Raw genomic sequence first — 134,780 nt, forward strand, 5'->3', positions numbered from 1 at the left:
CTCACCTGCCCCCATGCTGCAGACACACCCTGGGAGTCAGGACTGGGATGATTACACTGAAAAGCCCCATGCCATGACAGGTATGTAATTATGCACTGAGCAGCTTAGCCAGCAGAATCCTTTCCTCTTCCCTTGGTGAGCGACACGTCAAATCTAAGTATGAGAGGAAGAGAGAGAGGGTGTTGGATTCTGTGTCTCCTGCTAAAAACTCTGGCGAGAACCAGAAAGGTCAACTGGTCCTCCCAAGCCCCACCCCAGGCCTGAAGACAGTGAATGGATAACATTGCAGCCTGGCTGGGGTGGAGCACAGAGGTGTTCTCGTACCCAGCACCTACTTCAGGATGCTCGGGGGAAAGAGGTGACATCTGGGTGCAGGATCCAAGGGTTCTATAGAAGCACGTCAGGGTGGGAAGGGAATTCCACAAAGAGGGAACCACCTCAGCCGTGGCCTGGAGTCACACTAATGCACGTGGAGCGAGTGTCCCGCTCTTGGGCAGGCTGGAGGTGGCTGCCAGGAAAAGAGTTGGGCTTTTCCTGATTCTCAGGCTGGGTGCTCTTTGTTGCCACCTGAGTGAAGTGTGGAGGAAGGAGTTTACCTTAAGAAATGGGTACTGAGGCAAAAAATGACCTACCCAGGATTCCACAGCCAGCAAATGGAAGAGCCAGGATTTGAACCCAGAGTCTAGGGCCCCCACTCTTGACCCCTAAGCCTCATACTGGCTAGTGACAGGAGTGGTTCCAGACCCTGAGCTGCCATGACAATAAGCCTACCATGGGCTGAGCCAGAGGTCATGGAAATACAAAGGCAAGGCCCCTGTATTTGTCAGATTTCTGCTGTATTCATGCTGCCTAACAAACAGCCCCAGTTGCTCAGTGCACACAGGTAGCTCACAGGTCTGTGGTCAGCAGGGCTAGTTTTGCTTCTGACCTCAGGATGCCTCCAGGTCTGCTCCACGTGGCTCACATTCTGGGACCAGTGACTAACTGAATTAGCTTCTTTTCACCATGAATGGAAGATGCACAGATGCACAGCTGAGCAGGATAATACAATTACCACAATCCTGAACCCCAACTCTACCTCTAACTGGTCCACTCTGCTCCTTCCTCTCGGCCACCCAATTCCTCCTATAATATATGCCCAGTGCCCCAGGAAATATGTCCTCTGCCCTTGACACAGATCATCCTTCATTGCCCCTTGCCTTGGACCTTGGCCTTCTTCCTAAACTAAAATCCTGCCTCACAGGGATACCTCAGGAGAAAGCAAAGCCCAATAGGCAGGCTCTGCTAAATGAAACACGTGGGTCCAGGTGACAGAAATGAGAAAACACAGTTTTACTTACTCCCCTAAAACTCAATGGCGTCTCAAGCATGCCTGAGCTCTGAAGGGGAGGGTGGCCCCCACCCACAGATCCTGACCCTGGTCCCCAAGCCCCGTGAACCAGTCCTTCTCAGAATTAGGGCTCCAGGACAGGGCAAGGGGTGCACAAAGCTGAGAAGCCACACTCAGGAAATTATCAAGCCAGAAATCTTCTTCTTGATCTGGGTACAATGCGTGGAGGGGAGGAGGAGGGAGGGCCCTGCTGGCTTCCCGGGTCCTTAATTTGAGGCTCCAAAAGAAAGAAATAATAACAACAATAACCATTCCTGCTGCAGCCACAGCATTTCCCGCCCATGAAGGCGTCCGAGAAAGTGCTGACGGGGACGGCTGACAAGCCGTGTGCATTGTAATTCACAGCATAACAGCATCTCCAGGGCTCATGGATTTCTCATTGAAAAATTATGTGATGTCTTTTTGGAAACCCAATACTGAGTTATTGATATCGTGAAGGCAGCCGGCTCACCACTTCCAGCTTATTAGCTATATACTTTCTGAAGGGCTTTTTTCTCCTCTAATTTTCAACTTGTTTTCCCCTTTTCAGTTTAAATTGGATTATTGTGCTTGAGTGAGTGTCTTGAGTGTGTACCTGGGGAGCGGGTGTTCTGTACCCCTGGGAGTACGTGTCCTTATAAGCATGTCAAGATGTGTGTGTCTAAGTGTGGTTTTCCGCTAGGGTGTAAGTGAGAGTGTGTAGCTGGGTGTGCACACATCTCTATATGCTTGGCTGTGTAAGGGGTGAGGGAACTTCCAACTCTGCGCATCTGTGGGCATACGCATGTGCAAACGTGTGCATGTGTGTGTACCTTCATGACTGGTAGCCATGTGTCTGTTGTGTATCTACATGTAGAGTTGTAGGTGTACCATATAGACGTGTGTGTAGGTGTGTGTGTAAGTACGGATGTGGTGTATGTGTAGGTATATGTGGGTGTGTGTCGATATATCTTTGTATCTGAGTAGCCACGTTTATATCGGTGTATGTGTCTGTATAGCTGCAGGTGTATGTGTAGGTATGTGTCTAAGGACATATATAGGGGTAGGCGTAGGTGTTTGTGGGTGTACGTGTAGGTGTATCTATCTGCATAGCCATGTGAATGGGGGTGTGTCTGTATTCTGTCCACATGTCCAGGTGGATCTCTGTGTTTTGATACTCATGTTCATATATGTATACCTATGTGACTTCACAAGTCTGTGTGTCTTTGGGTCTGTACACGCATGTCTGTGAGAGGCAGAATTGCCGTGTGTTCTAGGGTCACACAGCCTGGGGACGAATACTAGTTTTGCCTCTTGCTTTGTATGATCTTGGGCAGTTTTCTTAACCTCTCAGGAACTCAGTTCCTCATCAAAGGGAGGATGATTGTAGCCTTGCCAAATAGAATTGTTGTGAGGACTAAGCGAGTTATTGTATATAAAGCATGCAGCACAGAGCCCAGCAGCGCTCAAATAACAATTCATCGCATCAGCATGTGTGTCAGAGAGGGCAGCCCTACACTGAGAAATGGAAACTTCTCTTACCAGCTCGTACCTGCTCGAGCTCCAGGATGTGATTGAAATCAGTTTTGTGCCTAGCGGCCCCATGCAGAGCCTTTGCAAAGATGCGTCTGTGGAACCGACAGCCTCTGTTGACTTTGAATCACACTGCTGGGTGTTGGACACACACCTGGCCCAGCAGAGGGCTACAGAGGTGAGTCAGGTAGCGTGTGGCCGCCCAGGAGCTTAAGCCAAGAAGGGTATAGTAGGCGAGAGGTCTAGAAAAAACTATACAGGGTACAGAAAGAGCTCTGAGATCCCACGGAAGAAGACTTCCACCCCAATTTTAGGAGGGGAGTAACTTCATACAAGTGCTAGCTCTCCAGCTGGGCCTCGGGAGATGAGAAGGATTTCTGCAAAAATCCTGGGAGCCTAGGAAGAGGGAGGTGCTTGTATGTTTCCCCTGAAAGCTCCTCTCTTGAGTTCCCAGAGGTGGGCAGGATCTGGGTACTCAAGGGCAGGCGGTCAGAATCCCAACTTTGGGAGTTTGGTGGGGCTGTATCTGAGTTTAAAGATGTATGTGACCCAGAGAGGGGAAAGGAAGATCCTACCTGACTGAGGATGGATTTCTCACCAGCCTGGTGCGGAGCCGCTCCAATTAAATCCGGAAAAATGAAGAGGTGTGGCATTCAGCTGCTTGCACTCAAGGGCACCACGTCTCCAAAATCTGGTGTATATTTTAGACCAGCAGCACATCTCAATTCGCATTTCATGTGCTCAACAGCCACGTGTGGCTACTGGCCACCATATTGGACACCACAGTTCTAGACTTCCAGAAGCACAGAGGCCTGGCAACGTCTCTCCACAGCCCCCAAATGCCAAGTTCCAGTGCTGGGGGTTGGTACAGCAGAGGGGCGGGCACCCAAAGGGCTGAGCTGCTTTCCTGGGAGATAACTTTCCTTTCCTCTTGCTGAGGCTGCAGCAGCCGGGCACGACCCAAGTTCAGGTCTCAGGAATGGGGCCCATGGGTGGAACAGCAGAACAAAAAGGGCTGCTGAGCAGTGGCTGCGGCCAGATGCAGGCCTGGTGGGGAGGGGGAGGGGGAGGGGAGGGGAAGGGGAGGGGAGGGGGAGGGGAGGGGGAGGGGAGGGGGAGGGGGAGGGAGGGCAGGAGGAGAGAGCTGACGGCCTGGACCGGACAGCAGCAGGGTCAAGGACTTGAGATGGTGTTCAGAGCAGATTTGCGGGGCTGGAGGAAGGAGAAGGGAGATGGCAAAGTAAGCTGTGAAATACCTACCGTGTGCCAGGCTGTTGAAAGTTCCTTCGTATGGGTCACCTCATTTTGTCCTCCCAGCATCCCTGTGAATCTCTTATTTTCAGTTGAAGGCGGCTGTTTGGGGATCACCATGGGCATGGAGGGTAGGGAAGCATCCCTGCTGGACAAAAGAATAAAACAGATTGTCCCACTTAGGACACCAAAAATGCACCCTGTTGAGAAACACTTTGAGGGACTAACCTCATTTTGTAGGTGAGGAAACTGAGACTCAAACAGGTCAGGTGAGTTCTAGGCACACGGCAGATGTTCCTTAAGCAAGTGTAAGATGAAAAAATAAAAATGACTCGAACACTTACTTGATCCCTGGGACAGCTCTGTATTCCACCCCTGGTCATCTCCACAGGAACCCCCAGGATCCAGAGGACACATGAGCCTGTGTGTGCCTTGGCCCCCTCTACACTAATCATCTCCACCCCACCCCATGATCACAACTGAACCCCAAACTCCCTTCTCTGTCTACAGCCATCTTGCTCCTGCTGAGGGTTGCTTGAGTGGAGGAAAGAGGTTCTCAATTTGGAATCAGAAAACCTGGGTTCAAAGCCCAGCTCTTTAGTCAACTGGCCTTGGGAAAAGCCATCCATCTTTCATTCATGCTTTCATTCATTCATTCACTGCAAACTTGGGTGTGGTTAAGAGCCAGTGCTCTGGACTGAGAGAGTACTGCTCTGCCACTTACTAGCTGGGGGGTGAACTTGACAAAGTTTCCCGACTTTTCTGAGCCAAATGTGTCGTCTTTCAGAAAACAGGGTAATAACATGACCTACTGCTCACTGCACTGGACCAAGGGTCAGCCGGCAGGTCAGACGTTATCCAGTGAGGGCTGCAATGTACTGTGGGCTGGGATGCAGCATGAACCCACTCTCAAGGAGCCATCACTCTAGCATGTGGCGGGGCAATGAAACAGCCACCACAGTGCCCGACTCATGGTAGAAATGTCACTGCCCACCTGCCCCCTCCCTCCTTCCTCTCGTCCTTTCCTGTTTATCTCCCAGGGATCCTGTGCATTACAGAGGGACCTCCATTGCCTTAACCCCTAATGAGACCAATGGCAAGTGGAAATCAGGCTCTTTGACACGAACGTGGGAGAGATGTGTTGGAGCCAGGAAGCCAACAGGACCCAGAATTCCCAAGTGTGGTCAATCCTTTAGGATGGACGCCCAGACCACACTCTGCCCACAACCTGCTCAGAACCCAGGAGGGAAGGACCCCGACACAGCTCTGGGCCGTTTTCTTCTTCCCACTCGCCAGGGTCTTAGCATCAGGGCTTACTTAGCAAGCTGGGGCAGCCAGCAGCCCACACGTTCCACAATCAGCAACTGATCTTATACTCAGATAACACAGCACAAATACCAAGTTGAAAAAAAAAGTCCTGACTTTGGATTCCCACTGATACCCCAGATGGGAGCACACACACACACACACACACACACACACATGCACCATTTTTCTTTTTGCATCTTACAGAGAAAGGGAAAGGCCCCAAGCATTCCAGTCCAACTCCTTTCCATGGGAAAGGTGTTCCATGCTGTGCCCCAGTGGGTCTGTGTGACTGAGTTAAAATGTGCTGTATTTTTTTTATTATTAGATGAATTGCATCATTAAATTACATTATAAAAGCTAAAAATGCACCATTAATTTTCAAAAACAATAGTAAATACATCTCATTTCTAATACATGATTCTGCATTTAATTTTTGCCCCGGGGCCTTGCCTTTTTTTTTTCCCAGCCTCACTGTCTCCCTTTATGTAGACGATATAAATGGAGCTAAATTGCCAAAGAAATTTTTGCCAAATGTCTATAATGTGAAAATAAATGAATTTCTAATTGGCTGTTGCAAAAAGAAAAATTACTTTTTGATCTCAGCTCAGCCAAGCAAAAATCTACCTAGCTGGAGTAATAAGATGCGGGCACATTGCAGGCAGTGAACAGAGAGACAAAAGGCCAGCAAAGTGACTCTCAGAATGAAATTTCTTCTCTCTCCTCCCTGTCTCCCTCCAGCGTGCCAGGAAGTTTGCTCTGGAGCAAGCCCACAGGAGGGGCCAGGCAGGGGATCCAGCCCCCCAGGAGGCCAGCTCTCTTCCTCATCAGGGACCTAGGACCCGGCTGTAGCATCACTCAGTACCCTCTTGTTCCTCCGCTGGCTCTGCAACCCTAAGCAAGTTACTTGACCTCTCTCAATCCCCAATTCCCCATCTGTAAATAATAGTCCTTTCTACCTTTTGTGGGCTTGTCAGGAGGTGTGATGGGTTGAATTGTGTTCCCCGCAAAATTCATATGTTGAAGTCCTAGCCCCAGTATCTCAGAATGTGACCTTGTTTGGAGTTAGGGTCTTTACAGAGGTCATCCAGTTACAATGAGGTCATTAGGGTGGGGCCCTAATCCAATATGACTGGTGTCTTTATAAGAAGAGGAAATTTAGACACAGAGACACACACAGAGGGAAGATGGTATGAAGAGACACAGGGAGAACACAGCCATCTACACACTGAGGAGAGAGTCTCGGAACAGATCCTTCCCTCATGGCCTTTAGAAGGAACCAACCCTGCCACCACCTTGATTTTGAATTCCAGAATTGCAAGAAAATACATTTCTGTTACTTAAGCCACTAGTCTTTGGTACTTTGCTACAGCAGCCCTAGCAGATTAATCCTGTTTTCTCCACATCTGAATTTCTGCTGCAAGCTTCAAAACAACCTGCCCCTCTAGGGCCACCCCTTAATTTCTTGTCCACTGAACACACAGTTAGTTCTTTCCCTCCTACTTTGTACAGACTGTTCTCTCTGCCTGGAATAATATCCTTCTCCTTGGCTCCATTTGAAGGACTCTTATTCTGCCATGAAGCCCCATCTCCAACGTCCTCTTTTCTGTGAATGCTTCTCTAGCTGCCCCAGGCTGAGTCAGCCACTCTCCAGACTTCCCAAGGAGCTTCTAGAAGGAAGGGCTGAGTTCAAGTGACCCAGTTATCCTGCCTTTCCACTAAGGCTTTGAGGATCAGCAAGGCTCCCCACTTCTACTCCCTCACCCTTCCCTTCATCTTCCTGGGCACAGTCAGAAACTTTATCTCATTTACATTTGGAGAGGAAAGAAAAAGACAGGCAATCTGGACACTGCTGTCAGACTTATTTTACAGAGGAAAAAAATCAAGGCTCAGAGCAGTGAAAGGATTTGGCCAGGATTGCACAGCCAGGAAGTGATGAGTTAGGGTTCAAACCCATGCAGTGTGGCTCCCGAGCCCAAGTTCACAGCTGATACGCTTTCACTGCCTCTCAGGAACATACCATGATCCAATCTGTGTTTGGACAGACGGCTCCACTGCTTTCCCACAAAGACCCAGCGAGGATCCCCCTGGACCCTTATCTTGCCCAGACCAGGGAGGGGAGGGGAGGGAGGGGAGCTGGAGACCAGACAAGATCTAAATGGGCAGAGGTAACCAGAACAGAACTTGTTCCCAACCAAAATCCCAGGGTCCAAACTCCCCTCCCGAGAAGCTCCCACCTGGGACTATGGCTCAGATCACAAGATTTGGGGGGAATCTTGTTGGGAGCGATAATACAGGCAGTGGCTTGAGTTGTAGGCTCAGAGTTCCTAGGATCTGACCGAGGCTGGGCAGGGGTCCCAGACAGTGGCTCTCCAGCTGAAAAACGTCTGTAAGCAGAAAGCAGGTCATCTAGGCATGGGGGCAAAATGGTTAGCAGTGGTGTCAGACAGGAGGCAAGGTCCGTGCAAGATGGAAAACATTCCTGGACGTCTGCAGACCTCTTCTGGCCAGGATGGGCTTAAGGTGGGGTTTAGAAAGACAAGCCCCCCAAGAAACCTCAGGAATAACTATCACCCCCTCCACTGCTGCACGGGAGCTATTGAGGGGAAAGCAAGTGGAGTTCGCACATTGCTCTTCCATTTATGAGGACTTTGGCTTCTTCCGGAGAGGGATCTTAGCAGGGCCAGCTCTAAAGGAGCAGACAGGGGCGGGGCTGAGAGGCAAACAGAGAGAGAAAGAAGTGATGATCCTGAGTCTCCATCCCAGTCCCTAGAGCTGCGTTCCTGCAGCATCTCCTTCAGTCCTGCCAGCTCTGTTGTCTTGAGTTTCTGTCACTTGCAACCGATGAGTTCTGTCCATTTCTCCTACACATGAGTTTCATATGAGTCCTGCTCACCCTCTTGCCCTTATAACTGCCCCCACACTACTCAGGCTGCCTGGAGGGGCTCTGTTGCCTGCAATAAAGAGCATCAGGTCAGACCCCAGACTGCCCACTGCCTCCAGCCCCTTCCCAACAGCTCCCAGCCCGCAGACTTGAAACAGGCTGGCCGCTGACCTGAGGACGCCACAGTGGCCGAATTTTGAGCCACAAGCCAGGCAGTCTGTAAAAACAACCTCTTTTCCCTTTTGTGTGCATATTAATTACCCTGAAACAGGTGCAAAACCAACCTCATTTATTATGATTGTTTTGAGTCCGTAATGGCAGTCGCTGCGAATAAATCCCGTTAACCCAGGAAAAGGATTTATGGCCCCAAATTTACACCAGCCGTTTAATCATAGCACCTTTGCCGCAGACAGACTTTCTCGAGAACAATTTGCCCCACGATTTGTCAGTGGGAAAATGGCCTCATATAAACGTTTGGAGGAAATAAATGCTAATCCACAGCTCACTCTTTCATTCTCCTAATTGCCCAGGGAATTTTAAGGAGACAAACTTATTTACTCACAGCAGGAAGTGAGCTGTAATAAACCATCACCACTGTGGGCTGCAATCGGCCCCAACAGGGAAGGGGGAGGAGGCCTGGGGATTTACACAGAGCGGGGTGGCTGGGCGAGGCCACTGCACCAGGAGATGGCCCGGTGGCTCAAACTCTCCTGCATTTTAAAGAGTAAGTCCTTACGAAGTGAGAGAGTGGCATGGACATATGTACAGTACCAAATGTAAAATCGATAGCTAGTGGGAAGCAGTTGCATAGCACAGGGAGATCAGCTTGGTGCTTTGTGACCACCTAGAGGGGTGGGGTAGGGAGGGTGGGAGGGAGACGCGAGAGGGAGGGGATGTGGGGATATATGTATACGTATAGCTGATTCACTTTGTTATACAGCAGAAGCTAACACAACATTGTAAAGCAGTTATACTCCAATAAAGATGTTAAAAAAAAAAAAAAGAGTAAGTCCTTAGAGCTGAGTCAGATAAATGGCTGGGCCGATACATCTGTCCCTCCCTCAACCCACCCCGGGCCTCCCTAAACCCCAAGTTGGCTACAGGAAGCATTCCTGGGAAAGGGGGTCTCCCCCCAAGCTATGCTGAGGAAAGGAGGAAGGAAACCCAAAGCCAGCCAGGAGAGCTTGCAGGGAGAGGTACCCACTGGGTTGGAGGCAAGGCAAGGAGGCCAAGCTCCCACTCCCACGGTTCTAGGACTGGGCATCTGGGGACCTCTGCCTCGTGCACTGGGCAGTGGAGGGTGAGACCACCAGGCGATTCCAAGCTGGCACCATGGTGGAGGAGAGACCCAGGACAGCTTGCTGGGGGAGACGGGGCTCACACCTCCACAACACTCTTCCTAGGAGACTCAGTGGCCTGCTGTGGGCTGTCCCTCTCTGATTCTTCTCCTCTGCAGGGGTCCAGGGGCCCTATTCCAGGATGAGAAAGGCTCTCGCTGCCCCCATGGCATCAGAGCCAGAACTGCTGAGAAGTCTTCCTATAATATAGGATGTGACCCACATATCCCTACGTGGTGCCATTCTCAGGAACCCCAGTGTGAATGATGCCACCTAGAGTTGTACAGCGTGCAACCTGTGCAACTGCTCTTGGTGGACTTGTCAGATACTGTCTAGGGACCAAAATATTTAAAATATTCAAAATATTCTCGTCTTCATCCCCTCCTGTCTTCCCCTGGGCATGAATGTAACTTGCCAAAGAACAGGGAAGCCAGGGTCCCACCTCCAGACTTATACCCTTCCTACCCCGCCTCTCGACTTCTCTCCCTTGCCCTCACCTCATCCCCACTCTCCCCAACTCTGATTCGATCATATTCCTGCAGATAATCCTCAGAAGGGCAGAGAGTGCCTGGGTTTGAATTCAAACACAGCCAGCAACCGGCTGTGTGGCCATGGGTGCTCTAATCAAACTTTCTGTGCCTCCTTTTCCTCCTCTGTAAAAAGGGGATTATGATATCACCCAGGGTGGCTGTGAGATTAAAGGAGATAATACACAAAGTGCCCTGGCATGGTATGATGGTCCATGGATGGTTATTCTGTAGGCAAGGATGAGGGGTCCCTGGCAACCTCTCTGCACTCTTTGCACTGATACAACTCTCTTAAAAATTTTCTGGGTTTCCTATGCATCTGGTTGAAGTTCACTCCTGTTGAAACAGCTTTCTTTCTTCTCTTCTCTCTTGCCTTCTCTCTCTTTCCCCCCCCCCCTTCCTCCCCCCATCCCTTTACTCCCTTCCTCCTCCCCTATCCTTTGGACACTTAAGAGTCTTCAAAGCAGTTTTGTCTTGCTGAGAGGGTCTATTAGTGCCCCTTAAATCTTTAAGAAGTCTTAACAAGGGGTCTTACAGTCACATCACTGATTTGATCTTTAGCCTCAGGTCTCATCTCATTTTAAGAATTTTTAACTTGCTGGGGAGATGAGAAATAGTTTTGTTTCCTGACCCCTGCAAGTCTTGGACCTTCTATACTTGTCTAAAATCTGTTTACAAACCAAACTTCTCCTTATTTAGCTCATATTTCGCTTCTCACATTTTATCATATGCAGCTAGGAGAAGGCAATTAACCTTCCGTGGTTTTGACATTCTGTCTAAATATCTTCTTTATAGATCCACGTTTATAAGTAACATTTTCTATCTTCCAAGCTACCACAGGCAACAGATTTGCCAATTGTTCCACCCCTACATAACACAAGTCGCTGTTTCTCTAGCCTCTAACAATCTCTCACCATTTCCCCAGCTTTTGCCTACCACCCAGCCCTTAAGCCAATGCCAAATGTTTAAGGTTGTTTTTTTTTTTTTTTTTAATTCTTTATTTTATTTATTTATTTTTGGCTGTGTTGGGTCTTCGTTTCTGTGCGAGGGCTTTCTCCAGTTGCGGCAAGCGGGGGCCACTCTTCATCACGGTGCGCTGGCCTCTCACTGTCGCGGCCTCTCTTGTTGCGGAGCACAGGCTCCAGATGCGCAGGCTCAGTAATTGTGGCTCACGGGCCCAGTTGCTCTGCGGCATGTGGGATCTTCCCAGACCAGGGCTCGAACCCGTGTCCCCTGCATTGGCAGGCAGACTCTCAACCACTGCGCCACCAGGGAAGCCCCTGTTTAAGGTTTTTGTTACAACAGCATCCTATTCCCTGTACCAAGTTCTGTATGAATTATCCAACGTTGTGTAAGAAATCATCTCAAAATTGAGTGGTCTAAAGTAATAATGACATTATTTCTCACAGTTGTACAGTTTTACAGGTTCTTTTGCCAGTGCTCTTGTCTGGGATGATAGAATCTGACTTCGTAACATCCCTAACAGTTTGGAGCTCTAAGCTTCATCATCAGTCTACAAACATGGGCTGAGCACATGAGAAGCTCTGCCTTTGGGACCAAATATAACAGAGCAAGAAAAGAAGATCAGTGCTGTAAGCTTCCTCTTTAATGCAGTAGGAACCACTGAAGGTAATGGGATCTGACGTTGGGAGATTCATTAACAGAGGCATTCATCAACAGAGGTGTAAAGCAAGGAGGTGACACTCTAGCTCTACCTTGCCCTTGACCCACCTTGAACATAGATTCCACACTTGAAGAGGGGCTTGGCCAGACCCAGAGATGCTGAAGATTCAGCCATTATGGTGAGAGAAAAGAAAACATCATCAGAAAAGATCAAATGGCAGAGATTGGTTAGAAACAGTTCAACCAGCAGAGAGAAAGACTGAGGGGAAAAGATCTCATTGCTCTGGACCTTAGCTGCCTTTGTTTTGGGAATCTGTGAGTTAGTTATTTTGCTTTAAGCTTTGTACACAAGCCAGGCTCTATGCTTTGTGCCCACATCTTTTCATAACAAGCTGCATTAGTCAGGGTTCTCCAGAGAAGCTACCAATGGGATATGTATATATACAGAGGTTTATTATGAGGAATTGGCTCACACAATTATGGAGGCTGAGAAGTCCCACAATCTAGATGTCACAATCTAGGTGTCCACAAGCTAGAGGCAGTGGTGTAATTCAATCTGAGCCGGAAGGTCTGAGAAATAAGAGAATGAATGGTATAAATCCCAATTCAAGGTCAAGAGAAAATGAGGTAAGATGTCCCAGGTGAGACAGTGAGGCAGGAAAAAAGAGGAAATTCCTCTTCCCTCCACTTTTTGTTTCATTCAGGCTCTCAACGGATTGAATGATGCCCACTTACATTAGAGAGGGTCAGTTACAAGTCCACCAATTCAAGTGCTAATCTCATCCAGAAACAACCTCACAGACACAGCCAGAAATCATGTTTAATCTGGGTACTCCAAGGCCAGTCAAGTTGACACATAAAATTAACCATCACACAGACCTAGGAAGTTGGAACTTTATTACCTTCATTTTAAGGGTGAGGGAGCTGCAGTATTTATCCACCAACTGTCTGCCATCAGTTGAGGGCTGCTTCCAGGAACATTAAGTCTCCAGTACTTTTGGCTCCCCCTATACCCTGAAAATGTCCCCAAGGCCAGAAAAGTGCCCAGGCAATGTCAGGTGTTTGCAGAAAGTAGCCTTTGGCCTCTTGAGGTGGATCTTATTAAGAGGTTATGGGCAAGGAACCAATAACGTCCACCGCACTCAGGGAAGTGACTTGTACATATCACTCGGCTAGGATGCAACTGAGAAGTATCGGAATACAGTTCTGCCAGACTCCAAAGTGCTCCATCTCAACCGAACTGTCAGGATGTGGAGGTTTCCAGACTGGGGGTGAGGCAATGAGAGCCACCAGGACCAAGGCCAACCCTCAGTGGAGGCTGTGATTTGAGGCGTGAGGTCAGAGCATCTCCTTTGGAGCTGGTTCAGGGAGCAAAGGAGGCCAGCTTTCTGGGGGGATCTGAGGTGAGGGCAGAGACTTGGGATGGACAGACAGAGGGGATGACCTCATGATCAGAGTTCATGGAAGATGCTGGTAAAAACAGCTCCAGATTATGGGTGCTGGCCATTACCAGGCCCTATGTGGATGCAACCGCCTTGTGGAATCTTCACAGGGGCTCTGGAATAAGGACGGTCACATCCTCTTGCAGCTGAGAACCCTGAGGCTCGAGAGATGGTCCCAACTCACAAAGCCAGCAAGTGTCAGAGCTGGAGTTTGAACCCTTCCGTTCATACTGGCAAGAAATATTTGTGGAGCCCATTCTGAGTGCTATTCTAAGCATCAGGAACACAGCAGCAAACAGGAGTCCAGAGTCTGGTGGAGAAGACAGACCTGAGAAGTAAACAAATAGTGTGTCAGATGATGACTGGTATTACTAATAATGATAAGCCTGGGTAAGGGTGATAGTGTGTGCCAGGCAGAGGCAAGGGCCTGGGGAGCAGAACCACTGCTGCTTTATGAGGAGTGCCCAGGGAAGGCCTCTCTGACATCTGACCACAGGAAGTGAGAGCGCCAGGCAGATGTCTGGGGAAAGGGCATTTGGGATGCGTGTACAGCTGGGGCAAAGGCCCAGAGGCCTTTGAGGAAGAACAAGCCTCAGTGAATTGACTACAGTGGGTCATGAGCAGGGGACAGCAGTAGGAGGTGAGGAAGATCGTGTGGGCCCTTAAAGGAAAATCCATCGTGCAGGGATTTGACTTACCCTGAATGAGAGCGAGACAAGGGCAAGACCATTTTCACAGGATTCCTCTGGATCTTCCACACTGCCTGGCAGGGTCCCCTTAGCCAAGGCTGGGCACTCTGGTTGAAGGCAGGAAACCTTCCTCTCTGCCCCACCCCCACCTTGGGCACCCTTGCCCCCAGCTCCCCAGCCCGCTGGGCTCCCAGCTCTCTCCCCACGCTCTTAGCCCATTGGCCACCCTCCCTTCCCCTCCTCCCCGGAGTCACTCACTTCCCCAAGACAAATGGCAGTTTCTTCCTGCCCATCTATCACTGCTCCCGGGCCCATCCATTAGCGGCCGCTCCCCCATCCTGCCCCCAGCCCCGCCGTCCTTGCTCGGGGACGGGGTCCATTGATCAGAGGCCCATCTGCCGCTTGTCACATCCAGGCAGCCCTGACAGCGGGAGACAGAGCTGTTGTTGGCCAGGCCAGCCTGAGGCTAAGGGAGAGATGAAACTGCCCCGTCCAGAACTGGGACCACGGCCAGGACCCCGACTGGGAGTGGGGGGCTGGAGGGGTCAGGGTAAGCCCTCCCCAGTCAGAGGCTGCAACCTGGGGTCCTGCAGGGCAAAGTGGAAAGCAAGCTTCACAGGACAGGCTTGCAAAGGCTCCCACACCCCCTCCACGTCCAGGTCTGCTCCAATCTGGATGTGCAAGGCTGGGCGGGGCGCCGATCAAAATGTTGAATGCCCTCCCCTCCTGAATCCAGCTCTCCCCAGACTTCTCCATCGGCCTCAAATCCCAGGCCAGACTGAACCTGGCACATTCCCTCACCCTGACCCTCCTCTGGGTTTCTCACCAGTAACCCCCTGGCCTGGATGTATCCACTGACCTCCCCCGCCAAGGTCCTCTCGCCAGCCTCCTCCCCCGCCAGTGACCCAGGAGGATGCCCTCTGGCTTCTGGCTGGATTCAGACGATGGGAGGCCTTGCAGGAGATCTGGAGGACGGAGGAGAGAGGTTGGGGTATTTATCCCCTGGCTCCTGCCCTGCAGGGTCCCCGCAGGTAACAGTGGGCTGGACATGTCCTTCAACCCAAGGCCCCAGATCTGCCGAGGAGCCCTCTCCACACGGCTCCACCTTTGGGTAATCACCCTCCTTGGCCATTTGCCTACAGGTTGTAAAGGCTCCCCACGGCGGCCATCCTGGGACTCTGAACCATCCTGCTTACATGAGAGTAAACAGTCCCTCCATTAAACTGCTCTCAATGAACTGGTTTGGAAGTGCATCGGTTTTTTGCTCAGACTGGGATTTGTACACCTGCCCTCCACTCCATTCCTAAACCAAAATCCCAGGCTGTGTCCTGGACACTCCCCACCCCTCACCCCGACTCCACAGACCTGCCTAGACGCCTCCCTAATGCCCCCATCATCCATCGCTTCCTCCCCATCATCCATTGCTTCCTTCCCAAGTTTAGGCATCTCTCTGCGCGTTATGCCCACAGCCTCCTCACCCGGACATCACCCCCATGATGATCCATCACTCCCCATCGCCCACCCTGCAGAGGAAGACCTTCTCCCTGGGGCCAGCAGTCCTCCACCGTTCTCTCCATCACCTCCTCTTTTTGCCCACATATTCTCCTTTTCTCATGCTGTTCCCTCTACTTGGAATGCGTTGCCCCCATTTTAATATGGTTAAAGGTATATATACCTGGTCCCATTAGAAGATGAGATGCCAAGGAAGAAAAGGAGATTCTGCTGGAGGAGAACAAGGAAAGCCCCTCAGGAAAGGAAAATGGGAGGCTGCAGTGCCCCCCATCCTCCAGGCTTCATAGCCCCCACCCCAGACCCATTCCTTGAGCACATTAGACTGGCCACTGCCCTTTCTCCACACCGCATGTCCTTGGCATCAGTTCCACTCCTGGATGGGACCCCTGCCTGGGTCTTGTCCAGTCTCACCTTCCACATGGGGAGTCCATGGGGCCAAGGGTCATGCCCTCTGGGAGCCCATACTCTTCCCCCCAGACCATGGTCCAGGTACCTGCACCCCAGAATTCCCTGCTGGGATGGCCCCAAGCTCACTTCCAGGGTCCGCAGGTCCATCCCCTTCCCCAGGTCCATCCTATTCCTCAGGTCCATCACCCCAAGATGGACCGCACTTGGCCTGGGGGGTGGCCCAAGAACAGAAGTTTGGTGGGTGTAGACGGAGGTCAGATACAGGGCTGGGGAATCCACACGCATGCACACACCACCCTTCGCTGAGCGGGACAGAGCCCAGAGGAGAGGGACAAGCCAAGAGCCTGCAGTTCTCTTTGGACTCTTGCCCCAGGCCCTACGGATACTCAGGGTGAATCTGTCCGGGGTCATAGATTGGGGTCAGCATCCTCCTTGCCCCACAGAGCTGCTCCCAACTCTATCCCTCTTCAGCCCTCGTATAAAAATCCCCACACACTTGCAGCTCTCTGTACCCAACTGGCTGGCTATGTAACTTGCAGGGCCCAGCAAAATGAAAGTGTGGAACCCCGTGTTCAAAAAGCAAGAAAAATGTGCCATTAAAATATAAAACGTTTTCCTTTCTTCCAGGGTCTCTCTCCTCTCTCTCTCTCTCTCTCTCTCTCTCTCTCTCTCTCTCTCTCTCTCTCTTTCTCAACCTGCATGGTGTTTTGTCTGCGAGGTAACATCACACTCCTTCAGGAATGGGGACCCTAGCTAGGCAAGTACAGACCCTCATACAGACCTGGGACCCCACACCTTGATGTGACTCCTGCACACATGCACGACCCACTGGCTACCAGGGTCCCCGTCCCGCCAGCTGCTGGATCAATGCAATGAGCCCCAGCTGGAAGTGGGGGGGGGGGTCAATCACCCCTCCCCAAAGGCCTGCTCCTTAAACCCACAGTGGATGGGTGACCCCAAGGTACAGCAACATCTGCTCCAGGACATACTCAACCCCTAGACGGGGAGTAAGAGAGGCGCCAAATCATCTGCCACTGCCAGCCTGGGGTGTTCATGGCGGCCGCTAAGCCCCACCCTGATGCTCCCCAGGACCGGGACCCCGGGACCAGTGGGAGGTGAAGAAGAAGCGGGAGACAGGTCTGGGTGTGAGCAGAGGCCCCAAGCCCCCAGTACACATTCAATTGTCCCATCACACTTCACTTACAAAACACAAATCCAAAAACAAAATTATGAAGAATTTCAAGACAGCAACCACAGAGCATGGGGCCACTCTTAGCACAGAGCCCTGTGTGAGATCATGCACAACCAGCCCTGCCCATCACCCTTCTCTTCTGTGGGCCAATCTCTGCCCTCCTGGCCACATCCCCTTACGTCCTGAAGACTTTGGCCCTGGTTCAGGCTCCTGTTCCCTCAAGCTCTGCCATCGTCCCCAGAGAGTCACCTCCCACCTGGACAACCCATCCATCACCCTGGCCCCCAGTGACCGACACCATCGCCCCACTCCCTCCCATGGTAAGATCCCTGCACAGCTCAGCCCAGAGCTGGACAGAGAGGCTTTGCAGAAATCTCTGCTTGATGACTCGCTAATATCTGCCTCCTGTAAGTTCCTCGGATTCTCCCAGCAAAGCTCTCCAGGCTCCAGGGAACAGGTTGGCTCCCTCAGACACCTGGCCCTACACAGGATGTGTCTACCCTGAGAAAACCATAATTCAAAGAGTCATGTACCAAAATGTTCATTGCAGCTCTATTTACAATAGCCAGGACATGGAAGCAACCTAAGTGTCCATCATCGGATGAATGGATAAAGATGTGGCACATATGTACAATGGAATATTACTCAGCCATAAAAAGAAATGAAATTGAGTTATTTGTAGTGAGGTGGATGGAGTTAGAGTCTGTCATACAGAGTGAAGTAAGTCAGAAAGAGAAAAACAAATACAGTATGCTAACACATATATATGGAATCCAAGGGGAAAAAAAAAAAGGTCATGAAGAACCTAGTGTCAAGACGGGAATAAACACACAGACCTACTAGAGAATGGACTGGAGGATATGGGGAGGGGGAAGGGTAAGCTGGGACAAAGTGAGAGAGTGGCATGGACATATATACACTACCAAACATAAAATAGATAGCTAGTGGGAAGCAGCCGCATAGCACAGGGAGATCAGCTCTGTGCTTTGTGACCACCTAGAGGGGTGAGATAGGGAGGGTGGGAGGGAGGGAGATGCAAGAGGGAAGAGATATGGGAACATACGTATATGTATAACTGATTCACTTTGTTATAAAGCAGAAACTAATACACCATTGTAAAGCAATTATACTCCAATAAAGATGTTAAAAAAAAAAAAGTCATGTACCAAAATGTTCATTGCAAAAAAAAAAAAGAAGCAGAGGTTGGAGTGATGCTCTTTGAAGTTGGAGGAAGGAGCCACGGGTCAAGGAATGTTCTAGATGCCAAACAAGATAAGGAAACATTCTCCCCTAGAGCCTCCTGAAGAAACAAAGTCCTATGGACACCTTGATTTTAGCCCATAAGACCCATCTCAGACTTCTGACCTCCAGAACTGTAAAAAGATACAGTTGTGTTGTTTTAAACCACTAATTTTATGGTGATTTGTTAGAGCAGCAAGAGGAAACTAATATAGATGGCAGTCTTCAGACACCCTCTTCTCCAGACTAAACTCACTCAACTGCTATAAACCAGGGAGTGTGATCCCAGCAAAGGTGCTGGAAATACTAAGCTCTCAAAAACTGTTAGCAGATATTATTATTACTGTTGTTGTTTGCTGTTTCCAGCCTGGGTTGATGCTGCCCCTAGAGAGACATTTGGCAAAGTCTGGAAACATTTTTGGTTGTCACACCTGCAGGGACACTACCTAGTGGGTAGAGGCTATGAATGCTGCTAAACATCCTACTTTGAAAAATACAACTGCCCCCCCACAAAGAATGATGCTGCCCAAAGAGTCAGTAAGGCAGAGATTGAAAAGCTACTGGAGCCGATACTATTTAAGCCCATCTATTCATCGGTCCAAAAAAGCTTTCAGCTCTTACTCCTGCAACTCGCATTTCTACCACAAGGTGGCGCTTGGGCTAGCGCGTCTCTTTCCTATACCCGCGGATAATTCAGAGCCTAGATTAACAAATTATTCTTCCATTACGCTTTTCTATCAAAAGCCGTGCACTGTAAAATAGCAAACCGTGTTCAAAGAGCTATATGGAGCTTCCTCTTTATACAGAATATCATAGAGCGCATCTTCCCACAATCTCCTCCTTTGTTCCTCAAAACATTTCTAAGGCACCAGGATTGTTCTTCCCATTTTATAGAAGAGGAAACTGAGGCCCACAGAAGCAGTTCTCCTCTCACACGAAAGGCCTCTCTCATGGTGTTGTCACCTGGTTGTTGTCTGGGGCCCTCCTGGGCTTGGGGTTCTGGCTCACTTGATTTAAAGCCCTGATTTCACAAACTCCGAGAATCCAGAACCCTCACTGCGTTCGGGGAATCCCCCAGAACTGACCCACCCTGGCTTCTGTGTGCCCTGTATTCATCCCCCTGAGCTGCTAGAGGCTCAATACCTGAACCCAGTGGTTCCCAAACATGTCTGTGTGTTAAAATCCCGTGGTGAGCTTCAGAACGTTCTGGTGCCTGTGTCCCACCCCGATGGTGAATTAACCTGGAATGTTTTAAAGATTCCCCAAGTGATCCCACTGTGCAGATAAGCCTGGGAACCACTGCCTTCACTGGCGTACTCTAAAATAAATGCCATTCTTTTCGAGCATCCCACTACTTAGTAACTGTTCTGGAGAGTTGAGGGGAAGGAGCAGGAGGTCTTCCTCCAGCTCTGGGACCCACGCACTCACACCCCCTCCTTGGGCAGGCAATGGCCTCATCTCTGCCTTTAAAAGTTTGTCATAGTCACACTTGTCAAGGAAGTTTCTGCTTCCCTAAAAATGCAGTGCTTTTCCCGAAAAGAATTACGATGAATCAAATTTCTTTACTTTGTTGCAATTATTTATAAGGTAAAACACCATCCAGAACAGAGGTCCTCAAACCAGGCTGTATGTGAACATCACCTGGTTTTAAGAAAACCCCAATGCCCAGGCCACGCCCCAGACCAATTACATCAGCACCTCTAGGTATTGATAAAGCCGCTCCAGGTGGTTCAACATGCGGCCAGGCTTGGGAACCAGTGGTCAAGACCCTGATACTTCGAGTGTGATCCTGGGGCCCCCAGCATCAGCATTGCCTGGGAGCTGGTTAGAAAAGCTGAATCTCAGGCCCTACCCCAGACCTACTGCATTTTTACAAGATGATTCCTGTGCAAATTACAGTTCCAAAAGCATCACTGTACAACCAAAAGGAAGTCGATGGACACACCTGGGTACGACCTTCAGCCACTGGCCATCCCTGCCAGTTCGAGTTCACCTCCAGTTGTCCTTGCATGCCAGCCCCCTCCTGGAAACAGTGCTGTTTGAGGACTGCTTGTTCATGAGAGCCCAAGGGGGTGGGGGGGTGCTTTTCATAAACCACTGTGTTTTCCACCCATTTTATCTCATTCATTTAATCTCGGTCAGTGTGTCGACAAATTTGTGTTCAGTGTTTTCTGTGTACCAAGCACCGTGGACGTGCCATGGGGAACAGGAGAGGTGCTCCGGTCCTTGTGGACTTTACCTTCTGATGGACACGAGTAAACCACCAAATGGACCCTAAAAATTTCAAGTTGTGCTGAGTCTGAAGAGGAAACCAACAAAGACCGGGCTAGAGAGTAAATAGGGGCGCTCACAGCCCCTTAGGCAGTGGCTGGGCAGCCGCTCTGACAAGGTGAAGGCAATCTGGAGCCCAGGCATGGGAGGGAACCAGCCGTCCGAAGCACAGGGAACTGGGCAGTAGAAGCAGAAGTCGTGACATGGTAAGTGATGGCTGTTCTGGAAACATAAATGAGGCCGATGTGGCTGAACCAGAGTGATCCAGGTGACAAGGTGGCACAGAAAGATTGGAGAGATGGGCAAGGAGCACAGAAGACCTGGCAAGGAGTTAGAATTTCATCACATATGCACATGGAAGCCTTTGAAGTCCTCTAAGTAGGGGGTGTGATGGGATTAGTAATGGCTTAGAAAGCTCCTTTTGGCTGAGGGTAGAGAACGGGCTGGAGGCCACCAGTGTCCAAGGGAGAAATGACAAACTTTGAAGCCAGGAGACCAGGATTCAAGTGGCAGGGCATGACCTTCCTGCGCACCCGATGCTGTGATGTGCACATCAGCCGAGGTGAGCCGCAGGGTAGGGGAGGGCTAGGAATATGTGTTCACACCTTCAAAGGGTTACCTGAATGTCTGCTATGTTTTTTAAATGCAAAGTTAAACAAATCAAAATGAAAAGGCTGATTCCCTGGAGCCTCTGTTTCCAACCTGAGACAGCCAGCCAGAAATTGCCTTTTGGAAGACACAGACCCATGTACCTGCAAACAGTGGGACAAAAATGCCAGTTAAAAGCTAGTTGAAGGGTCTTTGTCTCAGGCCCTCTTCTCTCCTCTCTATAGAACCTCACCCCTCCCCTGCCTCTAGACAAAGGCGCCTGAAAGCTCTAATAAGGAGAGGACTGCAAGTTCCCACGGGTTTCTAGCAGGGCGGCTGCATTAAACAGCAGGGAATCATTCACATCGAAGTCCATGAGGATGGCGCACCCCGGAGTTGTGTTACTCTACACAGAGATACGGGCTAGGACGTGGGGTCCTAGTGGAAGAAGGGAGGCAGGGGAGCTTAAAGTGTTTGCTGATTGGATGGCAAAGAAGAGATGATGCACATCCCGAGGGCAGACTAAAGAAGCTGGACTGTCAGAGGGACAAGAGAGGCTAGTGGTCTGAGAGAGGGCTGTGAGACTAGGAAGAGACTTTCGTTAAGTTGGGAGAGTCTTGATGGGAAGGACCCAAGAGAATCCTCAAGAAATCAGGAAGCATGAGAGAAACTAGCATCTCATCAGGATTTTATAATTTGTTGATGACTAGATTATGAGTCTAGAGAAACAGAGCCAATAGGTTCTATCCAAGAAGATATAGATATATATAAAACAAGATTTATTATAAGGAATTGGCTCACATGATTATGGAGGCTGACAAATCCCAAGACCTGCTAGTTGGAGACCCAAGAGAGCCAATGGTATAGTTCCAGCCTGAAAACCAGGCTCAAGCCTCAAGAAGAGCCAATATTTCAGTTCAAATCCAAAAGCAGAGGGAAAAATTATGTCCCAGTTCAAAGGCAGTCAAACAGAAGGAGTTTTCCCCTACTTGCTGGAAGGGCAAACTTTTTATTCTATTCAGACCTTCAACTGATTGGATGAGGCCCACCCACACTGAGGAGGGCAATCTGCTTCACTCAGTGTACCAATTCATGTATTAATCTCATCCAGAAGCACCCTCACAGACACGCCCAGAATAATGTTTGACCATGTCTGGACACCCCATGGCCCAGTCAAGTTAACACATAAAATTAACCATCACAGTTATTATGGTTGGAAATGTTTTCCTGTGCTTCAGAGATATTTATGTTCATTCTTTGATGAATTATAGGGTTTTAGCCTCTGGCCATTCTATTAAGCACCAGTGATTTTCTTTATCAACTTATAGACATTAACCTTTTGCCAGGATGGATGCCAAAAAGGTTTTTTCAGTTTGACCTTCGACCTTTGCTTGGTTGATACGTCTTAAAATTCAGGCATGTAAACATTTTGCAAACTGAATCTGTCCATTGTTTTCCTTGGCAGTTCTATCCAAGGTCATGGATAAAACTCTCCTGTTCCAGAGATCAAATAACTCTCTTTTTATTCTTTCTCCTAGCCTTTTATTGTTTTATTTTTTTTAACTTTCAACTGTTTCACCCATCTCTTTTTTATTTGTTGGACTCTAGAATGAGATGAAGATCTAAATTGACTGTTTTCCAAATAACCAGATTTACAGACAGCTTTACTGAATAATCCATCCCTCTTCTACTGATATGTGACCCTTCATTTCCCATGAGTTCTTATTCAGGACTATCTATTTCACTCCATCGATTTGTTCCCCCAGTCTTATGCCAGTAACATACTGGTTTTATTATTGTAGCTTTATAATGCATTTTAATACTTGGTAAGGCAAGCCTTTCTCCAAATCGATTTAGGTGTTCTCATCTTGGGTTTTTTTCTCACATGCACTTTAGAATCCGTTTTTACCCTTTTTTCACTTGTCATCACAGGGATATGACTTTGACATCTATGGGGGGTGGTGTTTGTGAGGACACCCCAACAAGCTCAGCTTCCTGAGGTCCCTAACTTAGGGGCTGTCCTTCCCAATGAGAGCAGGTGGCCTGTGGCTCACAGACTCATAGGGAAATACAGGCTATTGTAGCCAAGAAAGCAGGGGTAGACCTGTGTGTTCTTTCCCCCAACTACTTTAGTGTTTCTCCTAAATAAAAGTCCATTTTTACTCTTATAGGAGCTGAGCTGGGAGATGTTTTACACCCCAGTTCTCACCCGCCATGATCTATGTCCCTTTTACAAACTTATCTCTGGGTTTTTGCTCAGTTTATAAGCAAGGGGCAATCTTTCTTCCCTAAAGCCTCCTTCCACCACAGTCTGGAGGAACCTTGAGATTTCCTGCTGATGATTTAAAGGGCTATAACACTCGCAGGCTAGATTTGTTTTAGTGTCCATAAAACTCAAAAATTTCATAAAACAATTGGTGAAAATAAAATTACCAAAAAATGATATAGTGCCAGCAGACTGTATAATAGTTATGGGAGAAATGGAGATTGTGATTCACTGGGGGATAAAAATGACAATGTATTTATTGCAGTGCACTGACAAGAAACTAATTTGTCCCTTTTACTTTTGAGACAGGGCAAGAATTCCAATTTTTCTCTTCTTGCTGTGACTCTGACAGGGGAGCAGAAGATGGTAGCAAATGGTTCTCGGCTTCGGGGGCTGTGTGTGTGTTTGTGCGTGTCTGTGTGTTTGTGTGTGGACTAACATGAAGGGTTTCAATAAAAACAAAACTGTGTTTCTTGCCTTACCTTGGCCTATGTCTTTCTGAGCCTCAAAAATACTTCCTTGGGACTTCCCTGGTGGTGCAGTGGTTAAGAATCCTCCTACCAATGCAGGGGACACGGGTTCAATCCCTGGTCCGGGAAGATCCCACATGTCACGGAGCAACTAAGCCCGTGCGCCACAACTACTGAGCCTGCGCTCTAGAGCCTGCTAGCCACAACTACTGAGCCCACGTGCCACAACTACTGAAGCCCATGCACCTAGAGCCCGTGCTCCGCAACAAGAGAAGCCACTGCAATGAGAAGTCCGTGCACCACAACGAAGAGTAGCCCCCACTCGCCACAACTAGAGAAAGCCCACGCACAGCAACGAAGACCCAACACAGCCAAATAAATCAAATAAATAAATAAATTTATTATAAAATAAGTCCTATAAGGAAAAAGTTTTCTTAACCTAAAATATATGTGTGTGTAAGTTTGTGTATTGCATGTATGTGTGTGAGTGTATTGTGTATGTGTGAATACGTGGGTGTGGGTGTGTGCGTGTGTTTGTGTGCACATGTTGTATCGGGCCATTATCTGCAACGGTTGAAGAAGGTAGGCGGTAGAAAAATGAATATTGTTTTACCAAGGAGATGTGTGCTCTAAAGAAAAAAGGAAAAAAGAAATGTGCCAGCAAAAATAAAATAAATGAAAACTTAGGCTGAGGGAAAAGGATAGAAATCAGACCAATGGCTGTTTAATGGCGAGGGGGTGTGTGGGAGGTTAATCACAAGGGAACTCAAGGGAACCTTCCAGAGTCAATGGAAATGTTCTGTGTCTTAACTGGGGTGGGGTTCCATAGGTGTATACATTTGTCAAAAGTCATTGACCCATAAACCTAAAATGTGTGGATTTTATTTTACGTAAATTATACCTCAATAAAGTTGAATTTTTTTTAAAAGTCCTTAGACTAGAAGACGGGAGTAAAGGGAAGGAAGTTGCTTCTAACCTGATGGATAATGATTGTGGAGCCCAGAAGTCAGTCCCTGAGTGAATGAGTGAATGAGTGAATGAATGAATGAATGAAGGGCTAAACTTAATTCTCCCCAAAGACAGAGTCCCCTGTTCAGGATGAAGTAATCTATGGACCGTGGCCTCGGGGAAGGTCTTATTACACCCATTTTACAGATGAGGCAATTGAGGCTTAGAAAGGTCACCTGACTTGGCAGGTCACGCAACTAATGAGAGGCAGCAGAGAAAGTGACCCAGCTCAGCTCGGCCCAAATTCCTCATCCCAGTGAAGAGAGGTGGGGTTAGCTTAGGGTGACCCCTGCCAGGCCGATTGGAGCCTTCTCAGATCACAAGGTGTTGCTCACACCTGCTGGTGCCTGGGGGGTGGGGGACAGCCCACCTAGACTCTCAGGACTCGGCTACCTTCTTGCCTACCACCCCCCAGCTGGCTCCCTGCAGGAAGCCCTCTCAGCGCACTCCCCTGGGATTCTGAGGAGACATAATGAGGGGACTGTAGGCAGAGGTGCGGACAAGACAGAGGTGAGGGCACTGGGTGGGAGGGGGCGTTGCTGCAACTATACACCTGAGCTAACCCCAATCTCTGCACCTGAGGGGCGAGAGAAGGTTAGGAACAGGGCACTGGAATGCATCCCCCCAGGAGGGCTGCCTCCATGGAAGAGGAGCACAGCTGCAGGGATGAGCAGGGGGCAGGAGGATGGACCCCGGCTCTCTCTCCTCCTCCCCTCCAATCCTGCTGGGGCTCCTTTAACACCCCCGCCCCATTTTGGAAGCGAGAGCACAAGTAGCCTAAGAGACACAGTTCTAGGGGGCAGCCTCCCAGGGCCCAGAAGAGGATGGAGTTGGATGGGTGGGGGCAGAGCCCTGACAGAGCTGGGGCCTGTGCAGGGAATCTGGGAACAGGCCTTCCTTGGATCCCCCAGGTCCTCACTTAAGCCCTGATGAAAAAATAAAAGACAATATTTTGGGGTGAGATACAGGCAGGCAAGCCACATAACCTACTCAGAGGTAGGCATAAAGGTCATTCAGGGCACAGAGAGGATGTCCAGTCAGGGTTCCGACTCAGCCCAGCATGCTCACCTGAGAGAGGGTCAGAGCTGACCTGCTTGGTACCTGCAGAACTTAATTTTATGTGTCAACTTGACTGAGACCCAGAGTGCCCAGATATTTGGCCAAACATTTTTCTGGGCATTTCTGGGAAGGCTGTTTCTGGATGAGATGAACATTTAAATCAGTAGACTGAGTAGGGCAGATTGCCCTCCCTAATGTGGTGGGCCTTGTCCAATCAGGTGAAGACTTGAATAGAACAAAAAGGCTGACCTTCCGCCAAGTAAGAGAGAATTCCTTCTGCCCGATGACCTTTGGATTGAACATGAGCTTGTTTCCTGCCTCAGACTCAAACTGAAATACTGGCTCTTCCTGGATCTTCAGACTGGAAAAACACCACTGTCTCTCCTGGGTCTCCAGTTTACAGACTCACTCTGTGGATATTGGGACTTGTCACCTCCATAATAGTGTGAGCTGGTTCTTTTTAATAAATCTCCTCATATATTATATGCTTACAACATATGTAAATTTTACACGAACACGCACACACATCCTATTTCTGTTTTTCTGGAGAACCCCAATACAGTGCTCCTTGGTAATGAAGATGGGAAAAGGGCTGGATAAGGTTAGGGCAAAATTTTCTACTCCAGGCAACCAAAAAAAAGGTGTCAGGGCCAAACCTGAGGCTGGATTAGTGAGCAAGCTCCCGATATTAGAAGTCAAATAGTCAGTGAGGAGGCAGAGATGAGATGGGATCTGTGGTCCACATCTACGGGTCCTGCCTGCCCCACTTCCATTGCTCTTTACTCTGGTTCCAGCACCCGATTTTATTCTGAGCACCAGCCCTCTCTCACTCTCAGGTCATGTGGTTTGTGTGACTCAAAGCTCAGCATGACCGCAACGAGAAGCCCACGCACCACAACGAAGAGTAGCCCCCATCACCGCAACTAGAGAAAGCCCGCGCGCAGCAACAAAACCCAACGCAGGCATAAATAAATAAATAAATAAATAAGTGTAAAAAAAGATACAAACACATTTGCTAGCTATATAGTCAATGTGCACACATGCAGACAGGCAGACACACGCGGGTATTCCTCGCTTTGTTTGCAATGTGTACACCCAAGGTTATCACACGAATGCACGCAAGCAGACACAGCTAGGTTAGATTGCTCGGTAGAAAAGGTGCCCACACATGCAGACATACACAGACGTGGGCACACAGCTTTGGGATCTGTATACAGTGAGCACACAGTAACCACTCACACACACACAGGTGTGCTGGCTGGGAGAGGTCTGCTTGCTGGACACGCATTGTACGCTCATTCCCACACCGTGAGTCCACACGCACGCACGTTCCAGGTAGGTGACTGCCTACCAGTGTGTGAACACCCAAACAGATCCACACGGGAACGGTGGAATCGTCTCCACTGGGCGGTTTTCTGCTTCCAGAAAGATAAATGTCATCCTCTCATAGATGAGTTGCCGACCCCACAAATCACTGCTCCTCGGCTCTGGTGCCCTCCCACCCCCCGATCCTCCCCCATTACTCATCCAAAGAGGAAATGCAAAGAGTAATAATAATGAGACAAGGACAAATCACCGGGCTGGGTTGGGGATGGCTCCACTCAATAAAGGGCCGTTTCCTTGGCAACCAGGGCAGGTCCTGGGAGGCAGAGGGCTCTGGGGGCCCCGCAATGGGTGAGTGAGGGGAGCTGCAGGCCAGGACTCCATCCCTGCACCGTGTCCAGCAGAAGTTTAGGGAACCCTGGATCTAGGGGAGCAGGCAAGTCCAACCTCAATCCCAGGCACACTCATAAATTCAGCTTTCAAAGCACACATGCAGTGAAACGGAGATTGATGACCGTCTGTCACATCCTGTATTCTACATTAAATGGTGCAAATCTTATCTTTTTTTTTTTTTTGCAAAAGCATATGTTTTGCTTCTAAAGAGTTAACATTTCTAAGGAAAATATTTTAAGATATTATTACATGTGCTAGATGCTTGTTTTTCAAATTCTAAATGATGTGAAAGTATACAAAATAAAAAGTGAAAGTCCCTCTCTTGTAAGCCCAGCTCTACTCTCCAGGTAGCACTATTACTCTAGAACTTTCTATGGGCACATACAAATATAGATACGCCCAGCAGGGTAATAATAGATCTACCCCTTCCATAGCACTGACTATGTGCCAGGCACTGTTTAAGCACTTTATATCCATTAGCTCTTTGAAGACTCCTAATAACCCCATAAAGTAGATACTATTATATCCCATTTCCAGATAAGAAAGCTGCAGCCCAGAGTCCAGTGAGTAGCAGAACCAGGATTCAAACCCAGGCACTCTGGCCTGGAACCCAAACTCTTATCTACTGCGCTCTACTGCCTCTTGTAACCCCTAAGATGCTAATTTCCATCTGGGCTTTTTGCCTTTCCGTATAGACGCCTGGAGATGATAAAGCTGGAGGGTCTGGAGGGGGTAGAGTTCCAAGGCTAGTAGCAGAGAAGGGAGGCAGGGGAAGAGGGACGGGGAGCTACAACCCGGGAGGGAGGGCTGGAGGGTGCCCAGGGATGCTGGCATTGACTGCCACAACCTCACGAAGAGACCCGTGCCCCGGCTTGGCACAGAGGAAGTGGAGCTGCCCATCTTCAGATAAGCGTGTGGTTCAGGAACACCAGCAGAGGCCATCTGGATGGAAAAGCAACCTTCCTTCCCATTTTGCTGGGCCACGTCAGCCTTGGGGGTTCTCATCCATTTCCAGCGGAGGAAGGACGCCCCCCTGCAGTACCAGCAGGGACTTTGAGCCAAGAGTGCCTGTGAGCTGGTGGTTGTCCGTGTGTAGCTACCCCCATCCATTCTCTGCCCGGCTCTGCCCCAGGAGCCGACGTCAATGGACAGCACCCGCGCCCATTGGTTTCTGGAGGAGAGATGTGAAAGTCATCCATCCCCAGCTCCTTCTCTGCCGACCCTCAGTCTGTCTGTCCCCTCTAGTCTGTACAGTCTCAACGGGAGTGATTTTTCCCCCAAGGGGGTGACCACTGGTTCTCAGGGAGTGAAAGCCTCACATATTATGATGGCTTGTGACCTTCCAAAGAGCCTCAGCACAAAACCAGATATTCAGGACACCCGTGATATTGACATTTTAGGGGGCAAGGAGGGAAAAAGTCTCCAAAGGCTCCTCCCTGGGAGGGGTGTATTTGTTTCTCAGGGTTGCCGTAACAAAGTAGCACAAACTGATGGCTTGGAACAACTAAATTTGTTCTCTTGCAGTTCTGGAGGCAAGAAGTCTGGAATGAAGGTGTCAGTGGGACCGTGCTTCCTCTGAAGCCTCTAGGGAAGAACCCGTTCTCGCCTCTTCCAGCTTCACGTGGTTGCTGAGATCCTTGGTGTACCTTGGCTTGTGGCAGCAACACTCCAATCTCTGCTCCCTTCTTCACGTGGCCCCCTTCCCTGTGTCTCTGTGTCCAAATTCCCCTCTTCTTATAATGACCAGTCACTGGGTGAGGGCCCACCCTAATCCAGCATGATCTTGTTGTGGACTGAATGTTTGTGTCCCCTCCACCCACCGCCAAAATTCATATGTTGAAGCCTAACCTTCAACGTGATGGTTTTAAGAGGTGGGGGCTTTGGGAGGTAATTAGGTCTAGATTAGGTCATGCAGGTAGGACCCTCATGATGGGAGTAGTGTCCTTATTAGGAGAAAACAGAGCAATCTCTCTCACTCTTCATGAGGAAAGGTCATATGAATGCACATCGAGAAGGCAGCCGTCTGCAAGCCAGGAAGAGAGCCCTCACCAGACACCAAATCTGCCAGCACCTTGATCTTGGTCTTCCCAGCCCCCAGAACTGTGAGAAATAAATGTCTGCTGTTTAAGCCCCCTAGTCTATGGTATTTTGTTAGAGCAGCCTGAGCTACCTAAGATAGAACTCATCTTAACTTGATTACCTCTGCAAAGACCCTATTTCTAAATAAAGTCACATTCCTAGGCATTGGGGGTTAGGACTTAGGCATATCCTGGGTGGGAAACAAATCAACCTACAATGGGACAATGATGAATAGTGGTTGAGAAGCATGGTTCTGTGCCTACAGCTCCTTCGAGGAGCCCACTTCCTGTCCTCTCTGCTCTCCTCTCCCTGCTGTTGCTAGTGTCTGGATGCCTTCACAGCCCTTCCGGGCTCCTTTAATCCTGCCCACCCTCTCTAAATAGTCTCTCCATTAGATTCTCTTAAATTAAATCCTAGCACTGTTCTAAGCCCTTTATATACATCACTTTCTTGCCAGGACCTTGACTGATTCAATTCAATTTCCAAAAATGGTGATGTGGCACTTTGGAAACTCTCAGACACGGCAAGTGGGGCTGTTCATTGGTGCAACCACTTTGGAAAATAGTCTGGCAGTATCTGGTCCAGTTGAAGATATACATGCACTGTGACCCAGATCTCCTTTCCTGGAAATTTGCCCTAGAGAAAAGGGGCCCATGGACTTCAGGAGACATGGAATAAAAATGCACCTGGCAGCATTGTTTGCAATAGCCCAAAACTGGAAATAATCCAAAAGTCTGTCAAATGGAAAATGGTTCAATTATAGCCATTGTCCTGTTATTATTATAATATAGTCGAGCCATACAATGGAATAATACTCAGCCAGGAAATGAACTGCAACAACACACAAAAACACAGATGAATCCCAAAAAAACATAACATTACATTTGGAAAAGTAATATGCAAAAGAATATATATGATATTATTCCACTTATATAAAATTCAAAACAGGCAAAACTAAAGTATATTATTCAGGGATACATACTTAGGAGAGGAAAATTATAAAGAAAAGCAAGGATAATGCAAAATTTCTCATCAGGACTCTTCAAAAGTTTCAAGGTGATGAAAAACAAGGAAAGATTTCCTTGTCACAGACCCAAGGAAACCAAGGTGACGTGACAACTAAATGCAATGTGGGATTCTAGACTGGCTCCTGGAACAACAACAACAAAAAAGAACTTGAGTAGAAAAAATAGTAAAATCCAAATAAAGTCTGTAGTTTGGTTCACAGTATTGTACCAATATGACTTTCTTTGTTTGATAAACATACCACAGTTATGGAAGATGTTTTTATTAGAGGAAGCTGGGTGAGACATACACAGTAACTCTCGGTATTTTTTTTGTAGTTATTTTATCCACCTAAAATTGTTTAAAAATGAAAAGATTTTTTAAAGCAATAATGATTCTTGTAAAAGTAAGGATAATAGTTACCTCTTGGCAGGGTTGACTCTGGAGGAGAATACGGAGGGCAGGCGCTCTTCAATTCCTTGACCTGGATGGTAGGTGCACACGTGTTTGAGTTAAACTGGACATTTATGTTTTGTGCACTTTTCTGTATATTAGTTATTTCTCACAACATTTTAATGTTAAAAAAAGACAAAAGAATGATATCACTTCTATGTGGAATCTAAAATATGACACAAATGAACTTATCTACGAAACAGAAACAGACTCACAGACATAGAGAACAGACTTGTGGTTGCCAAGGGGGAGGGGGTGGGAGAGGGAAGGATTGGGGGTTTGGGATTAGCAGATGCAAATTATTATATAGAGAATGAATAAACAACAAGGTGCTACTGTATAGCACAGGGAACTATAGTCAATAGCCTGTGATAAACCATAATGGAAAAGAATATGAAAAAGAATGCATATATACGTATAAATCACTTTGAATCACTTTGCTGTACAGCAGAAACTAACACAACCTTGTGAATCAACTATACTTCAATAAGATAAATTTTTTAAAAAAGAAAAGAAAGTTTTTAAAAACTACTATTAAACAAAAAAAAAGACAAAAGAGATTATCGCTCACAGCAGAGATGTGGATTAGAAACCCACAGCTAGTGAAAGAGGAAAGAATGGTGATGAAGGCAAATAAAAACCTCTGTCTGGTAAAGAGAGAGAGAAGGGGACTTCCCTGGTGGCACAGTGGATTAGACTCCACACTCCCAATGCAGGGGGCCCGGGTTCAATCCCTCGTCAGGGAACTAGATCCCATATGCATGCTGCAGCTAAGAGTTCGCATGCCCCAACTAAGGAGCCCACCTGCTGCAACTAAGGAGCCCACCTGCCACAACTAAGACCCGGTGCAACCAAATAAATAAATTTTTTTAAAAAAAAAAAAAAAAAGAGAGAGATCGAGGGAAGGAGGGAGAGTGGGAGGGAGGCAACATTGCCTTTACCGCAAATGTCCAGCAAATTCACACCCACTCTATACATACAGGTGTTTTTACACAAACAGTGCAACCGTGCATTATTCTGCTCCCACGACAATAACTCATCAATATCTTCCAAGTCAGCACATGCTCGGAACAGGGCTCATTGTTAATCCCACCCCACCCCCATCCCCAGATGGATACTCAGGTTGTCCCCCGTGTCTCTCTGAGGCACACCAGGCTGCCACCTGCCTCCTCTCACACAACCCTGTACACCTTGGTGAGGCTTTCCAGAGACTCGGTTTCCCCACGTGGAGGGTCTGTTCAGGGTCGGAATGCTGTTGTCAAGAATTCATCAATATGGGACTTTTCTGCCCTGTTGCTTTTTTTTAAACTATTTTTTATTGGGGTGAAATATATATATAACATTTGCCATCTTGACTGTTTTTAAGTGTACAATTCAGTGGCATTGATAACATTCATAATGTTGTGCAACCATCCCCACTTTCCATCTCCAAAGCTTTATCCCCACAAAACTAAACTTCCATCAGCAGTAGCTCCTCATTCCCCCCTCTCCCCAGCCCTGCTCACCTCTAGCCCACCTTCTGTCTCTAGGAATTTGCCTGTTGTAGATATTTCCTAAGAGTGAAACACAAAGGGCAAATATTATGTGAACCCTGTTGCTTTTTATCTCCCCCTCCCCAGACACTCTCCCCATCCAGGCACCAGCCTGCCAGAGGGGGCTGAGTGGAGGAAAACCAAGAGGGGAAATTCTGGCTTTTAGGTTCAACAGGGAAGATGCAGAAGAGTGTCTATTGAAGGAGTATTTCTTCCTGCACCCAGGGAATTAAAACAAGGAAAATGGTCTGAACTAGGAGGAGGGGAGGGGTCAGAGAGTGGAAGGGAACGTTAGAAGTGGATGAAAGCCTCCAGGAAAAATCACACGTGTTGCAGACTGCTCGGGGTTAGCGCTAAGTATGGGACCTCTGGTGAGATTTGGGATCTGAAAGCAAAGGAGACCTGGGCCCCATTTCCGGTCTGCAATCCTCAGTCACGCTAGCAGAGTTGGCAGAAGGTGACATATATCAGCCTGTATATCACTCTAAGGCCACAACTTTTCATGGCTCTGGAGTAGCGTGGAGGAACAGTCCAGTGTTTCTGTGCTTCTCAGAACAGAGCAGTGAGTTGTCAGACAGAGCGGGGGTCTCAACGCCGCAGACAAATCCATCACTGGCTGCAGACACCGCCACAGACACCATCCTGAGGGGAGGGGTGACGACCCAGCCGAAACTGACTACATAAGCACCCATCAACCCCAAATACAGTGCCTCCCAAGGAAGAAGGGGGTTAGAGAAGAACTTTTAATTGGCTGAGGACCCCCTCGAGTGGTGAGTTTATCTTGAATTAACTGGAAATAATTTTCTGCCCAACTGGTTAATTTTCTGCATAACTGGGAGGGAGGGGGCGATATTGCGACAGAAACCAGATTCAGTTACAGAATAACAAAAACTTGCATTTCTTGCCCAGCTGAGTTTTGAGGGCTAAGAAACCCAAAACCATCGCTCAGATTTTAAATCTCAATGGCATTTCTGAATTTTTCTCCATAAGCATTGTAACGATTTGTGCTCCCCTAACGGACATGCAAGTATGACATTTCCCCACACCCACGCCAACACCCATTGCCAATCTGAAAGGTACATGTCAAAAAAAAAAAAAAGTTAACTTCTTTCTGCCCGAACAGTCAGTTATATGCACCTGTCCCTGGCACGATGAATTCTGTCCACACCAGCTCTTGGTGCAGAAGTGGGAAGAGAATATCAAACCAATGTTGATGGATTTGGAACGGCAAGTTTCTGGTTGGGAAAATATCGTGGTTCAGGGAGAGGTGTTGTTCCTTCGGGGGTTGTGAAGATTGTGTCCAAGGCAACAACCATATGGAGATGACTTTACTGGAAGAGAGCTGGGATGCTCTAGGACAGAGCAAGGACAGAGCCCAGGAGATGCTCCACCAGCCCAGCAGCCAAGCTCTCAGCATCCTCCTCTCCTGCAGACCCATTTTTCTACCAAGGATCATCACCATCGATCAGGATACCTACCTGGGCACCCACTCTAGGTCCTCTGCCATCAGTTGAGACCTTTACCTCTTTCTTTGCACCAGTGCACAGACTCTCAAGGTTGGAGGAGGCTCAAGTTCAACTATGTAACAGATGCTTAAACTCCTCTATGGCCGTATCAGTGATGGAGTGCTCCTTCCTTCCCAACACAGCCCATCCCAGCCCTGAAGCCCTGACTGTAGAAAGTCCTCGTCACTAAGAGCTGGAGGCTGGGTGTCTGTAGGTTTCACATTCCTCCAGGGACACAGAGTGAGTGGAAGCCCCTTTCACACGTCAATTCTCATTTCTTCGAGAACGGCATTCTACCCACATATATGTTATAAGTTTCCTAGGGCTGGCATAGCAAAGTACCACACACTTGATGGTTTAAAACAACAAGAAAGTATTGTCTCACATTTCTGGAGGCCAGTCCAAAATCAAGGTGTCAGGAGGATTGGTTCCTTCTGGAGGGTCTGAGGGAAAATTTGTCCCACGCCTCTCTTTGAGCTTCTGGGGGCCACTGGCAATACTTAGCGTCCCTTGGCATGAAGATATGTCACCCCAATCTCTGCCTCTGTCTTCACATCCCCTTCTCCTCTGTGTTTCTCCTCCTTTTCTTATAAGGTCACAAGTCATTGGATTTAGGGCTCACCCAGGTAATCCAGAATGATCTCATCCTGAGAGCCTTAATTACATCTGCAAAGGCCCTTTTTCCAAATAAGTTTATATATTAGTCTGTTTGGGCTGCTATAAGGAAATGCTACAGATAGGGTAGCTTATAAACAACAGAAATTTCTTTCTCACAGTTCTGGAGGGTGGAAGTCTGAGATCAGAGTGCCAGCATGGTTGTGTGTGGGTCCTCTTCCTGATTCATAGCCATCACCTTTTCCGATGTCCTCACATGGTAGAAGGGGCTAAGGAGCTCTGTGGGATCTCTTTTATAAGGGCACTAATCCCATTCATAAGGGCTCCATCCTCATGATCTAATCACCTCCCAAAGCCTCCACCTCCAAACACCATCAATTTTGGGGGTTAGGATTTCAGCGTGAATTTGGGGAGGGACACAAACATTCAGACCACAGCAGGTCACATTCACAAGGTCCTGGTAGACATATCATTTGGGGCTCCATCATTCAACCCAATACACACTCCAAGCTCTTTATTCTGCCAACAGAGCAGCCTCTGTCTTAACTGCTGTTCTTCAAGTTGCAAAATGTCAAGTCCATTCTAATCCCATTGGTACTGGTATGGTCCATCTAATTGCTCCATATACCAGTAGACTTTTTCTCTTCACTTTTTCTCTCCCCTCCTCCTTGCTTTCCACATCTACATTTTATCTCTATTTTGTACATCTGGGCTTTTTAGATACGGTTTTCCAGTCTCCATTTCTCTCTCCGTTCCCCCCACAATAATCATAACTGTCATTACAAATGTTGCATCTTTGGGGCTATAGGCAGAAGAAGTGACATTAGTGAAAAATGCAGAAGAAAGAGTTTAACCCACAAGCACACATGCTCCTCCCTCAAATGCACACAACGTGTGCTATTGCAGGTGCACATACATGTAGCAGGTGTATGGCCACATGTGTGCACACATAAGTGTTGTAATATGCATACATGTGCATGGCCACGTGGCCATGATACATGCTTGGCACTTGCACATGCATGCACATGCATGCACAAACATGCAGGATGCCTGTGTATGTATATGTGCTGTAACATGTCTGTGCATGCATGTTGTGTGGACGTTATACATGCTATAGTATTGCACATGCATGCACAAACATGCCCAGGCACATTTGTACACATATGTGCTGTAGTGCGTGCACGTCTCTGCACACACATGCCGTGTGTAAGTGGTGTGTGCCATAGCCAGCGCTCGCGCCCACACACACACAGGCTATGTGGGCCCCGGGGTTCCATGGTCCAGGCCCACATCAAGCCAAGAGATGTGGGTCAAACGGCAGCCAAGCCAGGCCTCCTCCCGGCCAGTCCTCCCTCCCACTGGCCTCAAGAAACAAAGACAGTTTAGCAAGAACTCCCCAGCTAAGCGGTTTTTTTAAGACCTTCAGCCAGCAGCCGCCTGGCTGAGCTGAACGTCTCACTTTATTAGTGAGTTTGGCCTTGGGTGTCTGGCTGTTTGATCAATCCTGCCGGGGGTCAGTGATATTTCCTCCGGACCCCCCGCCCCCGCCCCTGCATCCCTGCGCACCCGATGAACAGCAGTGCCCCTGGACTGCTGATCACCTATTGATTTTCCAGCTGGAGGCTGCATCCGCAGCCAGCTGCCATCTCCAGCCCTGTCACTGGGACCCCTTGGTGACTAACGGATCCCCCGGGCCCTTCCCCAACCCCCCCTCACTTCAGACCCAGCTCCCCTCCCCGCAGGCCCACCCTGCCCAGCTCGCTTTGTCTGTGTTCAGGCTCTGCCCTGTCTCTCAGAGCTGAGTACTAGGGCCACAGACACCAAAGTCAAGATCTTTTCCCAGTGACTCCCCCTGACCAACCCAAGCAACCTGGCTTTGAATCCCAACTGTGTGACTTTGGGCAAGTCACTTCAAGCCCCCTGTGCCTCAGTTTCCTCATCTGTAAAGCTGGGGCATATTAGGACCTACCCATCATGTGTATAAGCCAGCAGTTTCTAAAATATGTCCTGTGGACCTCTGGGGTTCCCCTCCCAGAATGTCCCTAATAGTTAAAACAATGTTCATAATAATACTAAGATGGTACATATTTTTTTCTGCTCTCAATTAAAGATTTTTTTTTTACTCTCAGTGTAGTGTTCCAGCGACTACATGAAATGTGATATCACAAATCTTGAAGGCAGAAGCAGGTATGAAAACCCAGCTGTTTTCTATTAAGCCTGAGATTATAGAGATTTGCAAAAATGTAAAACAATGCCATTGCTTCCTTCTCCCTAAAACGTTTGTGTTGGGAAATATAGTTATTTTTCATAAAATATTTATGTTAATATGTAATGTGTTTATTATGGTGATTTTAAATAAATAATGAACAAATATTATTACAGTTTCTCAGTTTAACTCCTCGAATGGTAAATAGTGACAGATACAGCCCACATTAACAAAAGCTCTGAGATCCTCAATAATTTTTAAGAGTGTAAAGAGTTCTTGAGGCCAGAAAGTTTGAGAAATGCTGATACAAGATGCCAGCACAGCACCTGGTCACTGCAGTATTATTATGATTATGATTGAGTAATTATCATTGGGGGTAAATATCAAGGGGTGATTTCCCCCCCTGAACTGGGGGTTCTCAGGGGTGTGGGATGGGGAGGGGGGTTGCTGGAGACCCTGATTAGGGATTTAGTCCCTGCAGCCAAATGGCAAATGTGGGTCCCCTCTTCTGGCTCCGAGAGCTCTCCGTCCTCACCTGGCACTCACTGTCAGCTTGGGGTGCTCGGCCCTACTGCCACGGGAAGGGAACACCTGGCTGGCCTGTGACCAGGCCCCTGGTGCTGCCTGCACCACGTGCTGCAGCCGTGCTCAGAGCCACCCAGAGGGTGGAAGTTGGTGCCAACAGGGCAGAGGAGGGTAATAATAATAATAGCTCCTCCTTGCTTAGCATCCAGGTGTGTCAGGCACTGTCGTAAGCATTTTAGAAAAGTTAAGTCATTTGATCCCTGCAACAATCTTATGCGGTTGTTTTAAAATGTGCCTGGGATTTTGTTGGAATCAGGTATGCTAGCTTGACAGACAAGGAGACAATGTCTTAAAAGAAGAGTTTACTAATCACAGTTTCCAAGAGGAGGGGGCACGTCCCACCATGCAGGGCCACATGGAGAAGCACCAGAGTCAGTCTGGAGGCAGAGGAGGGAGGAGAAAGCATGGGCCAGAGCCTTTATTGTGGTTTGCACAGGAAGGAATGGGCAAGACAAGGTAAGCAGTTCAGGGTTGGCTGGTTTGAATAATTTAGTGGGCTCCAGGCTACAGGGGCTGTCACTAACTGTCTGATACCTTTACCTGGCCCTGGGGTGTTGGAGGGCAGGGAGAATATCAGTTTGGTGTGTAAGATAAAGGAGATGATTGGCGTGTAGGCTCTGGATTGATGTACTTGCAGGTGAAAAGTGTGCTCCGGCTAGTTGTTTACTAGGAATTACCTAGACCTGGGAGAGGCAGTCCCTCCCTGGGCTGCAAGGTACCAAGATGCCAAAGCATCATAAAACACACACACACAAAGGCATGAATAATACAGAGATGTACTATTATTATCTTCTTTTTAAAGCAAGGGGCTAAGTGTCCTGCCCAAGACCCACAGCTGGGAGGTGGTGACAGCAGGTCTTGAACCCTTGCACTGTGGCTCAAAGGCCAGCACCGCTCACTGGCTGGTCTCCAACAGACCGGGGCCTGGACTGGGCCGGAGCCAGGCCCCAAGAGCCCTTGGCTGTGGCCATGGCCTCAACCTCCTGGCCTTGGCACAGATGGGCACCGTTCTGTGGTCAGGCTGGAGATCTGAGCACCATGACCTTGGGCAATGCTCCCTGGTGGGTGCCATTCCTCCTGTACCTGGGCCACTACACAGGCACTTTGGCCACTTCAGGCTGCAGGAAGGATGGCCACAATGAACAAAAATGCAGACAATGGGTGCCCTGGGATGCTTTGCACATCCCACTGGCCCCTCAGATTTACTACTGCCCACCTGCTCCCCATACCACGTCCCCAGGTCTGCAAGGACCCTGACGGTGGGGCAGGGGGCTGTGAGGGTGGCCACCTCCCAGAGGCGGGCCTTACACCCTTCCTCTGCCTGCCCCAGCTCGACTCTGAAGGATCCTGGCAGGCCCCGTCAATAATTAGAACTCCATACGGGTTAGCTGGTACTATCTGATTTCTGTTGTTGTTTGTAGCATCATGAACTGTAAACTGGGGAGAGTCATGTCTTACTCCGGGAGGTGGTCAAGATTCACGGACCTGCGCAGGGCAAGTCCAGCTCTGAGCAGAGTGGGCAGAACAGGGGCTCAGTCGTGGGCGGTGCGGGGGAGGCTCCTTCCTTTCCGAGGCGCTCGGGCCGGGACCAGGGCAGCGGGAAGCGGTCCCGGTGGGCAGGTGGCCAGAGTGGGCCGGGCAAGGACAGGGGTCTGTCCCGCTCTGGGCACTCCCTGCCTCAGGACCCAGAGCAGGACTGGGGAGTCCCGGCCGCGGAAACGCGGGGCGCCAGCGCCCCCTGCCGGCGGCAGCGTGCAGCACCGGCCCGAGCGTCCCGCCGCCTCCGCCTGCACTGGGGGCGCGCGAGGTACACTAGACTCAGCAACCGGGGCCGGGACTTGGGGCGGGCACCAGCCTCGCCCTGCGCAGGGACCGTGGCTCTGCAGGTTGGCCCACCGCCGAGAGCACGGGCAAGCCCGGGGGGTGGGGACCCAGCGTGATAGGCATCCGCCTTGGCCAAGGCCCCTGGCCCCTGAGCCTCAATTCTTCCTTGCAAGGAACAAAGGAGCGAGGGATTATTTTCCCCCAAGGCAGTGTCCTTGCAACCTTGTCCTTGACGGTGTCCCTGCCTTCCCTCCTGTCCAGTCCCGACCCTGCCGATCCCCTACCCCACGTGGGTGACACTTTCTGTAATTCCAAATCTCAGTATGTCATTCCTCCACTTAAGACCCTTCAGACGAAATGGTTGTCACATAAAACCTTGCTTTCCTGTTAGAATAAACACGGGTCAAACAGACCCAATTTGGCGGAAAATGGAGCTGACCAGCTCAGGGCCACCAACCCCTTAGGAATCACGGGCACTGGAGGCCCCCAGAGCTTCAGGCTGCTTGGCCAGAAGGGAACCCATTCTCCCAAGGAAATAGCCTTACCAAGGTGGGTTCCATTTCCAGACCAGGCTTCAGAAGCCCATTTAGCCCGTCATGGCCTGGATCTAATGTGGAAGACTGTCGTGTTCTGGGGGCTGCATAGCCATCACCCCAAAACTTGGTGGCACAAAACTACCACTTTATTATGCCCACAGGTTCTGTGGGTTGGGAATCCGGACAGGGCACAGTGGGGATGTCTTGTCTCTGCTATCTGGGGCCACAGATGAGGGTGATTCAGAAGGGGCTTGGACGATTTGGGGCTGGAGGATCCACTTCCAAGATGATGTCCTCACGGTCAGCCTGGCCCCGGGCCGGGAGGGCTGAGGCAGGGTTCCACCTGTGCCTGCTGGCTGCCCTCTCCAGCGTCCTGGCCTCAAGTAGTCGGCCTCCTCAGGTGTCGGCTAGATTCCACCTCAAATTCGGGAGATGGGTCCCATCATCCCAGCTGGAGGGAAGATGGCTGAGAAGGAATTCCCTGGACCAGTCACGGCAGCTGGGGGGCCATGAGGATGGTGCCGTGGGAAGCTGTGCAGGAGACGGCTCAGAAAAACATCATGAGTTGGTTCAACTCTCACTTTTCAAATCCAGGCACTTACAGGGAATAGAGGGACATGCAGGAAATGACAAGGAGATCAGGGCACTGGGGCAGAGTTCTTCACACTGCCCTGCCCCTCCATGTTTGCTCTGCCAGGGTGAGGGAAGCAAGGTACCAAAACACATCCCTTTCCCCTCCGCCCACTGCAAGGCTGGGACCGCCAGGTCTGGGGAGTCACTGCCTCCACGTGGCCAGCAGAGGGCAGCACAGCCCCACTCTGCGGCGACAGACGCTGAGCAGATTGACAGGACCAACTGCGGGATGGAACTGAGGGCCACACTGAGGACCCTCCACATCTCTGGCTAAGGATGGGGTGCAGCCTGAATGTGCAGTCATCTTCCAGCATGTGAGCTCCAGGCAGCAGAGACTGGGATGTGTTCACAGCCATATCTCCCAGGGCCCCATCTGAAGAAGACGATCAGTACCTAGTAGAATGTAGGGGTGAGTGGAGTGAGTGTGCGTGCAGGTCTGGGTGGGTCTGTCCCTGATGCCACCGCTCACCTGAAGTGTCCAGCAGCCCCACACAGCTCCTGCTCACACTTCCTCCCCGCGGGAAGACCCAGGGTCCCGAGCCCCAAGGTCAGGGAGGCTCCACGCCAGGCCTCCGTGGACGCCTCACACACCCACATCCCTCCCCTCTGCTCAGACTCTGGCCACCTCTGCCCATCTGGGCGGCCCTCATCACTGCATGCCCTCCTTTCCTGGGGTGTCTTTGCACCTCTCTTATTTAATGAAATGAGGCCTCCTTGACGAGGGTGTGGGAACCTGCAGATCCTGGCAGACTGGGGAGGCCAGGATAGGTATGCAGCGAGGGGGCAGCAGAAAGCCTGCTGGGACACAGTCTCCCTAAGAAGAGCAGAGGCCCCAGGTCACTGAGCAGCTCCTGGCCCGGGACCTTTCTAGAGCCCCACGATGGCGCTCGCCCCAGCAGCACCACACACTTGATTGACTGATGTTCTGACTTATTATCCTCACTGGACAGATAAGGAAACTGGGACGAAGACGGAAATTGTATCTTACCAAGGGTCACAGAGTTGTCTGATTGTGAGACTGGGGGTCTTCTCCAGACACAAATGAGTATATTTTGAATTATTCCATTTGTATGAAATTCTAGAAAAGGCAAAGCTAATTGATAGTGGCAGAAAGCAGACTAGTGATGCTTGAGGCCAGGGGGGTGGGGGTGGGGAATTATCTAGAAAAGATCAGGAGGGAAGTCTTTGGATAGAAGTGTTTATACATGCTTTGGGTGGTCATTTGGGGTTTGTATATTTGTCAAAACTCACTGAACTATCCAAATAAAATGAGTGCCTTTATTATATGTAAATTATACTTCAGTAAAAGTTCTTCTTTTTTTGTTTTCTGGGGTTTTTTAAAATTTTTTAATTTATTTTTTTATTGAAGTATAGTTGATTTACAATGTGTTAATTTCTGCTGTACAGCAAAGTGACTCGGTTATACAAATACATACATTCTTTTTAATAGTCTTTTCCATTATGGTTTATCCCAGGATATTGAATACAGTTCCCTGTGCTATACAGTAGGACCTTGTTGTTTATCCATTCTATATGTCATAGTTGTTTATTCTATATGTAATAGTTTGCATCTACTAACTCCAAACTCCCAATCCATCCCTCCCCCACCCCTCCCCTCCCTTGGCAACCACAAGTCTGTTCTCTGTGTCTGTCTGTTTCTGTTTTATAGGTAGGTTCATTTGTGCCATATTTTAGATTCCACCTATAAGTGATACCATATGGTATTTGTCTTTCTCTGTCTGACTTACTTCACCTAGAATGATAATCCTTAGTTGCATCCATGTCGCTGCAAATGGTGCTGTTTCGTTCTTTTTTATGGCTGAGTTGTTTTCTGTTTTTAATCCAGGTCTTCTGACTCGGATTTCAGTCCACTTGCCCCCCACCACTCAGGAGACATCCAACTGTGCTATCACGGGTATGTGTCGTCGTGGCCTGCAAGAGTTATTCATGGGTGTCAGAATGCCATCTGGGCACAGACCAGGAGAGAGTCAGGATGAAAGCAGGACCCTCTCATCCTAATTCTGGCTGGAACAGACTAATCAATTGGCAAAGATCAAATGTCAAAATTTTACACCATCTTTGTCCCCTCAGAACTGGGCCAGGCATTGTCATAGCTCAGGATGGCTGACCTTGGTTAATAAAGCTGGGAACAGGAAACCTGCCCTGTTTCCTTGGCAGATGGGTTTCCATGACCCTCCCTTCCCCCCTCACCCCCCACCTCCCCACCCCGTGCCTCCACCCACCCTCCCCCTCTACCCACCCCCGCTCCGTCGCCACCAGGACAGGTAACGGTTCCAGAATCTCAGTAATTGGGATGAGTAAACCGTTCGTCCTTCTGAGTCTGCAGCCCAAGTCAGGAACACCCAGGATGATTGATAACATCCTTTCTCCAAGCAATGAAAAGTTTAGAGTAAGACTTACATTTAATAAGTTCCCTGGTGGCCTCTTCGAATTTGCATGTTGCCTCGTTAACCTGGCCCAGATTTCTCCCCCTACAAGGCAATTCTCAGAAAACCAGGCATCGGTGCTCATTAAACTGGTTCTAAATGTCCAGCAAGCCAATAACAAGGAGAGAGGGAGCCCCACCTCGGGGCAGCAAACACAGCTGAAGCTCACAAGCTCCTCAGATGATCAAAGATCATCAAAGGATTTTCAAAGCCTTGGCGAATCCTGTTATTTTGGCCTCCAGGCTGACTCGGGCAAGAAGGCTCCAGAAGCACAGTGCCAAGAGCTGAAATGGAGGATAACGGTCCCTGTGGGCTGAGAGCATCAATTCCATCTTAAGGATGCTGATCAAAAGGAAGGACTCACAAGGATATAATGTGTCTTGGAAATATGGCTAAGCTTTGCCCAGATAAATCCCATGAGCTACCATCCACTCTGGCGTCTGTCTATTCATAAATTTGGGGAGGGTTTTTCCAGTGAATTCATTTGCCTCTCCTGAGAGGGACCACAGGGGCTGCATGCCTTTCCTTCCTTGGTGGTCATCCAAGGCCCGCTGCTGTTGCAGGTTTTCAGATGGCCAGTGAAAACTAACTCCACAGTGGAGGTATGTAGAGTTTTCGTTAAAAGGGTGTCACAACGAGAACAACAGCTGAGTAGGAAATCGCTGTGATGGAGAATGTAAGCATTAAGGCAGGTCATGGTGTCCTTGGAGCATCACATCCAGGGTAGAAGAGGTTCCAGCACAGATCTGAGCTGGAAGGCCAGCAGCAGGCCCACTGAGGTCAACACTGGTAAGGGTGGCCAACACTGCATACCCGCCATCTGCCTGGGCCCTTGAATAAGAAGGGACACATGTCAGGACTTCCCTGGTGGTGCAGTGGTTAAGAATCCACCTGCCAATGCAGGGGACACGGGTTCAAGCCCTGGTCTGGGAAGATCCCACATGCCGCGGAGCAACTAAGCCCATGCGCCACAACTACTGAGCCTGCATGCCGCTACTGAAGCCCGCGCGCCTAGAGCCCGTGCTCCGCAACGAGAAGTCACTGCAATGAGAAGCCCGTTCACCACAACAAAGAGCAGCCCCCCCCTCACCGCAACTAGAGAAAAGCTGGCACGCAGCAACGAAGACCCAACACAGCCATAAATGAATGAAAGAAAAAAAAGAAAGAGAAAGAGAGAAAGGAAGGAAGGGAGGGAGGGAGGGAGGGAGGGAGGAAGGAAGGAAGGAAGGAAGGAAGGAAGGAAGGAAGGAAGGAAGGAAGGAAGGAAGGAAGGAAGGAAGGAGGGAAGGAAGGAGGGAAGGAAGGAGGGAAGGAAGGGATACATGGCCTAAAACCCAGGTCTCTTGCAGATGAACACCTGAGGTGACTTCTTCCATCCTATCTTGCTTCATTTTGCTTTTCATTTTCTTTTGTCCCCATTCCTCACTCCCATCCCTCCCCTCACCCCCCCACAGGCAACCTTTCTAATGTGCATCTTTTCGTTGGTACAGGTTTTTGCAAACGCTGTATTGTTTCTTGTGTGCATGTATTTTCAGCGTCTGTACATGGTACTACAGCATCTATTTCTTACTTTTCTCACTCAGCTGCTTTGCAGGTCTGTGCTATATGCTGTCTGTGGCTTGAAACGGCTCCGTATACTCCATGACTCCACGCTGTCATCCACCGAGTTTTCCCGCACATTCTCCTGGCGATGGGCATTCCTCCACCCCACGCCACCCCCGCCATCTCCACCGCTACCACTCTCCCACCACAACCACCCTGGGCGAGCCTCCTTACACACGTCTCCTCATGGACCCAGGTGAGGATTCTGTTGGGAACATTTACCCAGACATGGGATTTCTGGATTGGGGGACAGGCACACACTTCATTTGATGAGTTGTGCCAGATGGCTCTCCATCGGTCCTCACATCCCTGCCAACACTTGGCATTACCCACCTCTGCAAGTTTTGCTAAACTGACAGGTGCAAAGTGATAACTGGATTGTTGCTTTAGTTTTGTGTTTCTCTGATGATTAATTTGAACAGCTTTTCATAGGCTTGGTAGACTTTGGGGTCTGCTTCTATAAATTGTTCATTCCCTTTTGCCCATTTTTTCCTGTTGGGTGGTCTTTTTCTTATTGTATATTCCTTGTACATTCTTGACAGTGAATCTTTTGCTGGTTTCAATCATTGCAAACATCCTCTCTCCCGCTCTCACACCTACTGTTAGGCCTTCTGCCAACCACAGACACAAATTAAGCAAACTAAGATATAAAGGAAGAAAGTAACTGAAGTAAAATGAAATGGGAAGTAAATTGTTAAGGTGAATTTAAAACTAATAAGTTAAAATAAAAAAATAAAAATAGTTGAAGAAAATATTTATAGAACAAAAACAAAAAAGTGAATGAGATTTTTTTAACCTAAAGTACAAAATAAAAGTTAGAAAACAAATAAGTAGAGTGTAAAGAAGACCAAGAAGTTAAAATAAATGTGAAGGTAAAAATGTTTTTTAAAACAGTATAAACATGAAGCAAATAACATACATCTATATTCTTTTTTAAACTTCATGGCAAAAAGGGAAATAATGCAGAAGCCAGAGAAATAAAGGTTAAAGGGACAAAGCATACACACACATGAAAACAAAAAACAAAGAGCTAAGAGTAAACACAGGGCAGGTACTAAGAAAACCCGACTGTACTTCAGAACTGAAAACAAAGCAAGTGGAAATTGAGAGAAAAAGGCTCAAAGGAACCAACTGAAGGCAGACTGGTAATTCCTTACCAGCCAAGTCCTGCCCCTGGGGGCCCTGGGGTCCAGGTGCAGTGGGCCAGAAGCAGGGTCCTGGGCTGCCTTTGGATCATGTAATGGTTCTACCCATCAGTCTGGGGCCAGGGAAAATCCTGGCCAGGACCTTTGTATTCAAAGCCACTGCCTAGACCATGGTCCACGGACAAGCCGCAGGCAGCAGCCCATGCTGGGCCTTCGCCTGGCTACGGAGATTCTGGGGCATTCTCCCCAGCGAGCCCCTCACCACCTCACCAACTCCTTCGTGCATCTCCCAGCCTCTCTGGCTCACTCCCTGCCTTCAGCTGAGCCCACAAGTGAGGCTGAGGCCACAGATGCCACAGGGCCAGGGAAAATGATGCCCTGGAATCTCTTTGGCAGGCGAGAAGACAGCCTGTTTGAACAAGTTCAATACCACCCAAGAACACAGAAGGCAACATCTCCGTGATTCACCAGAGGTGCCAGAACATCCCCCTGGCTTGCCAGACAGAGCAGTGACCATGAGGATCCAGGGACAAGCCCTCTCCAGGACACCTCCACCCAGACTAGCTACTCGCCCCCAAGTGGCCCGCTTGAGTATGAAATGATTTGATTGGCTATTTCCAGTTCCAATGACAGGAAAAAAGAGATTAAACAGATAGGAAATCCAGAGTTTCATCATCCTGTTTCAGCACAAGTTGAAAGGCTGAGGACACATCCAGGTGATTCATTGGAGAGTGGAAAGTATCTGATCTTACCTAAAGGTGAAGTAAGGGATCTGCGGGCTGGTCCTGCTGCCTTGAATCCTTCCAATTATGTAAAGACAGGTAGTCCTCCTGATGCTCCAGAAGTTCACTTGCAATTCAGCTGCTTGGCAAGGCGGCCCATCTCCCCAGAGCTATGATGCTTGGTGCCGATGTTGCCAGCTGGCCCACACGGTCCACTTAGCCCACAGTCCAGTGGTTCCTGGACTTGGGGATTTCATCAACCAGTTTTTGTTTTTATTTTGAATTGGTTTTTAATTGGGAGACTGATGTAAGATTGTTGATGTTTTATTTTTCCAAGGAAAACATCTTTTTAAACTACCATCTAATATCACCATCATTTTCTAAAAGAAAGAACATTTTGGCACACACACAAAAACTAAAGGATGGGACGATCTTTTATATAGAATAACTTTAAGCTTTACGAAATGCTGGTTATTACATTTGTCACTTGGAGAGGGCAGTCGGGAAAACTCATCGTGGGCCGACATTGGTGCCCACCATCACAACCTGCCTGGAGTTGAATTCCAACCCCCCTGATCAGAGCTTTAGGGGAACAGGCCAGTGGTCTTGGGGTGGATCCTGGTATCGCTTAGAGTACCACCTGTATAAAAACTGTCACTCAAGTCTGATGCTCCTTCTGACTGCCCAGCTGGCAGCTCACCTCCCTCCCTGGGTTGATGTCCTCACGACATCTGTCTCCTTTATCAGTGGTTCCCAATCCACCACATGACTAGAATCATCTGGACTGGAGCTTTTCCAACTGCAGACTCCCTGGTCCCACAGTCAGAGATCTGGTTCAATAGTTCCAGGATGGGGTCTCTCTCGGTCATCCGAATTTAGGCACCTCAGACCTGTGCCACACCACTCAACCCCATGAAATGAGTGACCAGAAGCCATCAGCACTGCGTCCTGAAAACGGAGCTGGGAACAGGGACAGAAGGCAAGGGAACCCAGACTGAATGGAAGCACGTGGGCCACCAAGGGAAAAGAGCGCTGGTCGCAGGCTGTGCTGATGCCAGAGCGTGGAGCTGGGGGACTGGGGGACTCTCCACGCTCATGGCCAAAGTGAAAGGCTCAACTGGGAGGGGACAGACAGGGCAGCAGAACGTGAGCACGATCTGTATGTTCACAAGGAAGGGTCTTGTCGTGGGGAAGCTTCTTTTGGATGCTGCCTGGCTTCTAACTACCGCCGTGGCCTCTGCAATCTCTCAACGCTGTCATCCTCGTCCCCTGCCTCCAGGCTGGTCCCCTCACCCAGTCACTCGTCATCAAAGGCCTCCAGCCCCGTCCCTGTGCCGTGCACGCAGCCCAGGTGCGCAGCCAGCACCTGACGACTGTACTGAGACGGGCAGGAGCACTGGCTGGACCAGGGGCTCCTCGTGACGGCTCCATCCAGCCCTCAGGGAGACCAGCTGCAAGAAGGAACCAGCGGAGTGTGAACAAGCACAGAAAGCGCCCATCCCTGCGCCTCTGGGACACCACTCCCCTCCACCGCCTCACCCGAGCAGCTCGCTTCAGAAGGAAGACACTGCAGTACTGTGGAAAGTCCACTAACGATATCTGAAAACCCATGTGGGGCTTGAGGGGACTCATTCTTGTCGAATGACCTGGGGACAAAGTCTTGTGAGCTTGCTAGGCCATCGGGCCCTGCTGGCCTCTCTCAGCCAGGCTGGGTCACTGCTCTCTGATGAGGTCATGTGGTCCTGCAGTTACGCATAAAGAAGGCCCCGGGCCAAGGCCGTGATTTCGTGGTTGCAAGCCTCTGACGGTGATGGCTCCTCTCCACACACAAGGCTGCGACATGAAACAGGGTACAGAGCTCAGAGGCGTGCCCTGGTGTGGGTACAGGGGCACAGATGTGCTTGGGCTCAGGGACGCACAGGCAGAGGCGGCCAGTGATGCCGCACTGGCTCCAGGCTGCACCCACGACTGCTGTATTTGATCGCCTCTTTTGATCTGCGGTCTCACCCACCAGAGGATGTGGATTCTGCACCTTTCCTCCTTCCACCCCAACAGAAGCTCTTTAGGATCAGCCCTGGTCCTAAATTCAGACTTTATAAAAGTATTTCTGACCTTTCTCCACAAGGATCCCAATCGGAAACCGGGAGGAATTGGCACTTCCTTGGGACTTCATTTAAACAACATCCCATGTTTGCTCTAACAAGCTCTGGAGGGCATTTGGCCACATGATCTTGCTTTATGGGGCTTCCTGTGGTCATGTGACCCCCCAAAGCTGCTGTGTGCCAAGCATCTGGTTTCTTAGCTAATGTCAAGCCCTCACTGGGAAGAATTAATTGGACCATCTTAAAATACAGACCACGAGAACCATGGATGGGAGGGAATACATTTACTTTAAGTATAAAGGTTTACTATTATTAACAAGTTATCACTATTATTTACATGTTTATAAAACAGAAATAAAAATGACATACACATTTGGTGCCAAAAGTGGCTCATCCAAACTAACATCAGTACAAAAATAAACTTTCGAGCTACTTGTTTTTAAAATAAATGTCATTGAAACAGTAAGGGGAAAACAATCTGTATCAGTCATGGGTTGAAATGCAAACATCATCACAGCAAAGCAGCCCGGGGGACAATGACACCAGTGCCTGCTGGAAGAGCCCCTGAGCTCGTCTGGCATTCTCGCAAGAACCCAAGGAAACAAAAGGCAAACGTACAAGTTATGTTCCTGAGCTACAGAAGCTTAGGGCCTCTAAACTGTTGTGAATTTCTGCTACAGAGGATCCGGGATGGGGTTTGAGCTGAAGCGCTTTCACTAATGGCATCAGGACATGGTACCGTGCACGGAGGGGAAGCTAAGCCCGCTTGTGAAGCAGAGAAATCCTGTGTTAACAAAGCACAGCACACACGGGTCCTCTCTGTCAATCGCCAAGCCTCGCAAGTCTCCTGACCGCTGACAAATAGTGACACGGGCAGAGGGAAATCAGAAGCTGCTTGGTTTGGGGTCCCCTGTGCCCACCAGACACGCCCCTGGGTGATTCTGACAGAAATCCACCATGTTTCCAGGGTCTCAGGCCTTCATAGATACACGCTTGTTCACACCTGGCCGCGGACCTCAGTGGTCAACGGAGCTGGGACCCCAGCAGGGAAAGCAAAGCCAGCCCAGCAAACCCTCTGCCCCCCGCAACGTGGTGCTCCAGCCCGCGGCAGCCCGCTTTCCTCCTCGTTCCCCACGAAGCTGGGCCAGGGCTGCACGCCTGGTGGCAGTGGCACACTGGGCCAGGGAGGGTGCTGGGTGAGCAAAGAGCGCGGGCCTTCCAGCCCCCGAGAGGCAGGATGCCCTCCCAGGCACAAACTCCTCTGGGATCCCAGCGAGGAATGCAGATGCTGAGGGGCGGGAAGGGGCTGTGAACGGGCTGCAGCCCACTTAAGAGCCGATGAAGGGTCCACAGGAGCCGACTCCAGCTCCCCACCCTGGGGCGGGGGGGCGGCAGAGTGGAGGAGAGGGCACCAAGCAGCCCCCGCAGCGCCAGCCCAGCTCTGCTCACTGGTCCTGGACCTTGGCCCTCTTGGCTTTTAGGGACAGGTGCTGCAAGAGAAGAGAAAATGTCATCACTGGGGTCGGTCAGACAAAGGAAGCCGACTTCAGCATGGTTCCCACGGAAGTGACCAAATCAAAGCTTCCATCTGGCCCACACCTTCTCAGTAAATGCCCTGCCCCTCAGGCAATAGAGGAAAAAAGCCCAAGCGACCAAGAAAGGAAACAGGCCTTCAGTAAGCCACACAGCCCGAGGTCAGGCCACCCTGGCTCAACCTGGGCCCCCGGGGCTCTGCGGGCAGCTGTCAGTGAGACGCGGCTCTCCCTCCACCCCAGGCGCCCCCCCCCGGCCAGCACTGCAGCCCAATATCCGTGCTGCTCTGGGGCCTGGGCTCGGGCCACAGATCACCGTGCGTTTCCTAGAATTTCTTGAGAACGGTCAAGGGAAGGTCTTCTCCCCTTAGGAACAAAGAGGTCAGCCAACTAAAGTCAGGTACCTGAGCTCAAGGCCCTACTCTCATAGAGCCCTGCGCAAGAGTGGGGAAGACACACAGGAAAAGGACACTTCCTGGTGACACGTTTTTCTTTTGGAAATGTCACTCTCTACCAGTATACATAACCCAGGAAGCATAACATTATAATCATGGGCATCAGATAATAGAACTGGGGGAGACAAGCATTCTTTACACTCTCAAGTAAAGCCAAAAGTGCTAGAAATCCTAAAATATGCATTTGAGGCAGGGAGTATAAACAGAAGATTTCAATAAAGGTCCTCTGTTCACCAACTGAGGTATCCCTGATCCCTCTTAATAATCATACACCAACAACCAGGAGATACCCCAGATGTGCTGCCCTAACATGCAGCAGGATCTTCACACGAGGAATCCCCAACCCCCCGGCTGCCAGCAGAGCAGGCCCGCCAACCCCCAGCACACTCCGTGCCCAAACCCCATTCTTAGTGCACCTACGATGGCCTCAAGACAGCCATCCCCCTCGCCGACAGAGAACTGCAGGCCCTGAAAAAATGCAGGTGCAAAAGAAGATGAAGCACCCCACCAAGCACGACAGGATGGGTGGCCGAGTGAACAGGACACAGGAGTAAACAAGCTGCAAGAAGCCACACTTTCTAACCGCTTATGCCCAAGAAAGGACCAGTATGGATTCTTGCAAAGGCCCTGGTGAAGAGGGATTTCCCTAGATTCCAAAGGTATCTCAGAATCAGGAGAAAAAATTTAAGGATTTGAAAGGCAAATCTCTGAACAGGATGTCCCCCTGGCCTTCCCCTCTCCAGCTGTGGGTCTCCCTGAATTTCTCCAAATTCCCTCCTCTGTGCACTTCACCTGACGTGACCCCTCCGACTAATGGTAGACAGCCACAGCCTTAGCTTGGGAATGGGGGGTGAGGTCATCATGCCTGTGGGACCATTTCTGGTGCTCATTTCTGAGGAGAATGTTGAGTATAAACAAAGCTGACTCTGGACCATTTCAGGCCTCTTTACAGGGTGAGGGCAACACTCTGAAAAACAGTGGTAATGGAAAGTCACCAAAGATGCCAGCACAGAGCCGGGGAGGATCTGGGGGCTGTGCACGGTTGCGAGGTGCTACCCTGTGCTCAGCAAGGGACCGTCCACCATGCATGGGCAGCCACTGGAGAGCGGCAGGGCTCTCGGAGAGATCAATCCATTTTGGACAAGTTAATAGCAGAAGTGCCTTTGGACTGTTTAGCTAGGGAGGGACCAAGTTTCTTGGGGTGTGGGAAGGGTTAGGGCCCTCGCCTGTAAAATGAGGTCGTCGACCTAGGTGATTTCTGAGGTCCCGGCCTCTCTAAAAATACTCTGATCACAGGCAGTCATCAGAGCGGAGCGGAGGAGCTGAAAAACAGGCATTTGGAGAAAAAAGGCAAACTTGGCATTGTCATTTTCTCCCAAGTTCTGGGGCAATCTGCTCTTTAACTTTGTGTGTTTGACTGAGAGGAACTGTCATTTTGACTCCGCTTCTAGGTTAATTCTGTTCTCCAAGAGTCTAACTGAACCTGAGGCCACTTCAGAATCACCCTTCTCTAAGTCCCTGATTCCTGCTACTCTAACAAGCACCCTCACGGTGCACCCTTCTCCTTAACCTCTCGTCTGCGTGCCTAACAGCTGCTCTTGGACTTCTGAAGTCTGCTGCTTTCCACCTGAGTTGTTTGCAGGAAAAAGATTTTCTTTCACTTCAGGTTTACCCTTATCAGCCCAGTACAGCAGAGACAACACACCGCGTTTTTCTCAGTCCCTGCAGTTGATCTCATTTCTAGCTGAAATATCTGGATGAGGATGCGTGAAGAATGATACAGGTTTGAAAGTTTTTTTTGTCATATTGTTTAAGATTTAAATATCATAAGATTTTAAAAGGACAATTTCCCTTAACACTGCTGGAGGGAGAGGGATGAGAAGATCTTTCCATTTATAGGATCGCAACTCAAATGTTTTGAAGAGTTGAGCAAGTGAACTAAACAAGTGAGGCAGGACCTGGGGAGAGTCACTCACCCACCGCAGGCAGCCAGCCATTCCTCAGCCCCTGCTGACCGCTGCCAGGCACCAACTCAGGCTCAGAAACTCAGCAAATTTAACATTTCTTTCAAGAGAATCTTGAAATCCATATTTAATGTGGAATCTCCCAATTTTAAAATATACCGATCAAGCCAAATTTTGGTTTGAAAACATGGTAGTCTGGTTACAGCCTTGATGAAGTAACAGGTTTTGGTTTCCCTTCTGTGGTAAACAATGGTGAAACGGGACAAACTATCTGAAGCAATCATTTTCAGGCACTGGGTAACAGCACAGGGCTGTGATCCTTGAGAGGAAGGAAACACTCGAGGTGAGCTTTATAGTCATCCCAGGTCTCTGCATGGCCCTCCAAACCTTGTCATAGGGAAGTGAACCCTAAATAGAGAACAGCGTAGCTGGGCAGAGGGAACACAGATCAGAGTTCAGAGCTGCTGAGCTAGCTGGAATCTGCAGGACAGGCCATCAGAAAGGAGGAGTTCCAGAACCCTACATAGAGCTACCACCCTTAAGTCTTTGGCTGAAAGCTAAGCTGCACATGTGAAGGCCAAGGTTCCATGAGGCTGGCAGAGACTAGTTACTGGGGAGTTGTGACCTGATATGGAGATTTGGAGATTTGTACAGTGCTGGAGACACTGGAGCTCTGACCAGCCAGAGTGCAAAGACCTCAATGAACATCCTAGGCATTCAGTTGAGGCATCAAAAAGCCCATGTCTTAGGAGGAGGGCTACTCTAGACCTGCCTGAAAAAGACTAAAATCAGGCCTTGGTGGAATTAAACTGATCTGCCAGTACTGTCTACGAGGAAAAAACTCAATATTCTATAAAAACAACAAAATCAACTTTTCACAACAAAGCACCTATAATGTCCAGCATACAACAACAAATTACTAGACAAGAGAAGCAGGAAAATGTGACCCATAACGAGGTAGAAAACCAGTCTAAAAGCAAAATAGATCAGAGATGACAAAGATGCTGAATTAATGTGCACGTCTGCCGTGGAAGAAGAGCATATACTATATACACAGCGATGCCGGCGCTCGGCATCTCCCACCATGCGTTTAAACCGCCTCGGGTTTAAGCTTGCACATGTGTTTACCATCTTGGCAAGGCAATCCTCATCAGAAAATATTTGTGCTGCTTCCTGTGAACACAGTCCAGTGTGACAAAACTTCTTTGGGAATGGTTTAGAAGAGCAGAGGGAGAGAGGAAGAGCTGAAGATACATTCTCTTTTTTTGTCGTGTAAGTTGGAGGGATTTATGTTTAAATGCACTTCACCACGAGCAATGGTACGGTGCTTTCACCCAGAATGGTCTGGGACCATGGTAATGGCCTTTCACCCTGTGTACCATTGTGGGGTGGGGGGAGGGGACAGCAAGTTTAGGACATTAAACTGGAAAATAAATGTGTATTTAAAAATACAAAGAGGCAGGTAACAGGTGGTTCTGGGGGACAGGCTCGGCTCATTCCTACCGTTCCTTGTTGATAAAAGTGAGGGGCCAGCTCCAATAACCAAGCAGATTCAATGGCGGTCACATCTCTCATGTAATACTTGGAGGTTTGGATAACTTCATTGTAGATAACCCTGAAACAAGAAGAAAACATGAGCTAATTTCCTATATCTTACGATGAGAGTCAGAACCACAACAATTAGAGATGACGAGTTTTTTCCCCTTTACCTTTAATGCGTTTCTATCTAGTCTGTGTGCCAGGCACTACACTAAACAAATGCATTCGTGCTGCTCACTTAAGCCTCATGACCTGAGTGGTGGGTACCAGTGTGTCCATTTTACAGAGGAGACTCTAAGTCCTAACTGATTTCCAGGACATCTCAGTTATCAGCACAGGACCCTCTGGATCCTTATGCTTTTATTTACAGAACTCTGAACAGAGCCTAATGTAATTTAGAAAATGCATAAATAGAAGCAAAGGCTCACTGATTCTGAAAGGAGCTGGGAATTAATTGTAAAGAGACACAAGGGAACCTTCTAGAGAGTTGAAAGTATTCTATATCTTACTAGGAGTATGGGTTACGTGGGGAACACAGCTGTCAATACTCTTCCAATCTATATAAATTATACTTCTATTAAAAAAGGCTTGCCTGAGGCTGAGGTAACAGACACCAAAGAGCCAAGAAGGTAATTTAAATCCTCAGATTTTAGGAGTGCATATATTAATATAGATATCAGTTTCCAGGGACTTCCCTGGCGGTCCAGTAGTTAAGACTCCGCACTTCCACTGCAGGGGGCGTGGGTTCAATCCCTGGTCGGGGAACTAAGATCCCGTATACCACGCCGTATGGCAAAAAAAAAAGATACCAGTTTCCAGAGCAAGTATTATCTCCTCCCTGAAGCAGCCAGCCCTGACTCCCTGGCACATGAAGTGCCAACCGCAGCCACCTATCAAATACACCCCTCTATCAAAGCCTTTCTCCCCAGGTACTGGAACCCATCTGTGTCTGTCAGGCTGTGGGCTGGGACCTGAACTCCTCTCTGCACAACTGTCCCCAGCGCAAGGACAGAGCACCTAGTCCGTGGGTGAACATGAATGTTTGCTGAGTGGATGAGTGAGCAGAGGAATAAGACCACTGGCTTAAAGGGATCCTTGATAGAGCAGAAATTCTATAGCCGATCACAGTAGAACAAAGTCAGCAAACGTGTACTGGGCGCCTGTACTCCAGGCGCTGGGGACCCAGAGACGAACAAGAACTAGGCCTTGCCTTCAACACACTTACAAGGCAGAGGAGCAGGAGGGGGCTTACCAGCGGGGCGGCTTCTCTGCGTAGAGGACCGATGCAGGGTGGATGTGCAATTCATGATCGTCACGGATGGTCCTTGGGAAGCAGAACAATTTTGTCTCAAGTACATTTTAAACACTTAAAGCAAGACCTTCCCACAGACGCGTTTAACGTCATCAAAAATGCATGCAGGTTGTACTTCACACAAACAAAACTATTCTCTCCATCTTCTCTTGTGCCCTTTATGATCCCTCCCCCGCTGTCACTCTAGAAATCAAGAATAAATCACGCAAAAAAGGGAGAAGAAAAGCAACACATGGACATTCAAAAAAATAACCGAGAAATACATTGCTCTGCCTATGTTTATGTTTATCTTCTGTAGGTTCTCTTTCAAAAATTTCCTTGAGGACAGAAATAATATATACGATTACGTCTATAAACTTTTCTATTAAACAAGGTTAAATAGTAAAATTAAATAATAAAGATTGTCTAATGGGGGAGATTATAATAGGAGAAAAAAAGGAAGCTCAATATTGGACTATCCACTTCTCTGAGATAATATTTCAAATTCCAACTCAGACTTGATTCAATTTAATTCAAAAAATATTTACCACGCACACAACTATCAGTAAGATGAGCTCACAAGAGAACCGTAACAGATTAGGATGCTGCTGCCAAAACCATAACTACAGAGCGCTTCTGTGGGTGCCCGGGACCTACGTGTCAGGCAAGTGCCTCAAGGCCATGACCCAGCTCATCTCTGGCGCTGAAATAAAGCCAGCGCCTGGGGTCCTGGCTGTCCTATCAGATGACTGCCACTGAACTTTGTCTCAAAGGGACCAACCACTGCGAAGCCTATTATGTAGCCTGTATTCTTGTTGAGGACACTGGCGAAAGAATTCTGTAAATGCTCGTAGAAATTGCTAATTAATACTCTTGAGGAGAGCGGGGCAATCAAATGACAACAAAATAACGGCACTCACTGGAGAAGATCACAGGCCTCTCCAGAGCTGCCTCAAACAGGGACAACCCATTGCTGGGAGGGGGAGCTCATACAATGGGCAACAGAATCATGATACTGATAGGCTAGACTACTTGGCCTGGAGTAACAAACAGAACACACTAGAGACAAATGTAAAGTGCTATACTGAGGATCAAACAGTCAGCTACTAGGATACTAGATGGAGGAGACCTGGCTGCCAAAAAAAAACAAAGAAGCCCAATGCAACTCTGGGCTCATTAACAAAGCCCAGTGTCCGGGACGGGACATCATGGTGACTGCAGGATCACAGGACTGTCATACGTTCTGAGGGGAAAAAGCTAATGACAATATATGAAGGAAATCCAAAGACAAGCTGGGAGAAAGCCTTTTGACTGCTCCCTTATTAAAGAAGAGATCGTCATGATCACTGCGCTTTAAACCGGCTACAGTGAAGTTATGAGACTAAAACGAGCTCAGAAAAGACAGGCTAAAAATAACAATTCAAAGAACTGGAATGATTCAGTTAGAGAAAAGAGGCCTAAACTATGTGTTAGCTTTTACCACGTTTGAATATACTAGAGGTTATCGGAGGGCATCAATGCTCAGTGATTTTTCTGTGCCTAGAAAATGGAACTGGAAGAGACAGGCTGAAGTCTGTAGCAGTGCGAGGGGTGGCCAGCACATGAAGAAACACTTGCCAACATTCAAATGTGGCCACTATCTATCTGGGTAGCTGCAGTTCTGCAGATCTCTAAAAACATTAGGAACTGCCCAAGGGCAAAAGTAACTTCTCTAGGAAAGATCATCTTTAATGGTTCTCTCTGGTCCTATTATTCTCTGATTAGAATGGAAATATTACCAGCTTCCAGACTCGTAACTGTCATCCTCCTACAACATGTGGATGGGCTGAGTATTTGAGAATCATTTCCATAAAGTTAAGACATGTCACTTAAAGCTATACAGCTAACCTCAATGCATCTTCAGAAAGAGGCATGATACAAATAAAGAAAAATGATTTAATTTCTCTACTTTCCCTGCATGTCACCTTGCTATGGGGTTTGGATTATTTTTAAGATTTCAATGACTTAAGTGACTTCACAAATGACTTCACAAAGTATCATGTTACCTATAAGCTCCAGTAGAATGAAACCTCGCGGCATTTGCAAAAAATCCGGAAACAATGCACCTCAGAACCGGATCTGGATCACCTACACAAGGTAGCAAACAGAGTGATGGATGAGATTTCTTCTGCCCTATGCTCTGTGTGCTCAGGCCTGTGCCATGAGGCCCACCCCAGGCTGCTTCGAGCCACCTCGCAACCATCTCCTGAACGGGTCCCAGCCCCACGCTTCCCAGTGCTGGACACCTGCCCTGGCACCATCTATGGAGGTCCCCACCCTCCCACAATGGCTGCTGAGGGAAATACGCTGGACTGTTCCCTTAACCTGGGGCCCCCAACCCCTCCCCGGGCCACAGACGACAAGACCAAGGCTGAGCACCAGAACCTACAGAGCGCTCCACAGGCTGGCCAGTGAGCTCGGAACTCCTTTTTAGGAGAGCATTTTGCAGGAATGATGCTCCTTCCATAAGACACAACCTGGGACACTAACACTACAATATTATTTCTGTGATTATAGCTACAGTTTGTAATTCTTCAAAATTTTCAAACATCTCATTTTAATTGGTGGCTGTGTTGCTATAGTAAACATCTTCCAAGGATAAAGCCTGCCCATTTATTAGATGATTTCCACAGGATATATCCAAATTATTGTGCAAAACGATAATGTCATCTATATGGCTTATGATATATATATTTCATCAATTCTAAGACCCACTCTTTTTTACACTTTAACTCACTGAAATCAGGACAGCAATTGTATTATAATCGGCAGCATTTTTTTCTTTCTTAATGATACATAAAATAATGGTGTGTCTTACAAATGATGGTGTCTTGGATCCAATAAAATATAGTATGTTGGTAAATAAGTTCCCAAAAGGCGGTGTAATTTACAAAGCCATCAACAATGTATGAGAATGTCCGTTTCACTGCATTCTTACCAGCAATGTTCTAGCAAAAAGGTACCCCTTCTTTTATTGCACATTTATTTGATTACTGTCTATATTTCTTCTTTTGTGAATTTTCCATTCCATTCCTTTGCCCATTTATCAACTTGGAAACTAGTGGGTTTTTTTTTTTTCTTAATATGTTAAACAGGGAATTCCCTGGCCGTCCAGTGGTTAGGACTCTGTGCTTTCACTGCCGAGGGTGCGGGTTCGACCCCTGGTCGGGGAACTAAGATCCCGCAAGCCATGCAGCATGGCCAAAAAAAAAAAAAAAAGCTAAAACATTATTAAAAAATATGTTAAATAAACTCATTCTGTCATAAAGTTTTTAATTTTTTATCTCATATCTGCTGAAAATATTTTTCACTGTTTGCTTTCTTTAACATCTAGAAGTTTTAAATTTGCATGTAATTTATTCAATTTCCATGATTTTCTCTATTGTTCTTCAGCACAGAACTGATAAATCTCAAATCTACATTTCTAACCACAATTTGATCCTAGATTCAGTTCCTTCTCTCCAATTGCCCAAAGGAAATTTCTACATAGAACGTGCATTGTTATCAGGATGATATCACTTCCAAGGGGTAAAAATGGGCTCTTGAGGGCAGGGTAGTAGAGAATCTTAGATATTACAATGATTGTGGCCCTCCAGAGCTCAACCCTACCTTACAAAATCTTATTCCTTAGTATTTAATTTCTCTCATTAGGAAGAGTTGAAATTCAATGTAACTTTTCTCCTGGCTGAGGGGTTCAATAGGGACAGAGTAAAGGGACAAAGGAGGTGATTAAATAGTTAATCCTACTAGGGGATTGTAAGTAGAGAAAAATTATGGGAGACCCCTGTAAGTTAATGATCATTCAAGAAAACAGGTTTGCTTAACCACAAAACCAAGCCGGCTTGCTTAGCAACAAAACCGTGCAACAGAAGCATGAGACATTCCCCGAAACAATAAAACAATGGTGGAATGAGACCCACATCCTGCCCAGCGAGCTCAGTACGTTACTGATTCCTAGGACATGCTTCTCTGCGCACACTAAAAGAAAAAATGTAAGGACAGGTGACATTATACTGAAACCTGAGATGATTTACCCTATTTTAGTATACGTTAACCGCCTTTTTGCTCATTTCCACTGCGCCATGACAGTCCCAGTTCCACCATGTAGGGACAAGAAAACTCCCCCGCCTGACGTGGGGGAGGAGCTGATGATGGAAGCTTGACGTCTACTCAAGAATGAGGAAGAAGGTGGTCTCCTCCCCCTCCCCACTTTTCCTTTGATTATAAAACTGTAGCCCACTAAGTTCTCGGTGTGGCACCCTCTCGCCCGCCTGCTTGTAAGCCTCACAAGCGTCCTATTCTAATAAATCACTTCTTATCTATCACTTTGCCTCTCACTGAATTCTTTCTGCACTGAGACATAAAGAACTGGAGCTCCTCAGAGCCCCCCAAGACACACTTCTGCTGTTTCAGGTTGACAATGAAAAACAGGTTAAGAAACAAAGATGCAGATGCACGTTGTCCTCTATCTGCTGGGCGACAGGTGCTTGACCGGCTTCTCCCCAATGAGTTGCCCCTGTGAGCGTCCTGTTTCTATTGATGACACCAACTTTACCCAATCACCCAGGTTTCAACTCTTCCGTCTCTTGTGAGCTTGGTCATCCGTCAATACTCTCTGAGCATCTTACATGCTCCTCTCTCCCAGCACGTGTCTCCACAGTCCTCCCTGCCTAGCAAGCCCTTTGCCACTGGTTTCTAATTCAACCAGTAAGCTCAACTGGACTTCCGCCACCACTCGCGGCCCGCTGTGAGGCCTCCCAGGCCAGAGCCCCAAGCTGGATTCCTTCTTCCCTGCATTGCCACTAGAGCCCCCATTGCTGTCCGCCATGACCACTCAAACGTCTACTCCTGTAGCTTCTAAGACAACTGATAATCTCATACTGCAGTAGTGGGTCTCTGTAGGAATCTCTCCCTTCACTGCACTGTTTCCTGAGAGTAAGAACCATGTCTTCGGGCTTCCCTAGTGGTGCAGTGGTTGAGAATCTGCCTGCCAATGCAGGGGACACGGGTTCGAGCCCTGGTCTGGGAAGATCCCACATGCCACGGAGCAACTGGGCCCGTGAGCCACAACTACTGAGCCTGCGCGTCTGGAGCCTGTGCTCTGCAACAAGAGAGGCCGCGATAGTGAGAGGCCCGCGCACCGCGATGAAGAGTGGTCCCCGCTTGCCGCAACTGGAGAAAGCCGTCGCACAGAAACGAAGACCCAACACAGCCATAAATAAATAAATAAATAAATTTTTTAAAAATAATAATAATAAAAAAAAAAGAACCACGTCTTCGTCATCATGTAATTAGTTGCTCTTAATATAAAGGCAAAATAAAGCTCTGGAATAAAACTGCCTGAGTTCTGATTCCACTGTACACTCACTGCGTGGGACCTTTGTGCAGCAAGTCACTCGTCGCCTGAGCCCACTTTTCTCATCTGTAGAATGGGGATAACAGCAGTGCATGTTTCACTGGAGTGCTGTCAGCACTAAATGAATTCACGTATGGAAACACTCGCAACACCGCCAGGCCTATTACAGGCGCTTCAGAAATGTTAGTGAGCGCTAGTGGTGCTGAGAGCGCGGCTGGGGGCCTGGCACCCCGGAGGTGCTCGAAAGACAACCGCTGAATGGCTGAGCAGACACATCTCCCCTCAGAAGCCTGAGCCACACAGACCTGGCTTCACTGGTTACCAGCTGTGCTGTCCTGAACTTAAGTTAACTTCTCCCTGGGACCTAACAACTCCTCTGTAAAATAAGGATAACATCACCCACACCTCAGAGTAGGAGATTAAGTAGAGAATATTAAGTAGAACCCCTGCCATGGTGTAACCTAGTGTGTCCTCAGTAGTCACTGTCACTACCGGAGGCCAGAAACTGTGTCTTACACAACACTTCCATCTCATCCCAGTGCCTGCCTAGGCTAAACACACGGCACTTGCTTTAGTCATACCTGTAACTGAAAATAAAATGCAGTTTATGTGAAATAGCCATAAATGCTGTCCACTTAAAAGTCATTTTTCTTGCAAAGCCTACATGGGAGAATTAACCACGTAATGTACAATGATGTGAATGTTTATGATTCTTAAGTGTTGTCAGGGCTTGTGAAATTTTTTCCCAAGAACAGCCCTCAGAAATAAAAATGGACCTCCTTGGGGGGAAATATGCTACTTTCACATACAGCTTTTCACCAACACGGGCAATTCAAAACAGGAACCTGGTGTGGGTCCAGAGTACACTGTGCTGCCTCGCACCAGCCCAGCCCAAGAACTCCAAGAATGCAACTACACAGAGCAGAGAAAGGGGCGTCACTGGTGGTGGCAGTGCATTCTTACCTTCACTGGATTTCTTGGGCACTTGAAACTTGACAAGAAGCTTTTTCAATTGCTCCCTCACTGTCACGGCTCTGACGAGACCCTTGTAATTCAGGAAATGCTCCTGACACCACTGGGAGTTCTTATTGTGCTACAGGACAACCCAGATAGAAGGAGAGTGAGAAGAGCACAGGAAAGTTCTCAACTGAGGCTACGTGGCGGAGGTCATTCATCTCTCTGCCCCCTTTTGCTTACTCAATGGGACAAGATCTTCAGATCGTAACGGGCCCTTGTTTGCACCATCTCTCTAAACAGACGTTGACCACCCTGCTCACCACCTGCCTGCTCTCCGATCTCACTCTCTGTGCTAAAGGGCAAGTGAGAACTTAGTGACAAGCAGAACTGTTTTCAATCTTAAATACCCATGGGAGTGGCCAACTATCAGACAGAACCCCTTCCCTGCAGTTCTTTGCAAATCAACATTCCCTCTCTGGGGGCTTCCCTGGTGGCGCAGTGGTTGGGAGTCTGCCTGCTAATGCAGGGGACACGGGTTCGGGCCCTGGTCTGGGAAGATCCCACATGCCGCGGAGCGGCTGGGCCCGTGAGCCACAGCACTGAGCCTGCGCGTCTGGAGCCTGTGCCCCGCAACGGGGGGGCCGCGATAGTGAAAAGGCCCGCGCACCGCGATGAAGAGTGGCCCCCACTTGCCGTAACTGAAGAAGGCCCTCGCACGAACCGAAGACCCAACACAGCCAAAAAATAATAAAATAAATAAATAAATAACAGTTCTTTAAAAAAAAAAAAAAAAAAAAAATTCCCTCTCTGGGAGGCTTGAATTTATCACTTTGACAACAGGCAAGTAATATGACAGTTGCCAATTTAGAAATAATTTGCAAATTACTATTATTTAATCCCCAAAGTATGATTTTTCTATCAACAGTGCTTAGTTTTATTCTATATTCTGAAGTATGATCATTATATTCTAAATTATTACTGTGGGAATGTAGCTCTGAAATTATACGCCAGGGAGGAAGGTGTTTTTACGTAAGAAAATATAATTCAAAGAGGACTTTCCCAGAAGGCAACTACAGAGTAATGCACTGTAGCCCTGGCCCCGCTGGTAGAGGATGCTGGAAATGGTGCACTGTTTTTGCACAAGCGAATTTTAAGTGACTTAATCCACAATTAATAATCTCAATAAGAGATTCAGTTTTCTGAAAACTGTTCATTAATGTTCATCAATAATCTCGCTTCAAATCTCTGGGAAAACAAAAACTTAGTATTTCTCCCCTTCTAAAAGAAATTATTTAAGAAGTAAAGACAAGATACTGAATATCTGAAATGTCTCATTTCCCCCTTAACAGCCTTTCCTTTATATAAGAAGTTTATATATTGTTTTCTTTTCTCATTGTTTTCATCATCATTAGATCTCTCTTTTTAGCGATTTTTAGTGAGGATTTTAAGCTGTATTATTTGCTCCTAGTTTTACAGACTATTAAGAACAACAAAAATTACCATCACCATGGCTAAATCTGGGTAGGGTATGTAAGTATATGTGGATCCCCGACTAAATGTCTTCTCACAGCTTGTCTGGCAGCTGGAGGAGTGGTGGTTGTGTGAAATCTCAAACTCACGTAAACAGCTTTGAAGATTCAAGACCACAAGTTACTCTCAGCCTCATTTATTTGCAGAAAATATATCAGAACTTCCTATTCAAATGTCAGACAGTGTTGTCCAGGAACATGGGGTGGGTGTGAGACGGAGTGAGGAAAGCGTGAGCCAAGGAAGGCCGAGCCTCTGACCCACTGCTGGGGGCCACATCGCTATGCAGGGGAAGCAAGAAACCACCACGGATTAGAACTTCTGGCAATAATCTAATAGGAAAATAGAGGCCTGTTGGCCATGCTTTTATAAACTACACTTCCGGAATCCTCGCCCCTAGATCACTTCCAGTGGACGGGTGCGTGGAGGGGGCCTTCTGAGTGGCAGCTGTGCTTACCTTGATGAACGCTTCATACACATTGAGCATGGTAAGATGATCACCCTCCTCCACAGCAAATTTTCGGTGCACTCGAATCTGGAGAGAATAAACGCAACGTTTAGAAGCTGACTCTTCTGAGCCTCTTGTCCTGGAGGCAACATAACACGATGAATAGCTCATGGCTTGTAGAGTCAGAAAGACCTGGTTTGCACCCATCCTGACTCTGCCGTTTCCTGAAAGACCTCAGATTGGTCACTTAACCTTTCTCAGCCTGAATTTCCTTATCTAGAAAATTGGAATATTAAATTTGTGTATCAAGACTGCTATGGGATTAAGACAATCCACCATAAAGTACCCGGCACAGATGTCAGATAAATATTAGTGCTCTTGTCCCTCTCCTCCTCTATCCAGTCAATATCTTCTCTTTCAGAAGAACTCCTCCCAGCCCCTGATAGAAGGTAAGCTCCAGAAGGGCAAGGGGCCGGCTGTCTGGAGCATGGAAGACACTCTATATTCGTAAGCCACCACTAGCTGCGCAATCCTTTCAGACCCTAAGTTTTTCTTCCTGTGAGATCCTGGGCAATGCCATCTGCTCCCATGGGTTCAAGGAACAGCGTCTCCAATATATATACAAGTACACAAATACACTTATTGACTTCAGAATTTGCTCCTTGTATCAAATACCACATAATTCACCTTCCTTCCGTCCTTCCATTCATTCAATAACAGATATTTCCTGAGCACCTACTATAGGCCAGGCACTGTTCTATGCATTTGGGATATAACCGTGAATACAACAGTGGTGGGAGAAAAATAACAAACAGGATAAATAAGCAAAATATATAGTATGGTAGGTGGTAAGAACAGCTAGAGGAGAGAAATAAAGCAGGGGCAGGGGATGGAGACGGGAGGGGTATATGTTGCAATTTTAGACACAGTGCTTAGAACTTCACTTTCCTCGTCTTGAAAATGAATTTGCCTGTCCTGAGGTAGGATTGTTAAAAAGGCTAATAGAAAAGCAAACAAACAACAGACCCATCCAGGCATGAAAACTTCGTAACCTGCAGCTATGCAACTGTCAGGGAAGATGGTAACGGTCCATAAGGAAGTTTCTCTCCTCCCTGCTACATTCAGCCCTCTGCTTCTCGACTCTTCCAGCAGGAACCGGCTCTGAGCTCATCTTGGGCCTCCCTCCATCAGGACGCCTCACTTCCCCGGTGCTCTTCAATAGTGTAATTTCTCCTTCACAGTCTTTCCAGCGTTCACCCTTCTAGTTGTCACAGATGCCTGGGCCTTTGGGAGGGCCCTGTCAGCAGCTTGACTTGCCCAGCCTGCTGTGCCCCGGCACTGACTCGTTATGTCACTAACGTGCCCACCAAGGTTGCTCTCAGAGCAGCCTTTAAAAAAAAAAAAAAACTTCCCTTAGGAAGTCAGTAGGACAATGGTTAAGATTTGGGGCTTCGGACTGTGAAAGGCAACTCCATCAATTCTGGCTGTGCAACCATGCATAAGTTACCTAACTTCTCTGTGCCTCCATCTCTAAAACTGATGATAGTAGTACCTCCCTCCCGGGTCCACGGTGAAGATAAAATGACATGACGCACGTAAAATGTTTGGCACAAGGTCAGGCACACAGTTAACCCTCAAAACATAAGCTGCTCTGTCACCAGCAGTTCCTGGGCAGTTTTAACAGAAGAAAGCCCAAAGTGAGCGAGACTCATATGAACAGTCGGACTTACGGCCTGAGACTTCTGGTTTGAGGGGACCACAAAGACATTCTGGATCTGCATCATGGCGGCAATGCTTAGAATTTCCTGAGAACAGCCGAAATTTCCTATAAACCAAAAAGCATCTTTGATTTCAAACATACGATGTGTCAGTGAGAAGTAAAAGACGTTTCCTGACATTTTCCTTACAGCACATTGTAAACTAAGATCATCTATTTACACGTAGCTTGATTTTTAAAGCTTGTAACATATAAACACTTCACCCTGCCAAATGGGATGTCTTATACATGGTCCAGATGGAAGGAGGCCTGGAAGGACCCCACTCCGCGGTGGCCACACCGAGGGACTCTGCCGTGAGGCTCAATGGGGGCCAGCTTGGCCCCATCACTAGGGCAGGTCAGCTCCACACCTGCTCCCTACTCAATGTGGACACCTAGAATCCTGGCACAAAGCCTGAGAGGGAGACGGGGCAGGGCATACGGGGGCTGCTGTGTCCCTCGTGCTGTCCCTCGGCTCCCGCACCCTTCTACGAGGCGGCCTCCCTCTCGGCAGGGCTCATTTCACCCGGCAAGCCCGAGGCATCACTAGACCAGGGAAGCACGCTGTGGGCTGCAGCTGCTGCCACCTGGACACGGAGTCTGCGGCAATCAGCCCCCCGGGGCATCAGACAGAGAGCGCGAATGGCACCGCATGCTCCCCACAGCTTCTGGCCTCGTGAGTGACCTACTTCCCCAGCCCCAGGCTTAGAATCCTGCTTCTCAGTGTAAGCCTGGTTACTCCAAAACACAATTACAGCTAACTTTCACCACGCTTAGTCTGACATACAGCTTCGTCTATTGCCAGTGAATATAAAGTTAGACAAAAGCAAGAAACAATGAGTATTTCCCTTCTCTAGGCTACTGGGGGGGTGGGGAGCACAGGGAAGTGTGTGACAAACCATAGTCTCTAGAGCAGCGGTCCCCAACCTTTTTGGCACCAGGGACAAGTTTCATGGAAGACAATTTTCCACGGACCGGGGAGGGGGATGGGATGGCTCAGGCGGGAACGCGAGCAATGGGCAGCGGCAGATGAAGCTTCGCTCGCTCGCCCGCCGCTCACCTCCTCCTGTGCGGCCCGGTTCCTAATGGCCTCAGACGGGTACCAGTCCGCGGCCCGGGGGCTGGGGACCCCTGCTCTAGATGATTTTGATTTCTAAGTATTAGAAGATCTCCAGGTTATACACTTTTATCCCTTAACTCATATTCTCACAAAAATCTGAAGGTGCCAGAGAAGCTGGGACCCTTGTGCATTGGTGGTGGGAATACAACATGGTGCAGCCACTGTGGAAGACGGTGCGGTGATTCCTCAAAAAACTAAACATAGAATTATCAGATGATCCAGCAATTCCACTCTAAGTGTACACCTCAAAGAAGTGAAAGCAGGGACTCAAACACATACTTGCACACCCATGTTCACAGCAGCATTATTCACAATAGTCAAAAGGTGGCGGCTCCCTGAGTGTCCACCAACAGAGGAATGGTCTATCCATACAATGGAATATTGTTCAGCCTTTAAAAAGAAATGCTGACACATGCTACCGCGTAAATGAACCTTGAAGACATTATTATACCAAGTGAAAAAGTCAGTCACAAAAGGACAAATATTGTATGATTCTCCTTCTATGAGGTTCCTAGAACAGTCAAATTTCACAGAAACAGAAGGCAGAATGGTGGCTGCAGGAGCTGGGGGAGGACAGAATGAGGAGTTAGTGCTCAATGGGTACAGAGCTCCAGTTTGAAAAAAATGAAGAAGTTCCAGAGACAGATGGTGGTGGTGGTTGAACGACAACGTGAATGTACTTAATGCTACAGAACTGTACATTCAAAAATGATTAACATGGTAAATTTTATGTTCTGTATGTTATACCACAAATTTTTTAAAATCCCTGTTAAAAAAAAAAATCAGGTGTCAGTACTAGACCCACAGGAAACAAACAAAAGTGTTTACTGAATTAATGACGACTGACCTTGAATCACAAGTTAGCCCCATGCCCCAAACCTTAGATGAAAGCTCCTTCACTGCTCAAAATGTATTGTGCTCTCTTCCCCAGGGTGCACAGAATTTGGGAAACAACTCCCAGACAAAATAAAATCAGTGAGGACTGTTGGTCTCCACCTACCTGATTCAAGCAGCATTTTTGCAAACATGGGATTCAAAGGAAACTCTGCTATTCTCATGCCAAGCGGCTCAGTGAGGCGACAGTCTTTGTCCAGCCCTGCCGTAAGAACAGCAACAAAAAGCAGAAGGCATGTACCATGGTGCTGGAAGATGTACAGTTGTTGGGAGAATGAAAGATGATGTATGCTAAACAAAGGTATCCGACCTCAACCTGACCCAGAGTGCTGCTACAATAAAAGAAGAAAAGGTTTCCTCAGTGCTCTTGAATGCTCAATTCTGAAAAACTGATACTTCCGATGGCCTCCATGCGAGGACTTAATTATAAGGAGATGGCCTCACAGCCTCCTCCTGCTCCCACCCTCCCCAGAGACTGCTCTTTCCAAGGGACTGACAACCAGACAGTGCCAAACACAAAGGGCACTTTCCGTAGGGTCCCCAGCAGCCTTTGACTCTGCTGACCACAGCTCCCTGGAAACCCTCTTCCCCAGCTTCCATGATACCCCACTCCCCTGCTTCTCTGCCACCTCTCCTGCTCTTCTCTCTGCATCACCCCTGGACCTTTTTCCATGGCCAATTTCTGAGAGGCCACAGATGTCCCAGGCCTCTCAGAAATCTGTGAGCAATTACAAAGCTGATGACTATGAGTCTAAACACACGCCTGGCTCTCTCTTTGGTGCCAACACCAGAGCTGTTTACCCAATTGCCTCCTGGGCTGTTTGCTGAACTGGGCTGACTCCTTCAATTCCTCACATCCCTCCTTGCCTCTTTACCAATAGCCAATTTTCACGTAGTGGATTCCCAAGATAGAGACTCTCGTTTTACTATGGTTTAGACTAGTCCCAAGATGGAGCATTAAAACACCTGCTGCAGACCTCAGGGCAAGACAGAAAAGGTCATTTCTCTTCTGTTCCCATATAATCATCTCTTTGAAGGTGATAATTCAGCTTATAAATAAATTTAAGTTGGGTGTTTCCCTCTTCCTCTTCCAGCTTAGTTACAGCAGTGAAGACATTTAAAATATTTTAAATTTCATTCTGTTTGGAGGAAAATCAGTCCAAATGAAAAACTTCTAAATAGGGGATATTCTCTCATACACATTTCAGATTATCCCAGGAGACTTTGCTTTCAAGTTCCTATCACATGCTTGAGAACAGAGGATGGAAACCTTTTCTGGCATATGCTCACTCAGGGCTGATGTGATGTAGACCCTAAAGGCCTTTTAAATCATTGAAGATTTTTTTAATCAATAATTGGCTATTCCTTCACAGGAAGGTATCATAAATATAATGAAGATGGACCCCTACCTCACCCTATACAAAAAAATTAACTCAAAATGGATCACAGACCTACTAAATGTAAGAACTAAAACTATAAAAACTCTTCAAAGAAAACCTAGGAGAGATCTTCATGCCCAAGGATTAGGAAATGATTTCTCAGGTAAGACACCAAAAGCACAAGCAATGAAAGAAAAAATACATAAACTGAACCACATAAAAACTTTAAACTTTTGTATTACCAACAATACCATCAAGAAAGTGAAAAGCCAACCCACAGAATGGGAGGAATATTTACAATCACAGATCTGATGAGAAACGTGTATCCGGTATATATAAAGAACTCCTCCAACTCGATAATAAAAAGACAACACCCCAAGTAAAAATGAACAAAGGATCTGAATAGACATTTCTCCAAAAAAGATACACAAATAGCCAATAAGCATACGAAAAAGTGCTCAGCGTCATCAGTCATTAGGGAAATACAAACCAAAATGGCGAGACACCACTTCATACCCACCAGGGTGGCTACGGTACATAAGACAGATAAATAACAAGCATTGGCAACCCGTCATTACGTGGAGAAACTGGAACCCTCACACACTGCTGGTAGAAGGTCCACCAAAAACTTGTATGTGGACACTTACAGCAGCATTATTTATATTAGTCAAAAAGCGGAAACAATCCAAATGTTCATCAACTGATAAATGGATAAGAATAATAAGTGGTATATCGATACAATGGAATATTATTCAGCAATAAAAAGAAATGAAGTATCAATACTGCTACAACATAGATAAATCTTGAAAACATCATGCTGAATGAAAAAAGCCAATCACAAAAGACCACATACTATTTGATTCCATTTATATAAAATGTCCAGAATAGGCAAATCTATAGAGACAGGAAGTATATTAGCGGTTGCTTAGGCTGGGATGGGGGAGAGGGAATGGGGAGGGAGGGCTATTGGGTTCAGGTTTTCTTTTTTGGGTGATGAAAATGTTCTAAATGTTCTAAACTTGTAGTGATGGTTGCACAACCCTGTAAATATACTAAAAAGCACTGAACTGTACATTTTAAATGGGTAAATTATACAGCATATGAATTATACCTCAATAAAGACATTGAAAACCAAAAAAAGAAAAGAGAAAGAATCTCAAAGAACAAAACCTCCACTGAAATTTAATACTGAACTGGATATAACATTCACCTGAGGCAACATTCACAGAAAAGACACAAACTTCCTGAAGAGGTAAATTCAGGCCACAGTTTCCTCTATCTTAAGGTAAATACCACATTTTCAAACAAGAGAATAGAAGTTCCTCCATAACATGGTGTTTCCTTGCCCAAACAATACCACAGCCTGGTATTCTACTCAATTCTCCACAGGGAACTCCAGTAGTGGAAGGAAGGGGAGTTAGGGAGAGAACACAGAGCCAGATTTCAGAATGGGGTCGAGGGACAGAGAAAAAGGCCCAGAGAGGTAACATGTGAAATACTGGTAGAGAATCTCCCAGATGTCTCTTGGAAGTGTAGCTGTGGCGATGGTTATTAATAGCTTCTGATGTACTGACAGGCTTTATAAATTCATTGTCACGACTGGACCTCATTAATCACAGTCCCACCTTCTTATTTGGATGAGCTTATGTGTCACTAAGAGGATCATACATATGGGGAGAATCAATCCCAGCCTTGAAGATACTAAGAGCCTTAGAGTGAATACAACCTAACTAATATCACATATTAATAAACAGATAAGAAAACACAGAATAAGAGACAGGCATACCTCCCAGAGCATAGAGTAACTCCAACGCCTGAACCATCGACTGTGCTGGAGGGGGCTGTAAAAAACATAAAAACCCTCCTAAGTTAACTTCATCAGGTAACAGCCATAATAATGTGACTTTCCTGCTCAATCCACTCTTCTCTCTAACATGCCCCAGACTTCCCAACCTCCACGCTTCTACTCTTGAAATGTCCTTCCTCTCCCTCTCAGCACCCTTAGTACTACTTGGTCTTTTATCTCAGCTTGACTAAACATTTCCTTTGAAGCTTTCCCTCATGCTCCCCTCCATCAGAAGCGATGGGTTCTTACCTTGAACTACCTCTTTGCTTTCCCTAAACTCTCATCAAATATTTCTAATTTTTACTTCGTGTCTCAGCCTTCTAAGAAGCCCCATGATACTGCAGTATTGGTGGATGATTCATCTTTGCATCACCCACAGCCCTGCCCCAGGTCCTGCCTATAGGGGTAACTGACATAGGCTAAATTTGAATTCCTGAAAATAAAAGAGAATGCTAGAAATTTGAAGCTAAGCAAAGCTGATATTGTGACCTTCAGTCTGAGTCTCCGGATCCTTACTATGTTCTTTCCTTCCACGCGCCTTTACGGAGCGTCTACTAAGTACCAAGCATCATTACTATCATCTTCTAAATTATTTCATCTATCAGCCACATAATAAAATTATAGTCCTTTCGCAAACTGCGCAGTTTTTTTTTCTTAAATGCATTCACAACAAATGTATTTTAAGTATCACGCTGTTTTAGTTCAATTTTACAGATGAGGAGAGTGAATAACAAAAAGTAAAAGACATTTGAACAAGATCCTAGAGGCAGTTGGTGGCAAAGCCAGAGACTGAATTCAGGTCTCATTCTTTCCACTCTACCCCACCCACTGACTGCCAAGGAACAAAGCCGTACTTCTCAAAGTTGCGCTGACTGCACGCACACACAGATGAGGGTAGGAACTAGACCTGATTCACTATACACTGGGGATTCAACAAGTCACTGTTGACTAAATCATGTAACTGATTCACTAGCCTTTCCTCAGTGCCCACGACATCCTACTTTACAAAGAGGCAACATACACACAGCACCTAAATGGAGGAGCTTAACCCCTCTGGGATCTTTTATTACACTGAGATTACATGAATAATGGAAGCTCAAGCACTGAATGTGGTTCTGAATAATTACAGAACAAAACGGACAGGCTCTCTTCGATTCCTTTCAATCTTTGGCCCTGTTTCCAGTCAATCACCAAGCCCGATGAATTCTGCTCTTAGAATTCATCATCAATCAAAAAAACCCACACCTTTACCCGCCCCCTTCTCCAATCACATCCCGAGTTTTTTTACCTCAACACACATTTACTAGTATTTCTCTGTGGCCTCATCTGATTCGGGATCATATGCAAACGCTGTTTTAATGTAGTTGGAAGGACTGTGTGTGTATAATTTTAGCTTGTTTTTCTCACTGCCTGCTTTTCTGTTCCCTCTGTTTCTTGTACCCATGGACACTTCACAGCGAATAGCCTGGGACAACAGCATACTATTCTGACAAGGTCATACACTGTGAAATAAGCAACTTTCTTACTACTGGGCAATTGAGTTCTTTTAGTTCTTTGCTACTGTAATCATCACTGCTAAATATACAAAATTATATGTATCCTGTGATTTCAACTGTGAAAAAAACACAACTTCAGGAGGAAATAACCAGAAGGGAATATATGAAGATGAATTTATATGTTTTTTCCTCATTTTTCAGTTGTCTGAAAGTTTATAATTTTCGTTATTATATTTTTAATTTAATATAAAATGATACTATAAACATTATCCTACATGTAAGTTCTTTGTTTCTTTTGAATTATTTTTTTCAGGAGAAAATTCCCTGAGAAGAAATACCAGGCATTTCTACAGCTCATAAAATAATGTCAGAAAGTCCTCCATGAGGACCGAAACAGAATATAAAACCACTTTCCCCAAACTGTGCCAGCTTTGGATTTTATCATTTTTCTTTATGTTTGATCATTCAATTAATGTACAGTGGTACAGCTATTTCAATTTGCATTTATCTCTCCTAGAGAAGCCAAACATGTTCTAACGTTAGTTACTATTTGTGCTGTTCCCTTTCCTTTAGCTTTTTCTTTAGTGGGTATTCGATGTATTCACAAGGACGTCTGAAAACTCTATAGTTTTTGAGACACTGATCTGTCCTTTTTGCCCTTATGTTTTCCTTTAATCTGAGATGTGGAGCTTTTCATAAGCTTTTGATTTGCATATACTGTTCACTTTTCTGTATAATTTCTTGTACTATATACCAACATTCAAAGTGTGTATTTTCTCCAAACTTATGAGAAATAAGTATGTTTTCTTTGGGAGAGCAGATGATATTGTTACATTCTCTTCTTTCATTTGCCTAGTTTATCATGACATGCTACATTAGGGACTTAGCATCCAGGAATCTAGCCTTGTTACACATCATATACCAACAGAGTTGGGATATAATAAGGAGTTAAAAATGCAAGTTTTCAAATCATAAAAATTCAAGAAGAAAACATGAGTGAATATTTATTAACTGACCTAGATATGGGGAAATGCTTCAAAGGCACAAGAATAACAGAAGAAATCACAGAGGTAAAGATAGAAAGATATTACTATCTTTGCTTAGAATGGCTGCACATAAACAAACAAACAAACAATAAAATACAATACAATCAGAAGAACTGTTTGCAAGAAATACTATAGACAAAGGTTAATGTGTTCAATAGTTAACGGACTCTTAATCACTAATAAACACTAATTCTAACAGATAAATGGCTTATCTGTTAGATAAGATTACGTAGATTTCTTCTTATATTTCAGAAGAAATATAAAGTGGCCAATAATTTTTTTTAATCTTATGAGAAATCAAAAAAGATAGATACAGATAATATTTTTCCTCCTTCCCCCCCACCAAATCAAATTAGCAAAACTCTAAAAGAAAATCACATGGCATGATAAGGGTATAGTGAGTCAGGCATTCATGCACTGCTAGAGTTTATACCTGTAAAGGAATTCCGCCTTGTATCAAGGATCTATGAAATGACCATGGCCCTTTGACCCAATAAGCCCACGCCTGGAAACTGACCTTGGGAAATAATCAGAAATGCAATCAGCCATTAAGGACTTTCCCTGCAGCTCTACCAGAACCCTCTTGGCTCCCCCAGTCATGACACTTGGGCACCTAGGCCTACACGTGTACACACTCCTGCCCTGGGTAACTCCACCTCTCCCGACCTGCTGAGATCCCACTTGGGTTTCAGGTCTCGCCTCAGACATGACTAAGTGGGCTGCGGGCCTTTCCTTTGTCTCTCAGAGCACCGGGCACAGGCACTGTCATTACCCACTTACTTGTCTCTCTCCCCCAGCAGACAAGAACAGAATTGTGTCAGCCTTGTCTGGCTGTATTCCCCTGAACCCTGCACACAACACACGAGCTAAGTGAAAAAACCCAGAAAGGCAGCATGCTCTGTATCAATGTCCTGACACTCCCCTGGGAGCACTCTGGCCTCCCAGACGGACAGAAGGCAGGACTTACCGACATGAAGTGGAACCTGAGGACGTTGTCGATCCCCAGCGCCTTCAGCTGCAGGATGACGGGGGCCAGATTGCTCCGCTGCATCTCAGGAACGGTGGATTGAGGCAGCTGGTCAAAGGCTTCCTCTGAGGATAAGAAATCAGAACTGTTTGGGATCAAATGTCACAATCAAATGCAATCATTATGCCAAAGAACAGTTCTCCTTCTCTAACTTTAATGAGAGGCTCTAGGAGTCTAGGCTCAGATGCATATGATATTGTGATATAAAGTTGTTTCCTATTTAGGAAAGATCCTTCTATTTTTTAAATACCTTAGATAAATACATTTGAACAATGTATCTTTATAAAAGTTTATCCTTTTACTTTAGAATGCTTTTTAAAATGTGCTTCTTGGACTTCCCTGGTGGTGCAGTGGTTAAGAATCCGCCTGCCTATGCAGGGGACACGGGTTAGAGCCCTGGTCCAGGAAGATCCCACATGCCGCGGAGCAACTAAGCCCATGCACCACAGCTACTGAGCCTGCGCTCTAGAGCCCACGAGCCACAACTACTGAGCCCGCATGCCACAACTACGGAAGCTGGTGTGCCTAGAGCCTGTGCTCCGCAACAAGATAAGCCACCGCAATGAGAAGCCCGCGCACTGCAACGAAGAGTAGCCCCCGTTCGCCACAACTAGAGAAGGCCTGCACGCAGCAACGAAGACCCAATGCAGCCAAAAATAAATTAATTAATTAATAAAAATAAAATAAAATAAAATGTGCTTCTTGTTAGCAAAACATTAAATCAAAGCAACAAGTATTTGCTGAATCACTATGGGTGGCCAATTCCCATTCCCTCTGCTTGGGACGGAGTAAGTCAAGCAGGCCAGAACTACACATAAAAGCAAAGAACAATTTCAAGATAAATCACCAACTATAACCAGAACATAACCAAAGTATCTCCAAAATATTAAAAAAATGACCAAAGCTTATAAAGAGCAAAATTTGTCCAAATCTAACTTTCTAAATTGAGCCAGGCACACACGTCACTCCCAGAATCTGACGCTGCCCCAAACAGATTAATGAATGCTTACACGCGCCATCAGGAACAAAAGGCGTCCTCAAACAGGAAAAAGCACCACCAGGTTCAGAGGTGCCAAGATGGGAGGGGCAGGAGAGGGGAGAGGGAGGAAAGAGACTCTGGGAAGCCTTTTTATAAGAGCTAGATAAAAAGGGTGGGGAAAAAACAGGTAGGAAGAGATTAAATCCTTTTTGTGTATATTCAGAAAGCTTAAGGATCATATAGAGGAGGATTACATACAAAATCCTCCCACATCAGTCAACACTTTAACTGTGCACACCCTCTTTCACACAAAGGGGGCTCAACTTCCATTCAGATCATAAATCTTTAGTTAACTAGAGAAAAATCAGAACAAAACAAAAGGTGTCATGAAGAAATAGCACTACCACTGAAGGACTTCAGAAAGCTTTAATTTGAGAAAACAGACAATAAATACTCTGTGAACTGACTGATACAAATTGCCAAATGCTTGGGTCTACTTGGAAGGTTCTGGGTAACAGGCAACAGCAGGAAGTTCCAAATGGGATATTCCCTTCAGGTTTCAAGAGTGCTTGGGGGATAGCCTTTTGGTAGGATAACCACATTTGCCAAGCACACTGCTGACCAAGGCAGAAACAAAGTTATCAGATAAGAGGACGATCCTGCTGAGAAGACGCTCATGGGATGTAGGTGCTTCCTAAGGGTTCAATGACGCTCAATTAAACTCTACTGAGAACTCAAGTACACAAGGCATTGGGCCAAGAGCTGCAGGAGCTGTAGGCCAATGGCTCTTGAGAAGTTTCAGTGATTCAAAGGGGCCTGGGACCAAGATGAGGAACAGGCTAGGTCCCAGTGAGGGGTCCCCCCAAAGAGAAATGGAGGCAGAGGGAAGAAGGAAGGACAGCTGGTGGGAGAAGGCATTTGAGGGCACTGACACGTGAGAGAGGATTTCAAGGATAAGGAGGATCTGCTGGGCAGAGGAAACAGCCCATGGAAAGGTATCAAAGGTTTGAGAGGTGGATGTGGGAAAACAGAAGGTATGTCCAAGAAGAGTGCAGCTCAGCAGGGATGCAGTGTAGGTGGGTGCTGGTGGACAACAGGAGAAGACAAGCTAGAAGTAGTCCCGTAAGGCCCTGGGAAACTGTTAAGGGTCTGAGCAGGTAGCACCCTGCTCAGAGCTGCGTTTTCTGGAAGCAGGCTAGTGGAGAAAACCTAGAGGCTGGATCTAACGTAGCCCATTACGTGGCCTCTCCTCAACCTCACCTCCACTAAAACTGCTCATGCTAAGGGCTCCAGTGACCTTTTAACCAAATCCACTTGCCAATCTTTAGTCCACAGTCTACTGTTTGATTTCTTTGGAGCATGAGATAATGCTGGCCATTTCCTCTTTAAAAGTAACTTGAGTTCCTCAAGTTAAACAAAGAATTACCATATGACCCTGCAATTCCACTCACTCCTAGGTGTATACCCAAAGGAATTAAAAACAGGTACTCAAACAAGTACACATACATGCTTGTTCACAGCAGCACTATCCACAATAGCCAGAAGGTGGAAACAACCATCAACTAATGAATAAACAAATTGTGGTACATCCATACAATAGAATATTATTCAGCCACAAAAAGGAATGAAGTACTAATACAATGTAAGTGAACCTGGAAAACATTACGCTGAATGAAAGAAACCAGACACAAAACATCATATTATATGATTTAATTTATATGAAATATCCAAAACAGATACAGTCTTCCCTTGGTATCCACAGGAGATTGGTTCCAGGACACCCCTCTTCCCCGCTGCAGACACCAAAATCTGAGGATGCTCAAGTCCCTTATATAAAATGGCACGGTATTTGCACATAACCTACACACATCCTCCTGAATACTTTAAATCATCTCTAGATGACTTATAGTACCTAATACAATGTAAACGCTATGTAAACAGTTGCTGGTGTGCAGGCAAATTCAAGTTTTGCTTTCTGGAACTTTCTGGGATTTTCTTCCCAAATATTTTCAATCTGTAGTTGGTTGAATCTGCAGATACAGAGGGCCGACTGTCAATCCAGAAAGACAGAACAAAGACTGTTGGTTGGTGGTTGTCAGCGGCTGGGGGCAGGGAGAAATGGAGGAAAAACCGCTTAATGGGTTAGGAGTTTTACTTTGGAGTGATGACACTGTTTTGAAACCAGATAAAGGTGGTGGTTGCACACTGTGAACCATAATAAATGCCACTGAACTGTTCAAGTTAAAATGGTTAATTTCGTGTTATGTAAACTTCACCTTAATAAAGTTTTTGTTTGTATGTTTGTTTTCTTAAAACTTCGTCCTCCCCGTATTTCAGTTCGTCTTTTAGCCCTGGTTCTCCTCTTTGCACTTCCGTCATTCCTTCTTAGCACCTTCAGTAGAAGACCCTCACCTCTCTGGTTTCAGGCTCTGCCTTCCCCCTCTCTCCCATGAATCCCCCTTACCCCTTTCCTCCCCTCCAAGTACTGGTACATTCCACTCCCTCTGCCTGGTGTGCTGGAATCTAAACTCCACTGCTATCCCTTCACCTGGATTAACTACTGGGCTGCCAATATGATTGGGCTCAATTACCGACTGTGGAGCCCTCTCCAACGGGATAACTCCCTGCTCTCTGCTTCCAAGGCTCACTCCATTAAGGTGACCCTATCACACCATAATATGCTGATCTGTTCCTGAGCCTGTCTCCACCACCAAGCTGTCAGCCACGTGGCCACAGACCATGTCTCACCTGGCCCTAGATTTCCAAGCCTTGTCTCCATGCATGGCACAGAGCAGGTGCTCTGTAAACATTTGCTAAAAGAATAAATGATGTCAAGGACTGAACAAGGATGACGGTAACTGGAAAGCAAAGAAGAGATAAGTGGTAAAACCCCCCGGATCTGGTACATGATGGCAGATGGATATTGGACAGAGGAGGGAATGAAAAATGATTTGAAAATTAAGTCTGGACAATTGAGAGAAACCTTGATACCATCGCCCACAAAAGAGAAGTACAAAGAAGGAAAGAGCAGCTCTGGGGACATCATTTTCTGTAGGTAAGTCTGTCATCTAGCTGGAGAGAAAGCTCCTTAAGAGCTGGGACAGTCTTTATTGTCATTTCATTTTGCTCCCTCAGAGCCTAGCATGGTGCATGGCACAGAGCAGGAGTTGACCAACTAATTGCTTTCTATCAATGAGTCTCAGGAGAGATCCTGTCAGTTTAGCTCTGCAAAGATGCTCTGAACCAGAGGTAAAGATGGAACCCAGCGGCAGGGGGGGGTGGTGGTGGTGGGATGAACTGGGAGATTGGGACTGACATGTATACACTGATGTGTATAAAATGGATGACTAATAAGAAAATAAATAAATAAACATTAAAAAAAAAAAGATGGAACCCAATGCGAGGACCCACAGGATTCAAGGATCCCAGAACAAGAAAATGGCACACGAAGCTAAGGGAAAGGTAAGAAAGACAGGACCTGAGCCGCAGGGCCCAAGCTACACGTCACATGGCTACAGAGAGGCTGAGGCACAGACATTAGGTTAGAAAGGAGATGTCAAATAACCGGTGATTCGTGGTCCAGCTTTGGCCAGCAGGGTGCAGTAGCAAAGAAGTGCCACATTTGGAGTGAGGAAGGCGGTAGAGGCCAGGTTACCGAGGGCCTTGTGAGGGAAGTCTGGATCTTATGTTAAGTTCTGCCTATTAAGGTAGATATCTGTAATATTCTCTGACGCCCAGGCTGAGTATTAGAAAGTCAAAACCCTTTTAAAAAAAAGCCAAACTTACCTGTATAAAGGCGGTAACATTTTCCTGAGCGGCTGCGGCCACCACGTCCTGCTCGCTGGCTGGCTGATGCCTGGGACACTGGGACCACCACCAAGCACTCAATAGCTGTCCTGGGGTTGTAGGCTCGGAGTTTCACAAAGCCACAGTCAATCACATACACAATCCCGCTGATTGTGATGGAGGTTTCTGCTACATTGGTGGCCACTATCACCTAGGCCCCCCACAGGAAGGAGAGTAAGGATAAAAGTTATTTGGTTCTTTTCACTCTGAATAAACTAATCAAAATCCTAAAAGATTTTAAGATATTTCTGACAGTGCAGAACCTGTGAGAGGCAGTTTGGTATCCTGGAGAGAGCATGATGAGTTTTGGGGTCAGGGTGCCCTGGGTTTGAATTCTCCCTAAGTGTGGGACCTTGAACAAATTACTTAACCTCCTGAGCATGTTTCCTTGTCTCCATAATAATATTTACCCTCTCCCGGGGTTCTTAAGGGGATTGAATGTGAAATATACAGGAAGTGATTACAGCCTGGTACCTGGAGTACTTGGCCCAGAGTAACATTCAACAAATGTCAGTTTTTACCTTTTGTACAACTTAAGTAAATCACCACCTTGTACATGTCTGGTCGTTTGCTCACTCACATTCTAACTGCTTTCTGAGGGTCTGCACGTTGCCAGGCACTCTTCAAGCTGCCAGGAATGTATGATGGACAAGAGTCTACATTCCAGTATGAGTGTTTGGGTAGAGAAATAATGAACATAAACAAGAGAGTGACTGGGAGGAAAATGCAACAGGGTACTACTCTAATATTATGTAGCATTCAATGTATACATCACATATTATAATATTATAATAATGGAGTGTGCTACTGCAGGTTAGACGGCCAGGGAAAGCCTCTCTAAAAGATGATTTGGGGCTGAGACCTGAGTAATAAGCAGCAGCCAGCCCTACAGGGATCCAGGCAGAGGAAGCAGAAACAGCCAATGCAGCCAGAGACCAGAGTAAATAAATACAAGACGTGCTTAGGAGGGAGGCGGGGACCAGATCATGCACAGTCTCTGGGCCACGTGAGGGGTTTGCATTTTATTCTAAGGGCACTGGGCGCTGCACCCGGAAGGTGTGAAGCAGCAGGAGACATGTACAGATAGCACTTAGAACTTTTTTCGGGCACTTTTACATCGATCATTTTATAAAAAAATCTTCCTGCCATTTTTACGTACTAGAGTCAGGATTTTATGCTATAAAACCATCTATCTAAAAGTTACTGTTATTCATGCTTTACAGCTGAGAAAACTGGGCCTCAGGGTTGAGTAACTCATCCCAGGGCACACAGTAACCCAGGCCTCCTGACTAGTTGGTCACGTTTGACTGGACAGACTTGAGCTGCTCTGTCCCAATGGCCAGATGCAGGGCGCCCTCTTGCAAGTGGCCTGAATTTGGGAGGGGATCCTCAGACCTGTCATCCCTCACCTACTGTGTTCTCTGCCACCTGCTGATAAATAGCTACTCTAAGCTGACTTTGGGCCAGTTCTGTACCTTCCTCAACTGACGGAAGGGAAAACAGAGCAAGGCCCAGGGAGGCGATGAAAAGGAAGCAGACTGGCTGCCTGCTGGCTCCTTTAAACCGATGCTTCTCACCACGCCCTTCCCCACCCCAATTTCAAGGCCAAGGATGTTTAAGCCACACCTTGAATTAACTGACTCAAACTTGGCTCTACAGGCAAACTGATGCTTCAAACAAATGGTTTAGAAACCATTTTGTAGGAACTAATCTAGTGTTCTTGACTGAGCACGATCCACCAAGACAGTCCTTTAAACCAAGGCGGTATCGCGTGACGGGGAAAGATTAGGCAGGAAAAAGAGAAGCAAAGAGAAGTCACCTACTCTGATAATTACTAAACCTTCTGTGCGGCAGGTTTAGATATCTTTGCAACACATTATTTATTGTGCACTTTTAGATCTGCTGCACAGAAACATGGACTTTAAGTTCTTAAAGAGACCTTCCTATTTAGCAAGTTTTACTTCAATTTAAAATAAATCTTTCCATATACCCGGACAAAACTGTAATTCAAAAAGATACATGCACCCTTATGTTCATAGCAGCACTGTTCACAACAGCCAAAACATGGAAACAACCTAAATGTCCATCGACAGATGAATGGATAAAGAAGATGTGGTACATATATACAATGGAATACTACTCAGCCATAAAAAAGAGTGAAATAATGCCATTTGCAGCAACATGGATGCAACTAGAGATTATCATACTAAGTGAAGTCAGTCAGAAAGAGAAAGACAAATACCGTATGATATCACTTATATGTGGAATCTAAAATATGGCACAAATGAACCTATCTACAAAACAGAAACAGACTCACAGACATAGAGAACAGACTTGTGGTTGCCAAGGGGGTGGGGGGAGGGAGAGGGATGGACTGGGAGTTTGGGGTTGGTAGACACAAACTATTACATTTAGAAGGGATAAACAACAAGGTCCTAATGCATAGCACAGGGAACTATGTCCAGTCTCCTGGGATAAACCATAATGGAAAAGAATGTGTATGTATGTGTGTGGCTGAGTCACTGTGCTGTACAGCAGAGACTGGCACAACATTGTACATCAACTCTACTTCCATAAAAAAAAATTTTTTTAATAAAATAAAATAAATCTTTCTAGTGGATAGCAAAGGAGCACCAACGTGATTATAGTCCTTGGTCCTCGGGTTAGACTCACCTTTCTGACAGTGCGTGACACCCTTTCAAACACTTTCATTTGCTCAAAGGAAGGCAGTCCCGCATACATGGGGAGAACCCGGAGGTGCCTCTTCATCCCGGTCCGACCCAGTGCTCGAGCCTGCTCGATCAGCATAGACACAACAGTTTCTACCTCTTCCTAAAATCATCGAACCAGGAACCAAAGAAAATGAGATCAATTTGAAGCATGTCATTTTATCATACTGCAAGAAAATGAAAGTTGGGATGAGGATTTTAAACGTGGTCAGATTCATGACTGTCAGAGCCATCACGTTCCATGCTGGGGTGGTATTTAATCAAATGCTACCGAACAATGGTGCCGATGGGGGCGAAAATTTGCAACTGTCAGGTTAATCACTGAAATCTACACTATCTGCGGTCAAGAGAAGAATTCCTGATACACCAAAACTATGACTTTCACTGAGTTTTTTTTTTTATGCTCTGTGGCAAACAGCGTGGCATACATATGGACAAGTTGTGGCATACAAAATCACTATAAGCTTTCCCTAGAAAAGATCACTGAACCACGGAAAACGTTTGACAGTGGAAATACATTTAACCCTCTGCAGACAGAATAGGCAGGAACTAATGACTCCCTGGCAATTGAGTTAATAGATGAATGACATCAAACAATTTTTTATGCAATCAAGTAACCACCAAAATACAATAAAACATGAAATCAGTGGCTAAGTAAAGTAACAGCCCTCTGTATAAATTCTGGTGCTGCCTTAACGTGTCTGTTCACCACAGAGAAAAGGTCCGATGGAATTACCTGGCCAGTGAGAAATGCTAATATGTCTCCATCTCCCTCTGTCTGGTGAATTTTCATCACAGTTTCTACAGTTGATTTGATATAATCTGGAACAGGACTGAAAAGATGTGTGAGATAAATTCATCACTAGAATATGCTCATTAATTATAGATCAATTACCCTAGTAATCTGGCAGCGAAGCCTCGTGAAAGTTAAGTTTGGGCCTGCCCAGCAGGTAATCAGTATATGAATAATTATTGATAAAAAAAACATTCATTCTTTTTTTTCTTTTTTTAAATGCGGCATTCAAAAACAATCCGTAATTACATGTAAACTATGATTGTTGGCTTTATTTGCAGAGACATAAAAGCAATAAACCCATGCAAATAGATGTCCTATCTTTAGCATGCAAGGATGCCTGGCCAGGGAAACTGGATCTATGGTCCCAGTGCTGAATTCCACACTCTATTTCCCCTCCTGACCACTGGCAGCATGTCTGACAGGAGCTAATGGGTGTCCTGTCCCACTAGAATCACTCAGAAGTCAAGCCCACAACTCTCTGCATTCATCTGCCACTGGCCCAGGCTCCTGGTCTTTGTCTGTCCAGTGAGTAGGGGCAGGAATTAGGATGACTCCTTCCTGTCCAAGGAGGCTCCTCCCGAAAATGTCAACCAGGCCTTCTTGCTAAGATGTAAAGAGCTGAGAACCAAATGATTCAAATCACTAATACTGCCCAAGCTGACAGACAGCCTAGTAAAGCCCAGTTCTGACAACTATAGAACCCTCCTCCCTGTGACACTGTTACCATTTTGCTCTTTCCAGCTGAGCCCACGGACCACAGAGTCATAGAAACCTGCACATCAGTATGGAGAGTTTAAACTAAATCCAGCAGTGATACTGAGCAGGGTTCCAGAACACCCTGTCGATGATGGGGGTGCAAAACACGCCCACCCCTCCTCAGCAGTCTGGCACATCGCCCTCAGAGCCGCAAGCAGATGCAACTGCTTCTCATCCCACAGAACAGGCCTAGTTTTCTAATCGCCCTCATTAAAAATGCAAGGATCGGGCTTCCCTGGTGGCGCAGCGGTTGAGAATCTGCCTGCCAATGCAGGGGACACGGGTTCGAGCCCTGGTCTGGGAAGATCCCACATGCCGCGGAGCAGCTAGGCCCGTGAGCCACAACTACTGAGCCTGCGCGTCTGGAGCTTGTGCTCCGCAACAAGAGAGGCCCCGACAGTGAGAGGCCCGTGCACCGCGATGAAGAGTGGCCCCCGCTTGCCACAACTAGAGAAAGCCCTTGCACAGAAACGAAGTCCCAACACTGCCAAAAATAAATATAAATAAATAAAAATTAAAAAAAAAAAATAAGTAGCTACTTGTTACAGGCAGCTAAAAAAAAAAAAAAAAAAAAATGCAAGGATCATCAAACCTTTGTAGATAAAAGATATCCACTGGAAACGTTCGTCCTTCTACTGTAAGGATCACGCACGTATCCCTGGCTGGGTCACTGGTGTCATTTTGATTAAAGAAATCCCAAAATTTCTAAAAGAAAAAAAAAATCAATTCTTCATTCCTCTCAAAAAAAAAAAAGGTTCATAGTAACTCATGGAAAGTAAGAAAACAATATAAAACTGGTAGAGCAGGGGGTGGGGAGTAGGGATTGGATATATATAATACAGACTAGGGGTTACAAAATAATTATTAAAAATCATATTTTTATTATTGCAGTTTTGGAGAATCACATGTCAATGACAGACTCTTTATTGAAGACTTGATAGAAATGATAGAAGTTAGATTTCCAAACTGCATTCAGTAGTGCATCTGAGTCAACATGCAGCTGTGCTACTGATCTTAACCCACCCACACCCGCCCCCCCCAACCCCCATATTTTGTTTAACAGAAAATTAGGTCAGAAGGTGTAACTCAAGTTAAATATGGATTAAATCAGGTTGATGTGTAGCTCTGATCTGGAAAGCACAGCTCTGATCACACAAGTTATCAGTGTATAAAGGAAGCGTGTACATCTATGAACAGTAGATGTGTCCCTGGTAGCACAGTTACAGATCTGCATGTACTCTATATGTACGGGGACAGAGTCCTCCCCATCTTTACATGCCCCACAGGAAGTAGCACAACACTTTGTATGGGGCAGGTCGGCAAGCATTCACTTCTCCGATGCTCCCACAGGACCCTGTTGAGAAGAGTGGCTCTTGGCAATTCCTCCCGAATAGGTGGCCACGTCCTCTTCAGTGGCACTTGACCACCAGACCTGCAGTCTATAGGGAGGCCTGACGTGAGAGCGCTGGCCAACGATGGGGGAGGGAGACTCCACCGAAGATGCCCTCTTGGGGCATGTGACCCAAGACACACAGAGAAGTTGAGACCGAGAAGAACCGAGTGACCAAGCCGGCGGGCACGGAGTGCTGGAGGGGGCTGCGGTCTAGCTGCAGGGGCACAGGCATCCTGTAAGGTGGGGCACGCCATTATCGGACTCTCAGTGACCTTCCCGTTCCCCTGAGGCCTGGCCCGGCATCGCTTTCTCTTCTCCTAGGAGGCCTGGCCATGTGATCCCAAGGCCTGTCTTCTTTAGTTCCCAGGTATCTTCCCTAAACACACCCACGCCTGCTCCTGGAAACTGGCAGCCCAGGGGTGCCCTGAGGACCTGCACCGACCACAGTGTGAAAGGGCTTGGAGGAGCACTTCTAAAAGAGTCCACTGGATTGAACTACAAAATAGCTGGATGCTACACGTTAATCTCAAAGTTGTGTTTGAAAAGAGTAATAAGCACAGGCATAAAAAAACAAGCCTCAGGCCAAAACAAAAGAACTGCGCTGTGCTATGAAGAACCACATGGCACCACTCTCCACGCTTCTTTTGGGTAAATTCTCTGCAAGTGACTTCAGCCTTCCTGTGTCCTGTGGTGTGCACAGCATGGGCACGCTACAAGCGATGCACAAACAAGGGAGAAGAGACTCCACCCCACTCCCCCAAAGAGTGAATAAGCCAGGGAGGAAGGCATGCAAAGGACCAATCATAACATAAACCGAGGCCCAATGACTGGATGACCAGAAAAGAGCTGCGAGTTACAATTTGGGGAGGAAAAAGACCAATAATGACTGGCTGTAGGGAGGGCTTCCTGGAGGCAGCAGTATCCCCTGGCTAAGCCTGAAAGGATGAGGACGATTATTACCAGCTAGGAAGGAGAAGAGGTACCCCCTTCCTAGGATGACAGCAGAGTGTAGACTAAGATGTAAAGGGGCCCCTGATGGAGGAGACAGCTCAAGGTCTAGGGTAGGCCCGTCTCATCTCTGAGTTGGTCGTCTTGTTGACAAAACGGATGAACTGCTCTCTACACCCTGCAAGGCTGTTGCTCCTATAAAGTGTGTCTGACTGCACTTGGCACAGGTCTGGCCTCGAACAGTACTCAGTAAGTGATTGTAGTGATCATTCTGAAGTGGTCCAAATGTCATACTGCACAGGCACTTTATTAGATGGGCAAGACAAGGGCAGCGAAGATGGGTGTGAGGTGATCAGACCTGTTCTGCATCCCTGACTCTGGAGGCCATTCTGGAGAAGGGCAGGGGCGATCAGAGGTTGGAGCCCAGCCGACTAGTTAAGGAAGCTATTACAACAGCTCAGAGGACAAAGAATGAAAGCATGAACGGGGGCAGTGCAAAAGCCATGCATTCCAGAGGTGTGACAGATGGGACCTGGCCATTGTGAGTGTGAGGGCACACATGCATGCTGGGGACAATGGAATTACTTCTTACTCCATCAGGGGCAAAAACTTCCTAAAGCTAAAAAAAAAAAAACACACACACACAAAAACACAGAAGAAGCAACTTCCTAAAGCAATGGATGTCCTGATCCCAGATGACTATGACAATGAGAAAGGGACTGCCGTAGAGCCGCTGAGAGCCACGAGTTTGCAGAGTCGCGGGTCTATGAGTTTCATGGTCTGTGACTAGCCCGCTGCCGGCAGCCCAGGCTGGAGCGAAGGAGCCCAGTTACGAGGCCAAAAGTGGAAGCATCCGCTGAACCAGGGGCCGTGAAGATGGACAGCCTGGAGAAGGAAGAGCAGCCAGCAAAGGAGCCTGGGGAAGCCATCAAGGAGGCGGAGAGAGGGGAGAAGGCGGAGCTCCAGAAGCTGCAGGCAGAAGAGGAAGATTTTAAAAAAGGTTTGGCAGACAGGCTTTCTGGACCAAAGAGGCAAGCAGAACGGGGAGGAGGATGAAGGCTTAACGCTGTTGTGAGAGGAGACGGCTACACCTTCTCTGTTAAGGAATCTGTGGTGCTGAGGGGTAAAGACAGGGAGTTACTCCTTCAAGAAATCAAACTCAGCATTAAGTGAGAAGGCATGAGATTTTTATCCTTAAGATCTTTATCTTTTATCTTTTTTTGGAAATATAAAATATGGATTAGAAAGCAAATAAATATAGTTTCAACAGTGTATGCATCTTGAGGCAGAATGAAGGACCAGGAGGAGTGAAATGGGTTCAACCCACCTAGAAAATAAGAGTTTAAGTCAAGTTTGAAAGACATGGATCACACTGACACAGACACACGGTGAGAAACATAAAATGACATAGAGGAAGAGGCTCGTCTATGAAGTGGAACGTAAACAACGTGGACGTCTGGTGCACTGCCTTCCCAGCTCACCAGCTTCCTCCCGGCAGCGGCTCTGATCTGACCCACAGGACTGGACCCCAACAGCCATGCCGACATGACCTGCCCACCCCTGGCCCATGCAGAATGGTCCCAAGTGGATTCCTGACCCCAGCAGACCCCAAATTCCTTCTCGAGGAATCTGGAAAAAGAAATTATTCTCTCTTCAAGCTGGACCTGTGACAAAAAACTGTGAGAGGTGTCAGTGATCCTATTTTCTGCCATATGAATGGAAGCCAATAAAAGAAAAACAATACCATGTGATACAATGGTCAATAAATACTTCGTAATTATACCCGGTCATATCCTGTAATTGCTGACTTAATTAGGCTTACAAACAGCTAAACCAATCAAGGCGACTATTTGATCAGCTCCCACCTTGCCTCTGCCTCCCAGCCGCCCTCACTGGTGTCCTCACCTGCAGGCTAGGCCACCCCAGACCCTGAGCGAAACCAGAGTGGGTGGTATCTATCCCTCCAGGCAGTGGAGCTTGGAATGAGTCTGTTGCCCACAGATCCAGCGGCCAGGGGACCAGGGATGAGCTCGGCCCCCCCTGGGCCTCCAGGGCAAAATGTTACCTGAGCCACACCCACTCCCACGCCCACACACCCCTCCTCTCTCATCTGCTTCAGCCCATTCCTTCCTCTTCCTCGCTCTCACCTGGGAACACATTCCACGCCCCACGTGTACCCACACCCACCTGGGTCCCCCCTCACTCACACACAGACCTCACTCCCCCTCACTGGCCGAGCCAGGAAGGGATGAAGAAAAGGACGGCCCGAGCCCACCCAAGGACCCCATGAATGCTGCTGGCATCCCAGCAACCCCTGTGTCCTAGCGCACTCAAGGTGTGACACAACTCCTACATTCCACTTTCCCACCTAAAAAAATCACTTCCAGGAAGTCCGTCTCTATCAACGACGGTAGGCAGAAAAGAAGGAAGCTATGTTTTTAAATCTCCATGCCACACCAAAGACAACGAAAGGTGAAAAAAAAGTAAGCAAGAAATAAGTATTAACAATGATTCTAAAAAAAGACTTGGATGTTATAGATTTCAAGCACAATAAAAACTATTGGGAATAATTTTTAAAAGCGGGGTGGTGACGAACATAAGAGGTAAAATAGAGAAGATGTTCTGGGCAACTTAGTCATGGAGGAGATAACAGGAGATGAGGTCAGGTACAGCCCTCAAAACAGCATTCCAGCCAGTATCATGGGTGAAGGGCGTAAGAATTCATTAAAGAGGGCAACAGAGAGCTTTAACCCAAGAGTTATGGTGGGCAGGCCTAAGACAACAGACTCCTACAGCCCGTGAGAAGGTCCGAGAAACCGGCCAGGGCACGTGCAGGCATCTCTCTCAGCCATGCTGAGTTTTTTCTCCCTCCAAGTTGTTCTGCATCCCGGAAGCCACAGGGATACCAAGAGCCAGGCCCTTTTCATCTCAGCTGCATTACAGAACTGCCCTCCTGACTGGGATCTCCACATCTGTTCTTATCTCTTTCTACACAGCACCCAGAGAGATCTTTCTAGAACCCAAATACGATCAGGTCACTGCTATGCCTCATACTCTGCTGGGGCTCCTGACCAGCAGGGCGAGTCCTTCCTCCTTCACGTGGCCTGTAAGGCCTCCCATCATCTGACCCCTACCAGCCTCTCCATTTGAATCTCCCATCGCTTTCCATTCAACTAAGATTCATTCAACCCAAAGTCCCTGCTCTGTTGTGCCAGACACTGTTTTAGATGAAAGGGGATAACATAGAGTAAGTCAGAGTCCCAGTCTTCATGGTGCTTACATTTTAGTGACGGGAGACATACAATAAACAAACACCCGGATATGCATATGTTAGCTAGTGAGAAGTGCTAAACAGAAAAAACGAGGAGAGTAAGAGAATGGAGAGCGACAGGGACACTGTTTTAGACGGTGGTCAGGAAAGGCTCTCTGGGAGCCAATATCTGATCAAGACTGGAATGAAATGAGTGCAAAGCCATGAGAACGTCTGGGGTAAGAGTGGTCTAGAAAGAGGGTTCCCCCCCACCAAGAGCAGAAGCATGCTTAAGTTTTTCTGAGGAACAGCAAGGTGAGGCAGGAGTGTAAGGAGCACTGAAGAAGCTGGAAGGAGACAGAGAGGTGACTGGGGGCACATCACCCCCCGCAGGGGACCACGGGCGAGGTATGACTCCCAGCCCCTTGAACACATGGTTTCATGCCCCTGTGGTTCTGTGCATGTTTAGGATGCACTGCCCCACCCCTGCCCTTCTGGTGAACTTCTGTGCATCTTTCCAACCCAGGTGGGATGTCCCTCCTCTGCGAAAGCCTCTGGACAACCTCCAGATGACTAGAGAGTGAGCACCCCCTCCTTGGCTGTCTCAGCACCTTGAACAAAGTGAACCGCAAATATCTATTTATGTGTCTGCTTCCCGGAGAAGTCAGGAGTGTATGAATCACCTGTAGCCAGAACTGTGCTTCTGTGCTGTGTGTGTGTGTGTATGTGTGTGTGTGTGTGTAGCAAATGGTCAAAATTATGTGTTGAGTTGAACTGCTGTCTGAACTAAAATATTAGTCATTAAGAGAAAAATGGGGGGGGGCGGTTTGAGGAGGGATGGAGTGGGAGGTTGGGGTTAGCAGATATAAATTTTTATATATAGAATGGATAAACACCACCTGCCAACGCAGGGGACACGGGTTCGAGCCCTGGTCCGGGAAGATCCCACATGCTGCAGAGCAACTAAGCCTGTGCACCACAACTACTGAGCCTGCGCTCTAGAGCCTGCAAGCCACAACTACTGAGCCCACGTGCCACAACTACTGAAGCCCACGTGCCTAGAGCCCGTGCCTGGCAACAAGAGAAGCCACCACAATGAGAAGCCCGCGCACCACAACAAAGAGGAGCCCCTGCTTGCCGCAACTAGAGAAAGCCCGTGCACAGCAACGAAGATGCAATGCAGCCAAAAATAAGTAAATAAATAAATTTATTTAAAAAAAAAGAACGGATAAACAACAAGGACCTACTGCATAGCACAGAGAACTATATTCAATATCCCATGATAAACCATAATGGGAAAGAATATTAAAAAGAAGAATATATATATATTTTTATGTATAACTGAATCACTTTGCTGTACAGCAGAAATTAACACAACAGGGGCTTCCCTGGTGGTGCAGTGGTTGGGAATCTGCCTGCCAATGCTGGGGACACAGGTTCGAGCCCTGGTCTGGGAGGATCCCACGTGCCTTGGAGCAACTAGGCCCGTGCGCCACAATTGCTGAGCCTGCACTCTGAAGCCCATGAGCCACAACTACCGAGCCCGCGTGCCACAACTACTGAAACCTGTGCGCCTGGAGCCCGTGCTCTGCAACGGGGGAGGCCACCGCAGTGAGGGGCCCACGCGCCGCAGCGAGGAGTGGCCCCTGCTCACCGTGGCTAGAGGGAGCCCACGTGCAGCGGCGAGGACCCAATGCAGCCAAAAACAAATACATAAATAATTTATTTTTTTAAAATCTTTAAAAAAAAATAGAAATTAACACAACATTGTAAATCAATTATACTTCAATTAAAATTTTTTTTAAAAAAAGAAAAAAATAATGTAAACTTAGCCATAAAAAATTATAGCATGGAAATTATTATATGTACAGGGAAAACTTCAACTGTACCCCCAGTATAAATGCTAAAGTCATAAATTCAAGAAATATAGCCTCCTACTAGAGTAATAAAAAGAAATTACCTTTGTAGGGGAAAACATAGTATGTAGAGAAACAAGGCAAATAGGTATAATTATGAACTCAATTAATTACAGGCTAGTTTCCACCCACAAGCTGAAAAGGAGTTTCCTCTGATCACATGGAATCTAGGACATCGGATGGTCCCATAAAGAAAGTAGGCCATTCTGCCAAAGATAAGCTCTTGCTGCAGGTAGCTTCCCAAGGACATGTCCAACAATCCCAGTGCTAACCGGGGACAGAGGGCGAGAGGGGGAAATGCTCATACCTCTGCATCCAAGGTGGCTGAAGCCACAATCAATCGAAGATCCCCTCGCTTTTTCTGAATCTAAAAAAGAAGACATAAAAAAAGACAATGATAATAGTGCGATACTTACAGATGAGATAATCTGATATCTGAAATTTATTACAAATAATCCAGTGTGTGTACTTTTTTGCGGGGGGCGGGGGGGGGAGCTTAAAGATGAAACAAGACCAACCACAAATTGATAACTGTTAAGTCATAGGTGAAAAGGTGGCTCATTAGACTATTCTTTTTAACTGTGTAAGTGACAAAATTTTCCAAGATAAAAAGCTAAAAAAAAACATTGGATAGAGAGTATAAAGGAGCTTTAAAACCTGAATCTGAATTTACCAGAAGTAAAACCATTTTTTCCTGACACCTGGGTCTCTGGATAGTCAGAATCTATGTATATACAGTTAAAGTATGAAAAAATACATCAAAAGCAAACAAACAATCAATGATAACACCAAGACAGAAATATGGACAAATGATACTAACAGTTATTCAAAGAAACAGATGATCAACAGGCATAGGAGAAATGATCAAATAAATTATAGCAAAAATGTGTAACAACGAGATTATTTTTTCATCCTTCACATTGGCAAAGATTTATTTTCAGTGTTAGCAAAGATTCAGTGAAATAGGCCCCCTTGTTATACCATTCCTCAGAAGGCAATAACCTGGTGGGATAATTCCTCATAAGTATCAAAAAGTCTAAATCTTTGGCCAAGGAATAAATTAATAATGAAAATAACAATAACAACAGCAGCTAGCATATACTAAATTATGTGCTATTCCAGGGTCTCGGAGTACAGTTGTAGAGTATATGCACTGCACAAAGAGGCTAGGGGCCTCTGAAATCCAGCCCACCTTCCCCTCACCCAGCTGTGGACATCCTCCCAATGGGAAAGTTACCTCATAGTCTATTTGTGGCCCTGTGTCAGGCGCCATCCTAATAATTTTACATTTTCTGAGTTTAGCCTCACAACAGATTATGTCATAGGGCAGCTCTAAGAGAACACTCTTCAAAGACAGAGAGGTTCTGCCCAATGCAGTAGCCACTAGCTGCATGTGGCTATAGAGCCCTTGGAATACAGCCAGTGTGACTAAAGAATTGAATTTTTTATTTTATTCTATTTCAACTAATTAAAATCTAAGGTGGCTAGTGGCTATCAGATAGGAAAGTAAACCAGCACAGAGAGAGAAACTTGTATCTGTCCCATTTTAGAGATGAATAAACTCAGCAGAGTCAGATTTGAAGCCAGGCAGTCTGACCCAGAGTCCATGCTCTATCACCTCTTTCTAGACCCCTGTGATTGGGAATTTGTCCAAAGAAAACAACCAGAAAATACAGGAAGGGAGTAGAGGATGCAGGTAAGGTTGAAACAAAATTGGCTGTGGGTTATAACTGTTGAAGCCAGATGATGGGCACATGGGGGTCATTAAATCCTTCTCTCTACCCTGGGGTATGCTTGAAATCTTTTATAATAAATAGCGAAAGAATGAAAAGAAACAGAAATGCAACATATTTAACTACAAGGGTGCTCCTTGCAACATTATTTAAAATAACTTCAAACCTGGGAGCCATATAAATGCCTAACAGTAACGGATGAGTCAAATACTTTATGGTAGAGACGTGATTATAGAGCCACTAAAAATAATGTCTTCAAAGAATATTTATTTAATCACACAGGAAAATGATCTTGATGTAACGTTAAGAGAAATACGCAAGAGACAACTTAGAACATACAATCCAATCCCCACTTTGCCAAAACAGACGCATGTACACACACAAAAAGATGCACAAATTAAAAAGAAGAGAAGGAAACATACCAACATTGTACCGGTGACTGTCTCTGAATGAACAGGATGACAGATGATTTTCATTTTTTTCCTCCGTATTTTGTTGGATTTTCTAAATTGCTACAATGACTTTCCTAATCAAACAACAAACGAAACAAAAACAAAAGCAAAGCTATACCTTTTTCAGCAGGCCAATGGCAATGTCGGTGTACAAGGTCCTCTCGTGGGCTTCATCCAGCATGATGGCACTAGAATCAGAGGGACAATCTCAGTAAGCATCAAACCAACCACTGCACAAGCCCATCCAGACCATCAAAGGGACTGCTGGGTATTCAGACCATCAAAGGGACTGCTGGGTATTTAGCCCCCATGCGATCACCTTGTAGCAAAAGTAACGCTAAATAACTCCTCTTTGACAAGGAGGTAACTCTTAAGCTAATAAAAATGATGACATCAACATATCTTGGTGAAGAAAATGGTGTATTTATTGCTACTTCTAAAGAGTTTTACCACCCACGCTGGATTCCAACAGGATCTAATACATGATTTTAAATTCCAATATAACATGTAACCCCACAGAGCACATAAAAATCGGGACACAGCCCAGCCATCCAAAGGCTGTTAAACTGCAGAAAACAGCACGAAGAGGCACATGGTCTCAGCTGTGCCACGTGTGTACCAGTGAGTCAAATGTGATATCCTTTCCCAGAATACCACAGAGCCTGAGTGGGACCACTTTAACGCCATGAGCAATGGACAGAGACACACAAGGAAAGGGAAAGTATAAATAATTATTTGGACTCTGCATATTACATTCAACAAAATGCTGCCAGGTTCTGTACTGTGCCTCTGCTGTCACCCTCCAGCAAGATAAAAACAAGTCAACAGACTGTTCAAATAACGACAGGGATTTTAATGAGCCCAGTTTTGACTGTCTGTAAATTCTGAAAAGAACATCAAGGGTGGTAACAGCCAAAGTAAGGAGAAAAGCTTTGGGAAAGCTGAGCATGGTCGCGAATCCCATCTATTAACACAAATGCTTCTCAATCTACTTGTGTACTTTTGAAACTTTAGGAAACTTATCAAGGGAAAAACACATTTACCTGTATTTTGTTAACAATGGATCAACCATCATTTCCCTGACCAGCATTCCATCGGTCAGAAACTAAAACACAGAAACACAAAGGTTTAGAAATAATTCAAAAAGTTCAAGTACAACCAAAACACACACAACCTCATCACCAGTGTGTGTACAAGACAATTCCCACCAAGGACTGTGAGAAAATGCCCCAACATTTTGGTTATCAAGCAATGGAATGGTTCACAAACAAGATTTCGAAGATGGGATCCTCAGCTGGGGCTTGCAAATCTTTTAGCAAAATTTCACATGCATTCGCTCTGTGAGCATTGGCTAAGCCCCACTTCCTCTGAGCCGGTACCACTGGTACTGCTGCTGATGAACAGGCAGTGAAGACAAACCTGTGTCTGCCCAGGGGGATGCTGTGAGTCTGAGATCACCATTCCTACAACATCCCCAAAGACCGCAGACTTGCAGCTCTTGAGGTTATTAACTTCAACTTCATTTGATATTATTTTAGGGAGGCTGGATGGGGTTGTGGTTAGGAATACAAGCTATCGTGTCAGGCTGCTGGGAGTTCCAATCTCAGCTCTACATCTTATTAGCTGTGTGAACCTTGGGCAAGTTACTTACCCTCTCTGAGCCTGATTCCTCATTTGTAAAATGGAGAGAATAAAAGAATCCACCTCACAGGGTTATTGTGAGAATTGAGTGAGACAGTACATGTACAGCGCTTAGCACAGGCCCTAGCACACAGAGAGAGCTCAAGAATGGCAGCTATTATCATTTAAGCTTAATGAATGTTTATAAAACGCTTCAGAAAAATGCGGTAACAATTAGATGCTGTTATTCTCACCCAAAAACAGTTCAGTACTTTAACAAAGTTAAACATTTCCCTCACACACTGTATCTTCGCATTTTTACTTTTTGTTTTGTTTTTCAAAGCAGGGTGCATTTCCATCATATTTTTCTTGGACCTGATACGAGCTGCCACATACACACATAGGAGTGAAAATGAGAACTTGCCACCAATGACAGACCACCAGTCAAGAATTGGGTGCCCTGAAATTACTACCCAATGGAATACAAAACTTTTCATGAAAGACCCTCTAGAAAGAATCATTTGGTTATGCAGTCCACTGAAACTTATCTAAAAATTAGCTCGTGTAAATATATTTGATGGTATAGAAGAATAACCCCTTTACCTAGCAAAATGAATGTCAAAGGTAACAAAATACAGAAACTTAGAAAACAAGGCCCACATTTTTACAAATCACTACATTTAGATCATCTATTTTCAGCTTTCCTCTGTTGCAAGCTGAGGTAACTGAGTTTCTAACAACCAATATTCATTTCATCAGAGCATTTTCATTCATTGTTTACAGTACTGGGGAGACGCTGATTCGCACAGTGGTATACACAGTGGACACTGCTGAGTTGATTTACACTGATTACTATTGGTGCTAATTATTTTACTAGTAGCAGTGAGGTCAAAGAACACACATATAAAATCCATAATCATGTGAAAATGGGAAAGTTCTAATTAGTGCAAATAACATTTGTGAATTCTACACTTTATCAATTTATACTATTGGGTGGGCCAAAAAGTGCCTTCAGTTTTTTAATAAAAATAAAAAACATATTTTTCATTTTCACCAAGAACTTTATTGAACAATGTATTCACCGTTTTGTTCCACTACCTTCTGCCATTTTTCAGGCAACTTCATAATTCCATCTTCCCAAAACTTTTTATCTTTTTGAGCAAAGAACTATTCCAGGTGCCTTTTAAAGTCTTTCAGGGAACTGAAATGTTTTCCATTAAGCGAATTTTGTAGGGACTTCCCTGGTGGCGCAGTGGTTAAGAGTCCACCTGCCAATGCAGGGGACACGGGTTCTAGCCCTGGTCAGGGGAGATCCCACATGCCGCAGAGCAACTAAGCCTACAAGCCACAACTACTGAAGCCTGCAAGCTTAGAGCCCATGCTCCGCAATGAGAAGCCCGCGTGCCACAACAGAGTAGCCCCCGCTCACCACAACTAGAGAAAGCCCGCGCCTAGTAACCAAGACCCAACGCAGCCAAAAATAAAATAAATAAATAAATAAATTTATTTAAAAAGAACGAATTTTGTAAAGACCGAAATAAATGGAAATCCAAAGGTGCAATGTCTGGTGAATATGGCGGATGAATCAGAACTTCCCAGCCAAGCTGTAACAGTTTTTGCCTGGTCATCAAAGAAACACACGGTCTTGCAGTATCCTGATGGAAGATTATTCATTTTCTGTTGATTAATTCCAGATGCTTTTCATCAAGTGCCGCTTTCAGTCGGTCTAATTGGGAGCAGTACTTGTTGGAATTAATCGTTTGGTTTTCCGGAAGGAGCTCATAATAGAGGACTCCCTTCCAGTCCCACCATATACACAACATCACCTTCTTTGGATGAAGACCGGCCTTTGTTGTGGTTAGTGGTGGTTCATTTTGCTTGCCCCACGATCTCTTCCGTTCCACACTGTTGTACAATATCCACTTTTCACTGTCTGTCACAATTTGTTTTAAAACCGCAACGTTTTCATTACATTTAGGTAGAGAATCACATGCGGAAATATGGTCAAGAAGGTTTTTTTCGCTTAACTTATGTGGAACCCAAACATCAAAGCTATTCACATAACCAAGCTGGTGCAAATGATTTTCAACGCTTGATTTGGATATTTTGGGTATGTCGGCTATCTCCCGCATGGTATAACGTTGATTGTTCTCAAGTATTGTTTCAATTTAATCGCTATCAACTTCAACCGTCTACCCGACCGTGGAGCATCGTCCAGCAAGAAATCTCCAGCACGAAACTTCGCAAACCACTTTTGACACATTCGATCAGTCACAGCACCTTCTCCATACATTGCACAAATCTTTTTTTTTATGTTTTTACCTTTCTTGAAATAATAAAGCATAATATGCCAAAAGTGCTGCTTTTTTTTCTTCCATCTTCAATATTAAAATGGCTATACAAAAATTCACCAATTTTGATGTCTTTTTAACACACGCTGATTATGATAGCTGTCACATACAATTTATCAAAATTGTCTCGAATGAAGTTAAAGACAACTAAGTGCTACTAGAGCCATCTTGCGGAAAAAAATGAACAAACCTTTTGGCCCACCCAATATTTGTTCCTGTTTTTAAGTCTTTTACAGGTAAGTTTCTATATTTAGTGAGCTAGGTGGATTGGTGGGAAAACAATAAAACAAACATGAGAAATGTCAGTTTTGAGTTCTGGTTCCATCACCAATGCGCACGTAATGTCAGGTAGGTCATTCAGCCTCCCAGGTCCTCAACGTCTTCATCTGGAGAACCAAGGGCTTAACTCTACTTCCAAGGTCCTTTCTGGGCTAAGATGCAAGGACTCAGAAAGAGCGCTGCACCTCCCAGCAGACTAACTTCCCTGAGGGCCAGGATGCTCTCATACACTTTCTGCCACAGTATCAGTGCCTCAGTCAGCAGCGATGGCTGCATGTTTTTATCTCCCCCCAAAGAATCTTCCTTATTCACAATGGGAAAAGCAGCTCTGCACCTCACCTTAATTCTCGTAGCCAGTGGGTTGGTGCAGTCATCAAAGCGGATGCAGTAGCCCACCTCGTGGCCCAGCACCGCACCCCTTTCCTCAGCCACTCTCCCTGCAACCTTTGGGAAGAAAGATCATGCTGAAAATAGAGACACAGAAATTACTGCCCAGAGCACATACTATGGAAAATCTAAAGGTCACTTATTTTTTAAATAGTATGTTGAACACAGTGGAAAATGAGAAGAGAAGGGGCAGGTTATTAGAAAACTAGTGTGATAAACTTTGCAGCTATCAACTTTATGTATCTCACCTCATTCTATAATTGACTTGAGGCAACTTATAAGAATAAAAATGGAATCATGTAAATATGTTACAGATCAGGATCAAAGAAATTACAGACAAAATTCAAAAGATCGAAGTCAATGAGAAAATTTTTAAAACACAGATACGCCTAAGTTATTTAAGTTGAGCCACAAATTCAGCTCTAGATTTCCTGGTGGGTGAAGCAAAAAGGGAAAAAGAAATTTCAAGATTCACCCTATTCCTAAAGCTTTCTTTAGCACACCAACTAGGGACAAATTTCCATGTCTTCATGCCTTGAAATAAAACAACTTCCACTGGACCATGAAGGCAAGGGAACAAGAACGATCAAATTCAATACTTGGCCATGTTCATTTCTCTTTGGAAGCAAAAGAATAACGTTTCCAGAGCAAGATAATCTAAAACAATTTGCAACAGTGTCCCAGCTACCGAAACTATTAAAAGGGGAAACAGAGACAAGAATGCACGTTGAAAACTCTTCAAAAGGCAGATAAGAAGATTTACAAAGGATCCAAGTTAACGTAATAAAGTAAAAGTAGAAAACAAAATACATAATGTATTATGAAGACCATAAACTACAGATATATTTTTCACTTACCAATAGATGACAAATAAAAGGTGAGGGTAGGAAAGAGAAAAAAGAATCCAACTGCAAGATCTCCTACTACTCCAGAAGGCCATTCAAAGGCTATTAACTTATGAATAGAAAATATTCGAAATACTGAACAAACATAAAAGTGGAAGAACAATAATGCTTATAACTTAGTTTACCTTGAAAGAAAAGAGAGTTTAATGCTCATTATGTAAACTATCTAACTAATAAAGAACCAAAGGGAAACAAAATTATAGAAGTTTCCTGGGGACCCGGCCCACCAACCAACCCCCATGCATCTCATCTCCTCCTTTCACACGTGAGGCAACCTCCCCATGGAGTTCCTGCATCCTGAGTTTGGAACATGAGCTGACACAGGAGGTGTCCTGAGGCAGAGCTTCCAGCTACAGCCACCGGGCCGCAGCAGCCCCAGGCTCAGGAGCCCAGAGGCTCCCTGCACGTAGCTCTGCGAGCCTCGCACACTGGGCGTTATCTGACCATTGGTGTTTACGAAACTGAAGAGGAAATGAAGATCGGAAGTGGTTCTGCCGGATGACTTGAAATTACAGATCTAAGAGGCCAAGACAGAATCCGTCATCGAGCAGCTGGTGAACACCATGCAATCTTTCAGAACATCTTATGAAACCAGAAATTCATCCTACACTGCTCTCCCTCTGGAGGTTATAGCTCCCAATAACCAATGTTTCACAGGGACAGTTTTGTTATTGTTATTGTTTCAATTTCAACCCTACAGAACATTAAACTATCAATCTTGAAAAATGGTACAAACAGCGAATGTGTGCATAGAGATACTGGAGCTTATGGGGGAAACCGGCTCGTAAGAATGAGCATAAATGAACCAACCTCTCCATAAAAATGTAATCATTTTATGAAGCCAAACATATTTATTCTTATTACTTCACTATTTGTATACATTTGCTACAAAATGGATTTTAATTTAAAATTCCTTTTTAGAAATTTTATCAAGTATGATCACACCACTGGACATTTGAAAGGCCATATTCTGTTGGCTCTTTAATAGATTTTACCTCTACTGTTTAAGTTCTAGTCCCAATAACCTCATCAATTAGACTGGATAAACATATCTTTTTAATAGAAACAAACAGAAATAGGAAAAGGAGGTCAAAAGAAAAACGAGTCACCAATCACTGAGCACCTCCTATGTGCAGGTGCTGTGCTCCAAGCCTTCACAAATTTTATCTCATTAAACATGTACACAGTCCGTGAGGTGGGCAAGAGACCCTCTTTTTTACAAAGAAAGAAACTGAAATAAGACAGGCTTATAGCTTGTCCTGAATCATAGATCAAGGCAGGGCCTGGTCTTGAAGTCAAACCCAGACTATATGAGTCCAATCAACATACTCATTAAGGAACTGCCTCTCGCAGAGATCCGCCAATGGCTTGTGTAATCTGTTCTTAGGCTCTGAGACTGTTTCCAGATTTTAGTCCGCACACAAAGTACTTTCTGAGATGTAGCATTTCAAACTGGACAGCTCTATTAATACTGCACAGCTAATTTATATACTCTTTGTTCTTTAAGAGAGAGCATGTGGTTTCTTGGAAATTATCCATGGCTACAAACTTGGAGGAAAAATGCAAATTGATTAAGAGCTGGGATTCCAAACCACAAACAGAAAAAATTGTTCAAATGTTTTAAGTAAGTGAATCACCTTTCATGACATAAAAGGTTACGTCTAACATTGCAACCTAGTTGCCGAAACGTTATCTCCATTTTTACACACACACACAGAAGACTTGGGAAATGTTTACCAATAATGTCTAACTTTGAAGACAATTAAAATGAACTTTGGGGAAAAAGAATTACACAATAATTAAAACTCAATAAGGAGTAAAAATAACTCAAGGAAATAGAATTAATTTCTTGTCCAGGTAGAGATGGCAAAATAAAGGCATCTTTGCCCCCATTTCCCTAAGAGCTAATTTAAAACAAAAAAATAAATAAATAAAACATATTATCAACCAAAACCTGCATCTCCAATGAAAGAAGGAAACTGGCACAAGCCCAAACAATAAACTAGGAAACACAGCTGCCAAATACTGTGAGGTCTGAATCTAGAAGAGAGGCCCAGGCCTCCTCACAACCAGAGCAGGCTGCTGGCTTCCTTAATGTTAAGTGTCACCTCTTTAAAAGGCAGGGCTGACAAGCCTTGTATTAGGAAGACAAGAAGCAGTAGTGTGTTCAGACCCAGGAGACACAGGAAATGTCTCAGTGGAGACCCACTTTGACAGCAAAGAATCACAAAGGAGGGGGAGTTGAAGGAGAAGGTAGGCAATCCAATAGCAAGTATCAATCCCAAATCAGAGAGCCCAAAGAATCTTATCATGAGCTGCAACAGACCTCTCAAATCACTAAGGAGTGCTGGACCAGATCCTCATCCTCATCCCCCACGAGCAAAGGACAATAAGAGATTTGGTGACAGGCCAGACCAGAACAAACTCACAATTCTGCAGCTAGCAAATGAGCCCACTCAAAGATAAGTAGTTATCATAAAAATACCAACACAGCCCACTGCATTAAAGCCAACTAAGAAAAAAGGAACATGAGCAAAAAAGCAGTTTAAAAAAGAAATTGCAAAAGTATTACCCAAAGAAACAGAAGTAGAATTCAGCCAAAGAAATCCAGTTTCAAAGAAATCACAAGCTTAAGCTAAAACAACTTAAAGAAGAGACAAAGTCAAAGCACAGTTGAGGAGAAACAAGGTCTCAAATGTACAGGTCAGAAACCAATCTGTGGACATCCTCCAAATCTCACAGCCTGAACATGAAAGAAGTTACAGAGAGGCTTTTCCCAAATGTGAGAATAATCCCCCAAATTTACACAATGCTACAAAGCCAAAGGAGCTTCTCCACAGTATTAATAATAAAAAGCAAATCTAAATCACCCATGCTAGAGAAACATTAAAATACTGCTCTACTCTCTCTGAAGGAAAATAATGGGAAATCGTTGTCAAGTGAAGAGGTGGTCAGTGGGGACAGAGCCAAAAATTGCAGGAAAAAAGATTTAGAGAAATGTGTCAGTTAATAAAAATACTATGTTATTTTCTGGATTTTTAAAAAATGCTTGTGGTATTATCAGCTTTTAAAATTTGTAATGTATTGTAATATCTCTGCCCATTCTAAATATTCACTTCTCTAGCTAGTAAAGAAACAAAAAAGCATTCAAAGAAGTGATTATGAGACCCAGATAAAGATACAAAGGAATCAAAATAGAATAAATTTGTTTATTGTTAAATAAACAATCATGAACATTGTGGACAGGCTTGAAGAAATATCACAAAACAAACTGGAAAACAGATGATTCCAGAGAGGGTGATAAATACTAAAAAGAGACAAAGGGGATCTAATATACACTTAATTGGTGCTCTTAGAAAAGAGAAAAAAATAAATGGAACAGAAAAGTGTGCCAAGAAATAATGGATGAAAACCTGCCTGATATAATGAGATTGAGCCTGAAGATTAAAAGTTCTTCCACATTTAAGAAAAAATGATACAGAACAATCAGCACCAAGACATATCCTGGTACAAAAACAAGCATGTTACAAGCATTCAAGCAGAAAAAGTAGGCCAGGAAGGTAGGGAGTGGAAAAACTCCACTGGACCTCAGACTATTTCTATACAGTGATCCTCCAGGCCAAAAGACAGTGGAGCAGTGTCTGCACAGCTCCTAGAGAGGATGAATCAAGAATTGTATATCAACAAAGACCACAATCAAACATTCTCAGGCATATAAAATTCAGCCAAGGGCTTCCCTGGTGGCGCAGTGGTTGAGAATCTCTGCCTGCCGATGCAGGAGACACGGGTTCGAGCCCTGGTCTGGGAAGATCCCACATGCCACGGAGCAACTAGGCCCGTGAGCCACAGCTGCTGAGCCTGCACGTCTGGAGCCTGTGCTCCGCAACAAGAGAGGCCGCATTAGTGAGAGGCCCGCGCACCGCGAGGAAGAGTGGCCCCCACTTGCCGCAACTAGAGAAAGCCCTCACATAGAAACTAAGATCCAACACAGCCAAAAATAAAAAAATTAAATAAAAAAAAAAAAAAAGAATTAGATTTAGAAAGGAAGTATTTAAAAAAAAAAAAAGAAAAAAAAAATTCAGCCAATCAAGAAATAAAGTGAAATGAGCAATTCAAAGTTGGCAAAACCTTGGAAAATTATTAGTGATTATTAAACTAGGATTAAAGTTAAATACCTGTGGGAGTTATGATTACAGAAAAGAATATATATTTATAAATCTTGAAATAAAAATTATAGCACTGCATTTATCACAAATGGAGGGAGGAACAGTAGAAAGAATCAGTGCGCTACTTTACTCTTGTGATAGGCAACTACCTATAACGTAGTTCCAAAAATAAGTAACACCCTAAAGCTTTTTGTAATCCTTTTTCTTAATTTTCAAGCTTTAATAAATTCTCTTGTAGAGAAAAATTATTTATCCAAAGTTCAGTAATTACTCCTATTTCACTGAAGTTTCCTCTTTTGTTAAATTCAACAAAAGCAAATATATGTCTATGAACCCATTTTTATAAAATCATTTCTATCCATCCAGCCAACCATTCATTTTTATGTGAACATAGAAGAGAAACTTGAAATGATGTTCACAAATGTTCACACTGTTTTTGCTGGGTGGTGAGATTTGGGTTTTGTTTTGTTTTGTTTTTAATTACTTTTTTCATTTTGACTTCTGTACTTTATTACTACATAAAAATTCATAATGTACAGGTATCAATTTTACAAAAAAAATCATAGTTCTTTTTCAAGTGAAGAATTAAATTCTTGAGGAGCTGCAAATCATATTCATTTGCAGCTTTTAGGAAACAAGGAAAAAGTCACTGAAATAGAAGACACAAACAGAGTCTTTACAACAAAAGAGAAACTCACTGTAACAGCAGCCACTCTTCGGGGCTGGGTCACTCCCACCACTCTTCCTTCGGCTGTCCAGCCAGCTTCTGCAAGGTACTACAAATAAAATCACGTTTCAGTATACACCTGACACCACTTCTCCAGAAACAATCTCCCCCAAGATGACCCTGGATTGTGATAAAATCACTGAGAAAAGAATTAACAGATGGTTCTTCTCCCAGCAGAGATTTAAAAAACTATTTTGCAAATGAGGCATCTGAGGTTTTGAAATGTTAGGTCATGTGCTTAAGTTCACAACAGAAGTGATAATCAGAAGAACTAAGGCATAAATTCAACATTCTAACTCCCCAGTCTTACAAAATTTCCCCGTACTACAGCTGTCTCAAGGAATAAAAAAACTATCCATGGGTCACTCAGAACAGTGCTAAATCTGTAGAACAAAGAATTTTAAAGTACACACAGAGACAACTCAATAAATATCAACCATACAAAATATTTTAGTCAGAGTAAATAAAAATAATTAGATTCTTTTAAAAAGACCAATAAAACAACATTTGTTATTGCAAAAAAAAAATCAGACTTTATATACATGTATATATCCCATTAGATTTTATTAGTATACATTAAATTTGATTATATGTATTATCTGATTTATTTCTGTATTTATTTGCCACATATACTTATTTCTTACGTATTTATTTGATTATATGCTTTTTAAAATCCAAAATGGATAACAGGGGTTATCAGAGTTACGTTTTCATAATGTCTAAATTGTTTTACAATCAATATATATTACTTCTATAACAGAAAAAAGATTTAAAATGCTGTTACATACATGTATCTGCTCATTTGTTCAAAAGAAATAAAGGAAGGACAAACTAGAAACTAAAGAGAAGAGAATGATTGACTACGGAGGCTTGGTAGGAAAGGGGTGGAAAAAGGGAGGAATGAAAACATGGCAGCAGGGACGAAGAGGGAGGGGCAATGCTTTAAGTAGAGCTTTTTGTGTAGCTCTGACTCTCAGAACCACAGTCATGTTGCACGTACTCTTCAAGAACCCAAATGAATACACAAAAACAACCAGGATGTGGAGGGAAACCAAAAGAAATGCAAACACTATCAAATGACCCTTTCTGTATTACAAGCGAATAACTGATCACACTGAAGGGGGTGGAGAAGAACCAACCTAAGTAACTGAAAACAGTATTATCTTGACTGAAGGCCAGAGATGGAAAGAACTGTACCTAAATGCTGTAATCTACTCAGTAAATGTTAGGGGTATGGGTTAGCAATTCTGAAGCTATTTTATATGCCCCTTAGAATTTAACAAATAAATAAATACATTGTAGACAATGGAGTTTCTCACTGTTGAAGAAGAGTTACAAATAAGGAAAGGCTAGAATGAGCCCTATGATGTGGAATTGGAAGTATCAGAATAAATTCATGATTTTTAATATATATACAGATTGATACAGATATGTAAGTGGGATTATGTAGGGATTTAGTATTCATATATATTTCCTAAATCTGCCCACTGAGACTTATAGCAATGACACCTCAATAACAATGAGCACCCTAGCACCCAACTCTTGATTTTTAAACACCGTTCTCCAATAAAAGGAACCAGGGCTCCTTGGAGAAGTGGTTGATCCCAAGGCTAGTGCAGGAAAAACATAAGACAAGCCTGAAACAGATTGTGTTACTAGAAAGTAAGGAAGTGTTCAAAAAAAATGAATGGAGGCTTTTAGAAAGAACACAGGAGCCAAACTGAAAGAGCTCCTAAATGACCAAAGGTGGACCATTCTGACCAACAAAATAAATAATGGTAATATTGGATTTAAACCCATAGAACAAAATAAATATCCATGAATCCATACTGATACACATAAATAATTGAATAAATAAATAAATGAGGGAGAAAGGACAGTTCCTCCTTACAGAAGATTCCATTTAATAAATGTAAAAGGAAATAGGAATAGAGAAAATCAATCATTAGGGAAACACCTGAGTAACTGCTGCAGACAAGACCTACTGAGGGATGCTAAAATTAGTAGGTGATAGTTTGAAAAGCAGATTATTTGCAGTCTAAAAATATCTCCTCCAAGATATTTATCAACTACAAAGGGAAAGACAGTAACTTTACAGATGAAACCTGGCACCTTAACAAAGTGATCAAATTATCCTCACCAGTGGTAAGACCACCATGTCAACCCTCTTGATACGATGCACTAAGAAGGACACATCATTTCTATGGGATTCTTGCCAAAAATGCATGAGCTCATTCTAGTCATGAGAAAACGTCACACGAACCCAAACGGAGGGACATTCTATAAAATAAATGCCTGGTACTCTTCAAAAATGTCAAGGTCATAAAAGATGAAGAAAGAATGGGGAACTTTCATAGACTGGAGGAGACCAGGGAGAAGGATCCTGGATCTTCTGAGAAGTAACTTTGGTGGGGAAACTGATGAGCTTTAAATAAGATCTGTAGTCTGATTACTGGTATTGTTACTGTCCTGCTTTCGATTATTGTAGTAGGGGAAGCGGGGTAAGGGGTATACGGGAATTCTGTATTATTTTTGCAACTTTCCTGTTAGTCTAAAACTAGCTAAAAATAATAATTTAAAAAATGCCTGTAAGGAACAGAGTGTTTTAGATAATGTAGGTTTTTTTGCCATCAAAACTGTGAAATTTCTCTCTTGCACTGAATACATACACAAAATACTACCAACCACCCCAATCAACACAAATGCAGAAAGAGAACTACAAGAATAATGGCTAAGATTCACCGAGTACATCACTAAGTGCCAGGAACTGTCTGGTATGCATAACCCCATTTAATCCTCACAACAAATCCAATGCGGAAGGTAACAGCATCAGCAGCAATTTAGAGATAAGGAAACAAAGAAGTCATATGCTTTGTCCGAGGACACAGGTAAAAATCTAAGAGCTAGGATTCAAGCTCAGCAAACCAAAGCCATATAACCAGAACACAGTTCTACCATCCAAAATAAAACACACACACTGTTGTAGTCAATCTCTTAGTACTAGTGTTAAGGGAAAGAAAAGCAATTTGCATAATAATAAATCTGTCCATGAAGCCAGTCTCTCAATACACCTGGGATTTAGACTTCTGCCTGCTTATGGTTGCTTACAGGTGGAAATTTAAAGATGCTGCAAAAGCAGGTATAGTGTTGACATCAAGAGTCAGTGGATGTGGCTTCCCTGGTGGCACAGTGGTTAAGAACCTGCCTGCCAATGCAGGGGACAAGGGTTCGATCCCTGGTCCGGGAAGATCCCACATGCCACGGAGCAACTAAGCCCGTGTGCCACAACTACTGAGCCTGTGCTCTAGAGCCCATGAGCCACAACTACTGAACCTGTGTGCCACAACTACTGAAGCCTGCACGCCTAGAGCCCATGCTCTGCAACGAGAAAAGCCACCGCAATGAGACGGCTGCGCACCTCAACGAAGAGTAGCCCCCGCTCGCCGCAACTAGAGAAAGCCCACGCGCAGCAACGAAGACCCAACACAGCCAAAAATAAATTAATTAAATTAATTTTTTTTAAAAAAAAGTAATTGTGATGGTTGCACAAATCTGTGACCATACTAAAAACCAATGATGGGTGGTTTTAAAAAATATTTTAAAAAAGGAGGCAGTGGATGTCACAGAGGGAGGTTATTGAATTCCATCTCAGTTCCCTCCACTCTTTTTAAGGGTTACCAAATCTGGTCTTCTTGTTAGAGTGGGATTAGGAAGAACTCCACCCACTAGAAAATGGTACTAATAAAAATTGTTATAAAGAGCTTGTTTTCACAGTCCATTGTTTTGACAGAGCTCTAGGCAAAAATATCACCTAACTTCCACATATAGTTTGTGAAATTTCAAAACAGTTTGTTGACAAAAACCTGCTCATATTCTTGCCATGACCTTTAGTTCCTCAGCCTTTCCAGTTTTCCTAGGCCGTAACTCATATTTAGCTCCACAAGAAGCTGGAAACTGTGACTGTCTCAGAGAAGTGGAACTGAGTGGTAAGGAAGAGAAATAATCCTACCACGGGAGGGAGAGCAGATATTTGGGCCAATAACATAATCTATTTTCACCAGCAAAGCTTAGGAGATTCACTTTTTACCACTTATTCCTTTGTGCTTTTTACATTTTGTACCATGAATGTATTTCCTATTCAAAAAACACAATGCTTATTTTTAAAATACAGTTCCTTAAAAATAATTAGGGGCTTCCCTGGTGGCGCAGTGGTTGAGAATCTGCCTGCCAATGCAGGGGACACGGGCTCGAGCCCTGGTCTGGGAAGATCCCACATGCCGCGGAGCAACTAGGCCCGTGAGCCACAGCTGCTGAGCCTGCACGTCTGGAGCCTGTGCTCCGCAACAAGAGAGGCCGCATTAGTGAGAGGCCCGCGCACCGCGAGGAAGAGTGGCCCCCGCTTGCCACAACTAGAGAAAGTCCTTGCACAGAAACGAAGACCCAACACAGCCATAAATAAATAAATAAATAAAAATTTTAAAAATAATACAATAAAATAATTAAATTCAGGGACTTCCCTGGTGGCGCAGTGATTAAGAATCCGCCTGCCAATACAGGGGACACGGGTTCGAGCCCTGGTCCGGGAAGATCCCACGTGCCGCGGAGCCACTAAGCCCATGTGCCACAACTACTTTGCCTGCGCTCTAGAGCCTGCGAGCCACAACTACTGAAGCCCTCACGTCTGGAGCCTGTGCTCCGCAACAAGAGAAGCCACAGCAATGAGAAGCCCGCGCACCACAACGAAGAGTAGCCCCCGCTCGCCGCGACTAGAGAAAGCCCGCGTGCAGCAGTGACCAACACAGCCAAAAATAAATAAATAAATAAAATTAATTTTTTTTAAAAATCTATATTAAAAAAGGAAAGAAAAACCTGCAAGGACTCTTATCCCTGACCACTTAAATACCATTCTTCACCCTCCAAGTCGAAGCTCTTAAGACACACTTTGACTTCACCCTATCTTTCCACTCTTGACCTTACCGGTCCACTCTGTTGAGCCCCAAGCACTTCTCCATCCTAATATCTCTAACCACAATATTCACTGGATGAGGACATCTTCCCAGCCAACTCCCACTGATCATTCAAGGTCTATTTCTTTGTCTTTTTTTTCCTTTTTTTAATATTTTTTTCCCCAATTTCAAATGTCATTTCTTTTATGAGGTCTTTCCTGATCCTTCTTTCCACTTCTATCCACACCAGATAAAATTTCGTCCTGTAAGAGAGGTTTCTTCCATAGCACTGCATAATTCTATAACAGTCAATCTTTATTCACAACTACAGCGGCATCCATCCTACACCACCTCTTCAACTGCAATTATTGGAGGACAAAAACTATGCATTACACCTCTTCAAATGAGTTCCCATTGTTCCTTTCAGAGTATGGCTATTCTATTATTATGTTAGAATTATAATAAATTGAAGATGACCATTACTTCTTCTAATCAAAGAAATTAAAAGTTTAATAAAAGTTCAAAAGTTTAATAAAAAACATCTAGTTGGGTTGACTATTTCCTCTCTGAGAGAAGATCTTAAAAATGCAAAAAAATGGTAGAGTTCTCAAGTTACAAAATCCTTCCAATCAAATCTAAGTACAAAGACACATTTAAATGTACTCACTTGTGGAATCTGCGTGCTTTTCCCACATCCTGTTTCTCCAACAATCACCACTGTTTGATAGTTTTCTATCAAGTACAATATATGATTCCTAAGCTGAAAAAATATAACCAAACATTGTAAATAGACATACATTTTCTCAAAAGACCTAAACAAAGATATTTAAACATTATGAAATGAGCTGTTTGCCAAAGGGAAGGAAATTTTAAAAAGAACTGTCAAAATACATTTCTAATATACATCAAAATATATTGCAGGTACTGTTGGTATCAGTACAAGGTGATAAAACTGCAACTGAGTGTAATAACTTATCAAAATATATAACGCACATACCCTTTGATTCAAGATTTCCACTTATAAGAAGTTATACTACAGACATCCTAATACATGTGAACAAAGATGTATGTACAGGCATACTCATTGCAGTATTGTTTATAAGAGCCAAAAATTCAAACAGCCTAAATGTTCATCAACAGGGGAGTGGTTACACAGCTGTGAAACACTTCAATAATGGAATAATACACAGTTGTTAAAAAGAACAAATGTCTATTTGTACTGATGTGGAATGGTCAATGAGGTCTGCTATGGTAAGAAAGCAAAGTGCAGGATAGTGTGAATGATACACTACTACTTGTGTTTTTAAAGAAAGGGTAGGGACTTGCCTCGTGGTGCAATGGTTAAGAATCCGCCTACTGGTTCAGGGGACGCGGGTTCAAGCCCTGGTCCGGGAAGATCCCACATGCCGCAGGGCAAATGGGCCCGTGTGCCACAACTACTGAGCCTGCGCTCTAGAGCCTGCAAGCCACAACTACTGAGCCCGCATACCACAGCTACTGAAGCCTGCCTGCCTGGAGCCCGTGCTCCGCAAGAAGAGAAGCCACCACAATGAGAAGCCTGCGCACCGCAATGAAGAGTAGCCTCTGCTCGCCACAACTAGAAAAAGCCCACACGCAGCAACAAAGACCCAATGCAACCAAAAATAAATAAATTAAAATTTAAAAAAAGAGAAAGGGTAAATACATATATCCTTCTTTATGTATAAGCTACTTTGAGGAAAAACAAAACAAGAAACTGGTAACTATACTGTCTCCAGTGAGCAGAAGAAAGTGGCCGGGGAGCAGGGGTGTGAAGGAGACCTCTGAATTTTGTTCAACATGCATGTATTACTTAATTTAATTTTTTTTCATTTATTAACTTGTGAAAACAAACAAACAAAAAGAATATGCTTTCATCTCTACCTCTATGGCCAAGTTCACAATAAAGCAACCATAGGTTACATCTATATTTCAACTGGGCCTTCCTTAACCCATTCAGTAGGAGCAGAAACACTGATTTGGCCACTGAAAAGTCACAGATAATTCCAAGATCCCATGTACTTAGCTTCAGAATGTATTTCTGTACCCACATTTGATTACAGACACACCCGACGATCTGGAAAGTCATAAAGATAGTCCATAAATTCCTGGTTTGGAATGAAGTAAAAACCTGCCAAATTCTCCCACTCTGATCACTGCTCAGCTCATCCGACTCCACACCAACAATGTGTTTGGTGAAGACTGGGAGAGACAGGATGCTGCCTTCCCAGCTAAATAAGGTATTGACTGTTTGGGGTTTTGAATTTAGCATTATTTAGGGTCTAAATATGTAGTTCTCAAATCTTAGTGTAAAAATCTTTTAGGATATTTGTTAAAAACGAAGATTCCTAGCCCTACCCTCAGGGTTTTTGATTCAGTAGGGCTAGGGTGAAGCCCAGGAATCTGCATTTCTACAAACACCCAAAGGAGATTCTGCTGCAGGTACTCTGGGACTTGTCTAGATGCTTTCCTGTCGATTGCTTGGACTCTGTGCTTTCTCTTGTTTTGGGCAGGGAAAGGGGAAAGGTTTGGGCTCTTCACAGGTATTTTGTAAATGATATTTTGTAAATCCATCTGCTGGATGGATGGTTGAATGGATGGATGGATGGGTGGGTGTTCAGGGAAAACTTGAAAGAAAATTTGAATACAGAGACACACATGGTATTCCAGGAAAGGGAAATGACATAAGTAAAGGAAAGAAGATGGAATAGGCAAACTATATGAACTCTATTCGAGGTGTGCTAGAAAATGCTCACGAAAGGCTCCAGGTTTGACTTGGAAATGAATTACAATAGGTGTAGTTAGGGCCGCACTGTGAAAGCCTTGAACGTAGAGCTAGCATCTGGACTTTAGCCAGGAGGCAGTCCATGCTATAAGTGTTCTGAGAAAATTGGGCAGCAATATACAAGATTGATTTAAGCATGAAGAAACTGAAGGCATTAACTCATACTTCATGTGCTAAATACAAAGCATTGCAAATGGAGTCTGACGTGTGACATTCAAGAGAGAGATGACAAAGCTATTTCCAGTTTGGAGACTGGGAGAATGACGGTACCCCCGACAGGCACAGGCAGGGAAATCAAGGAGAGCTGGTGCAGAGGACCAGACTGAGCTTCAGCGAGGTTGAGTTTAAGGAAGTAAGAGGACAACCTTGCACAGCACTGTTCAGGGCCCAAAGAGAACGCCGGCCTACAGGAGGTAGCCAAGGGGAAGGCATACCCCTTGAAATGGCATTGGGGTAAAGAGGGGTGAGCCTTTGATTTACTGCTGCTTTAGTTTCAACTTCTATTTTTAAAGCTATTTTCACTGGGACTTCCCTGGCGGTCCAGTGGTCAAGACTTCGCCTTCCGATGCAGGGGGTGCAGGTTCGATCCCTGGTCGGGGAGCTAAGATCCCACATGCCTCAAAACATAAAACAGAAGCAATATTGTAACAAATTCAATAAAGACTTTAAGAATGGTCCACATCAAATAAAATCTTTAAAAAAATTTTAAAAAGGAATTTTCACTTTTAGTTTTAATGGGGGCAGCGGTGGTGAATGGGTAACTTTTTATCCTTTTGGTCTCCTAGCTTTATCTTTAACATTTTATGAGATTGTAACTATGCTTAAGCTCTGCTTTGATTTTTATCAGTAACTTATACCCTTTTTCTTACCATTTTCATTTCAATATGTTATTAATACCTTCTTGCTTTCTTTTTTTTAATGTTATTTCATTTATTATAAGTACAGCTGGAGGATGAAGAAGAGTCAAGAAAATTAAATACTCAGTAAACAATAATCATCCTTGTACTTCAACGTTTACTACATGTCAGGTATCTTACTAAATGCTCTATGTGGATTATCTCATCTGGTCCTCGTAACAATCCTATGAGGAAGGTACCACTAGTCCCATATGACAGATAAGTAAACAGAAGCTCAGGCAGTGAGCAAGGCCACACAGCACACAAATGATGAAGCCTGGGTTTGAACTCTGAAGTCTAGCTCGAGTCCAGACACTTCATCACAGCTCAAACTGTGTCCCTCAATGGTGAACCTATGATCTTATCTCCTGAGGGTCAAACTGGTTTACATTCACACGTAATGGATGAGGTTAATCTCCTGCAGAAGAAACCCAGCATCTATCAGTACAGGAGTAACTAAAACGTTTGGGGTCACAGAAAAGTCTGATCGAGATGACTTGGCGAAATTCAGAAGGCGGCTGTTTCATATCCATTTGGAGAAAGAACGTATTAATAGAAGAGGCATTATTAGCACAGTCTAGACAAAAAAACTCCCTAAGTGCAAGGACTCGGGCAGCTTTCACCCAACACTGTCCGGAAGAAAGAGAGACACAGGTGCTGGTGGCCCCACTTACTCGGGTCATTCCAGAGATATCATACAAGGCAGGGACAGTTCATCAACCTTCATCAGAGGCTACAGGAAATAAATATCCTTCAACTACATCTAAACCGTCCTTGGCTCTGAGCCCACTTCCTAATTACAATTTGGCTTCCCATGTGGACTTGGCAACGGGGAGAAAAGTGTGTCCATGGACTGTATTATCTGTACTGGAGAACCACGGCTCACTGTAAACAAATATACTCTTAATTCTAGTTTATACTTTGGTCTCTTATGAGTATATGTCCATTTCATGAGATTAATAAAATCACGTGTCTGGATGTGCACATGGTATGTAATAACCATACCAAAATCCCATCACTATCTCAGTGGGAGTTAATCTCTTCAACAGAAACAACCTCGTATTTCTAATTAATCTTGGGTAAAGAAATATGCCTTTAAAAAGAAAGCTAAAATTGGCCACATGTTGGTAATTTGTTGAAGATGGATGCATAAGAGTTCGCTGTGCTGTTTTCTCTACTTTTCTGTATGTTTGAACTTGTCCATAACTGAAAGCAAAGAGGGGGAAAAAAGAATGTCATTTCATTTCTTCCAGTTTTTCCAATATGTTAGATCTAACCAAAAAAAACTGTAAGGACTTTCCAGACTTACAAAGTTAACTAACACACACATATTTTGAACAGACGATCCCTTCAGATAAGGGTATCTCTGAGCTCGCTGCATTCTAAAGGATCATTAAGAGTAAGAGGAGATTATTCACTTCAGTGCCAAGTATAAAGCTACTGCCGGGCACTTCCCTGCTGGTGCAGTGGTTGAGAATCTGCCTGCCAATGCAGGGGACACGGATTCGATCCCTGGTCCGGGAAGATCCCACATGCCATGGGGCAACTAAGCCCGTGCACCACAACTACTGAGCCTGTGCGCCTAGAGCCCATGCTCCACAACAAGAGAAGCCACCGCAATGAGAAGCCCGCGCGCCGCAATGAAGAGTAGCCCCCGCTCACCACAACTAGAGAAAGCCAGAGCACAGCAACGAAGACCCAACCCCGCCAAAAAAATAATTAATTTAAAAAAAAAAAAAAGCTACTGCAGGCTGCTTCAGGCCGATGACTGAACATACTTATTTAATGTACCTTGAACACCGGCAGCTTCTGCCTCTGCTGCTCTATAGAAAGGGCGGCATAAGGATTGTAAACAACAGTCGTTGCAGAGTTTTCAGCTAGACTTTGTCTCTCTTCAGAGATGCTGACACCCGGTCCCTCTGTACCTGCAACAGAAATGTTTTTTTCAGATTCTCTGGTATAAGGAACAGAAAAATTGTGTGAAAGTTACAAATTCAAAGATGAAGATATACAACAGAAGCACTGCATTTTAATCTCAAACTACCAAAAGGTATTAAACTGTAATTTCAGGAAAGCATCTAGAAAGGCGCCTACGAGACTACAGAAGAGCCTCACTGCGGTGTCAAGAACAAAGGAGATGGCACACCTATTGGGCTCCAAACTGGCCACACGCAACTGTACATTACAGAGGACAATGTATTGAGTTCTGGCCACCATGCTGCTATTATTACCAAACTCTTAATAGAAGTGGCAGAAACCTAGTGGGAATTAGCTGAGGCAAACGATGAATCCTATCACCGTAGGATGGCAGCAAGGTTCAGGGTCAACAGGCACCGACCGGGGACTCAAATGCTGCCTGGCCTTTTTCCTTCTCTCTCTGTCCCTCTTGACAAGCTCCTTTCAGTCCCTGGGGCTGGCTTCTCTACAGGAGCTGGAATTAAGGCTGCTTCCAGGGTCAGAGCTCAGGCTCACAGTTTCTCCACCAATCACTCACTCACTCACCCAGCAAGGATGGACGTTCCAGAGATACAGCAGTGAACACTACAGATGCCGGTCTTACCCTGGTGCAGCTTACTTGCTTCTCTTATTCTTCCTCCCAAAGGAACATAACTTAGTGCATAAAGTGGTAATGAAGAAAGACCCAGTGAGGGGAACCGGGAGTCCCAGGTGTGTGTTGTCTGTTTGGGAGATGAGGAAGGCTCTTTTTCCCCCAGCTTAGGGCCGCTGCCCAGCCTGATCCAATCAACCACGGCCCTGGACTGGGGTACAATAAGTGGCAGCGCCTATCTGAATCACAGAATTGCAGTGGTTGGTTGGGAAGTGCTGGGCCAAGAAGCCACCGTGCTGAGCAGATTAAACACCAGATACCCACCGTGGCTTCTTGGTAAAAACAATGAAAAACTGGGCCTCAGGGTGGTGAAGAATAGGGAAGCCATATCCCCCCATGAAAAGTTGTTCAACGTACAACTTTTAGCCTGAAAAGGAAAATGCCTTAGGAGGAACATGGGTTCAATTTTTATCATCAGCCTCTGTAACTTTTCACACCAAATTGTTCGTGCAGCCCAAGACAGAACTCAGAGTAATAAGTAAATGATACAGGGTTCAGAATTCAACTCAACATAAGGAAGTTATCTCTAAAAGTTAGACTTGTTCAGTACAGGGGTATGCCACCTTTGTGACTCAATAACCACCCCCGCCAGAAGTTCACAGCCCTCTGTTAGGGGTGCTACAGGGATAATTACCCAATACTATCACCTCCCAGGTTTTCTGAACTCAGAATCTGTGATGCTACGTGAAAGTACAGAGGCTTTGTGATAAGAATATTTAGCCCAGTGATTTATTTTTACATTTTTGAGGGGTCCCAGATCCCTTCGACAATCTAATAAAGGCTATGAACTCCATCTCCTGAAAAACACACCAGAATGTAATTTATCAGAACACAAAATGCTGGAGGTCCAGAAACCCCCTAGAGCTAAATTTAGAATCACTGCTGTAGATCTCTGATCCCTTTTCCTTTCATTTCTAGGAACATAGTTGTGTTCCGGAGGTCCAAGGTTGCCAAAAATCAGGTAAGTGGGGCACTGCTGTATTGTTTTGCCAAAATGTTGACCTTCCTTTCAACAAGCTAAAAGATAGAACAGGACCTGGAATAAAGCCTGTGCTCAAAGAGGTGAGTTTCCTTTCCTTTCTACCCTTATTATCACTACCTCTGATTAACTCCTTGTAATCTTCACCCAAGAAAACTAGCGCAAAGAAATAGCTTATCCTCATCAGCTCTGTTTTTGTCCTGAATTCCCTCCTTTTCCAAACATTCTAAACCTTTACAGCATGTCTAGAATCTTTTATTTTTTTTTTAATTTATATTTATTTTTGGCTGCGTTGGGTCTTCGCTGCTGCGCGCGGGCTTTCTCTAGTTGCGGCGAGCGGGGGCTACTCTTCATTGTGGTGTGCGGGCTTCAGTAGTTGTGGCTCACAGGCTCTAGAGCACAGGCGCAGTAGTTGTGGCACACGGGTTTAGTGGCTCCGTGGCATGTGGGATCTTCCCGGACCAGGGCTCGAACCCGTGTCACCTGCATTGGCAGATGGATTCTTAACCACTGCGCCACCAGGGAAGCCCCTACAGCATGTCTAGAATCTTTTAACATTGCTCCCGCAACGTCTCTTACTTCCTCCCACACCAAGGTTTAATCCATCCAGGTGTCTTCCTGACTACCCCAGCCCTCCTGTCTCTAACCTACAGCCAAGTTCACCTCAGTACATTCAGTTATGAGGTCTTTTACGAGAACAGCTACTGTCAGTCAATGAGGAGCATGTCTCCTCCATACAGAAGACTTCATTCAACCAAACCAGGCCTGCTTCCCCGCCATATATACGTCCCACGGGCCATGCTGGTTGCCTATGGTTTGTTTTTTCCCTTGGGAACATTCTCAGTGGTTAAGCAAGTAACAAATTTGTAATTCTTGTAAACCATTTCCCCATCTATCAAACAAGGCTGATAACAGCACCGCCCCCCACCAATCCAGCAGTCCCTCTAACCCAATTTTTCAGTTTGAGTGGTGACTCATTAATGGCTTAGGAAACTCATGTAGTGGGTCATGGCTAGCACTTTCTAAAGATGAGCTAGAAATAGAATAGAAAGTACCAGAGTGCACCCCAAGAAGCAATATTGTTTTTGTACAACTCTTTTTAGTTGTGTGTGTGTGTATGCACACACATGTGCATGCATGCTGAATCACAACACAGTACATTATGTGCACCCATGCTGGGTCACAACACATTTCTTACTGCATTATCAGGTCAAAAAATCTTCAAAGCTGTTGTTATAATGCGTTTGCCAGGCACGTTGTCAAACATTGATTTTATCATTAAATATTTGTTGAATGAAGGAAGGAAAAAGGCCAGGCCCTTCTGATCCACTTGTACTAGCAAATCAAGTCAAACTTTTTTCTACAAAAAACTCAGGCAGCTCATACAAAGATGTTAAGGCAGAGATCACAAACTGGTAGAGATCACAAACTAGTTACTCAAGGACCCCGAATATGCCACTGTTAAAATGTTTGAAATCATTCATTTAAAACATGTAAAAATTTCCCATTCTAATCTGGATATTGAGCCCGTATGACACCAACTGGGTGGAACCATGTACAGCTTCCTGCTTTAGATAGCATGTGTACGCTTCAGTGTAATCAATACTGTACACATATCAGTGTACACATGCTCTAGTTTGCCACAGTTCCCACCACTCCCTATTATTTCCACCCAGCACCGTCACTTATTTAGATTGTCCCAGGGCTTCCCTGGTGGCGCAGTGGTTGAGAATCTGCCTGCCAATGCAGGGGACATGGGTTCGATCCCTGATCCGGGAAGATCCCACATGCCGTGGAGCAACTAAGCCCGTGCGCTACAACTACTGAGCCTGCGCTCTAGGGCCCACGAGACACAGCTACTGAAGCCCGCACGCCTAGAGCCCGTGCTCCGCAACAAGAGAAGCCACCACAATGAGAACCCATGCACCGCAACGAAAAGTAGCCTCCGCTCGCCGCAACTAGAGAAAGCCCACACACAGCAACGAAGACCCAACGCAGCCAAAAATAAACAATAAAAAAAAATTTTTTTTTAAAGATATTGTTACTGCTTAATAAGATGACGTAAGTAAAAGTGACCAGCACAAGGGGCCCAGTAAGTGTGCACTAAATCCATTCCCATCTCAGTGAATGACAACAGTTTACCTAGAACAGTGGTTCCCAAACTTTGATGCACACTTGAATTACCTGGGGATCTTTAAAAAATACTGACGCCTGGTTCCTAGCCCCTCCGGACTTCTGATTTATTACCATAGGGTATGACTGAACAGCAGGAGTTTTAAAAGCTTCCCAAGTGATTCAACTATACAGCAAAATTTGAGAACCACTTACCAAGATAGTCACTGAACCCAGAAATCTGAGTCATTACCGACTTTACCTTCCCCTACATCTGCCTCTAAAATCTCTCCCATAAGGTCCCTCCCTACTGCTCACATGCAGAATTGAGGTTTTCAATATCCCTTCTCGCTTTTAGTAGCACCTTCTCTTAAGGGTGTCCCTGACTCTAATTTCCTCCCCCAAGCATTCTGCTCACCAAGGTCAGACTTATCTTCCGAAAATAAACCTCATTGTGTTACCTCCTGTTTAAAAACAGTGAAACCCAAATTCTTTAACTTGCATGGAGACTTCTCACGATGAGGCCCCTACTTACCTTTCTGGCTTCATCTCCTACTATGCCCCAAAATATACCCTGCCACTAAACACCATGCTACTCAATTATTTTGGTGTTTTGGACACTGCTGAGGTACCATCTAGCTTTGCCTCTGTTCATGCTACACCCTTTAGAGCTCCATTCTCCTACCTCTCTGCAGAACAAAGCCTCATTTGTGCTTCAACGTTCACCTCAAAAATATCACTGTCTTGATGAAGTATTTCTTTTTTTTTTTTTTTAACTGACTCTTTTGGTTTTTATTTATTTATTTATCTTTGGCTGTGTTGGGTCCTCGTTTCTGTGCGACGGCTTTCTCCAGTTGCGGCAAGTGGGGGCCCCTCTTCATCGCGGTGCGCGGGCCTCTCACTATCGCGGCCTCTCTTGTTGCGGAGCACAGGCTCCAGACGCGCAGGCTCAGTAGTTGTGGCTCACGGGCCCAGTTGCTCCGCGGCATGTGGGATCTTCCCAGACCAGGGCTCGAACCCGCGTCCCCTGCACCGGCGGGCAGACTCTCAACCACTGCGCCACCAGGGAAGCCCTTGATGAAGTATTTCTTATCCACACATTCAAACTTTTCCCCTCTTCTATACTTCCAAGTAATTATAGTAGTTAATATGTATCTAGTGCTAAGAGCTTGATGTGTATTCTCATTTAATCCTCAAAACAATCCTTTGGGTAGGTTTCATTCCCAATTTACAGATGGGGTAACCGTGATTTTCCCAAATCACCAAGTTAGTAAATGGTAGTCAGGATGGTCTCTACAGTCTGACCCTAGTAGAACTCATCTTCCTTACCACCGCCTTGTTCTGCCTCACTTTAAAATCTCTTAAAGAGGATATCCGACTTCATATTATAATTGCGAGAGAGAGAGAGTATAAATCTTGAGAGCAGAGCAGAGCCCTAGTCATCCGTATTTGTCTCCTAACCACAAGGCGAGGTGTTCAGTAAGTATAACTTCAGTGAATGAACTAAATAATGGAATAAAACTCTTAGAATAATCCCATGTTCTTTAACCAAAAGAGTAGCTGGTCTGATTTTCAACAATTCATTTAGGCCTTTATTGTACTTAACACTTTGACCTGTTATTAAAGGCTTGAATAAATAAAATAGAGGATATCTCATTACCTAATGGGATCTTAGCTTTGGCTGCAAATAAAACTCAGGATGGATAATTGGCTGATGACTTAAATGCTGAATCATAAAATTATCGTTAGGGGACAAGCTACAGATTTTAAAAAAAGAATTAACACAACCCTTGCTTAGGTTTATCTTCATCATCATTGATAGGCACGTTCAGAATTTCTGGGAACCACTCTAAAATACCCTTTAAAAGCTTCCCTTATATTACCTTCTCTGCCTTATTTCATTTTTGCTGCAATATACAATACTGTGCACATCCAGACCTGCGGAGGTGCAAGTGGTGGGAAAAAAACAAGCTGGTAACCCTTTAAGAAACTTTTGTTTTTCACAGGAAACTGATGGAAGAGGAGGAAGGGTCTGGCACGTAAACATTCAATAAAATCCTGACTAATGAGTAAATTCCAACAAAACAAGCAAATCATCTTGCGGCTGAGAATGGTGTTAGCCTGCAAGAGGGGGAGTGGGTGACAGCCAATAGGAAGGGGGGTGTTCACTTTCTGGCAGACACGTGGGGCGGACAGAAACCCAAAAACAGACTAAGATACTTTCCCTTTTAATGATCACTTCCTCTACATCAAACAATGCGTCGTGCTCGTTATTCCAGCCCACAGGATAGATGTTACTATTCTGCCCATCTCAGAGATAAAAGGACTAAGACTAAGAAGGGTTAAATGATTTGCCCAAAGGAACTCTGCTACTCTAAGGCAGAGCCGAGAATTCGAACCCAGGCAGTCTGATTTCCTAACATGAACTTCTAAACCCCGAGCAGCAGCCCCTGTCCGGCCCCAGCGTAGCCCCAGGGCGGTAACAGGACACGCGTGGGCGCTTTAGCGTTTTCCCATCGCAGGGGTTGGGCAAGACAGGCATCAGGAGTGAGGAAAACGAGGCCTGGGGTGGCTGAGAGACTGGAACGAGGTCACACGGTGAACTTCTGCCCCGGCTGGGGGCGGATCCCTGAATCCCTCGGGACCACTGTGGGCGCCTAAGCCGCGGAGCCCACCAGCTCGGAGGCAGCGGTGGCCAGCTCGCTGAGGTCAGGCCTGCGAGCAGGGCCGCAGGCGCCAGGACGCCGGCCGCGGGGCCAAGACCGAAGTCAAGCTGCCGCATCTGCCCAGCGTTCCGCCAAGGGCCTTACCGGGTCTCCAGAACTTCACCGGTACCACGGGCGCAGCCATGCTGAGGTGAAAGGTCCCGAGGAAGGCTCCACCCCTCCTTTGCGCACGAGGCCCCGAAGGGGCCGCGGGGCGTGGCCCGCGCGGAGCCCGGGCCCGGGAGGTTCCGTGGTGTTACGGCCACGCCCCCGTGACTACCGCCCCCTCCGAGCCACGTGACGTGCGTTTCAGCCCCGCCGCGGGGCCCATGTGACCCGCCCCGCCATATTGGAGAAAAGGGCGCGCTTCTCCGCCTCTTTAGCGTGAGGAAGCTGGGTTTTAAGTGGCCTCCCGAGGAGCGGGGCGTTCCTTGGGTGGTGGCCGCCCATCTCGGAAAGGGCGAGATTTGGGAAGGGACCGCTGGCACGAGAGTTTGTCGCCGCCTGCGTCACTCGGTGGGCAAGGAGGCAGTGTATCCCAAATTAATGTTACGTTACAAGCTATCACAGCTGTACTATTTCTTTTTTTTTTTGAAGAGTTGTCATTTGCAAGAGTAACTAAGGGAGTTCAGCACAGCCTTAAGGGGCAGAATTAGAACCAGAGGGTGGCAACATATTTTGGAGCTGCCTCCAGCAGTGAGTTTTCTAGCTCTGCAGGTGCGTGAGCATAGGCTGCAGACTACCTCTCAGGGCACTGGAGGCAGGATTCAAGCTATGTTTGCAGAGTTAGAATAAATGTTGTCATTTTCGAACTTGAGACACTTATATACTTACTAAATTTATTTTACTTATTTATTTATTTCTGGCTGCTTTGGGTCTTTGCTGTGCGCGGGCTTTCTCTAGTTGTGGCGAGCGGGGGCTACTCTTCGTTGAGGTACGCGGGCTTCTCATTGTGGTGGCTTCTCGTTGCGGAGCACGGGCTCTAGGTGCGCAGACTTAAGTAGTTGTGGCGCGCAGGCTCAGTAGTTGTGGCGCACGGGCTTAGCTGCTCCGCGGCACGTGGGATCTTCCCAGAGCAGGGCTCGAACCCGTGTTCCGTTCATTGGCAGCCGGATCCTTAACCACTGCGCCACCGGCGAAGCCCTGTACTATTTCTTTTAGTCTCCAGATTTTCAGATTGGAGGATAATAATAGTAACTACCCCTAGGGTTTTCTGGTTCAGTAGATATTGGGCGCCTACCGTGCGCCCAGGTACTGCAGTTTCAGCCTCTTCTTTCACGGAGCTTGTGTCCAAGGCGGCGGGGTGTGGGGGGAGGATGTCGTGGGAGTAAATGAGTAAATGCTCGATAAACAGTAGTGTCTATTATTATCAGTAAATAAAACAGTGGAAACAGTATGCAAGTCTTTAGGGACCTTGAGAGTAATGCTGAAAAGGGGAAGGGGGAATGGATTAAAATAAGAAACTTAGAAATGGGTAGATTTGTTAGGCTAGGACACTAGCCCAATGTTTCCTCTAGTTTGACTACTCATGATTCAAATGCTTGTGAAAAATACAGATTCTAGACCCCAATAAATCCCGAATCAGAATTTCCAGGGGCATGGCCTGGGAACCTGCATTTCGAGCCACTCCACAGATGATTCTTTCCAGCAATCAGTTTGAGAAAGATTCTACTAATCCAAATGAGAGCTAATAAGCTCGAGTAATAGGAAATGTTTAATGGATAGGCAACTAATTGGAAGGAAGTGAGAGGCTTCAGAATCTATGCACTTTAGAGCTGTGAAGAAAATTCTGCATTCTTTTGAGAGCAATGGCATAGTCATGGAAATATCAAGGGTTTTGGAGACAAGTAGACATGATCTGGAATCCTAACTTTGCCATTTCCTAGCTCCTGGCTGTCATCCAATCTAAGTTGTAAAATGAGGTTTAAAAAGGTTGTATTAAATGAGAGAACACGTAAAGCCTTACTGTGTAAGACACAGCAGGCATTCAATGTTAGCTCCTAATAACTCAAATAGAGCAAATCCACCAGGGGAAAAATCAGACTTTACATACATACACCCATTTCCAAATATCCCTTTTGATTTAGTTCCATAATAATGAAAATAGGGTTCACTATTTTCAGTGATCATCACTGTGCCTAGAATTCTCCATCAATCCTTTAATATCCTTCTAAGAGTCAGCTCTAAGAAGACTTCTCTAAATTCACAATCCAACTTAAGTATTCTCCCTCTGCAGACCTGTGTGCTCACTTTTGTGATTTAACACTTATTTAGCTGAACTCTACTTAATCTGCCTGCACTATTAACACTGGGAGCTTCTTGAGAACAAGCATCATATCATATTCTTATTATAGCCCAATAATAAAGTGACTATTGAGTAATGTATACATGAACACCATGCTTTATACTTAATTTTAATTCTTAATGACATTGATTCTTCCTTGTTTTATTTTTGTCTGATTTTCACTAAGGGCCCAAGTATACAAAACAGGGTTTATACATAAATACAAGGGAAAATGAAATAAATGCCACTTTTTACGATTCCTGTATTTTATAAATTACTCTATGACTTATATGAAGACTTCCTATTTACAAAGAGATAGTATAGTAAGACATGCCCAAATTACTGGATCATAATCTTAAAGCTGGAGGAGACTTTAATTGTCTAGTCTAAATTCTCTGTTTTATAGAAGAAAAAACTGAGGCCCATGGAGGTTAAAAGACTTCATCAGAATCAATGAGCTCACTTAGTATCAGAACTGAAACTAGAATTCAGGCTTTCTAATTCCCAGGCCAGTGGTTTTCAACCACATGGACCATTTAAAACCATTAGAGCTTAGCTCTCCTCAATGAGAATTAGTTCATCTCCCTCAGAAACTTCTGAGCCCAGCAGTCTCGAATGGATTGTTTTGCTTTCGAAGACTTCTACTAGGGAAAACACCTAAGTAATAACCTAGATGTTGATGATGTGGTTTTATTGCCACAAACTAGGAATGGTCTCAGTGGACACTCTTACCTTTCCTAATTAACTATTTTCAGAAAGAATGGCCTAAAATAACTACTCTAAAAATTAAAACCATTATTTCTTGAGATGGCATCCAGAATTTATTTAGCTTATTGCCAACAATTACATGAAAGTTTGATCATTGTGTTACATTTTGCAACTTCCAAGTGATAGATTTTCCACAAAGATACTCCTCAAAATGTTCCATAGGTACATTTTAGAAGTTTTTCTCTGCCTATGGTGGTTAACTGGTACTTTCTGCTTTGAAGTATTTCCCATCCAACCGTCTTGGCCATGTTTAGGAGACATAGGATTTAGGAGTTTTCATCTTTGTACCAGTTAAGGCTTTTATGTAACAAGTAGTAAAAAACCCAATCCATTCTCTCATAGGCAAAAATGGCTCTTGTAATCTAAAAAGTCCAAGTAGTTCTGATTTGAGACACGGCTGCATTGGGACACATAGGACATAATCAGGGCTTGCTTCTGATCATCACATTCTGCCTTCTGCTGACCCAGGTGTCACATAGTAACTAGATGGCCATGTCAACTCATGTCACATCCTCTCAGCATCAAGACTCTTTCCAAAAATTCCCGGCAAAAGTATCTGGCTGGTCACATATCTATCCCTGAATCAATCACTAGGGCCAGGGAATATGGCGTACTGACTAGCTTAAACCTGGGTCATACACTCCTCCCCAAATCAGGTGTGCTCAGCTTCCAGAACCACATGGACTGAGAGCTGGAAACAGAATGGTTCCTCAGAGGGATTTCTGAGAGTGAGATTATCAGAGGTCGAATGAATGAAGCAAAAATAATAGGTAGCCATCCATGTACTCACGTACAGTAAATCCCCTACATACGAACCTTCAAGTTGCAAACTTTCAAAGATGCGAACATGCGTTCACATATCCAATCTTAAGCTAGTTCACGTGTCTGGCATACATCGTCAAGTGCGTGCATCCTCTACAAGTGGTTGTGCTTTTGTGTACTTTACAGCACTGTTGCTGTGCAACACGAGGAGCTTACTAATGAAGACCTGATGGAATTGGAAGCCCAGAGAAAAGGACGAAGAGAGACAAGAGGAAGAAGTAACTGAAGAACTGAAGAGATTCACGACGCAGGAAATGGCAAGGGGATTTTCTTTATTTGAGGAGGCACTGTTAGTTTTTGAGGCACAGGACCTGAACATAGAACAGTACACAAAGGTTGCAGCAGCTGTTCAGAATGCAGTACAGTGCTACCGTGTCATCAATGACAAGAAAAAAAGAGCTACTACCCAGACATCACTGGATCGTTTTTTCAAGAGGGTAGATAGAATTGAATCCAGCAAGGACCAGAACCTGAGACATCAACGTCAGGCGTGAGTGAAATTGCAGCTTGCCCTCCGTCTCCTGTTGCTGACGATCCTTCAGCTCTACCATCTCCCACCTCCTCTCCCTCCAGTCAGTAACTCTTCTTGCCTGTTCACTCAATTCCAGCCCAGCCCCTGTATGCCAGCTGTTGTACTGTACTACCGTACTTTTCAAGGTACTGTACTGTAAGATTAAAAATGGTTTTATTTTTTTTATGTATTATTTCTGTGAAAAATATTATAAACCTATTACAGTACTGTACTATATAGCCGATTGTGTTAGTTGGGTACCTAGGCTAACTCTGTTGGACTTACAAATTGGACTTACGAACGCGCTCTAGGAATGGAACTCGTTCGTATGTAGGCGACTTACTCTTAACACTAGAACTCTTGGCTTCCTAAGAAAAATCCTAACTGCCCTTGGGTCTCCTCCATGAAGCCAGATCAGAGAGAGCTAGCTATCCCCCAGCCTGAAAAGAGGTAGTTTTTTGCAGAATTGCCTTTCCTGAATTGTACTACACGGGGATTTTCCACTGCATCTAAGGTGTAGCCCTCGGCAACTTGTACCATATGTAAACCTGTCTGGTTTGTTCACTTGCATACAAATGATCGGGTTCACACAAGTATTAGCAGAAGCAAAAGTGTTTACTCAGCTCCAAGGATTTGGGTACAGAGGTGTGGAGAATCCACTAGAAGAGACTCAGCTAAATACTAGGGAAGTGTCTATGATGTTGGCTTGAGGAATTTTGCTCATCTGTGGAACTGGACAAGTTGGGGAGGGCAAGGTCTGCCAGGTGCTTTCTAGATAGGATGACTGTATGCTTGCTTTATTGTTCAAATTGGGATGCTTCGGAGAGTGAAAGCGGGGAGTTCACGGGCATAAACTGGAACTCTGCCAGGCAAACTGGGGTATATTTCCAGGTCGTGTGGCACCAGGGAACCTAGAATAACAATGCCTCTGTGAACATACTCAACATAAGCTACGTATTCCATGCTCACGGAATACATCTGAATACATTCAACTCCTTTATAGCTTTAGACAACTGCCCTTGTGGGGTCTGGTGTTTGGGCACACCCCAGAACATCTGTCATTGTGTTTATTATCTGAACACTTCACAGTATCAATTTTATGAGAATCCTTGTGAGAAATTCTTACCTGATCTTAGAATTGTTCTTCCTGTACCTGGAGTTACTTTAATCTTATGGACACTGTGGATGGTGGATCTGACCAGTTTTCTCTTTCTGCCTTGGCTACTGAGAAGCTTAAGTGTGTGGCCTGCCCAAAGTGAGTGTGTCGGTCATGGTGGCATGCACTGATCGCCTCCTTCCTGATTCTTTTTTTCATCCCCGCCCTCTGGTTTCTTTCACGTTAACTTTTCACTTACGTGATCTTGTACCTTAGGTTTTCTTGTTAGTTGCTTGAAGTCCCGTAAGTAGAAAACAGATACTCCCCAACGCAACGGCCCCCAGAGGTGGGGTGGCCATCTCTTCAGCTGACTCCTTCAGTTTTTCAAGCATGTTGACCCTGCCATCTGATTGGGTTGAACTTCAAACTGTATGGCTCTCTAATTCAAACTCATCAGGGAGAAAATCATGAGACAGCAGAGTCTGAACACTGACTATTTGATGATACCGAGAAATTTTTATCAAAGTTGTTTAGGTGTGATGGAGGTATTGTGGTTATGTTTTTTTATCTTTCAGACATATATACTGAAATCTTTACAGCCAAGTCTGTAATGGCCAAGTCTGACATTAAACAGATATGGACATATAATTCTCTCCCAGGGAGGGGCAACACATTTTTTTTTAAATGTAGGAGAAATACACTACTACTCAACCTCTACTGTAAGGCTGGCAGCCCTGAGAACTCCTTTTTTAATGTAGCATGTTATGCTGGAGCCCTGAGAACTCCTTTTTTAATGTAGCATGTTATGCTGGAGCCCTGAGAACTCCTTTTTTAATGTAGCATGTTATGGATGTATTCCTGCTTCCAAAGGAATGAGGAGCAGACATTTCCACATGCAAGACAGTAACATATTTTTGAACCAAACAGTCTGCCATACTCACCCTCCCCTCCCCTGGAAGTAGGGCCAATAAGTCAACATTTTAAACAAGTACCCCAGCTGACTCTGATGTAGGTGGTCCTCAGATCTCACCTTGAGAAATTCCACCCTATAATGATATTCTTTCCACACTCCAGAGCCAGAAAAGCTTTGCTTACTCTGAGAGACCAGGCCATTTTCTTAGGATTCCATATACCTCTTTTTCTTATCTCTAATCGCTGGCAACACTTTCAGAAAATAATGGCTTTGCATCCTATTCCACAAAAAGAGGGCTCTGTAGTCGAGTCAGTTTGTAATAGGCCATATACCTGGCCTCCTCTTGAGAAAGCCACCGTGATAATTACCTCATTCCAAAGTCTGAGTAGTCCTGCAACAAAGAATCCTGCTTAAATTTATTTGATCCATTTCCCAAACTGAACGCAGAGACTTTTTTATGAATGCCTATTAAAAGCTCCACAGAAGCCAAAAAAAGGAACGAAATTGAGTCATTTGTTGAGACATGGATGGATCTAGAGACTGTCATACAGAGTGAAGTAAGTCAGAAAGAGAAAAACAAATATCGTATATTAACGCATGTATGTGGAACCTAGAAAAATGGTACAGATGAACCGGTTTGCAGGGCAGAAGTTGAGACACAGATGTAGAGAACGAACGTATGGACACCAAGGGGGGAAAACCGCGGTGGGGTGGGGATGGTGGTATGCTGAATTGGGCGATTGGGATTGACATGTATACACTGATGTGTATAAAACTGATGACTGATTAAAAAAAAAAAAACTCCACACAACACACTGAGTTGAAATTTCAAACGTACCTATATTTGTTAATGAGCTTAAGTTTTAATGTTTTCAATTCACCATTGCATTAACTGCCATCTCTCAAGGTACACCCAGGAATCTCCTGGCGGTCCAGTGGTTACAACTCCACGCTTTCACCTTCGAGGGTGCAGGTTCAATCCCTAGTCGGGGAACTAAGATCCTACAAGCCACGTGGCATGGCCAAAAAAAGTTTTTTAATTTAAAAAAAGGTACGCCCTCTAATGCCTCCATACTCCCTGTAGAGAAATAGTCACATCACAGAGCACTGAACTCAGAATCTGAAAACCTGTGGGTAAATGCTTGTGTCACCATTTACCAATCATGTGACCTTGAATATGCAACTTAATCTGAGCTTCAGTTCCTTCACCTGAAAACTGAGAATAACAGCTGTCCAATCACTGCATTGATGAGAGGGTCACAGATAGCACATAGGAAATTATCTAAAACTGTAAATGGTTTCAAATAACAATGTTTATTTGAGGCTTGGGCCAGAATTGTTTACAACCAGACAGGAACCAGTTGTCCTGCCTGCTTCCCAGTCCAAATTATGGCACTAACCCAGCAAATAACCTGGTGACTGGAAGGGAATCCTGGTGCACACATGGAAACCCACAGGCGGGCTCAGGATCTGGATGCATTAGCACGTGTCTATGTGGCAGACAACACCCTCCCCTATTACAATCTCTTCTACTCCAGTCAAATCAGAAGAAGGAGGAAGCCATCACCTCTCTTCCTTTCATCTGCACACACAAAGGAGACTAAACAAAAACAGGATTCCATAGGCATACCAATCCTGATTAGCAGGGTGTAGAAACCAGTCGCATTGCCTGCCACTGGACTAGGAATCTGGGATAATTGTCAGTGCCCTCTTTCGCCCCTACTCCAGGATATTAGATTGCTAAATCATGGTCAATACACCCATGTGATGAAATTAGGCTCATGGGACCACTACAGTTAATATCAGGGTGAACCCAGGAATGAACACTGAGGCCTCCTTCTCTGGCAGAGAAGAACAGAACTAAGGTCCTTGTCTAAATAGCTCAAGCTTTTTCTTTGAAAAAGACAAGCTAGAGCACATGAAGAAACCTGCGATTTCTGGCAAGTTTCCTCATTCAAACTATAGAGCTAGTGACATCAATATTCATATCGCTAAGGAAGGTATGACCCTGACGCTTGTTTTCTGTCATCTCTTATTTATTTATTTTAAATTTATGGCTGTGTTGGGTCTTCGTTGCTGTGCACGGGCTTTCTCTAGTTGCGGTGAGAGGGGGCTACTCTTCGTCGCGGTGCGCGGGCTTCTCATTGTCGTGGTTTCTCTTGTTGCGGAGCACGGGCTCTAGGCGCACAGGCTTCAGTAGTTGTGGCATGTGGGCTCAGAAGCTGTGGCTTGCGGGCTCTAGACCACAGGCTCACTAGTAGTGGCACACGGACTTAGTTGCTCCGCAGCATGTGGGATCGTCCTGGACCAGGGCTCGAACCTGCGTCCCCTGCATTGGCAGGCGGATTCCTAAACACTGCGCCGCCAGGGACGCCCCCATCTAACTTTTAAATGGATATTTTCTCTTTTATAATTTGGATCATCTACTCCTCCACCCCAAGACTATTTAAAAAAAAAACAAACAAAAACTGCACAAATAGATATTAGGTGCATTTACTTGTAACACACTCCTACAGTTAAACAGAAAAGTGCCAGAGAGAAGAAAAAAACAAAAAAACGGACATGAGCAACCACCAAACAAGAGTTGTTTACATCTGTTTAATGCTAAGAACACAGATATCCTAAAGAAGAGATAAACACTTAAGAAACAGAGTTTTGAGTTTTTTCCTAAACAGGATTTTGATCATGAAAACTAGCGTTCCAAACCTCAAAAACAATAGGGCATACAAACCTAGAAAAATGCAACACATATTTTATCTCTTATCTGAATTACCTGAGAACCCTGAAACATTCTCTTCAAGAGAGATCAGTATTAAAATCGTGCAAAGGAACTGTACCCATAGTGTTTAAACCATAAAACCAAGACCTGGCTTATACATGATAAGAACAAAATAAAAATAAAGCATGTAAAATAATGTATGGTTTACAGAATTCAAAGAAAATCAGGGTGAAAGAAAGGCAATTAGGACAGGAGACATTCTATAAAGCGGGAAGCTCCGACGATGTCTACTGCAAGCCTGGGTGAAGCCAGGCGCCCTGAACGTGTGGAGCAGTCACTGATAGGAGGGATAAAGCGTGATTTCTCTAACAGCCAGCAAATTAGCTGATGATCTGGCAAAACTTCCAGAATTAAAACTGAGGTAGTTTTCAGTAAGGAACGTTCTCCTGGAAAGCATGGCCAGCGCGTGGTTGAGCCGGGACCTGATTCCGGCAAAGTGAAACTGCCTCTCTTTATTCAACTTTCTGAATGAGTCCCTAGAGCACAGATCCAAGTGGGGGGTGCTCCAGTACTTGGGGTGTCCAGGTGTGACATCATTGGCTCTGAGGGAAGTCTGGGAGTCAGTGGAACTGGCCACAGAGCCTTGGGAGGACAGAGAGGCGGAAGACCTCAAACTGGAGGATCGCGACACAGACACCTTTGATACTGCTGACCCCTCTTTAGCCTGGGTTCCCAGAAAGGAGAGAACATTCTCGTCCATGTCAGTCTGGGTGGTGGCTGACGCGGTCTGGACCGCGGTTTGGGAGCTCACCACCCTGGTAGCAACTGCAGTCTGGGTGCCAGTGCACGCCGTGGCCATGCTGGCCTGTGTCCCCACGTCACTCATGCTCACAGCGGGCGTCTCCTCTCCTGGCTCCGTCTGAGTGGTGGCATCGGTCGCCCTCCCGCCCTCCGGCCTGTCTCTGCGGCTGCTGAACCCGTCCTCCTCACTGATGGTGGAGGCCTCGGAGTCCTCGCGCCCGGCCTCTGCCTGGCCCTCCTCACAGCCCGGCTCAGCCTTCCTGGGGGTGCTCGAGAGCCTGGCCAGCCGTAGCCGCAGCAGGTTGCCCAACGTGAGCTCCTTGCACAGTGGTTTCTGGTCGATGAGATGGTCAAACCTACCGCTGATCCGGAAGCTGGACAGGAGTTTGGAGCTGATGGGCTTTGACTGTGCGTACAGGATTCGGAACTCCAGGTCAAAATGTTCAACCACTTGGCCGGACAGAATGACCAGGTTGCTGCTGTTTAATTTGCCGTCCGTCCACGTAAAACTTGAGGATTAAAAACAAACAAACAGAAGCAGGTAAGGATGAGCGATCTTCATTTACTTATTGTCAACCTGAATATAAAGCCCAGATATCCTGAGACATAAGTCACAACTCTGGTGACAGCACACCTGCCATGTAGTGTGACTGCAAGTTGCCTTAACACAGTACATAACCTAGGAATGCGTTAACGCAGGAGTAAAAAGGCCACTGTTCAACCAACAGGCTAAAATTTACACTCCTCAGCCTCAGAGTTGCTAAAAACTAGAAAGGGTTCCTAAAGCACTTAGGCCAGCGCCCTTACTGTGAGAAGCGAGGAAGGTGCCTAGCGACGTCAGAGGGGGAAGCTAGTGGCAGAGCCTGGACTGGGCCCCGGTCCCTCCTCCACGCTGCCGTTTTCACAAAGGGAGACAGGGCTGTCATTCTAACGACACTGTTGCTCAGTGCACGTTTAGAGCTGACAAGTGGCCATGCGCCCCTGCCTGTCCAGCGTACCTCCTCCTTCCCATGGTAACAGAGCCCTGCCCCCTCCCAGCCCAGACAGCTTCATGTATGCACCCTCTCCAGTCACAACAGAGGTGGGCAGGTGAGCCAGGCCGGCTGGAGTATCCTATCCCCTGGGATGCGGGGACCTATGCAGGGTGGGCATGTGAGCTAGCGAGAGCCAGGGAATTTTGCCAGGACTGATACCAGTGCAGAGAGAAAAAGTCTCCCTCTTTGAGAAACAGCTACTAAAAGGCCACGTGAGGAAGCCTGGATCTTTGCCTGCAAATGGAGAGCCTGACAGAGCAAAAAGATCAACTAGAGAAAAGCAGAACCAGGAGACAGTGTTCTGATGAATGCATGGCCCCTACGTCAAGGTGAGCTGAAAACAAACGGTACCTTTCTACACTTTCAAGTTATGTGAGCCAGTAAATTCCGTTTTGCATACAGTAGTTTGAGTTAGCTTTCTGCACTTGAAGTCACCGCACTGATATAGAAATTCGTATCAGGAGTAGGGTGTTTTACGTAAGAAATCATAAAACATAGTAGCAACTCTGTCTCTTGCAACCGAGAACCTAGGCTAATGCAAATTCACCTTGACAGCTGCCTTCAGAGCCTGAGAAGAAAGAAACCCTCAGTGAAATCATGTAAACAGGACACCTAACACCAGGATTTTAAAATGTCCTCAACAAATAGAAGCCATCCTCATCCTCATCCTCAATGGTAGCATATTTCATTTGTAGGGGGTAATTTTTATATTTTATATTTTAGAACAGCCAAAAAACCATTTGGAGCTAAGTTTGGGTAATACAGATAAATCTTACTTTGGGTGAAAATCTAGTTTCCTCCTGTTATTTCCAAACATCTTATGAAAGAAAGTCTCCAAGAAGAGTTCAAATTTTGTTCCAAGCAATGACAGTACTGTTTGAAAAGAAAGACACCAAGAGTTCCTTGATCTGCTGGCCTCACCTTGCACAAGCCTTTGCACACCCACCTTTACCCAGGGCTGACACATAGTTATCACTCAGGGATGCATGCTTCTTCAAAAATACGTTTTTCTATCCTTCTTTTTTTGGGGGGCGGGGGGGCCGTGCAGCATGCAGGATCTTAGCTCCCCAACCAGGGATCAAACCCATGATCCCTGCTGGGGAAGTGCGGAGTCTTAACCACTGGACCGCCAGGGAAGTCCCCGTTTTTCTTTTTTAAACTGTAGAGACACACTTCACGTATAACATCAGAGTCTAACACAGAGGTGGCAAAACACACCACCATCAGAGAGACCTAAGTAAAAATGGTGTATCTTAACCTCTGGAGATCAGTGTTTACCACCCTTTATCTCCACCCTCCATTCAACTTCCCTGCTCTCTACCCTCAGATGCCGTGCCAACGTGAGACTTCAAAGGTGGAGCCAGAAGCATGGATCGGTACTTTCTAGACTAAAGCACCAAATCACAAGGCTTGAAGGAAGGTGAAGGATTAAAGTAAGGGGGCAGCTTCAGCTGTGCCCTCCGCACTGAGGCTGATGCCTGCAACTGCCCTTCCCTTCAAGTGGGCAGGGACGAGGGGGGTCAAAGGCCCCAAGGAACAGGAGTTGAGACTGTTCCTGTCTCTCTTAAGCCCCAATTCATCCACTGAAGCCCTGGCTGAGCCTTGAATCTAGGACTCCCTCACTGTTGGGTCTCCAGGCAAGTTTCAACCTCTGTACTTTAGGTTTGTGGACCACGAGGCAGGGGAGGGGATCCCAGCCCAACCACCTTCCAGAGGAGGAGGCTTTGATTAATAGGCTCACACACACAGATGCACACATAGCAAAAGGCTTGCCCATAGAGGCTCATACTGAGAGGAAAAAGCAGCTTTTACCTTTATATAGCACACTTCCTCTAAAAAGTTCAGATTAATAAGCATGGACGAGTCAGAAACTCACCTGTAGGAGCCTGTAGCCACACGAATGCCATCAATCAGTGTGAACTTTTCATGAACCTTCCCAACAATTTTAGTTCCTGACCTCGCATAGTAAATATTTCCTGTAATCGTCCGAACTGTCATCAGCTATTGGTGGGAGAAGTGGGAGAAGGAGAAATGAATGATCCAGTGAGCACATGATAAAAGAAGCCTTAGTTTACAATTTCCAAACAGACAAGCTTACTAGCAGATCAGCGGTTCACGGTTACCATTCGGTAACAACACCCACAGCACACAAGCCAGATGATTCTCAGGACTCAAGTAATGCTACTTCACATTTAGTTCATCTTCTTGCATGCTTTTTTATGCATGCATACTTATTTTTGAGACCTTCGGTTCATGTGGACACATGCTCTAGAAGATTCACTTTTTGGAGACACTAAACAATAGAATCCAAGAAATGACTTTGAAACAAAATGTGGGGGGATAAAATCATCAAAGAAAACATGCCAGTGATAGATAACATTTTAACAAGGGTTTAAAGAAGCTAATCTGATGTTTCTCCTCCTCTTTAGTTTAATAGCATTGCTAATAAATAATAGCCCAGGACTCCCCTGTGGCGCAGTGGTTAAGAATCCGCCTGTCAATGCAGGGGACACGGGTTCGAGCCCTGGTCCGGGAAGATCCCACATGCTGCAGAGCAACTAAGCCCATGCACCACAACTACTGAGCCCCCGTGCCACAACTACTGAAGCCCGCACACCTAGAGCCAGAGCTCTGCAACAAGAGAAGCCACCGCAGCGAGAAGCCCGTGCACCACAACAAAGAGTAGCCCCTGCTCGACACAACTAGAGGAAGCCTGCGTGCAGCAACGAAGACCCAACACAGCCATAAATAAATAAGTTATTTTTTTAAAAAGTAATGATTAAACACTATAGCAAGACATAACAACATCCAAAGAAGTGAAAACCTACATCTACACAAAAACCTGTACACAAATATTCATAGCAACTTTATTCATAACAGTAAAAAACTGGAAACTACCCTAATGTCCTTCAATGGGTGAATGGTTAAACAAACTATGGTTCAACCATACCATATGATACAGTTCAGCAATAAAAAGGAACAATCTATTGATACACACAACAATTTGGACAGATCTCAAGGGCATGAAAAAAAGCCAGGCTCAAAAGGTCACACACTGTATAATTCCATTTATATAACATTCTCTAAATGACAAAATTACAGAGATGGGGAACAAATTAGTGGTTGCCAGGGGTGAAAGATGCAGGGGAGGGCACGGAGAGGGGAGTGAATGTGACTATAAAGATGCAGCATGAGGGAGATCTTTGTGGTGATTGAACA

General features: G+C 45.6%; 2 protein-coding genes and 1 long non-coding RNA gene across 4 annotated transcripts in view; all 3 read right to left on the bottom strand.

The window, feature by feature from the left end:
* Nucleotides 1–42,010: 42,010 nt before the first annotated feature.
* Nucleotides 42,011–44,069, bottom strand: LOC309613042. Its single transcript, XR_014235490.1, has 2 exons — nucleotides 43,063–44,069; nucleotides 42,011–42,573 (listed from the first exon to the last, which is right to left on the bottom strand). It is a non-coding gene; the product is annotated as an uncharacterized lncRNA (long non-coding RNA).
* Nucleotides 44,070–48,928: 4,859 nt separating this feature from the next.
* Nucleotides 48,929–121,644, bottom strand: DHX35 (DEAH-box helicase 35). 2 transcript variants are annotated; one of them, XM_082361174.1, is made up of 22 exons: nucleotides 120,719–121,610; nucleotides 114,001–114,134; nucleotides 109,178–109,270; nucleotides 103,536–103,613; nucleotides 97,719–97,823; nucleotides 94,173–94,234; nucleotides 93,248–93,317; nucleotides 91,252–91,311; nucleotides 84,030–84,142; nucleotides 82,622–82,718; nucleotides 81,830–81,988; nucleotides 79,097–79,307; nucleotides 74,272–74,396; nucleotides 70,703–70,757; nucleotides 67,644–67,739; nucleotides 65,498–65,592; nucleotides 63,777–63,854; nucleotides 61,799–61,928; nucleotides 57,486–57,567; nucleotides 55,402–55,473; nucleotides 54,114–54,225; nucleotides 48,929–50,149 (listed from the first exon to the last, which is right to left on the bottom strand). In XM_082361174.1, the coding sequence occupies exons 1-22, from the start codon at nucleotides 120,756–120,758 to the stop codon at nucleotides 50,105–50,107; spliced, it is 2,112 nt and encodes a 703-aa protein (XP_082217300.1). In that variant the 5' UTR covers nucleotides 120,759–121,610; the 3' UTR covers nucleotides 48,929–50,104. The 2 variants fall into 2 exon arrangements, with proteins under 2 accessions (XP_082217300.1, XP_082217301.1); XM_082361175.1 differs by lacking the exon at nucleotides 67,644–67,739 and having other exon boundaries at nucleotides 120,719–121,644.
* A 7,840-nt stretch (nucleotides 121,645–129,484) lies between these two features.
* Nucleotides 129,485–134,780, bottom strand: part of FAM83D (family with sequence similarity 83 member D) — a 19,761-nt gene continuing 14,465 nt past the window's right edge. Inside the window, exons 3-4 of the mRNA XM_082359836.1 lie at nucleotides 133,438–133,562; nucleotides 129,485–131,036 (exon numbers count right to left, since the gene is read on the bottom strand). Coding sequence (XP_082215962.1) covers nucleotides 130,061–131,036; nucleotides 133,438–133,562 — 1,101 coding nt within the window. The 3' untranslated portion in view covers nucleotides 129,485–130,060. The remainder of the gene's footprint in view (nucleotides 131,037–133,437; nucleotides 133,563–134,780) is intronic.

The sequence above is a fragment of the Balaenoptera borealis genome (genome assembly GCF_965194805.1).
Source record: "Balaenoptera borealis genome assembly, chromosome: 16".
Lineage (NCBI taxonomy): Eukaryota > Metazoa > Chordata > Mammalia > Artiodactyla > Balaenopteridae > Balaenoptera > Balaenoptera borealis.

Excerpts from the sequence above, each read along its gene's own strand:
- DHX35 (XM_082361174.1), bottom strand. The coding sequence starts at position 120,758 with ATGGCTGCGCCCGTGGTACCGGTGAAGTTCTGGAGACCCG. Across the intron at positions 97,824-103,535 it reads GAAGAGTGGCTGCTGTTACA|GTTGCAGGGAGAGTGGCTGA; the intron begins GTGAGTTTCTCT and ends TTCTTCCCAAAG. Across the intron at positions 61,929-63,776 it reads TGTATGAAGCGTTCATCAAG|CACAATAAGAACTCCCAGTG; the intron begins GTAAGCACAGCT and ends GTTGTCCTGTAG.